At 39.1% G+C, this 144179-nt stretch overlaps 1 protein-coding gene across 1 annotated transcript; it reads right to left on the reverse strand.

The window, feature by feature from the left end:
• Positions 1-8851: 8851 nt before the first annotated feature.
• On the reverse strand, positions 8852-80787 carry GDF11 (growth differentiation factor 11). Its single transcript, XM_044082183.1, has 3 exons — positions 80712-80787; positions 28340-28713; positions 8852-9924 (listed from the first exon to the last, which is right to left on the reverse strand). The coding sequence occupies exons 1-3, from the start codon at positions 80785-80787 to the stop codon at positions 9544-9546; spliced, it is 831 nt and encodes a 276-aa protein (XP_043938118.1). The 3' UTR covers positions 8852-9543.
• Between the last annotated feature and the right edge of the window lie 63392 nt (positions 80788-144179).

Genomic DNA, 144179 nt, shown 5'->3' on the forward strand with positions numbered 1-144179 from the left:
ATAAAGATACCCTAATAAAAGAGAAAATCATTTTTTCTATAACTAGGTAAGAAGAATTTCAACCTGCTCGTTAGTTAAGAAATTAGGCATTTTTGGTAGGCAAAGTATTTTTATCTGCCATAAGATTTTGTTTATGTATATGCATGAATAAACAGTGGAAAGACTATGCAAGAAAATTTGAAAATCTGGTATCTAACTCTCAGTTTTCATGTATGATCTTTGTCACTCACACGCAACTCCTTTTTTTTTGGTGTCTGTATCTCTTGGTTAGCCTGAGTCACGGAAGCACTCTTTGGTCACTGGTTCTTCCTAAAAAGGACAAAATGCTGTCTTAGTTCAGCTTATCAGAAGACATACAAATGGTAGTAAAAACAGTGCTGTGATGAAAAAGGGCCATGGATGAGGTAGAAAGCATAGTGCAGATGTGTAGCGTATCAATACCATATACTCTTTGCATATTATCTATTCCTGCAGGGTCCAAGCACCTTTACACCAGAATCTGACAATGCAATTAAATGATAAAGTCCAAGACATCCACGAATTATAACTATAGATGTATAACATATGATATGGGAGATGGAGAACCTTTAGAGACAGTAGGAAGCAAAGTGTGTGTGTGTGTGTGTGTGTGTGTGTGTGTGTGTGTGTGTGTGTGTGTAATGTGTGTGTAATGTGTGTGAAGTGCTGGTGGGGGAGGAAAGACCCTGGCATAACAACTTATGTGACCTGACATATATCAAAACTGGTCTTACTGAAAACATGCTTCCTTTGCTTGTGTACAAGACAAATATAGTACACAGCTTTAGTATTTTTACATTAGGTTCATACAATTTCTGTACACACAATGTTCACATTCCACACTTCTGAAGGCTGATTGATCCAGCTACAGTTTCATTCACATAATATGACAGTTTATCTTTCTCTAGATGGTAAAAGTCCAAAAGAACGTGGCTTGCAGATATACCTTCTATTATCTGTTTGCAATTATTAAAATACGAGTTTACCTTGTTTCTGGAGTATGCTTCGCAGTGCTGTGATCTGTTTCAAGATGAAATGATGTTGGAGCATTAGGCATCTGACAAGCTTTTCTTGTGCTTGAGTTTTAAGAGATGACCATGAAAAGTCATTATTTTATTTTTAAAATGTTCCTGTTTTTTTCCTCTCATTGAAACATCAACACTCATACTAATAATATTCACATACAGTGACAGAAGAGGCAGAGACATAAAACATAATCAATCATCCATTGTCAAACTTGGGTGCACAATAGAGAAATTTCTTTCATCTGTGACTTCCCATAGTGCAAAAAAGTAACGTTGCCAAGGCAGTGTCAGTAAAGATGTTTTCAACATTCAGAATTTTTGAACTATACACTATCTTACTGTCTCCTCTATGTTGCTCTGTCTAACCTTGTCCAACGACAGTGCTTCTAACATATAAACGTGTACCTGCACTTGTGTGTAAATATATGCATATGAATGTGTGTATATGTGTGTGTGTGTTTAAACAAGTATATGTACACAAATGTACACACATATATACATGCTTAAACACGCACTCAGAAATATACATATACACATAAACACATTTTTCTACACACGTGTGTGTACTTTTACTGTCCCAGAGATACTCACTGACTTGATTTTCAAGTTTGTCAAGATATATATACAAGATATGAAAGACTTCAATACAAATAAAGTGATAACTACCACTGCAGCATATCAAGAAGCATATATAAAACCAAGAAATGGGGAGGTGAACAAAGGCCAAGATGAAGCACATACACTGATGGTGAGCTAATGCACTGGAGCTTCGGTGTGCAGAGAATGCATAGAAAGGTATGCTTCATTAGTGGCTTGTGGCATTCTTATTAGACTTGTATAAAATGGCCCCAGGAAACAGACTGGAATTCAAATGTCTCTCATTGCAGCTATCTCTGGATTAAAAATTCTCAACAGCTCTGCAGATTTCTTAAATTCTGAAAGTATTTCATGGAAAACACACACTGTTGCTCACGTCATACAAAACTGTCACATAAAAAGATCTTGTGATAATGTATTCATCATCTTACAACCAAAGTTTGCCTATTCAGTAGCCCTACATCTGAAATTTCTTTCACTTCAGAGTTGTCTGTCTTGTACTACTTTACGGCCATAAAAATGCTACACTTTCAAGAAAGCAAGCAATATGGTTTAACAATATTACATGTCCTCTTGTGCACATACTCAGTAAAATGGCTTGCTTCAGTAGTTCATGCCATTTTTTTTAAATAACACAACAGTAACTCTGCAACAGTATGCACATATTTAATATAGCTCCTGTTACACAAGGACATCTGTGCAAAACGATTAAGTGTGCTATGAAATAGCAAAAGCGGACATCCTCTGGTAAACAAAAGCATAAAACATAAACACATTTAATTCAATATCACGTGCTCTTGCTCTGTAACGTATAGTGCATGGCATATCTAATGGTCTTTTATACAACTTTGTCTTTTACAAAAGAGGTTATTTATGCTGTTAACTGATTTCCATACAGTAGCATAATGTTTATCATATAATGAGTGCTTTTTTTAATTTCACCATTTATCAAACTATAAAATCACTAACAGACTATCTTAGAACAGATGTTCATGCATTCTTTCAAGAAGGCCTTTCATACTGGGAATCTTTTTGCAGAAGTTAGCTATTCCAGAGTAGATAGCAAATTGGCTCCTTGATATCCAACCTGAATTGTCATCTAAAAACGGGTAAGACAGTCAATGGGTAGGAATATTCACTGCTGCAGCCTTTTAACACATGCTGCTAAGAATTATGCATACACTTTTAGGATGGGCTGCCAGGTGTCCATCTGGCTTTGATAGGGTTAGCAGTTAGGTAGCTGTGGGTAACCACCATGCGGCAGCTTCAATGGACTTGAACCAAGTACCACCAGAATTTTAATTTTATTTTACATTTGATAATAGGGAAAGTCCACTGGACACAGGTCCATTTTCAGTGGAGGTCTGGGGAGAAAAGCTCCAGAAATAACATGTTTGTCAATGTTATACAACAATATTATATGCCATGGCATTGATATATTTCGTACTAGAATAGCAGTACATCTTCTTCACTGTATACAAGTATGGAAATACATTTTTGCCACCTATCTGCAGAAATGTCTGCTTGCTCACAAAACTACTATAGTAGCTGTTCAATTCTCTTGATGTGGTTAGCAGGGGTTTTAGAGATGTTATCAAAAGTTCTTTGTAAAGTAAATAGTCTACTTTTGTGTGACAGCTGCTGAATAAACTACATGCTTTGTCTAACTGCAGGCATGGAGCTGTGTACATTTTTGTATTTAAACAGTTTATGTTGTTACTTTTTGCTACTCTGGTCCAAAAAGAGAAGGATACATACCCACTACTCTCAATGTTTACATGACAGAAAAAATATTCAATGGATATACCGACTTTAATCAACAGGGAAGAAAAAGCAGACTAACTCCTAGCTGTCACGTCATCTCAATAAGCATAACTGCCTCACTTGAATTTACAGATTTGTAGTTTCACTTAATTTTGTAAACTAAAGGTTAACACAGCTAAACAGAAGGAAGAAAGTATTGTATAAATTAATACACTAGATTAGCATATTCTGCAGAAGCCTAGAGATTAAACAAAATGGAGCAAATTCACTACTTTTATTATTTAATTAAAAGCATCTCTAAAACAGTGACAGTTTTGTATGAGATTGTGTGGATCAAGTTAAATGTTCTTGCAGCCCAAGAAGCTTAGAAGAAATTACAATATGGGGTTTGTAGAGCCCAGCTCGTGCAGCCAGAGCAGATATTAAGGTTCATGAGTTTGCAAGTGCTACACATCAGGCATGATAGCTTTTTTTAATAACTAGACCTTTATGTGTACATACTAATGTCCCAAAGTGCAGCGTCTGTACTGGGGAAAAACACATTTTAAGTCAAATACAGGTAAATTTGTTTGAGATATACTTACTTTTATGTTAGCTTCATTGTATGTTAGTGGAGCAGGTATATACTACTACAATTGCTGGAAGACCACTGTCTCAAAGGCAAGGAATTTGGGTGTCTTTAACTTACATGGGCTGCTGTTCATGCTTGAATTTGACTATATGCTTGAACAAGGTATGGCAGCCGTGCAAGACAGTTCAGCTGCTGCACATCACCTGAACACAGTAGTCACGTTTGAAAAAGGTAAGTCGCAGCTGCAGGGACTGAATGGGAAAGGGTGGGGTATAGGTTACGGGTTTAGACAGCAATTGGTAAGGAGATTTAAGCTTAGAGCTAGGGAGCAATTAGGGACTTTAGGCTTAGGGAGTGGAAGGGAAGTTTTAGTGTTAGGGAGAAGGAGGGGGTTTTAGGTGTAGGGTGTGAGAGGTGAGCTTTGAGCTAAGGAGTAGGAATGGAGTTTTAGGCTAGGAGCAACTGGGGGCTTTTGGTTATGGATTAGGTTTGGCATGTGATCAAGGACTTTAGGGTAGGGGAGCAAGGGAGAGGTGCTACAGTTAGGGCGAGGGACTGGGTGGGAGTTTTGGTGGTTAAAGTTAGAGCTCTGGTAGAGCTATGTAGTTCAGTAGGGTTGGGATTGTGACCAGGACAGGTAATTAAGTAGGATCATGTTACTGAGAGTTATGGCAAGTATGCTGCAGGCTACTAGCATGTCAGGACTTCTAGTAGACCTGTGCAACAGCTGTCTGTGGAACCTTGAGACATGCAGGCGATGGGCTGAAGAAACTACACACTTTGTACTCCCATGTGTGAAGGCATACCTACAGGTGGATGAAATGAGATGCCTTGAGCATCAATTGCCTAAAGCACAAGTTACACAGGAAATTAATGGCAACCCCTTTTTTCAACAGGAAATTACTGCTGGTGCAATTTCTAAGTATTCACCAACAGGGATTTCTTTGTTGGTATAAACAAATTTGAGGGGTATGCCCCCCCCCCCCCTGCAGTTGGATTTTTCTTCCTTCTGTGTTTTGGGCACTGGCTTTCTGACGTTTGTTCCTTGATATTCCAATGCTCAAGGTTCCGTAGTAGAACCATGTGTGATATGCATTTCCATATGAATGTTATTTTAAAAGGTTAGAATACCAACAAAATGCAGGCATGTTATGAATGCACTGCTTAGCAAAATTTAACTAACAAAAGGATGTAAATGCTTTCTGCTAAAGACTGTCATTTTTTAATATTCTGGAGTTCAGCTGGCATTGGTTTAAAGTTTATTACTTTATTATTAGTGAACTATTATTTACCTCTTTCTCCTGGTTTCAGCTTTTGAGGCCCTACTTAAAAAAACAAGACAGTGCTGAAAACTTACACTTGTAATATTCAGCCCACCGTTGAACCTTTGCAGTCTTAAGAGTGTAATCTGCATATTTTGCTTTCTCACATCTAATAAAATCATCTCTTGAAAGGACAATACAGAAACATGGTAATGGTAATTACAGTAACTGCTTTGTTATTTACTATTTATTTAATTGTGTTTTGGAGTACAGCAGCAGCAGTCCACATCATGGGTTATAAATACAGGTGTCTGATATAATATCATATCATACATTTTTAAAGATAAGTACTGACTTTTTGTGATTGTGACTCACTTTAGCTCTCCTTGTTGTGCAGAATTACATACACAAAGAGAAGCAAGAATTATGATAAAACATAAAATTATTCATGGGTGGGGTGGGGGTGGGGGGTCATGTCTGTCAGAAGAATTAAACAATTTTCATTGCATATCTGCAGACAGAATATCATATGCCCCTTGGATATACATTGATGCAAGCAAAATGATAACGACAATCTAAAACTGGCACAGGTTGTTTTGTCATATTGTACTTGGTCACTGATTGTGGGCCACAGTGAGGACTTTCAATTACATTACACCACATTGTTAACACCTTCCCTTCTGTCAGTCTGAAATTAGTGTGTAATTGCATTTTTACATGATGTACCTTTTGAGAAAAGCTATCAGATATATTAGGGCACCAGAATCAGCATACACTAAAACAAAAAGTATACTATATAAATAAAACACACAACAATGAAGTAGATTGAGACTATAAGGTGGTATATAGGGCAAACAAAAAGGATGTCCAGAATAAGAATTAGAGAACATCTTTTGGATATTAGGAATAACAAAAGGGAGAGTCTGGTTGCCAATCATTTTTCATCTGTACATGGGGGGGATGTCTCCTCTTTATTTTTTAGCATTCTGGCCAAGGTTGAGGCATCGAGGGATAAACTTCATTTAAGGCTCAATTACTTGGAAACCTCATTTATTCCCAATTATGGTACTTTACATCAAGGGTGGATTAAATCAGGAAGTGTCCATAAATTTTTAGAAATATTTGTGTTTGACAAATTCTTCTGCTATTTAATATAATATATTATTTATAATGTGTTTTTGGTTGCACTGTCATTTTAAATGCTGACTTGTATTGGACAAAGGGTATTTGTGATTATGTATATGGTAATTCCATGAAGTAATTGATTTACTGATTTATTAAAATAATTAATCAATTATATACACTATTTAAAATGCTGTTGGATTTGTAAGCAAATATCCCTTGAAGGCGAGAAGTTGAGGTACCAGGATTAAAATTCTACCTGGAGTTCATCTACTTCATCGTTGTGTGTTTTATTTATATTTATTGTTTATTTTTTGTTCTTTGTGGCAAAAAGTATACTACCTGCCTATTAGAAACCCCAGAAAAGATGGACAGAAGAATGGAAGGATGCTGGCAGGGCTGACATGTGGATATTGTTCTTTTGATACTTTTTGCATAGGTGCAACCAAACCAGAGTGGAGGGACAAAGAATTAAAAGTATAACAAAATAATAAACAGTTGTAAATTAGTGGGATTTCCAGGCACACTTTCATTTTCAAAAGATCGCAGCTGCTTCAAGTTGCCAGATCAGGCTGACATGCTGAAAGTTCACCTTTATGTATTCACCTACAGCTGAAATAATATATAAAATGGTGTTGTAAAAGGTAGGTGTTGAGATCCTTAACATCCCCAGTGTTGAGCAGGTTTGGTTCTCATATAAAAGCACTGTGTGGCATATGTCCATGCAGTAAAAGTTTGCTTACTTACACGTGAAAGGGAAGGGAACATACTGAGAGCAACAAGTGAATGCCTGTCCTTCGGTCTCTTAAGAGCTGTTTTTAAAGTTTTCAGAAGGAAGATTACTGTAGCCAATGGTAGTATATCATGCAGTGGGATATCTTCCAATGGTACTATATCATGTAGAGGGATATCTTTCAAAGGTATTGTATCATACAGAGGGATATCTTTGTGAATGTTACAGGCAGTTGAGCTGAATGAAATATGAATTGGAAATCTGGCAGAGTGACAATTTATGCCTTGAACTGACATATTTTAGTTCTGGCTAAGAAATGTCATTTTCATAAGAAAGCTGCATAAATCCCAGAATGCCCTGCACTGAAGAAGAATGAAGACATTTTGCTCTACTTTCATAAATCAGTTTAAAGGTTTAAGTGAGACGAAAAAGAAATGTGCAAAATTCTGCCACATTTTTAATGGCAACTCACACAACCTGCTGTCTTCCAAGTAAACTCTTTAATGCTTGTGTACCCATACAATGAAAGAACAAATCAAATATTGTCACTAACCATGCTGTGACCTAGCTATACTAATTTGTGCTTCAGGTGGGCAGGAAGGCAGACAGGCAGGCAAGGTGGATAAATACCATGAATAAACAACAATCTATGGTCAGCAAAACTAGATGGAAGATGATGGATTATGGACTATTCTTATGTCCACTTAGGATCTAGTAATGTTGATGCCTTTTTGTCAGCCTTTCCTTAAGTGATGGAGTGTAAGTCTGTTAAGACAACTGCAATGCAGATAATTTCAATCCCATGTCAAGGAGCAAACTAATGGACACGTCAGCTTCAGATAATGAAGTAATATAACCTGAATCTGTGTGGCTCTTCCAAGGCACATGGATTAACTACAGGTGACAATGTAAATCCCTAATCCTCTGCTATGCATATTGATTAAACTATCACAGTGTATACCTCTTGTCAAACAAAACACAGGGTACAGGAACAACACTACCATGCTGCAGATCAAGAAGCCAACAGAAGCAGTACGTAACTGAGTAAGAACCAAAATTCTCCAAAGACATGAAAAAGTAATGATGCTTCAAAATGTATCAGTGAATTATTTCAGGTGATCTTATGTCTTCATCCCTGAAATATGCCACTTGTACTAAAGAGAGTAAACAAGTTCCACTAATTTACAATTAAACTGATGATGGTAGAATTATTATTAAAGAAAATATGACCAACTATATTTCTACTTAGCTAAACAATGAAAAATGGAGTGAGGCTGGCCTAGTGAAAGAACTGCACTGATATTTTGGGTTTACACTGGAGTTATGTTCTGCATTTAAGACTAGACACACCACACGGGTTATGCTTTGGTTTTCCATGGGTGGAATGAGGCAAAACACTTGGCATATAACATCTTCCTTCCTTAAAAATAAAGCCACTGCCTGGAGAACAAATAATGCAGTGGTTATCTGTGACCATAGTAACAACAACACGAAGAGAATAAAAATGAAGGATGGTAAATAAATACAACAGGCAAACTCAAAAATACCTTTTAGCAAGTGCTGAAAGGGGCCACACTAAATTCTATCTCTTTGGGCCCAAACAAGGTCCCTCCTCGAGGGGAAAAGTTTATCAATAATATACCTGACTGCCCTTTCAAGCACATCTCTGAGCCAAATACTGTAACCTGTAGAGTAAGAGTAGTATTTAACAGAGACAGAGGCAGCTGATAAAAACACAAAGTTCTAAAACAGAAATTAATACTGTTTACAAGTCCTTTACTAAAACAGCATTAGTCAGCTTAGTACCACACAGAAAATAAGGGTGCAAGTGGAAAGTCAAGTTATAGCAAATATAAGTCTCTGTCCTGAATGTTTCAATAAAAAGATTGCATTTTTCCATAGCTAGAGTGTTCTTCCTTTGCCTAGGAATGCAATAAGCTTGGCATGTGCTGGTGGGACAGGCAATCACTGTTTAAATCCATTGACTACCTTTTGTTTCCTTCTCTCTTAACAATGAAAACAAAAGTATGTATGATCTAACAAAGGGTTCTAGGTCTCATCATATAAAAATCAAATCTCTAGCTACAACTTAGTGGATGTTTTCTTTTTAATTTCAAAAGATTTGATAGGAAGCTTTTGCAAACCTTTTAAGAGCCTTTCCAGCTGCATCTCAAATTTAACCCCTTTGACTCCTAAAAATCTGGCAGCAAAAACCCACTGTTTCATTTGAGCTGGAGACAGCTGTAGTTTGGAGTTTGCTGTAGGGATTACAGGTTGCTCAGATTAATTTTCCTTTTTTCCATTTTTCATTGTTATTGCACAGTACAGGATGTTGCTTTTTGACTTTGCTTTTAAAAGGAATTGACATTTGATAAATGCCATTTGTCTCTGGATTTATTTCTAAGAGGCTCTCACTGGGGAAGAAAAGATAAAGATGTAGAGATTTGTAACTTAAGAGCATCCACATCGGTCAACAACCATTCCTGGGATCTTACCATATATGATTTGCTGTTTGTCATTGAAGTATAGCATGTTGATTGGTGACATTTTGGTAGGTGTGCAGCATGGACCTGCAGAGCCCCTGGGGTTGGCCTGCTGTACCAAATGAGTATGTGGGTACTTTTGCATGAACATGTACTCACACTGGCCTGAGCAGTAATTTGCTTTGTATCTCTTGGGGGCTATAATCCAGTCCCAGCCAAAAGCCTCAAAGTCCACTGTCAGTGGGTAGCGACAGCATCGAGATTCAGTAGAGTGCTCATCGCAATCCAGGCCCAGGTTCCGGCGTGACCGCTTATTTGTCTCCATAACTCTGACCTCCAAGAAAGGTTGCTGTAAAGGCAAAAAAAAAAAAAAAAAAAAAGGATCAAGCATTAAAGTTATAAATTTTCTTTGTTTATAAATGACTTGTCATCACTGAATCATCGTGCATCTTACTTTACTTCTTACAATTATCTAGAATGTATCTTGATCAGAGTTTGTTGGGCAGATGATACATAGGGTAGTCTGACTTCAATATTAACTGCAGTGCAGTTATGTAGTGCAACATAAAGTTCAATATAGGAGTCAAGTTTTTAACTTGGATAGCTACCTGCCTTTCCACTCCCACCCCTGGAACCATCCTCCATATTAATGCATTCAACAGGTATTTCAATATGTTCCACTTGGGTGAGACAAGCTCTTTGGTAGTCTAAGTATTACACTAAAACAGTCTGAATGCAACTGTCCTTGCAAAGGATGTCACCTAAACTGATATCTTCAACTGCATAGTGCCGTTACATCACACGTATCTGCTCCACCTGATTAACTCAGTCATCCTAAACCATGATTTAGCTCACCATAATATTACTGCTTTAAACTCACTAGTCATAATCTAGTCCTCTCTTTTATCTTACTGGTCAATAGTAGAGTTCATAACCTCACTGCTACTGCCATAAATGCCACCACCTCTACTTCTCCCACTTAAATCTGTTGTCCCATTTCTATTCCAGTTATGTAACTGTACATATAGTTCATTTGTTAGCTCTGCTATTTATATATAGTTTATCAGATTGTCCATGCTTACTTATAAATACAAACCATTATTTGTATACTCTACATTGTTTTGCTACATTAAAGTTTAACCCAGGCTAAGCCTGTAAATGGTCATTGACTAATCACTGTTCTGCCCTGGTAAACAAATTTACATAGCTAAATAAATAAATACAATGTGTAAACTTCACTATTAAAATACTGTGACACTGTTTACATAACTAATGCCCGCCGCTGCTTGATGTCAAGTAAGCTAGTTGCATTGTTTGATCTTAAATAAGGGTAACTAGTGTAACAGTACAGTACTGCAATAACAGCTCAGATGATGGAAATACAAGGTGATGGCACATGGCTGAAGAGAAGGCAAAAGAAAACAATATTAGTTTGACTGCTAGGTGCAATGCAGAATTGCTGGGCTTTTGGGAGTGTACTGTAGGGCCAGTAAATGTATTCTGAATGGGCAAAATACTGTCATTTAATTTGGTGTATGCACACCATACTGTAGAACTAATGGGCTGATGGATGGGCAGTGTGAGTATATCACTTTCTATACACGTTATTTCATCTACCGTCCTCTATATATTCAATATGATACGCCCAATGTAACTCCTATTCATCTAATGCTCAGTGACTCTCAATCATGAATAATCACAAAGAGAGCCAGTTCTAGATTAACGAAAAGCATATAATATAAACAGACTATAATGTAAGGCTGTTAGCTAGCTATCAGTAAATGTGTGAAAATATCTCCCTTGAAAAAAGTGTCATTGAGCTATTAGAATTAAACTGATCAACAAAATTCATTAAATAAATAAAAACAAGTGCAGGTGCTTGGTAAAAATGCACAAGACTGACTGCATAAGCAACCTAGTGCAATGGCACTAGGTTGGCTGGAGGTACACAGTGAACTGTGATGTCAAACTGGTAGGGGAGTACTGCAGTATCTCCAAGAAAAATAGTAGCCCTTATTTGCTGAGATGGCAATGCAGTCACAGTTTGCACAGAGCTTGTGACTGACAGTGCAGTAATAATGACTTGTTTGGATGTCACTGTAATGACAATGGCTTTGTGGGGCATCAGTATTGTAACACAGATTTGGTGGGATGGCAATGCACTGACAGCGAGTCAGAGAGATGGCAGTGCAGTAGCAACAGAATAAGTAGCATAGCAGTGCAGTGGCAGTACAGTAGCACACAGGTGGTGAGATATCACTGCTGTGATAATGGTCTGCTAGGCTGACAATGTGGTGGTACATAGCAGTTGGGGTGGCAGTGCAGTGATAATAACCCTGGTGGGATAGCAATATAATGGTACAGAGATGGTCAGATGGAAGTGCAGTGATTATGGTCTGGTGGGATGACACTACACTGCAATAAAGCTGTGAGATAGCAGTGTAGTGATAATGATTTGATGAGATGTCAGTGTAGTGGTAATGACCTGGTAGGATGAGTGCAGTAGTACACAACAGGTGGAATGTCAGTGCAGTGATAATGCACAGAGCCATGGGATGGCAGTGGGATGTTAGTACAGAGATAACTGCCTGGTTGGATGCAAATGCAACAACACTCAGCTTGTGAGATGTCAGTGCAGTTATAACGGCCTGGTGACATAGCAGTACACTGGTGCAGAGCTGGTGGGATGTCCGTGCAGAGTCATATGGCAATGTAGTAATAATGGCCTGGTGGAATTACAATGCAAACTCAAAGCTTGAGGAATATCAGTACAATGATAATGGCCTGATCAGACAGCACTGCAGTAACAATGGCCTGGTTGGATACAATGCAGGGGCACAGAGATTGTGGGATAGCAGTGCAATAAAAATGGCTTGGTGAGATGGCAGTACAGCAGCATAGAGCTGCCAGATGGCACTGTAATGGCACAGAACTGGTGGGATGGTAGGGCAGTGACATAGAGCTGTCAGATGGCAGTATAATAACACAGAACTGGTGGGATGGCAGTGCAGTGACATAGAGCTGCCAGATGGCAGAACTGGTGGGATGGCAGTGCAGTGACACAGTGCTGTCAGATAGCAGTATAATAACACAGAACTGGTGGGATGGTAGTGCAGTGACATAGAGCTGTCAGTGTAATGACACAGAACTGGTGGGATGGTAGTGCAGTGACATAGCACTGTCAGATGGCAGTATAATGACACAGAACTGGTGGGATGGTAGTGCAGTGACATAGCACTGTCAAATGTCTGAACTTCTCTCCATTGAGAATGTGAGGACAGGCATCCACTAAATATAGCTTTACTATGAAAGCTATAGTAGGCAGCAGATCTAAAAAGGACTGAAAGGAATAAAAAAGGAAAGTTCCAGTACAGTTTTCCAAGATCCTTCCATTTTTTAACAGAAAATATTTGAATGAAGACATTTCCCAAATGGCAGTGAGGCACTGGTTCTACCACTCTCTGTGCTAACATTTGGGAAGAAGAAGCCTCAGACAGATGTAGAGGTTGCCAGGGTGGGAGAGGGTATGAGCCTGAACAGGTAGATAGTCATGGTGTCTTTTTGCCACCTTTTTAAAAATGTTTATTGAATTCTTACAGCTTATTGAAAAAAAGGAGCTAAACAAGAAGATAAATTTCTAATAGCTCTGAAAAAGGAAGGATGAAAAATGGGAGTAACTCCTTGAATCAACTTTCCCCAATCAATACATTTCTTGATCACTTTAGCTGCAGAAGGGCTAAAGGAGAATTTAAAATGTCCTAACTTTTGGGAAGGTTTTGAGAATTAAACCAAGCTTATCTTCTCAATAGTAACCCAAATGCAGCACCTCCTGAGAAAGAAACATTGGCATCAACAGCACACTTAGTAACATGAAAAAGCAGAGCTTACTGAGCCACTGAAAGAATATTTTACCTCAGAAGAAGAAGAAGAAAGGTTAATCACTAACTTCTTCATCATCTTAAAAAAGGCAAAACTTTAGCAAAATAGCTAGACAATGTAATAACTTGAATAATTCACTTTCTTCCCCCAACTTATTCAGTGCTTTCTCATCCTTGACAGAGGGAATGGAGTTATGTTCATCAGAAGCAGTTTAAGATGGAGAAACCACTCCTTGGTCTGCTTTAGGATAAGGAAACAAGTACTTATGAGTCCGAGATGCCCTTTTTAACCTGTCAGACTTGCTAAGGACAGGAGACTGAATTTGATGGTCAGCTAGATGCAGTGAAAAAAAATATTCTCTAAAGCAGTCAACACAGGAGGAGCCAATGCAATACTGGGCATATGCAACTGTAACAAAGCATAATACATTTTCAGTGTCATAGGAATTTTACTCTGCTCTGTCACAGAAAAAAAACACTTTCATCCAAGATAAAAATTAGAAAAAGATAAACCTTCAAAAGGGAAATCTGAAAGGATACTTTCCCCAGATTCAGAATGTTCAGATTGAGAAGAAATTCCATAAGTACAATGATCCACCTGCAAAGGCATTTATTTTGCTTAATTTAGCTGGTTCAGAAGCCATTAATAGGGAGCATTCATTTGTGTATGCACCTGCTGTCTTTGCAGGAGAGGGGGAAAACCGTCATATAGTTGTACCGTCTGAGTCAAGAGAGGACCCTGAGTGCTTAAAATATAAATTTAGAGAAATGTGTAACCCCCAAACGAATGTTACAATGGAAAGGCACTTATTTTACACAAGGGGATCAAAAGCCTGGTAAAACATTTGCAACATATATAACAGACTTCAGAAACAAAGCTAAAATGTGCAGAGTTGGTGATTTAAGGGATGAGTTGATAAAAGACAGACTTGTGTGTGGTATTAAAGATGATGCTGTGAGAAAGATTTTGCTTTGTGACAGTGATTTAACTTTGAATAAGGCCATTGAGATTTGTCAGATATATGAGCTTACAGAAAAGCACATGAATATATTTACAAATGAGATATGCATGCTTCCAGCAACTTCTAAAGCCCATGTTGATAGTATGCAGCATGTGGTTAACAGAAACAGGCCCAAGTACATGGCTGCAACTGTAAACCCTGCAACACTTGCAAGGAAACCCTGTAGCAGCTTTCCAGCAAGTTCTAATGTGTGCTCTGGAAACTGCACCGTCTCAGTGAAGCAAAAAAGTGAGTCAGCAAACTCAAAGCATGTGCCCCTACCCGGTTTCATAGTCAAGTGTCATAATTATGGAGGATGTCATGAGCCTAAAAGGAAAAAATGCTTAGACTTTGGTCAGCAATGTCACAAATGCAATAACTGGAATCATTTCAAAAGTTTTGTAGATCAAACGGCACACATTCTTTTATTACAAGGGAACACTCAAAGAGTCAAGTTGATCAATTAGAAAGCTACAACCCTGCTCTTTATGTTGATGATGGGTCAGTGCTTCATGAAACAGTCAATGCAGTAGATTTAAAGGCAAAGAATGAAATATTTTGTACTGTTCGGATAAATGGAAAACCCATAGAGCTCACAGTTGACACAGGTTCAAAGTGCAATGTTATGTCTGCAGAAACATTTGCTAGAGTATGTGCTGGTGAGAATCATGATTTGGCAAAGTGTGCAAAACTTGTTGCTTATGGTGGTGAAGAGATTCAAACTTTGGGCTCAGTAGTACTTTCATGTTATTCTACTGGGAGAAACTACGACTTGTTACTTTACGTGGTCAAAAGGCACGTTCAGTCATTATTAGGGCTCAGAGACAGTTTGAAAATGGGACTTTCATTTAATAAGGAAGCCCATCATGTTAGTTTAAAAGACCACTACTCTAATTTCACCCAGAATATTTTCTCTACCTATGCTGACCTTTTGGAAGGCAAACTAGGCAAGCTTCCAGTTGTGTACTCCATGAGGTTAGACACACAGGTCAGCCCAGTTGTCAGACCAGCCTGGAGAGTTCCAGTAGCTATGCAGTACAGAGTCAAAGCCGAGCTAGACAAAATGGTGCAACAAGGTGTAATTTGTCCAGTTGATGAACTGACTGAATGGGTATCTTCCATGGTGGTAGCTCAAAAGAAAAGCTCAGGCAATATCAGAGTATGAATTGATCCATGAGATTTGAACAAAGCACTAAAAAGACCTCATCATCCAATGTGTACAGTTGAAGAAGTCGCAGCTCAGATGCTAAATCCCACTGTTTTTTTCTGTCTTAGATGTAAAGAGTTCATTTTGGCAAATTTTGCTTGACAAGAAATCCTCACTGCTCACTACGTTCAGTACTCCTTTTGGCAGGTACAGATTTTTGAGCGAAAGGTCCAAAAGTCATTGTTCCAAAGTCTTTGTAATAAGAGTATATCACTATCTTGCATTGTGGCCATCCAGGAATAGATTCTATAAAAAGGAGGGCGAGAGGACTAGTGTTTTGGCCTTCTATGTCACAAGACATTGACAGAATACTTTAATTTTGTTCTGTATGTAATAGTATAAAGCCACATCAACAGAAGGAACCACTTCAGCTAAACCAGATTCCTGAACTACCTTGGTCGACTGTAGCCACTGATATTTTCGAATGGAATGGTCAACATTACTTGGTGATAGTACACTCTTATTCCAACTGGTTCGAGATTGACCTACTTCCTAACCTAGCATCCAGTATTGTCATTACTAAGATGAAGCATCATTTTGCAGTCCATAGTAGTCAGCACAAAGTTATTTCTGACAATGATATACAGTTTACTAGCCAGCAATTCAAAAGATTTGCCGAAGAGTGGGACTTTACTCATGTCACAAGTAGTCCTGAGTATCTGCAGTCAAACGGTTTGGCAGAAAGTACAGGTCAAAGTGTGAAACAGTTACTTGAAAAGTTGAAACGAGATAATAGTGATGTTTTCCTGAATCTCTTGAATCTCAGAAATGTTCCTCATGATAAACATCTTGGTTCACCTGCCCAGAGACTTCTGCCAAGACAAACCAGAACTACATTATCAATCAGCAGTAGTTTCTTGGTTCCAAGTGCTAAGAATAACAGATTTGTGAAAGCCATCTATTAAAGAAGCCCCTATCCCAGAAGTCTTATTATGACAAGTTCAGCAAACCGCTCAATCCATTATGTGAAGGAAAGACAGTGAGAATGCAAATGTGCAGAGGTTATGATCGGATTGGAGTTGTGAAGAGTATTTGCCTACAGCCGAGATCGTACACTGTGGAATCACAAGGAGCAGAGTTCAGGTGGAAATGGAAACATTTGATGCCATTGTCCAAGCCAGTACCAAAGCACATAGCCTGTGAGAAAGACTCTTTATCTCAGAGTGAGTTATACATCGTTCCAATTCCTGAAGATGTTCCAGTGAATATCCCTCTTCCTGAGATGAATCCCGAAGTTCTTGCTATGAGCTGTTCACCGAAGACTGTCCCTGTTGCTAAACCCAATTCTGAATTATATGTTACTACATCAGGTCATATCTCCAGACCATGTTACAGATACACGGCAACTAGGACATGAACATCGTGTTTGTTTCTGATGTCTTACTCTAATGTAATTTTACAAGACATTCTATTTAAGAAGGAGGATGTAGATTAGTGTGTGTGTACAACTTTAAGAAGCATCCTAGGGGCTTGCACAAGTATATAAATACTGAGCAAGTGTGAGCATGACTTCCATTTTGTAGTAAGCTGTTGAGATGTAAGCATGTATGTCTGTATAGTCTGTCAGTTAATCTGTTTGTCTATATTTTGTAAAGCTGCTGTCCATCTTGACATGCTTATGTGTAATAAAGCATATAAACAACTACCTTGCCTGTTCATCATCTATAACAGAGAGAGACGGGTGACAGTGCTCCTTAACAAATCCAGGTAAATCTTCCCGGTCTATAGAAATAGAAAAAGGAGACTGGAAGGTTTTCTCATTATGTTCCCTTTCCCTGGAAATCTCCCTGAAAAATGACCAACTTACACAAGGCATACTAGTCCCCGAAACAGGTTTTCTATCCCAGCTAAGTAAATAACCTTCACCTGCCTCTTCCCTGGGACTGACAGGAATGTTTCTCCCCTGTCCAACAAAGACATTCCTATGGCCATAGAGGACGTGGCTATCCCCTGGTCTTTGGTCGCTGTATATGATATATCAAGGGGACCGGGGCAAAGATAAGTGGTCTGAAGAACAAGTGGCCACAGCACAGTCACCTACCAGAGGCTGAGGCATAACAGAAAATGGCCTGACACCCAAGATTCCCAGGCAGATTACTTGTTCTTGTGGACAGGAGAAAACAAAACAGTGGACACTGGGGTGCTCCATTGGTAAGCAGAGAAAGAGACCTCAAAACCAGATAGATGAGTCTGGATGAGTCAGTAAAAGGTAAGGTAGAGAAAGTACAGTTTTAGATGATGTTCAAATGATCACTGCTGAAGCAGCCCTAGCTATATGAGTTATATCCTGTATAGGATATAGCAGTTGGCCAGCTTCCAGACTTTAAAGTCAGCTTCCACATGCCTAAATTATTATTAGTGCAAGTAGAGCTGAAGAAAACCAATAGTTTGGATGTCAAGCCCTTCAGAGCTTTCTTGCCAATGGAAAGGCTAGTGCCCTGAAAGACATCAATGCTAGGTAAGTAAAATTCCAAGTCCTCACCCTGGAAATAAAAATATGCAAAAATAAGGGGGATGGCAGGACAAAGTGGCTACTGCAGCAGTGATCACTGAAACGCCTTCCCTACTGTTATGTTAAGTTTACTTACATGACTGTACTATGTTCATCATTTGATACAGATAGACTACTGAAGGATGAGGGATAAGAAGACCTTAGAGAATGATCCTACCAAAGCCTGCTCTAAATCTGGAGAAGAAATCTAGTTTGTAGTGCTAGTATATAAACAGGAACATGTTACTGCTTCTCGAATACTTCTAGAATCCACCCCTTTTCAAAACGCCACTGATAAAGCTAAGGTCTTGGTAGAGTTAGCCTTGTTGTGTTGGGTATAACAAAAAGTACTAGATTTAAGACAACCATTTGGAAATAGTCTGCTTTCACATAAGTTGTCCTTTCTTACCTTCATAAGAAATGAATAGCTGATCAGTGTTTCTGAAGGTTTTAGTTCTATCAAGATACTATCTGAGTTGTCTGTGGACATTCAGAGTATGAAGAATCTTTTCTCACTTGTTTTTAGAATTTGGAAAGAAGACAGGGAGATGGATAGCTTGACTCAAAGTAAACCCGCATATTGCTTTAGTCATAAAGGAAGGATTAGTTTTCAAGTAAACATGATCTTTGTGGAAAATGAGATAAGGTTGCCCTATCATGAGAGCTTACAGGTCAGAGAGTCTTCTTGTAGAAGTCAAAACAATAAGCAAAACTGTTTTCCATATTATGAACCTCATATCAATCTGGTGGGCTGGTTGAAATGGAGCAAGAGTTCATTTTTCCAAAATAAAGTTGAGATCACAAAGAGGTGCCACCTGTTTTCTAGGAGGTGTGGTATATACCATCCTGTTAAAAAACATTTTACCATGGAAATGCATCAAAGGGCAAGATTCAAGGGAAAACATGCTGAAATGACAGGAAAATGAACTTTGGTAAAGGAGTAAGAAAGGCCAGATGATAACTCACACAAATATTGTAGAGATAGAGAAATACTAGCCTTAAAATTGTCCCGGTTCTTATCTTGGCACCAACTAGAAGATGTTTTCCATTTATTAACATATTATTACCAAGTAGCAGGTTTCTTTGCCTCCTTTAATACTTGACACATGTCCTCAGAAAATAAATGCCTAAAAAGTTTTAAGACTCTGTCATCCAAGCAGTTAGCTAAAGTTGTTTCAAGCTGGGGTGTATCAAACACCCCCATCATAGGTTCATAGGTTCACAGGTGCTTACTAGGCTAACGGCATAAAAGCCTTTACAAGCCTAGCCAATAATACTCAGGATATGACAATATTATATCTTAATTTCCCAGATATGGGATGGGGTAGTATTAGGGCAGTGGGTCTTCGGGTGGTGGTGCCCCAAGTCATTTTACAGATTGCCTCTGTCTATAAGGGACATGGGCAGTGCCCTAAGAGTGAGTTTACAGTTTTCCATCCATTTATCCAAATTCTTTTTGAAGAGAGTGAGGGACAGGCTTGGTTTTACAAACATGGGAAGTTTATTCCATAGACGAGGTAGCCTTTGGGATATGAAGCTGTCTTTCCAGCGAATTCTGTTAGGGTCACAAACAAGGTTCAGGTCTATGAAACACATAACCTCCGTACAATTTTTCTTGTAAATATGTATTATTTTCATCAGGGCTGGATCAAAGAATGTCTTGTAGGTCAGGCATAAGTCACCTCTCAATAAATAATATTAGACAAAGTAAAGGGGCAAGGCCTTTAGTCAGTCTGCATAAGACATGTGTCTTACTCTTTCTGTTTTTTAATGAGAAACCTCTGGGTCCACTCCAATTGGTGCAAGTGCCTGGTTAGGTACATGCAGAAGGAAGCATTGTACTTGATTATGGGCCTGATAAAGGCAGTACACAATGACACTATGACTTCCTTTGAACATGATGCCATGTCTTTACTTATATGTTGAGCCACACAGAAGGATTTCCTCACCACCATAGCTACCTGGTAGTCAAAGTTTGGGTTACTATCTACCTGTGTTCCCAGGTCCCTCACCACTGGGTCTACTTTTAGGAGTGTGCAATCAATATTATAATTTGCAGGGATATCTGATTTACCAAAGTGTTTGATAACACATTTTTAGCATTTAGTCTTAGACCATGGTTTTGGCAACAGTAGTTTGTCATTTTTAGGCCTGTTTGTAGGCTATCAGCACTGTTTAGGAATTCAGTGATTGCTCCCAACTTACAGTCTTTGATGAATTTTGTGAGCCAGAGGCCCCCAACATTGGCCTTCACTTCAGAGAAATACATACCAAACAGAAGGGGTCCCAACACTAGATCCTGTAGGACACTACTAGTAACAGGTTTCTTATCAAAAGTGAATTCACCTATCTGGACAACATGTGTCCTGTCAGTGAACCAGTTTGCTATCTGATGATGTAGGGGTTTATGCCTAACTCAGTAAGTTTATCTATGATCCCTGAGTGGGGGATTGTGTTGAAAGCTTTGGCCAGGTCTAGATAAGTGGTGTGTACCGTTTTACACTCATCCATGGTCCTGGTGACTTTCTTGAAGAAGTCCACCAGATTGAGCAGGCAAGACCTCCCTTTGACAAAGACAAATTGGGTCTGGTCCAGTGATTGGAGTTTTCCTGTATCTTGTGTGAGTTCATCTAGTCTGTGAGGAAGTTTTTGGTAATTGCTCCAGCCATTTCCAAATGAAGAGAAAACTGCTGTTGCCAGGGCCAGAAAAGACTTACCAAAATGATCTTTGGAGAGTCCTTTTGAATTTTCAGTATATTTCCGGACACTAGTGGAAAGTACAGAAAAGCATGCAGGAACATTCCTGTCCAAGGAAATGAAAATGCGTCTGTTTTCCAGGCCTTCTTGGAGGAGTCATGGAGCAGAATTTTGCAATCTGTTTGTTGTGAAAAGAGGCAAATACATCTATATGAGGTGTTCCTGCAGTTGGATCAGTTCTCCCTGATAAAATTTCCATTTGTGAGAGTCTGTTCTAGTCCTGCACAGATTTTCTGCCACAATATTTTGCTTTGGAATTTTAATTGCCTGTACAGTCAGATTGCACTGAATTGCTACATCCCAAGCTACCATGGCTAGTTTACAGACGGTAAAATTTGGTTCCATCCTGTCTGTTTATGTACCACATCACTGTGGTGTTGTCTGTAACTATCTGTAATAATCCCGGGGACCATAGATGATTAAGGAGTTGACAGCATTACTGCCAACACCTCTTTTTCATTCATGCGTTTTGGTCTGTACTTTTTGTCCCAAAGATCCTGCACTTTAACTTCCACTGACACTGCTCCTCCCGCAAAGTCTAAGGTGTTTGAAGTTACAGACTGTGCTGGAGGTGGAAGGTAAAATGGGAGACCTGGATTCAGATAAAACTAGTCTCTCTACCAAGGCAGTTCCCTTTTTACAAATCTTAAATTAGGAATCTGGAATGTCAGGGGGTGATGATGCTACGACCATAATGATTTTAGGTACCATTGAATATTTCTTGTGTGGGGTCTGGCTAGAGGAATCATGAAAACCACAAATCCAAGCATCCTAAGAAATTCCCCTTGCTGACGTCTTGGACTGAATGGAAAAAAAACTCAGGAGCAGACCTAGATATAGATCTACTTTTTTTCCATTGGAAGAAAAGCTCTTTGAACTGAGGTATTTAAGAAACACCTCAGGAAAGCAATCCTGTAAGAGGGAAAGACCTATGGATATTCTCCTGAAACGCCAGTCTGTGAAAGAGGTCTCTAACCTAAGTGAGAGATTTCTGACACTTTGAAAAAGACTGCAACAATAACAAGTTGCCTAAATATGGAAAACTGTAGGTATCCTGTAGCCTACAATAGGCTATAACTGGAGCTAGACACTTTGTGAACACTCTTGGAGCAGTGGAAAGCCCAAAGGGTAAGGTAGATAACTGATAATGTGATCTAGACACACAAAACCTTAAGAAAAGTCTGAAGACTGGATGAATAGGGGTGTGATGATAACCATCTTTTAAACATAAGGACCCCAAAAAACTTATGAGGAAGAACAAGAGTTCCTCCTTATCCCTATTTAAGGGCAACTTGGACCAATGGATAGTTAATCGGAAATTCACTCCTTGTCTGGTGCCTAGGTCTCCGAAGGATAAAGGCAATCACTAAATCACTCTCTACATATATCAAATTTGTGGGTCACATTTGGGTTGCATGGCTAGGTTTATAAGGGTCCTAGTGGTCAATAGCTTAGTATACACCTATGAACCTGCAAACAGGTCATGAAGTGAAAGCATTTTGAACTTGGGCACTATCACATACTGGTTTGGAAAGAAAGGTTCAGAACTGGTCTCCACACATTTTCTTTCTCTGGCACCAGAAATATTCTTGAGTTAAAACCTCTTCCTAGCTGGAAAGGAGAAACTGTTTCTATTACCTCTTCTGAAAGCATATGCTGTAGGACAGGAGAGAGAAGAGAGTTTTGGATGGGTGAATATGGAATAATTCCCTGGAACGGAGGGATTTCTTCCCACTGCCATCTGTAATCAGTCTCAGAACCCACTTATCTGAAAGAATCTGTTGCCAAAGAGAGAAATGGAGATTCACACTTTCTAGAAGGGATGAGGGATTGCCAGGGTGGGAGGAGAAGGAAAGGTATTGTATACAGTATAGTCATTCTGACTTATTCAACTGTCATTTGTGCTAGGGGGGGGGTCTGCTTTCCTTTTGGAAAATCCTTGCCATTGTTTTTAAATATCTGCTTACCAGCATTTTGCTGAGACTGTTTACTTTGTTTATTGCCAAAATTGGACAATGAGCAAAAAATCCCTTGGAAATTTTAAAAAGGAGGGCTGAACATTTTGACAGATTTCTTGTATCAGCTACCCCTCTTATTACTTTTTTGATAACCTCTGCAGCAGAAGATCCAAAGATTAAATCTCAATCCAAAGAATAATGTAAAATTTAATTTGTTTACGTCTTTTGCACAGTTCTGAGAACATAGCCGGGCAAACCTCCTGGATGCAGTATCTACAGAGTCGCACACAAAGTTTAAACAATGAGTAAGTGACTTGAGATATTGAAAAAAAATAAACTAGACAAAGCAGATCTTTCCTTGAAGGAGGGTACTGCAGTTAAAACATTCTTCAAAACTCCACAATTAGTCAGAATGAACTTTAATTTATGAGCCTAAAAATTCAAAATTCTAAAAATTAAAGTTGGAGAAGTAGTTTTGTTGAGGCTCAGTAACCCACCCCTTAGGTTCGCACAGGAATGGGTATGGCCTGTGTGACTGACAAGGCGAAGCTTCAATATGCAAATGTGCCATGACTGACACAGAATGCAGATTTGACCGTGACATCATGCATACATTTCGTCGACAGCAGCTTACATTCAACAGTAGTATTCACAACTGCCAAACACAGTTTATTACAGAAAAAGCAAGTAATCAGTGGCTTTTCATTCTGAAGCAGCTGTTTTCACATGTCTGTATGGGTTTTTACTTGAGAAGCACATTTAAATTGTACTATTTTGTAATCTTCCTTTGGCAGAAACAGTTACTTGCAGTAGCACAATTTTGTATAATAAAACAACGGGGAAAAGAAATAATACTGTGTTTTGGGTTGGCATCCCTTTCAGAAGTTTATATTTCTCTGGTTTATGAGAAAATAGGTATGTTTGTGTTCACTGCGCAAACTAACACACTTATACTGTGTAGTCTCTGCAGTAAGCAAATACAATGGAAAAAAATAAGAATGTGTTTTTAAGGGGTGGTTTGACTTCAGAAGGTGATATTAATGATATATGATTATATACATGATAAACAATCTATGTTTTGGAGGGTTCACTGTATTATAAGACACTTTAACTGTGTAGTCTCTGCAGTAAGCAGACAAGCATTGCATTATTTTTCATAATCATAATACTAAAAGACAATAATAACTGCAGTAATAAAAAGAAAAAAAATGATAGTACTCAAAAGGGAAGAGATAAGCACAGAAACCCTAACTCTAACAAAAAAGAAGAATGTGTTTTTAAGGGGTGGTTTCACTTCAGAAGTTGGTATTAATGATATATGAATATATGGTTCACTTTATAACATTGAAATCCTGAAATGTCGAATTTCAGTATCTCGAAGCTATAAAGTCGAATGTTAAAAATAGCGAACGTTCATAATCGCGAATTTGACGTATGTTGAAAATATGTCGAATTCGCGGTTATGAAGTTGCACTATGTAATGTACAGGTTTGTGTTTTGTTGGTGCGCGGTGCCGTGTTTGGATGTAGGTGTTATGTCAGGTAAGTGAGTGTTTTGTAAGGGTTTTGAGTGGGAGTTAGAGTGTGTGTGAGGGATTGGAGAATGTGCGTGTGTGAGTGAGCTTTTGTGTTGTGTTTGTGCGATCTCGGAGTTAGTATATATAAGTAGGGGGTGTGGGCAGCCCCTCATATAGTGCAGGGGTGCTTGCCCCCCTGCTTATGTGTATGTGAGTTGTGTATGTGTGTTGTTTTTTTGTTTATGTTGTGATGTGGGTGTTGTGTTGTATGTTTAGTGTAGTGTGTGCGGTGTTTTCGGTTATGTGGTTTCGCGGTTTTTGTTTGTCAGTGTTTTGTGGATTTGGTTTTATAGTCTTGAGATACTGAAATTCGATATTTCAGCATTTCGAGGTTATAAAGTGAATCCAATTATATATATATGATAAAAAAGGTATGTTTTGGGGGGTTTACTGCATTATAAGACACTTCTACTGTGTAGTCTTGCAGTAAAAATGGAATGGTTTAGGTGTGTCTGTGTATATAAGGTTATGGATTTTTTTTTTTTGTGTAATTGATCATAACCCATAAACTTATATGCAAACAGATATCCCCTAAACCCCATGTACCAACCCAGTGTCTTGTATCAGGAGACAAAATGTTGCTGTCAATTAGTAAATGTAATAATTCTGCTGGTGTGCCCATATACTCTTAACTACCTTACTAAACCTAATGAATTGCACCCCTTTAGCCATCAAAGGTTTGAGGTTGTTATAATGGTTAACAGACACAAGGTACAGGGTTTGATTCTAATATTTGAAAGCAAAATTAACTAGTCTTAAAATGGCCCAGGAGTGTGACTAGTCATGTATTTAGCTATGAACCTACCCACTCGTATTTACTGGGGTCAGTGTCGCAATGGATACAGATTACAAGACTGTAGGTTCAACTCCTGCCTGGGTGGGTTGACAGATCTTTTTTTTTGGGAGGGGGGCAAAGTTGGCATAATGATTACGTGCTTTACCTCGCAGATACAAGGTACAGGGTTTGATTCTAGCCTATGGTTATTGGCTACACTTAAATTAATCTGCAAACTGATAGCTTACTATTTACCCATGAACCTATGAAATAGTTGTATCTTGATGGATTTTGTTTTTTCCTAAGGCAAATCCTCATGGGCACCTATTCCTGTTTATGTACCGCCCCTGGCTAGTTTTACTATGATAATACAGAAAGCCAGTTCCGCTCTGAAGAGCTGTATATTTCTTTACCCGCTATTCCCTCTTTTTTTGACCATGTAATGTAACTCATTTTCTTCCTTACACTCCACACTTTTCTCTACATTTTCTGCCTGCTTTGTATCTACTTTCATCCATATCTGTGCACTCATCCATCCATTCAGATACTTCAAGCACTGGCAATAATGTCTTTCTAGCCTGACAATATGCAGAAAAAGTCATTCCCATAATAAGTGTCCAGGTTGATTTTAAAAGTATTTAAACTATTGCTTGCTTTAATATAATTTGGTAGTCTATTCCATGCATCAGCTGCACTGAGAATCAATTAGTACACTTCACTTTCTCTTTTTCATAGATGACGGTTATCATAAAGTAGGAAAGAATCAGACCAATATTCCCAGAGTTAGTTGTCTCTAAATGCCCTATATACCCGAATATGGTCTCCTGCTAAATATCCATATGAGAGACTGTACAAGTTCAGGTATTTTAGTTTATCTTAAATCTACATCCATGGATGCCTTTGATATATTTCTGCTGTACTCCTTCCAGTTTACTCATGCTTTTTATTTGTAATGTTTTCATACTGTTATTCCATACTCGGGTTTGAGTCTAATGTAACTAACAAACAATGACTTCATCGTTCCTGATTTCCCTGACTTTATAAATCTGTTTATAACTATATTTATATAAGTATTATTAACCAATTGGTTGAGTATGATTAGAAAAACTCACAGCTGGATCATCCCATATAGCCTGGTAATATTCATCCTCGGTGCAAGTGAAGGATGTATTTTTGTTGTTTCCTCACTTTCAAAGCTTGGTGATCTATCATCATTTCTTGTTAGATTATAAGTGCTGCATCAATGTATTTCAAGTAATGTTCTGCTGGTTAAAATGTGCATAGCGTGTTGCATTGCCAGCTTTGGCACGCTACAAATATTTATGCGGCCAAGCAAGCAGAATGAATGATTAGTTGGGAGTGCTTAGTACCGTGGCCGTGATGCTGGGTGTCAGGTGGGATTGGGGCAAGGCTTGCTAATGCGCATCTGGTGGGTTAGCGATCCTCAACAAAATCACAGAAGCATACACCTTTTCCCCAAAATTATTGATTGTGTACTACCATGTCCAAAAGGGAATGATTAGAATTAATAAAATGCTCAGCAGCAGCTGGATTAACTAAACCTATAGGTTCTAGGTCAGGTCTGGGAGGAGAGTATAAACATTTGAAAAAATGAGAAACTTTGTACATTCAGTCTGCTTTCTTAGGTGCAGCAGGCTAGCTATCAGGAAACCACAGGCTGTGATAAACACATCTTCCAATGCTGACAGCAGTGGGGTGATGGGAGTGGGGGTTCTGGGAATTCCATTTGTAACATTTCTTAGTATTTTCTAAGGACTGAGAAACCTTAGTTTTCTCCCACTTAAAGGACTGGCATAATCTGGAAATAGTCTCTGAGAAAGAGAATCCTTGCCAGGGGAGATTTAGATACATGCTCTCCTCTGAGTCTGAATCAAAATCAAATTCCTCTCCAAACTTAGTTTCTTAAATCTCTTCAGGAAAAGAGGAGTCCCTTTTTCTTTTACCAGAAAAACCTGATAAGAAGGATCAATAGTCTGTTCAAGACTCTGTGCCAGACTTAATAAACTACTCTTGTCCAGTGAAACTGGTGCACGAGGAGCTACATGTTTAGTTTTCTGTTTCTTTTGAGTGGAAAGTTGGGACAAATATGATTATTAATGGCAGCAACAGCTTCCCCATGACAAAGGGCCAGGGGTCTGTATGACTTGGCAAATGGCCTTCTTCCTACCTTTAAGCTTTTGCCTCTGCATGATGAATAGGCTGATGAGGTTCTCACATCAAGCAGTGAGTGAGTGGTGCAAAGAACTCTCACCCTGCTTGGGGAACAAACAAGTCTTACTTTCCATACAGAGGAACCAATGGGCCAAATGGGAGCAGGAAAGGCAGCCACAGGGCAGAGTCATGTGGATGAAAAAGAAAATTCACAGGCTTGTTGGATGGATCCCTTTCAAGCAATACAGGGAGTGCTGAAGGAACTGATCACTGGGACAAAGAAGGGATTTTTTTGTCAGTATACAGAAGTACTCCAAATGATATCAGGCTGAGGACTGATACAGTTGGTGAAGGCTGTATACATCAATCTCTTTCAGCACACCCCTCACTGTAACCTCTACTAGTAGCAGTGATCTATCAATCACACACCTTTACCTGCACCATGTATCTAGGGGTACCATTCAAACCCTTAATAAATTCATGGTAAATGTGTATGATGTCTGGTGCACTGTGCATTCTACAACAGAATTTCATGACACTCTTTATACCTATTGTAATCAGGCAGTAAGAAGCCTGCAACATGAATAAGAAGTTCTTGAATTTCATAGTCCAGTCCCTGATGTCCCATCTGTCTTCTTTATATCCTGTACACTTTAATGGTTTTAGACCCTGTAAGATGGTTATTACAACTGTCTTCAAAATACTTTTCTGCAATTTCACACACACACATGCACACACACGCACACACACACACACACACACACACACACACACACACACGCACGCGCACGCACGCACGCACACACACACACACACACACACACACACACACACACACACACACACACACACACACACACACACAGACAAAACACAGCTTCAGTTACTCTGAAGATCAATTAAAAACAATGTTGCTCTTTTAGTTTAGCTATTTTATATCTCTGCTTACCAGCCCTTCCTCTCCAGGACCAAGAGATGTGACTGCTAGATCATTTCCATTGGTATCAAATGCATTAATTTCTATGCCCCAGTTTGTATGAGGCTGCTTGAACCAGTTCTGTAGAACCTGTCTGAAATCAATACTCTGCCAGTGACCATTCCGTGAATTAAGGTCAATCTTTAGTGACCGGATACGTATGTGACGACTTCCTTCTTCAGTAACGGGTTTCAAACGAAGGATCTGTAGGTAGACTGTGGATGTCTGTTGGATGGGTCGCAGGTACACCCACAGTTGAGCTTTGACCACTTTGGTAAACATAATTTTTGGACTGAACTTGAAGAAGCAACAGTGAGGGTTCCCATCCACCTGCACACTTGGATCAGCTGTTGAGAAAAATAAAGCATAATTCAGAATGTTAGAGACTTATCTACATATGCAGCCAATACTTTTTTTTAAATATAGAAAAAATATATATTGATATTTTTGTAATTCAGAACTTTATTTATGTTTTCAGTGGGAAAATCTGTGTGTATCACTTAGCAATGAAACCACTCATAATATATATGTTTGTGGTGCAAAGCCTTTAATGACCTTACACTATAATATAGAACCAAATGTTAAGATATTGCTAAATGGGAACATTTTTGTGACAATAAATTAATGGCAGCATATTATACTTCGGTTTTAAAGAGAGAAATATATACATATTAAGAGACAATATGCATCTGAAAATAACACATGCATTCAACACTGTGCTCAGCTCTAAGAGAAAGTTAAGAAACATAATTAGTAATTCCACTAATGGCATTTTTGCAGTACTCTAATTTAATTGGGCATTAATGCTTTGTAAACTTGTGACACATGCACAGTTTTGTTGTTATGATGCTTATTTATTAAAAAAATATTTAGATGACTAATGAAGATGACACAGTAGCACAGCGGATAGCACTGTCACTTCACAGCAAGAGGTTCTCCGGTTGGATTCTTAGCTGGGGTGCCTTCTGTGTAGAGTGCATGTCCTTGTCTGTGTCTATGTCTGTGTGCATGTCCTTCCTGTGTTTGCATGGGTTTCTTTAGGGTGCTCCGGTTTCCTTCCTCTTCCCAAAGAAATGTAGTAAATGGACTGGACCCTCTACATTGGCCATAGGTGTGAGTGCATGTAAATATATGGTATGGAAGAACAACTGTGGCAGGGTTAGCCACCTGCCGGTGTGAACCTTCGCTCTAGCTGATTGTCACTGTTGAAGTGATACCCTGATCCTTTATGTAAAAATGGGAAAAAGGGGCTGCAGATGGATTGATGGATGGATTTAGATGACTAATCCTTTTTTTATAAACATCGTCATTAAATCACAACTAGAGCAGAAACAGAGGTACACATACAGGCATAGAAAATGTAGTATATGCACATGCTTCTTTTTAATAGTTATCATTCATTCTAACATTACATAAATTGCTTGGTTCATTTCCTAAACCTTCTTCCTCTGCCTAAACATTATTCTGCATGTATTGTTCTGTACTACTATTATTATTCCATTTACTTCTATGTAATGTGCTATTTCCCTTTTCTAAAGATCCCACCTCTAGTTCTTTTATCTCCATGTCACTATACAATATTCAGTACTTCAGTTACAGTTGGATTACATTTTGATTCCGATTTTCTAGTTATTGCTTTTTTTGGTAGCCAGTAGCATTATATTTACAAAGCCTTACTCTGTCAAAGCAATGAAGACTCTGTGTTCGAGCTGAAAAGAATAATTTCTTTAGTTACAAAGATTTGCTCCCCCAGTATTTCTGATAAAATACTGTATTGTGAATTTTAAATATTTCCCAACTAATCATACTCCTAAAACACATGTTCCCAATTAACTCTCTCATTTTCCCATCACTTCTCCAGCTTTTGACATGTACCTAAGGAAGCACTCTCTGAAGTCTGCCTGGTGTATAAAAATATCTACACAAACACTTTTAAACAAAAATCCTAAACCTTCTCAAGTTTGTTGCATACTTGGGAGCCATACAAATGCCTTGTACCTTTAGCCCCATTGAAACTGCCCCCCAAGCAAATGCAAGATGTCCGTAGGTTGGAGGCAGAGGAGAAAAGCTGCATTTGCTTGTATTTGTAGTCTCCACCAGCACCATTCCTTTTTTTACAAAGCCCAAGGCTGGAATTTGAAATTCCAGAGGATGCAAAAGTTGGGCCTATGTGTTTTTTAGAAACCACTGAATCTTTCTCATGTGGAACCTGTTGAGAGGAAACACGAGAATCACAGAAGATGAGAATCTCAGGAAAGTTTCCAGATAAAAATCCACATTATCCTGCATGAAAAAAGCATTTTGCTGCAGGGCATCAGTAAGACATAGAATGACAGTCTTGTGGGATGGGGTCAAGGAGGATTTCTGAATATTTATCTGGAATCACAGACTGATCAGAAGAGATGAAACCCTTAACAATGATTTTTGACATCTGGGAAAAGACTCTGCAAAGGTAAGTAAGTCATCTGAATACGGATAAATGCAAATGCTATTCAGTCTGCAATGAGCTACGTCTGGAGCTAGACACTTTGTTAAAACCCTAGGAGCTGTAGATAACCCAAAAGGTGATGCAGAGAACTGATAATGCGACCCAGTCACACAAAAATCTGAGAAATTTCCTGAAACCTTTAGCTATGGAAATGTGATGATATACATCTTTTAGGCCCAATGTTACTATAAAGCTTCTGGAGAATGAGAGGAACAAACTCTGAAGGGTCAACATCTTGAAGTTTGGAACTTCCACATACAGATTTATGAAGGAAAGATCTAGAATTGGTCTTCAAGAAGACTCTATCTTTGGTAATAGAAACATTGTGGAATAGAAGCCTCTGCCTCTTTGATTTAATAAAACTGGTTTTATTACTCTTTGGGTGAGTAAGTACTAAAGAACCTGTGGACAATTTTCTGTTCAGTTTGGAGGTTAGGGAGGAACTTCCCTGAAATTAGGTTTTTGTATCCAATGCCAACAGCATCCCTCCTGAAGTACCTCTATTACTTCAGAAACATAGAGTCTTTTATGGGCATCAACTGGGTTTAAAGATCCTGCGTTTCTGAAGTATAGTCACACTATCCATTTATGTTGTGCTAATAAGGTCAATAAAAAGGCTGAAACATGCATGTCCATGGCTAGTGCAGTTTGGCTTTATTGGGCTGAATGTAACCAAAAAGACTTAAAAAGTAAAACAAAATCATAAGACGTTCAGAAGTCATGTAGCTAAAACCCTTGATGTCCTTAATAGGTCATTTGCATATATCCCATAGGCCTCCATTACAGGAGGTGTAAGGTATCACACACTCTAGCTTGGCTGAGTTTTTCTTGCAGTATATGTAAATATCCATCCATCCATGACTCCATTTTCTCATTTTTGCACAGGGGGTTGGGGTATCACCTCAGCAGAGACAGTCATCTAGAGCCAAGGTTCAAACTGTTGGGTGGCTAGCCCTGCTGCAGTTGCTATATATATATATATATATATATATATATATATATATATATATATATATATACAGATATATATTATATATATATATATATATATATATATATATATATATATATATATGCACATATCTGTGTGTGTGTATGTGTGTGTATATCTATATATATCTATCAGATAGATAGATAGATAGATACATATATCGATACAGACAGAGCATGAAGTGCATGTTTGTCAGGATCTTCTCTTTTCACCTGAGACCATTACATCTACCTTCAGTCATCCTTAGGTTTTTCCTTTTGGGAAATTAGATAGCATCAGACTTTTTTACTTTGCTTGATAACCTTCAGACTGAGTGATGTAAACTAGTCTTAAGTAGAAGCTTTATAATAATCCTGCAGATATGAAAGGCCTACACCCCCCTCCTCCAGCTAAGTGGAAGAAACTTCTTCCATTTTACCTTTGGTCGTTGTCCTTTCCACAGAAATTATTTTATCTTCTTTTGAAACATTACGCATACCTTTCTATCTGACATACAAGAAAGTCTCCCCTGCATATAGGGGGCTTTAATAATCTGATTGTCTGAATTTTGATGTTTAGGTCTAGCACCTGCTTTTCCAGGTTCTAAGTATTTAATTATTTCCTGTCTAGTTTCTCCCCATATCTTTTTAGTTGATAACTCCACCTTTTTCACGATCCATGTCCCTAGACATCTCATCTTTTCATTTTTACACAAGTAGTTGAAAGCCTGTACTACACTGAATGATGGGGCATAATTTACCTTCACTGACTTTGTAGTTTGAGAGATACTGGAATTCTTTTAACGTACTATATAATCTTGCTATATGCTATTGTGGGTATGTTACATACATTACAATGCCATCTGCAAATAAAGCTGTTTTCCCTGATGACCAAATCAATTGAGCATCCTTATTTGAGATCCCATTATTTTCTGGCTAGAGGTTCCAGATACAGAGAAAAAGGAGAGGAGACAATTGGCACTCATGCATAGTGCTACTGTTTAACTACTAACTCCTCAGAGAGAGTACCTCTACTTTTATTCTGCCGTATCATATATTCTGATAATCAAGCTGTATCAGTTCGTTTGGGGAAGCCATACTTGTCCATTACCTTAGCCACACAGACCTAGCAGCCCTGGCACACTTTTTCAGAATCTAGGCTAATTAGCAATAGTGGTAAGCCCCCATCATCATCTCCTTTCTGTAGCACCGTTATCGCCATCATCATCATGAACCCCTTTTTTTGTATGTTCTACATGGTGTCACGGTGTTATGTCATCTGTCACCATCTCTCTCTCTCCAATGCCACTCTCCTACCTTCTTCGACACTCATGCCTGACTGTCACAGGTCTTCTCTCACACAATCCATCCACATCTTTGCTGGACACCCTCATTTCTTCTTGCCTTCTTCCTGTTCATCCCAAATCTTCTTTACCAGTTTGTCTTTTGCTTTTCTACACGTGTGCCTGAATCACCACAATCTGTTGTCTTTGACCGTTTCTGTAATTGGAGGCTTCTGCTCTGAAGTCCTCATTTCTTCATCTGTCCCACCCACAGTGTGCATCCTATCACCCATCTCAGGCACTTCATAAACTGTAGCTTCCTCAGCTGCTCTGCCTTTACTGGCCAAGTTTCTATACCATACAGTGGTATTGGTTGCACCACGTTTTGTACACCTTACTTTTCAGCTTCTTTGGTATTCATCTAGCATATAATACCTCTGACACTGTGCCAGTTAGATGCAGCCCCTCTGATTCTAGCTTTGAACTCCTCATTCAGACTCCCCTTCTCCTCAACTACCTTCCCACATACTTGAAGCTGTTAACCTGTTCCACTATTTTCCTTCTATTTCAATTTCATTTTTCAGCTTCTTCAGATTTCCCCATTTGCTGCTATCCACAGCCAACTTCACACTTCTTAAGACAGAAATGGCAAACTTTAGGACACCCATACAGACGGACAATAGAGGTACGACTGCTGAATCCTACACAAATGCACTTTATAAGCACTTAAACGAGTGCATGGATCATGCTATCCCTAATAGAACCAAGATGCTGTCTTCCAAAAAAGGAAGCCAATCTGGTCGGCCTCTGCCATAAACAAACTCTACAACAGAAGAAAGAAACTGTTGCAAAAAAGAGTAAAATCCCATGACTGGAGGAACTCCCTGGTCAACCTCAGTAAGAAGCTGAGATCCCTCATAAAATCCTCCAAAGCTAGTTACAAAAACAAAATTGCCACTGACTCTAAAGACAACCACAAAGCATTCTATAACTATATACAAAACGGCTGCTCATTAGTCCCAGTAAGCTGGTGTAAGCCACAAAGTTGCTGTAAAGTGCTCGAAGGAATGATGATATTTGTAAAAACTGAAAAGATTTTAACGCTGTTTTTAATAAAAATAAAAGCGTTTTCGCTCCAGACACAGCTGAAGCTTCCTCAGAAAGCAAATTTCAAATGGTGCCGCCAAAAATCCACATATATAGTCACGTCATTCCACGTAGACTAATTAATTAAAAACTAAAAGATACAGTGAAAAATAAATTCCTAATCTAAATATCAGTTACAAGTAACATAAATCAAACACATCTAATGTATAACAATCATACCTCATATCAATAATGTCATATTCAGTGAGATTTATATTTATTTACAATGTATAAAAAATAATAACTAATAAGTTAATGTCAAGTAAGACATAAAATGTTATAAAATGATATAAAATAAAATAATATAAGGTAAATCCTCATATCACCTAGTTGGTTCTACTAAAATGTAAGTAGACTATATCTCTAATGCTAGTAATGGAAATAAAAACCAGGTGTAACACTTATTTTATCATCATGCAATTATGTACTGTATTAACATGTAACTAAGTTAAAAACTATCTCCTGTAATTTCTCATTTTTAAAATACAAGAGATGTTACAGTGGTCATTCAATCCTGGGAAATTAAACGAGTTTAACATCAATTGCCATTCTAACTCGCAAACCTCAAGAAGTAACGGGACAGGACCACCCCTTGTTGAATACGCTACCTCATCTATAGCCATAAAATAAAAACTGTGGCCTAGATTTTTCATACCGTGTTTCGCCAAGGCATTCTCTGTTTTGTTTTTCTTAACCGCGTATAAATGTTCGTAGATTCTATCTCGGAATCTACGATCAGTTTTCCCAATGTAAAATGCCTCACAGCAGTTACACTGGGCTAAGTATACTATAGATCTGGATTCACAGTTTAATCTATGGTGAATATGGTATTTTTTGTTCCTAATCAAGAAAGAATTTGCAACTTTAACTTCTTTACAGTAGTTACAAAATCCACACTGAAAACATCCTTTCAGTCTTGTGGTACTAGTTGAAATATTGTTCCTTTCGAGTATAGCTTTCAAATTGCATCCTCGTTTATACACGAATCTTGGTCTATCCCCAAGTTTTTCAAATAGTTCTTCATTATTCAATACATAGTACCAATTCTTGGTTAAAATATATTGAATGTTCCCAGAGTCCATATTAAACGTTGAAATAAAGCTAGTGGGGAAGTGTTTACTTATTTCAGCATTAACTATGCCAAAGTTGCTATTCTCCTCAAAGCTGTTCTGTCTTATTGTTACATTAATAGTATTACTCTGTGTTGTTGGATTACTATGTCTTAATAGGGGAGGATAGAGACCATTTGAACGTTTAAATTCAATTTCATCCATTAATTCAATAAACATAGACAACGGGTATTCTCTATTCATAAACATTTCCTTTAAGTTGTTATATTCATTTAAAAACACTGTTTCACGACTACACATCCTAGCAGCCCTTATAATTTGGCCTTTTATAATGGCTCTTTTTTGTTTATACGGGTGTGCGCTACTAAAATGTAAAAAAGAATTGCAGTATGTTGATTTCCTATGTATGGTGGAAAAATATTCTAAGTTGGTTAGATCTTTATACAATTTTACATCTAAGTAGTCAGTCTCAGTATCTGAAAAGTTGAATGTAAACTTCAAGAAAGTTGTGGTCTCATTGAGGGAATCAACTAGTAATCTAGCTGATTCAATGTCCCCTTTAAATAATATAAAGACATCATCCAGGTACCTAGTGTAATATTTAATGTGATTCATGATGTTAATGTTGGAAAATATAAACTTACGCTCCCAATATGCCATGAAAAGGTTAGCGACGCTGGCACCACATGGTGACCCCATCGCTAAACCCTGTTTTTGTAAATAGGATTTTCCATTAAAGGTAAAGTAGTTTGATGTCAAAATAATATCTAGTAATTCTGAAGCTATGTCTATCTCATTTTGGGTAGCTTTTAAGTCTATTAACATCAAAGTGATCCATTCTATCGCTTCTAAATGAGGAATAGATGTATATAAATCTACCACATCAATCGTCAGGAAGTTATATGAATTATCAAATTCGATGTTGCTAATATTTTCAAGAAACGTCCAAGAATCTTTACAGATTCCTGGTATAAGTTTCAGTTGCAAATTCTTTCTTGATTAGGAACAAAAAATACCATATTCACCATAGATTAAACTGTGAATCCAGATCTATAGTATACTTAGCCCAGTGTAACTGCTGTGAGGCATTTTACATTGGGAAAACTGATGGTAGATTCCGAGATAGAATCTACAAACATTTATACGCGGTTAAGAAAAACAAAACAGAGAATGCCTTGGCGAAACACTGTATGAAAAATCTAGGCCACAGTTTTTATTTTATGGCTATAGATGAGGTAGCGTATTCAACAAGGGGTGGTCCTGTCCCGTTACTTCTTGAGGTTTGCGAGTTAGAATGGCAATTGATGTTAAACTCGTTTAATTTCCCAGGATTGAATGACCACTGTAACATCTCTTGTATTTTAAAAATGAGAAATTACAGGAGATAGTTTTTAACTTAGTTACATGTTAATACAGTACATAATTGCATGATGATAAAATAAGTGTTACACCTGGTTTTTATTTCCATTACTAGCATTAGAGATATAGTCTACTTACATTTTAGTAGAACCAACTAGGTGATATGAGGATTTACCTTATATTATTTTATATCATTTTATAACATTTTATATCTTACTTGACATTAACTTATTAGTTATTATTTTTTATACATTGTAAATAAATATAAATCTCACTGAATATGACATTATTGATATGAGGTATGATTGTTATACATTAGATGTGTTTGATTTATGTTACTTGTAACTGATATTTAGATTAGGAATTTATTTTTCACTGTATCTTTTAGTTTTTAATTAATTAGTCTACGTGGAATGACGTGACTATATATGTGGATTTTTTGGCGGCACCATTTGAAATTTGCTTTCTGAGGAAGCTTCAGCTGTGTCTGGAGTGAAAACGCTTTTATTTTTATTAAAAACAGCGTTAAAATCTTTTCAGTTTTTACAAATATCATCATTCCTTCGAGCACTTTACAGCAACTTTGTGGCTTACACCAGCTTACTGGGACTAACGAGCAGCCGTTTTGTATATATATTTTTTTGGTTTATATTTACTTGGTCTGTCATTCTATAACTATGTCAAGAATCTCATTGGCAACACTCAGATCTGCTCTGACTTACAGCACAATGGCACTAAATATACAGAACCAACTGATATTGCCAACATCCTGGCAGATAGGTTCAGTGCTAACTTTACTCCCCTCTCACCCCCTAGAGGGCCCATCTCTATACCAGAAGAATGCAAAGTTCCTGTAATTATGGCTGCACAGGTAAAAAACACACTCTCCAAAGCCAAGAACACAGCATCCATGGGACCTGACAATATCCCAGGCTGCGTTCTACATGAACTACAAAATGAGCTGGCACCCTACCTAAGTACTATTTTCAGTCATAGCCTCACCTCAGGCTTTGTGCCCACTGAATGGCGCACCGCGAAGGTTATCCCACTCCACAAAGGGGGAGCCATGATGGACCACAGGAACTATTGCCCCATTAGCCTGACAAGCCTGGTCTGCAAGGCCATGGAACGCATCATCATGGAACTCATAAACAAAGACATTGGTAATCTCCAAACTCTGGACTTTATGTAGTTCGGGTTTGTAAAAGGCAGATCATATCTCCTAAATTTGATTCTTCGAAGCAGTCACCAAAGCCATAGATGAGGGTAAGGTGGTTCACACAGCTTATCTAGATCTCGCCAAGGCTTTCGACACCATCCTCCACTCTGGAATTATAGATAAGCTCACTAAACTAGGTATAAATCCCTATGTCACAAGATGGGTTGCCAGCTGGATCACGGACAAAACCCACAATGTGAAAGTAGCAGACTCCAAATCCGACTTCAGACCAGTGACAAGTGGAAGTACCACACGGTTCAGTCATGGGTCCTCTCCTGTATGGTATCTACTTCTCTGAAGTACAGGCTAACACAGAAGGTCTTTGGCTAACAAAGTTTGCAGATGACTGCAAACTAGGAGCCATAATCGAAACTCCTAACGATGTGGACATACAACAAAAGGGCCTCACTGAGACAGATGCCTGGTGTCAAATCCATGGCCTGAAGCTCAATGCCAAAAGGTGTATTGTCATCCCCTTTGGTAAAAACTCTGTACCCATGAACAACCACATAAGTGGTAGTCTACTTAATGCTGAAAGTGTGATAAGAGTCCTTGGGACACAGGTGGACAGTAGTCTCTCCTTTGATAATCACATCACCGCAGTGGTCAGGAAATCCTTCTACATGGCTCACCTCATCACAAAAGGTTTCTCATCCAGAAAAAAAGAGGCCATTGTTCCCCTCTATTCCTCACTCACTAGACCCATTATAGAGTACAACGCCCCTTTTGGTATGTACCTCACAAGACATCTACAACAACTGGAAAGGCCACAGAAATACCTCACAAAGAGGATTACTGGCCTCAAACAGATGCCCTATGCAGACCATCTCAAAAAAACTCCAGCTTTACTCCGTTGCATATCGCCTACTCGGAGGCGATCTCTGCCTAACATACAAAGCTATGTCAAACCCAGAGCTGTTGGACATGCTCCACTTAAAGAAATCCCAATCCCTCCGAGCTACACGCTCTAGGGACCTAAACCTTGTCACCACAATAAACAGAACATGCTGGAGGGATAGATTCCTGTCCCAGAGACTTCCCACACTCTGGAACAGACTACCTATCTATGTCAAACAGAACTCCTCATTAGCACTCTTCAAGAAAAATCTTGATGATTGGATGGGAAATAAGAAATTCACCCCAGGGATCACTTCTGTGGCTCTGCTCGACAAGGGCACAGGAAAATAATTTTCTTGGGTGGCAAAAGCCAGGGTGCCCTTTTTAGCTAGGCTTATATAGGCCCTAGGGCTAATAGCCTAGTACCTACCTATGAACCTATGAACCTATTACACTGTCTTATCTGTACTCAGTTTCATCCCATGTGCCTTTTGTTTTGCATTCCATTCCCTTATCCTTTGCTGAAGTTCTTGCCTAGAGTCTGTCTGTGATGCCACACCATATGCATACAGCAACTTTGTCCATCTGTCCCCGCTGAACTGTTTGCTAGTGTAGTCCATCACCACAAGTATGAACAGCAGCTAGCTCAGAGCTGAACCCTGATCCACCACCACTCCCACTGGGAACTGAACACTGTTCATACTTGAGTCATTGGGTTCATATCATAGCCTGCACTAATTCTGCCAATGTTTCTGAGACTTCGAACCACTGCAGGACTGCCCAAATCAGTTTTCTTGGGACCATATCATATCCTTTCTCCAAGTCCAGGAATGCCCATATGGACTCTTTCTTCATCTCTAGCTTCTTCTCAACTATGTATTTCACTGCAAACATTGGATCAGTTGTCCTACATCCTGATCTGAATCCAAACTGTTCATCTCCCATCTTACCTTTTGCTAGTCTAGGTATTCATTTGGCAATAAACCATTACAGAGCTTTCATATAGTGTAACAGGAGTTTGATATTTATATACTTCCCACAGTTGTGAATACCCGCTTTGTTCTTGAACAGTGGCACTAGTATCTGGGGTACACCTTTCTTTCCATACTGCTATGCGTACCCTCAGAAGCCTTTTCTCCCCATCTTACCCAATATATTTATCATAGCTGCAGTGACCTCTTCTGAGCCTGCTGCTTCCTCTGACTTCATTTTCCTTAGTGCTGTTCTTAGTCCTTCAATGGTGAGCTTCTCTTTTTTCATTGTAGGCTGTGTCTAGGGAAGTACAGCTTCTGCAGAGGTTTCTTCTTTCAGAAGCTGCTGGAAGTACTCCTTTGATGTACTGTGGACTAGTGAGCAGGTTGCTGCTGGCATGCCTTGTGAAGGATGTCTGATGATCTTTTTTATCTATCCATCTTTGCTTTTCAGTCTGTTGTAGTTTCTTTGTACCATCTACTGAATCACTTTCTAGAGGATGGTAGAGTGCCTCTGATGCCTTGTTCTATGCTACTGCAACTCCTCTCTTAGCCTCTTATAGGTTCATAAGTAGGTACTAGGCTACTGGCCCTAGGGCCTATATAAGCCTAGCCAAAAGGTACCCTGGCTTTTGCCACCCAAGAAAATTATTTTCCTGTGCCACTGTCGAGCAGAGTCACAGAAGTGATCCCCGGGGTGAATTTCCTATCTCTCATCCAATCATCAAGATTTTTCTTGAAGAGTGCTAATGAGGAGCTTTGTTTGATATAGATAGGTAGTTTGTTCCAGAGTAAATGAAGTCTCTGGGACAGGAATCTATCCCTCCAGCATGTTCTGTTTATTGTGGTGACAAGGTTTAGGTCCCTAGAGCGTGTAGCTCGGAGGGATTGGGATTTCTTTAAGTGGAGCATGTCCAAAAGCTCTGGGTTTGACATAGCTTTGTGTGTTAGGCAGAGATCACCTCTGAGTAGGCGATATGTGATGGAGTAAAGCTGCAGTTTTTTGAGACGGTCTACGTAAGGCATCTGTTTCAGGCCGGTAATCCTCTTTGTGAGGTATTTCTGCGGCCTTTCCAGTTGTTGTAGATGTCTTGCGAGGTACATACCAAAAGAGGCATTGTACTCTATAATGGGGCTAATGAGTGACAAGTAGAGGGGAACAATGACCTCTTTTTTCCTGGATGAGAAACCTTTTGTGATGAGGTGTGCCACGTAGAAGCATTTCCTGACTACTGTGGTGATGTGATTATCAAAGGAGAGACTACTGTCCACCTGTGTCCCAAGGTCTCTTATCCCACTTTCAGTGTTAAGTAGACTACTGCCAATGTGGTAGTTCGTGGGTACAGAGTTTTTACCAAAAGGAATGACCATGCACTTTTTGGCATTGAGCTTGAGGCCATGGCTTTGACACCAGGCATCTGTCTCAGCAAGGCCCTTTTGTAGGATGTCCACATCATTTGGAGTTCTGATTATGGCTCCTAGTTTGCAGTTATCTGCGAACTTCATTAGCCAAAGACCTTCTGTGTTAGCCTATACTTCAGAGAAGTAGATACCAAACAGGAGAGGACCCAGGACTGAACCCTGTGGTACTCCACTTGTCACTGGTCTGAAGTTGGATTTGGAGTCTGCTACTTTCACAGTGTGTGCTCTGTCAGTGAGCTAGTTGGGAACCCGTCTTGTGACATAGGGATTTATACATAGTTCAGTGAGTTTATCTATAATTCCAGAGTGGTGAATGGTGTCGAAAGCCTTGGCGAGATCTAGATAGGCTGTGTGAACCACCTTACCCTCATGTTAGCTAACCACTATTCCGTCCATCTTTTTTATCTCCTACTTTTTCCCACACTCCTTCTTTCTTTTGATGACTTCCTAGACTTCTGCTTTCCACCACCAGCTTTCCTTATGTACCTTATTTCCATACCTGGCACAGCCACATATCTCTTCTGCAGTCCTCACACATACTGTTTTGGGGCACTGCCATTCTTCTTCCTCTCCACCTATTTCTTCTTCTCGAGTTGCTAGAGCCCCAAGTAATGCATGTCGTGCATTCTCTCCAGTCAATTGTCAGGTTTCAGCCTAGTCTCTGTTGACCTGAGAGCCTTCTCTGACCCCTGCTTGCAGCTGATTGTGGCAACCAGTGGTTTATTCTGTAGTCGACTGTTTCACTGGGAATATATTTTCAATTGTTGATTCTACTCCCTTGTCCTTTCCATACTGGCAGGAACTCTAACCGAATTGTATTTTTGGCCACTCTTGTATGTGATCTTGTGTGACTATCTCACTTGCTAACCCATGTGTTGGCCACCATCAAGCCATTTGCCAGACTGAAGTTTAGAATGGCCTCTCCCTCTTTATTCCTGTTGTCCCACCCATGTGGATCCAGGCAGTCCTCATATCTTGTTCTACCTGTCCCAATATGTGCAGTCAAGTCACCAATTATCAGCACCAATTCATACTGACCTGTCATTACACTGGAGTCTGATTGCTATGAGTTTGTCACTAATTCTGAAGACATCCCTCACTGCTTTCTGAAGTCTCTCCCTTACCATAATTTCTACACAATTTCTAAGTCTGTCCTCCTCCTCATGAGTAGTATAGTGTAGATCCCAAGCTGAGTGGCTTTCCTGCACTGCTCTTCCATCTAGTCTCCTGGATATATAGGATGTCCAGCCTCCTTCTTACTATCATGTCATCCACTTCCAAGCTACATCCTATCAGTGAACCCACAATGTGTGTAACAATTCTTAGTTCATGTTTGACAGGTTGATTAGTTTTACTTCCAGCTTTCACACAACAGTCCTATCCCAGGTAACCCAAGCTGGGCAACTGGACACCAGTCGGTCAGTAGCTTACTGACTGCTGGGCTTTATGGTGAGCATACACTGGCCAATAGGGCACATACACCCCTCCTACCATTAGCATAAGTCCCTGGTGTAGGTCAGAATAGGCTGGGTCCTCAATTAACCCACTTATCACCGGCAGATACCCATGTCTCTTTGGTGACATTAGTCAACATGATTGAATCACCTAGAGCCATAATTTACATGTTGAGTGGCTAGCCCTGCCATGGCGCTCAGTCTGTTATTCGTATTCTCCTATGTTGAGGATAATGTTCATCACTGTAGATGCCCAAAGTAGATGGCCTATACTACTCTTCTCCCATAGGGTGCCATCTACAGTATTTGATGCTGTCCACAACTCCATTCTTCAGTGAGTTTGAGGTGGATGCACTCAGCATGTTTTTTTTGGGAGGTGGAAGGAACATTCAAATGCCATACAGGCTTTGGCCAGAGGTCAGGATCGAATCTTGTACATTGTGTATGGGAGGCAAAGATCTTAACCATTATGTCAACTGGTCTTTCTGTAGTATTATTGTTTTCAAAATATTATCAAATGTCTGCCACCCTTCTATAAAACCACACTGATCTATTTCCTGTAACCTAGGCAGACATTTTCCAATTCTATCATACAGAGTCCATAAGGACTTTACAGACATGGTTGAAAACAGAAACTGGCTTATATGATGCAAGATCGGCTGGGCCTTTACCTTTCTTTAGTATTATAGCTATTACTGCTTTCTTCCATGATTCTGGAAGTTCTCCCCCTTTCAGCATTTTATTGAAGAGCACACCCTATATTTTGATAATTTTTTGTACCGCTATCCTCTAAATTTCTATTGGGAAACCATCTTCTCCTGGTGATTATTCATTTGCATGTTTTTATATATATAAATTTGTTCAAACATATTGGAGTTCCAAGGCTAGTTGACTCTTCTGCTATTAGCCTTAGCATATTTTAGGCCATTGATAAACCTCTCAAAGCACCTATCCTATCCTTTATCAAATCTTCTTTTGTATACAATTTCTTGTAAAACTTCCTTAACATTTCTAATATTATTTAATGATATTTTGTTAATTTCCCTGACTTTGGGGTCCCCTACATTTGTCTCTATACCTTTCCATCATTTTGCAGCCTATGTTTTTGTCTTAGCAGGTTTTGTGCTCTAAGAGTGTTTTAATACTAAGCTAGCTTGGTGCTCTTTTCCTGAATTCATTAAGTGTCTAAGTGCTCATTTTTTCTGCTTATTAAGCCTCAACATTTCCTTTTATTTCCTAGTTAACTATCATTCCTGTTCTGTACTTTCTCTTACTCTCTTTCCTTGCGCCTTTTCATTTCATCTCCACTATTTTTTTTCTTTGAAAATCTGACTTTAAGCTTTTCCAGAATCTAGGTAGATAACCTTCCTTTGTTTCTCCCCAATTTAAGAAGTCCTTAAATACTTCATTCACCTATCCCCTGAAAGTTTCACTTTCAAGATACAAACAGGAAAACATCAATGCTTGTCTTTTAATTCATTAACCCTTATGTGGTGTGGAATGTCACACCTCTAGCAGCCTGGGCACATCTTGCATTCCAGAGCATTTTCTGAAAAATAACATTAACAAGCAGAAGATAAACAAATGTCAATATTTTGTGAACAATAAAAACTATTATAACTGTACAAATAGCAATGTTATCAGTAAGAAGTATTCTTTGCAGTGATAATAGTCAGTATATTCTTAGTCTTTTCTATAAATGTTGTAATATATTATAATATACATAAACCCCAAACTATATTTTTCTAAACTTTCACAAACAAATTTTCATATCTTGAAAACTATACAACCTAGGTATATACTTAGAATATGTTTTAACCACAAATAAGCTTTCACACAACAAGAAATTCCTCTCTAAGTGCATGTTTACTGAGATATTTACAGCCATATGAAAACATATGTTTAATTGTATAATTAGCAAAACAAATAACGCCGGATAGCTCTCGCAACTTAAAGTGCTAATATCAGACAGTTTTCTTCAACAACATCTAACTTTGCACCTAATATCATGCAGCAGTGTGTAAGTTACTTGTTTTTCAAGTATTAACTACATATGGAAATATCATTACTAACAAATAACAAGCAACAAGCAATATTTCCTGTACAGTGTAATATAAACCAAATTTTCAGTGAATTGTCCTTTCTCTCATATTGGTGTTTCACACCATAAACCTCTATAAAATGTAGGTCTCTCAGTTATTAAAATATGAACATAAATTTGAATAATAAGTGGCAAACAAAGATTAATTTCTCCACTGCAGGGCATCCTAGATTAACAATTTTAGTGTAATTTTGTTAATAACTGCTTGCCCTTCCTAGTATTTCCTAATTAATATCTGGTAAGCCACTTAGTTAAAGAAGCTGGACCCAAAAAAGTTCCATAAGGAGGTGCGGATGTGAACCTGAAGTATGCAAAATGGTGTTACAGGCTTGAGTCAGTTCTAGCTTCATAAAACCTCAGACTGGTAATAAAAAGGGCATGATCCAAGAAAAATACTGGATGAATATCCTGCTTCCTGCTTCTTCACCATTTAATTGTGTTACTGAGTCATATAATTCCTGTCTAATCTCACCCACCTTTCATGTCTCAAGGAGAAGAAAGTAAAGTCCCTCTTGGTACTCAATATTTTTGATACATCTTGCACACCAAATATCCTCACATAAGATTTCAAAATTCTCTTCCTTGACAATCATACCCCTCCTGGGTTTTGCTGATAAGTCATCTCTAATAGATGTTATGTCTCAGTCCCTCCTCCCCACCATAAAAATTCTTACTGAAAACCAGAAACCGCATTTAAATGCCTTTTAAACTAGCTTGGAAAAGCAACTCTCTTTTCAGGCCAATTCTCCCTAACCAGAATATATCTACCATACTTATCTTTTTTATCTTTCTTTACGGTTAATGGTGTGACTCTCTCTATTAATATTACCCCACTCCTTCTTGCTCCCTAGCATAGGGGTATGAAGGATTTTGTCCCTTAAAAGAAAATTATGGTTTTGGAGTTCTGACCAAAGCAATCTTGCTGAAAGATGCTTTCTTATTTACAGAGTTGTGCTGCTGATTTTGGTAGCATGGGTATGGCAAAGTCATGTTTAGAAATAAGACTTGTTGCTGTTCTGATATTTACTCCTTGGAGAACATACCCAATCAAGAAATATAAATAAGCATGCAGCTACTTAATGTTTGGAGGATTAGTGATGTAGCAGAATAGCACATGATCTATAGCTTTCCTTCATCATCAAAGGAGTGGCAAATATACAGGCTTTTGCTAAAATACTGCAATATGCAAAAATTATACATAAATGAAATGCCATTTCCCTTCACAGTATTTGGCAGCAAGGAGCAGCTTTGTATTCCATACATTCTGTTAATGACTAAATGTCTATTATAACACATGCTGCAGAAATCACAGCATAATATATACTATATAGTTCCACCCCCCCCCCCCCCCACACACACACACACACACTGGTGGGCAAAAAAAGGCGTTGTGCAAATTTTTCATATTTTATTGAATTGTCTTTCACAAAGAAGCACAGTAACAACTGCTATTTTTAAAATTTATTTTTTAAGTCACGGAAGTACGGCTCATTAACTTTTTACAGCCACTGTGCTTTTGTTGCATAAATGCAACATGAGGCAGTAATAAACGCACAAGCACAGCACATTTTAGTTGGTACTGGGGATGTTGCGGTTTTCAGCCTGATGGAATTCATTTGTTGTAATTATTAGCAAGTGCCAGGAGTCCACCACAGGGATAGCAATGCAATTTACTGAATCAGTAATGTGTATTTGCCCCAGGGAAAGATTATTCAGAAGACAGTAATTAATAATTATAGCTCCTTGGCTGTGTACAGCACAGCAGACAGAGAGAGAGAGAGAGAGAGAGAGAGAGAGACAGAGACAGTGTGTGTGTGTGTGTTTGTGTGTGTGTGTGTGTGTGTGTGTGTGTGTGTGTGTGTGTGTGTGTGTGTGTGTGTGTGTGTGTGTGTGTGTGCTTGCAGGAGAGTTCTACTGCCACTATTAACCTCTTGTAAAGATTAATGCAGACAGCACTGCTCTCAATTTTTCTTTTCCTGCAAATTAACAGGAAATGGTCAAGAAGAACCGATTTGCCATTGATTGTGAAAGTGTTATCATAATAGCGGTATTCTACATGGGTGGAAGTGGGGTATGATGGTACTTTTTTATAGTAAATGTGAAGTATGCCTCAATATGTTGCAAACACTTTCTTTAAACAAGAAATACCTTTAAAAAAAGAATGCCTCTCACCTTAAGAGGATTGCTGAGTACTGAATAGTAATGTTCATACCGTTATTTCACAGCAACTTCACTGTTGTATTTACAGACCATACAGTAATTCTTCTGCTGTACTTCATATGCTGTTTTATTCTAATTCCACAATAAAGGAAAGGTTTGGTAAGTTTTTTTTATTAAGGATGCTGAAACTCAAGAAACATTTTTCTCATTTCTTTTTCCTAAAAGCACCTTCTCCACTCATAGATAATGACTTTTTGTCCCCTTCTGAAATATATTTCCTTCTTCTGCAGCAAGCTAACTGTTTAGACTCTATAAATATCAGAGGTTCTTGCTGCTTCCATCTCCTACTTATTGCCTTTTAAGTCATCAAAATAATTATCTGTAGTAATTTCTGAGTAATTTTTCCCTTAAAAACACTCTCCTGAGTTATTGCTGAAGATAGTGAAGATATTCTCTTAACTTACAACAATCCTAGAAAATATGGACCCATATTCCCTTCCCTCCACTTCTACATCTCTAGCACTCTCTATCCACTACTTCTGGAAACATCTTACAAATCCAAGCTGGAGTGTAGAAAATATCTATACAAACACTTCCACAAAAAAATTCAAAATTTCCTACATATCTAGGCTATATATATATATATATATATATATATATATATATATATATATATTTGTGTGTGTGTGTTTTTATTCATTTGTTAACTGGGAAAGCCTATAGGTTCATAGGATGTTACTAGGCTATTGACCTGACGGTCTTTACAAGCCTAGCCATTAAATCCCAATATAATACTAGATGAGAGATATCATCTATGTCCAAGATTTTTCTATCAAGGACTACACATGTCCAGGAGAGAAGCCGGGCAGTCCCCAGCAGAAATTTATGGTTTCCCATCCAGTCGTCCAGGTTGTGCTTAAACAAGGTCATGGGGGTGCTCTGCTTGATATGGACTGGAAGCCTATTCCAGAGAAGTGGCAACCTCTGAGAGATGCATCTGTCTCTCCGGCAGGTCCTGTTTATGTTGCAGGCTAGATTGAGGTCCCTGGAAAGGGTGACTCTAGTCCCATTGACTTATGGATGTGCAGCATTTCCATCACATTTGGGTCAGACATCGCCCTATAAACCAGACATAAGTTGCCTCTAAGTAGTCTATACACTACTGAGTACAGTGACAGCAACTTCAGTCTGTCCGTATAAGACATGTGCTGGAGACCCTGAATTTTCTTAGAAATCTCTGAGATCTCTCAAGTTGCTGCAGGTGTCTGGTATGGTACATACCAAAGGGAACCTTATATTCAATAATAGGCCCAATGAGGGTCGAGTACAGGGGAGTTATAACCTCTTTTGCTCTTGAGGCGATGTCTTTGCTAATCAGATGAGCGATGTGGCATGCCTTCCTCATCACAGCAGACACATGATGGTCAAAGTTGAGATCACAGTCAACTTGTGTTCCCAGGTCTCTCACTACTGAACTGGTACTAAAGGTGTTATTGTTTATTTTATAATCAGCAGGGACATTGTTTTTACCAAACGGAATGATGATTTTTTAGCATTTAATTTAAGACCATGAGTTTGGCACTAATCATTGGTCTGTGTAAGCCCCTTTTGAAGTACACTAACGTTGCTAGGAGATTCAATTATAGCACCTAATTTGCAGTCATCAACAAACTTGGTGAGCCACAGCCCCACTGTGTTGACCTAGATGCCTGAAAAGTATATGCCAAACAAGAGGTGGTCCAGTCTCCCATTTTGGCTGAGTGCTGTCGATCCGTGAGCCAGTTTGCAACCTACCTGACAACACAGGGGTTGACATTCAACTGGGATAGTTTATCAATGATGCCCCAATGTGGGATAGTGTTGAAGGACTTTGCTAAGTCAAAATAGGCTGTGTGCATGACTTTGCCTTCTCGTCTGTGGCTCTGGTCATGTTCTCCAAGAAGTCCACCAGGTTTGCAGACATGACCTGCCCTTGACAAAACCAAACTGGGACAGATCCAAGGTTTGGAAGTCACCTATAATCCTTATTTATGAGGTCCATGATGATCCATTCCATTGCCTTACAGATGAGGATGATTAAATGTCTGGGTCTATAGTTACTCTGGTCTGTTGTTGAGCCGCCGTTGTGGAGGGGGATAACAGTCACTGTTTTCCATTCAGTGGGGACAAAGGCAGTACTCAGGCTTTGGTTGAACAGAGTGCATAATGGAGCAGCTAGCTCTTGTTTTAGAACATTAAGAACACAGCCTGGAATGCCATCTGGTTCCATGCAGGCTGAGTTCTTAGCCTTGGCGAGAACATTGATGACTTGCTCTTTGGAGATGCAGGGAGGAGGAGATGATGAAGACATGGTTTGTGGTATGCTTGTGGGGGATAAGGGGGGGGTGAAATTTTCACCAAACCTGTCTGCTAGCAGGTTTGCAATTTCTGTGGGATCAGTACATGTGATGCCATCCAGAATTAGTTCAGCACACATCTGAGTCCTACCTTTTAGGTTCCGGACGTAACTGAAGAAAGCATTACGGTTATCCTTGGCTATGGTTGCTAAATTTTTCTCATAGTTGCTCTTTGAAGATTTTACAAGGTGACTTATTTGCTTGTTTCAGCTGAGGAGGGTGCTCTTTCTGTTCTGGGATCTCACTTTTGTACTTTTTGACAGAAGCTTCTTTCACTTATTGTATAATTTATTAATGCCAGACGTCCACCAGGATAGTGTTTGTTTTTTTTCTTGAGGACCCTGCTTTAATCCTATATGGCACAGCTGTGTCTATACATTTGTGAAGATGTTTATACAGGGCATCAGTGTGTATCTTAGGATAGCTGTCAATGCCATCTGTGGAAAATGGAGCTTGGAAGTCTATTATACCTTCCTTAGGAGGGTATAGTTAGCTTTGGTGAAGTTGTTTAGCCTGATTTCTCCTTTGGGGAGTTCTGGTGCTACTGCTACTTTACAAATGACTGATTTATGGTTGGATTTAACCAGTGCAGGCCCTAGACTGATATTGGTGAGGATCAAGTCTAGAATATTGGAGCCCCTTGTGGGGTGGTGCACTATTTGTTCAAGTACATTTGAGTTAACAAAGTCCAAGAACTTTTGTGTGAGTGAGTTTCCCAATTAATGGAAGGATAGTTGAAGTCATTAGGTTGTACCTTAATTGCCCCAAGTAGGTCTAAATAAGCTGCATGGGCATCTTAGTTCACAGAAGGGGATCTGTAACTGACAATGACCTGAGGGGGGGTGTTATCCACGGTAATTTGGACTTAGAGTAGGTCCATAGAGTTTTCTTGTCTAACCAGTCTAGAGGTGTAATTATCTTTAATGCAAATTGATAGTCCACCTCTTTTGGATCTCACACCTTCAATTTGTGGTCTGAAAGTTTAGAAGGCATTGTAGCCTTGCAAGGCCGGAGTACTCTCTGTGATCTTGAGCTAGGTTTCTGTAACTACCCAGATGTCAATATCTTCCAGGGAGAGGAGTGCTTCTAGAGAGTGCAGTTTCTGATTTAAACTCCAAGTGTGTAGAAGCATGAACCTTAGTTTCTTTGTGTTTGATATTTTTACATCTTGAATTTTCCTGTTGTGACCTTGCCTAAAAAAACTTTACGGAGGAGGCAAATGCCTTAGCCAACAACCGAAAGCCTAGAGGGGCCAGGTGAAGACCATCTCAAGCAAACCAGCGTGGTCTATCTGCCATGTTATACCAGGCTGACAGGAATTGGATCCACTTATAATGACACCACAAAATAAGCCAATTATTAAAGGCAATCATTTTCTGTTTACATTGTGGTATCATCCTAGGCAAGGGTACAATGCTTCTCAAAGCCAGGGACATACCCGCCTGGGACACATATTCAGAAGGCTCAATCATGTCCCTCTTCATATAGTCCACAGAGGTATATCTCAAGTCGTTCACACCAACTTGAACTATGACACAGTCATAACAGTACTTATTGTTGAGAGACTTGAGTGCATGTGTGATCTGGTGAATCGTTGCACCAGACAGGCAGCTGACCATAACCTTCACCTTGTTCAACCTGGTGAGTGGGGTATCTGTATATCTCACAACAGCATCACCTATAACTAAAACGTGGAATACTTGTACATTGCCTTAAGGGCTTACTTGGTGAGAAATAGGTGCTAGTGTTTTTGTGTATTGGTTGCTTTGGGTGTTGTGTTAGGTGTAGCATGTTTGTGCTTTGGAGGTCTCTGGTGTTTACATAGGTTTCTGGAGAGTACCTCTGCATATGAAGGTTTATGTGTTGGGTACATATTATGAACATGAGTCATGGTGTGTGAGCTGACAACCTGTTTAGTGTTGCTATTCTGGATGCAAGAGAGCAGTGATTCCAGATTCTTAGTGTAAGAGCATCTCTCGCAAATTGTACTTGAGTGATTTAGGATTAAAAGGGGTTGTCAGTGTACATGAGGCAGTTGCTACACTGCCTAAAAAATCCATGTCCACCAGGCTGGCAGGAGAAACAGAGGGAAACTGACAGTTCATAATGCAAGTTTGTACCTGGAATCTCAGCAGATAAGGATAAAAAGATGGGGGCATCATGCAGGGAGCTATTTTAGGGTGACTAACCTATAGGGTGTACTGTAGGAGGTCTATAAAAGAGGGGATCTATAGGGTCTGATGTTGATAGGTAAAATCTCTGCCGGGTGGTTGACTGAACAGCTGAGAGCTATTCAAGAACTGCTCTGCTAGATAGCAGCTGCTTCTAAGGGAAAATACTTCTATTGGCACTTTTGCATCTATAACCACCAAGAGTTATCCCCTCTGTGTGGTGGTGCACTACTCACAAGCAAGAGCAAAGCAGCTAATACAAAGAACCCAATGGAAAAGCTTAAACTGAGTCCTGCACCAATGAACTAGCTCAAACTGAACCATGCACCAATGAATTAGATCAAACTGAGCCCTGAATCAGTAATCTTCAATTAGATAGTCCTACTGTATGCTCCTGCCACAAGGGTACAGGGGGGCTTCTCTAAAAAAACAGATGTCCTGATTTTTAGTGTTCAATCTATAAATAAAACTGAATTCAGCTGGACTGAATCCAGTCTATGCTATGACCAACAGAAGTGCAATGGAACAACAGAAAAAACAGGATATTTTTTTAATTAAATAAGCAACAGTGTATATACCAACACAGTTTTTTCTTGAATTAATAACAGCAACAGAATAAAACAGTAGAAACAGATATTTTCTTAAATTAAGTAAAAGCAGCAGTTGTTGTGAAATACAAAGTGCAACAAATGCAGTAGTAAAATACAGTGCAATCCAGCAGCAAACAGTGCAGTTTTTTAAACTGCTGAAGTACACTCACAGTATATAACAAAAGTGCAAAGAAAAAATACTTAAGAGTCCTTTTGTAGGTTTCCCAGCTCAGAAAGACCAGGTAAACACCTACAGCCACTAGATGAATAATCTCAGTCCTTCTAATGTAAAAGTGCAGTAAGACAGTGTCCAGAGTGAAGTGCTACCACAAACAAACCTAAAGATATGGATACAGCAGTGTACCTTAAACAGTTAATAAAAGTGTGATTATTCAATAAAAATACTTTGCTTTGTATAAATGAGCCAAGAGCCACTCAATTGTACAGAATTTATAATGGCACTAAAAACAATATAATATGATTAATAAGCTATCCAGCCAATAAAACTACATGCAGATATCTCAAGTGATTTCTCCACTACCTAGACAGACCAGGCTACCTCTCAGTGCACTAGAACGAAAATCCATTGACTTTGATGAGAAAACAATTGCTTGCTAGAGTGTAAAAATACACTACTTTATCTAACAGCTAGCTAGATAATGAATTCAGATGAAGTAAATCATTACAAGAGACAATAAGAGGCAAAATGCACTTTTTGATATAAGCACAAGGAAAGGCAAATAACTAAATTAAAAATTCAAGATAGTACAAGTAGTGTAGAAAGGGAGGAGCCTATTAAACTCAATTTACAGTAGGGGTGGGAAACTTAAAATCAAAAAGAAGACCAACAAATGGGAGGTTGGGTGGTAAACCCTAGCAGGGAATCACAAGCAGTGCTATACCTTATGCAGGCCTGAAATCCTTCAGACAAAGACAAAGGCCCAGAATTTCACTTTGTATTTAAGTATCAATCAGGAGACAATTCAAATTAACCAATGAAAAAACATGTGAAATATTAGCCTAGATAATTTGTGCCTGTCTCTCACACAGAATAAAATTACCAGGGCAAGATTTCTGAAAACAGAAAACAAAATGGAGCAGGTAAGACAGAAAACAGCTCTATCAATCAAAGACAAAAAATAAAGGTTTACTTTCTCACCCAGCAGGGAATCACCAGCAGTGCTATACCTTATCCAGGCTTGAAAACGGCCACTTTTCAAGGGTTACCCTGGAGTATTGTCTCATCTGGTGAACTGCAACTGGTAACTGACAGAATCAAACATAGGGCCATATGATTTAATGTTTTGCCTTTCTTAACCAAGTAAGTGAAACAGCCCATCTTCGACACTTTTTAGTCACAATGTGGGCCACAGGGTCAACAATAAAAATAGTATATATGAACAGTTTACAGTAGCCTACCAGCATGTTTTTGGTTGGTGGGAGGAAAACAGAACATCAGGAGAAAAAACATGCAGGCACTAGAGAAATGCAAAAACTCCACACAGACATTGCTTGGAGGTCAGAGATGAACTTCAGACCATGTAACTATGAGGGAGAAAAAGCTTAACTGCTGACTACCATTCTATCTGTTTCCTGTTGTCAGCCCTGGCTCTCATATCTATACCCTCTGCTGTTGGCACTAAGCCCGGTGTAAACTCCTTTTGGATAGTACCCTGATATCAAGCATTATTTATTTATTTTATTATTAAAAATATTTAATGCCTGAATTTTAGGTATTTTACTTAAAACAATAAAAACAACAGAATACTAACAGTCAACAAAGCCAGGTTAAAAATTCAGGATGTCTTAAAAATACATAATTAAAAAAATAAGAAATCTAAAGGTGGGGAGGTACCCCCTGCTAGTGTCCTAATAGCCTCTGCTATAAATATAGAACTTTACAAACTTTCTGAGTTCTCAGAATCATTCTCCCAAATCAAGAAAAGGGCATGATAAGGAAAAGCCAACCTGACAGATGTCTCCATTCTAGTCAATGGAATCACCAGTACTCCCTCTACTAATAACTCATGATGTGTAACTAGAATAAAGGGTCTCTGTAACTTTTCAAAATAGGCTGGACCCAGATTTTGAAGGGAATGGGAAGGGTCAATATTTTAAAGACACATTTAGCTGCAGGCAGAAGTCAGTGCAGATTCCACAACACGAGTAATGTGACTAGAAATAGAATTAACAGGCAGTAGTTTTGTAGTGGAATTCCACACCTCCTGCATTTAGTCATATCACCATCTGTAATCCTCAGGGAGAGCATACAGCTGTAAAAACAAGAAGTAATAAGCGCATGTCCCTCCAATGCTAGGTATGAAGATGAAAAAAGATGGGTGATCCTGGCTAAATTCTTCAGATGGAAATAAGAAGTTTGATGACAGTTGAAATATGGTCCTTTACTGTCAGTCTGCCATAAAGGACTCCAAGACCATGAACATAAAACACACATTCTAATCTGTTTACCCTATAAGTTATTAAGTGGGAGAGCAGTAGAAGATCTGGTGGAGGGTGAATGGAAGCATGGATCAGCATGGTTGCAGTTTTTGCAGGGTTAAACTTAAGGCAACTATGTATCGGCTAATGTGAAATCAATTCCAAGCAATAGTCTACAGCAGTGAAATTATACAGTGACTCTTAAGAAAAACACAGATACAACTGGATGTCATTAGTATACAACTGATAAATATATCTGTGACGCCTCTGCACTGGCCCAGTAATCAAGGAGCCTCAATCCTCACCACTAACACCAGTGAGTGACATGCACATTGGGAGGATGACAATTACACACACAATAAAGTATAATTTCCCTTAAGAGCACACAGAGATCACGGTCAGTCTGGGGCTGGTTTCTCCCTCTTTCTCCAGATCCAAAATAAGACTCCCCACTGGCACAGCTATAGGGTTAAGATCTCAGCCGAGTGGTCAGGCCAAAACCTCCAGCACCCTCTCTGTCCAACCAATTCTTCATGTCCCTACCCAAGTAGCTGAGACACACACACACACACACACACACACACACACACACACACACACACACACACACACACACACTGAGATTTGACTTTTATACAAACACACAGACACTCCTGGGGAAGGCTGGCACAGGTTTACTAGCTATGCCCCTTCTGGCTAGACTATAAGGTAGTTATCACTGCCACCAACCACTACCTATGAGCTACTATAATGGCCCTTGCCAAAGGGTGCCCAATCTTATTGTGTAACGTTACTATTATCCAAATGGTAAGTGTGTCCAAGACTAAGGCTATTTAAGAGTGGCCTGTACAGTGTTACAAGTTACATGCAAGTAATCTAAGAGCTTAAACATCTCTAAGCAAAACCAGCCATAATTAAAAGGTTTAAATATATTTAATAACAAATAATAACAGAACAAGCCAATACTCAATAACTCAATACAGTGACAACAGAGTTTAGAATCACAGGAAATACTTTAAAACAACATTGCAGGACAGTCTCACATAAATACAGAAAACATCTAGACTGATCTTACTATTTTCCTGTCTATCTCTAAGATAAATACTATGATTTAAGTCTTACTTACAGATACAGGCAAATACAAGTGCTGAATGGATGTTTACAGGTCCAAGACAATATGCAAAATGCACAAACTTTCTCTCTGAGATAGTTCTTAAGTTACTATCAAACATTTCTACTGGGCCATCTCAGATTACATCATTGTTGTCACCTCTGCCTTAGTTCCCAGGCTAAACAGATAACAACAGAATTTAACATGTCTCTATGAAAAATACTTATCTCTTAGAAGCTGACACTTATCTCTTAGAAGCTTGCCTGAAACTGCAAGTCGTAAAACAATTAACGCGTTTACATTTTAAACCTAGTAATTATTTCTGTCTTAAGACAGTAGAAAGAAACTCTAGCCGCAGACATTCTGTCTTCTAGCTGTAGTAAACACAATCGTGAAACTCTTTACTTATTTTCTTAGAGTTTGCAAGTTAACTCTGTATATTCCAGCCTTTAACATCAACACATACATTTGCATAGGCATGTAGTTTATACACATTTCTGCTCTTTTCCAGCAGGGTGCACTGTGGTTACATTCTTGAATCTCAGTTCAGAACGTATAGTTTTCTTACATTTGTAGACAAGCCTATGGATCATATTAATATTTACAATGACATAGAATTATTTACAAAATTCTAGCTAGCTGGGCTGGCAGCCTTCACCCCCCCCCCGAGAACTCAAGCTAGTTTTTCAAATGTCCCTTGAGAAACGTTGCTTGAGAGGGTTGAGCCTATCTGGGAATACCTTACCCCATTCCCTGTCTTGAGAGCCCATCTGCATTGGCATTGCTAACCTCACTGTGGTGCTGCACTGCCATATCATATGCTTGCAACCCTAGGCTCCACCTTAGAAACTCGGCATTTTGCTGGCTGGCTCAATGTAGCTATGTTAAGGGATTGTGGTCTGTAACTGCAGTGAATTTCCTTGCATACAGACTGTAGGGCCCACACTATGGCTAGACATTCCTTTTCTACAGCTGCATAGCATTCCTCCCTGGGTTGAAGCCTACGACTGAGATAAACCATTGGGTGCTCTTCTCCCTCTGAAGAAATCTAGCTAAGTACAGCACCCACCCCATGTTTTGAAGCATCCACCTGCACAACAAATTCTTTGATGTAATCTGGACTGGCTAACACAGGGGATCCTCCCAAAGCTTCTTTAAGCTTCTGGAATGCCTGCTCACATGCTGGGGTCCGCACTACCTTATCTGGTCTGTCTTTCCTTGTCAGGTCTGTGAGGGGAGCAGCTATGGTACTATAATTGGGGCCGAACTTTCTGTAGTACCCTGCTGTCCCTAAAAATGCCCTCACCTGCTTTTTGGTAACAGGTGCAGGCCATACCTGAATGGCTCCCACTTTGGCAGGTTCTGGCCTGATCTTACACTCCCCATTCTATGTCCTTGGTAGGTGACCTCTGCCATACCCACCTGACATTTGCTGGGCTTAATGGTCAACCATGCCCTCTGTAGTCTGCCCAGCACCTCCCTGACATGCTGAAGGTACACTTGTCCTGATGGCTGTAGATCTAGGTAAGCAAGGGCAAAATCTCCTGCTCCTGCTAGGATATGATCTACCAGCCTCTGGAAAGTTGCTGGGACATTTTTCATGCCAAAGGGCATCTTTGTGAACTCATACAAGCCAAAAGGAGTCACAAAGGTTGACCTTTCTCTAGCACTGGGAGTCAAGGGCACCTGCCAGTAACCCTTGGTAAGATCAATGGTGGTAAGATACTTACCCCACCCAGCTGCTCTAGAGCTTTATCTGTGCTAGGCATGGGGTAATCTGACTCTGTGTGACTATTTAATTTCCTGTAGCCCACACAGAACCTGGTGCTGCCATCCTTCTTTGGTACCAGCACCACTGGGGAGACCCAGGGACTGTTGGGCTCCTAAATTACCCCTAGTTCCAACATTTCCTGTATCTCCACCCTCAGATTCTGTTTGACTGTCTCAGGCACCCTATAAGGGGCCTGCTTAATAGTTCTTTGGGGTCTTATATCCACATGGTGTTGCAGCAGGTGGGTGCACCCTGGTTTCCCAGTTAACATACCACCCAAACTCCTGTAACACTGTTCGGATTTCTCGAATCAGGGTAGGAGATAGCTGCTGGGACATTGCTACCTCTTCTCTGAGGTGTCAGTCTGAGCCTCACTAAGGATATCAGTCACCAGATCTCCCTCAGACTCCTCCTGCAATCAACTGGAAATATTCAGCACAAGGGCCTCCCTATCATGATAAGGTTTCATCATGTTAAAATGGTACAACTTGTGCCCTGCCTCCTGCTAGCAGTTCTACCATGTAGTTAACATCACTGACCTTCCTTACCACCTTGTAGGGTCGCTCCCAAGCTGTCTGCATCTTGTTGTGTCTGACCGGAATGAGAACCATTACTTGCTGCCCTACAGCATACTCTCTAGCTTGAGCATTCCTGTCATATCAGATCTTTTTCTGCTGTTGGGTTTCTGCCAGGTTGTCCTGGGCCAAGCCCATGATTTCCCCGAGCCTTGTCCTGATGTTTAGGACATATGCCACAACAGACTCCTTGTGGGATTCACAGTCACTCTCCCACTCATCTCAAATTAAATCTAATGGTCCCCTCACCCTATGCCCATAAAACAATTCAAAGGGTGAAAAACCTGTGGATTCCTGGGGAATGTCTCTGTAAGTAAACAACAGATGGGTAAAATATTTGTCCCAGTCCCTCTTAAACTGGTCTGCAAATGCTTGTAGCATGGTCTTGAGTGTAGAGTTTAACCTCTCAACAAGACTTAGTCTGGGGATGGTCAGGGGTTGCCTTTAGGTGCTTCACCCCACAGTACTTTCACAGACAAGGCAGCAGGTCTGACATGAAATTGGCACCTCTGTCAGTCAGTATTTCTTTTGGGAAATCTACCCTGCTGCAAAACTCTAACAAAGCATTTGCCACCTTTTCTGCCTCAGTGGAGGACTGAGCCACTGCCTCAGGGTATCTGGTAGCATACTCTGCTACCATTAGGATATACTTTTTCCCTGTGGAACTTGGGGTACACAGAGGCCCCACAATACCCATAGCTAACCTCTGAAATGGCTCCTCAATCACAGGCAAAGGCATCAAAGGAGCATTCACCTTGCCTCCTGCCTTGCCTACCTTTTGACACTGGTCAAAGGTCCTGCAGTACCCTGTTACATCTCTGGAAATCCCAGGCCAGTAGAAGTTCTGCATAATATGTCTCTTTGTAAGTTTTATGCCCATATGACCTGCAAAGGGAATATCATGGGCTGTGGCTAAAACTGCAAGGACAGCAGACTCTGAGCACTATCAACTGCTGTATTCCCTCACACTCTAGCCCTCCCTCAGGGGTCCACTCTCTGTACAGTAATCCTTTGTCCCAGTATACAGATTCCCCCTTCCCTTGAGAATCAGGTGCCTCACTAGCTACCTACCTCAGGCCTTGTAATGTAGGGTCTAAGAGCTGAGCCTGTCTCAACCCTCTCTTTGTAACCCTTCCCAGCTCCCCTTGCAAGGAAGTCTGGTATCCTCTGACAGCGGTGCCTCACTGTCAGCCTGGGTACTACTACTCACTTCTGCCCTTGCAGTCACTCTGTCCATGGGACCATCAGTAATCCACAAGCAGCTGTGGCTCAGCTTCACTCTCACTGCTATAGGCTAGCACCCTTCCTGAAGTAACCACCTCACCAGTCCTGGCTGAAAGTGTGTGATCTCTCTGGGTCTCCCCCAGATTACCAGACCCACATGCTTGTCTTCAAGCCTGACTGCATGTAACTGCAAGATCACATGGTACTGCATTATCAAAATCATTCCCTATCAGGAAATCTGCAGGGATATCCTCAAACATAACTACTTGCTGGCTTCCTTTTCCACCCTCCCAGTCAAGGTGAACCCTAACCAAAGGTATTTGGCATGGGGTCCCTCCTAAAGCTCTGACTGGAGTAGACTGCCCAGGCAAGTAGTGCTTCTCTGTAACCATTGCAGGCTCACAGTGGTTATGTCAGAGGCTGTGTCTCTCTTAGCAAAGATCTCTTTGCCATTCACTAAGCTAGGATATAACCTCTTGTGGTAGTTTGGTACACTTGTTGTCTCAAGACAACCTACTGTTGGTATTTTGTCATTCCCACTTACTGGCTCTCCTACCTTCTGTTCCCCACCTTGCCTCTGTGGACATCTATATGCTACAAGGCCCAGCTGGTTGCATTTAAAACATTTAAACCTAGGCCCTGAACATGTACCTGGACTAGTGGCTTCCCCTGCTACTGGCAGATTCTGTTGGGGCAGTTTGGGCTGCCCACCATGGGTTCCCTTAGACTCATAAGCAGCACTGGGTGTCCCTTTCCTGTGCAGTGATGCCTAGCTTGCTAGGTCTTGCTAGGTATAGGTCTCCCTTCTTCCCCAACTCATCTACAGTAAGGCATTGTCTATCAGCTAACCAGATCCTCATGTCCTCAGGCAAAGTGCTAATGGCTTGTTCCCTCATCAAAAGGTCTGCCAGCCCTTCAAAAGTGGGGACCTGGCATCCACTCACTCACCTATGAAATAAGTGCTTAGTTCAGCAACATATTCACACACAAAATCATCCCAGGCTGCGTTTTATACGAACTGGCTCCCTATTTAAGCACCATGTTCAATAATAGCCTTGCATCAGGCTTTGTGCCCACTTAATGACACACAGCAACAGTTATCCCACTCCACAAAGGGGGAGCCACCACTGATCCTGGGAACTATTGACCTATTAGCCTGACGAGCCTGGTCTGCAAGGCCATGGAATGTATCATCATGGAACTCATAAACAAAGACATTGGTAACCTCCAAACTTTGGATCCCACCCAGTTCAGGTTTGTGAAAGGCAAATCATGCCTCCTGAACCTGATCAACTTCTTTGAGGCAGTCACCAAAGCCGTGGATGAGGGTAAGGTGGTTCACACAGCTATCTTGACCTCACCAAGGCTTTCGACACCATCCCCCATTCTGGAATTATAGCTAAACTCACTAAACTAGGTATAAAATCCCTATGTCACAAGATGGGTTGCCAACTGGCTCACTGACAGAACCCACACTGTAAAAGTTGCAGACTCCAAATCTGACCTCAAAGCAGTGACAAGTGGAGTACCACAGGGTTCTATCCTGGGACCTCTCCTGTTTGGTATCTACTTCTCTGAAGTACAGGCTAACACAGAAGGCCTCTGGCTAATGAAGTTTGCAGATGACTGCAAACTAGGAGCCATAGTCAAGTCCCCAAATGATGTGGACATCCTACAGAAGGGCATCACTGAGACAGATGCCTGGTGTCAGAGCCATGGCCTCAAGCTCAATGCCAAAAAGTGCAGTGTCATCCCATTTGGTAAAAATTCTGTACCCATGAACTACCACATAGGCAGCAATCTACGTAACACTGAATGCGTGATAAGAGACCTTGGGACCCAGGTGGACAGTAGTCTCTCCTTTGATAGTCACATTGCCACAGAAGTCCTTCTACATGGCACACCTCCTCATAAAAGGGTTCTCATCCAGAAAAAAAGAGGTCATTGTTCCCCTCTACTCATCACTCATAAGACCCATTATAGAGTACAACGCCCCTTTTGGAATGTACCTCACAAGACAGCTGCAGCAGCTGGAAAGGCCACAGAAGTACCTCACAAAGAGGATTACTGGCCTCAAACAAATGCCCTACACTGACCGCCTTAAAAAACTCCAGCTTTACTCCATAGCATATCACCTACTCCGAGATGATCTCTGCCTAACATATAAAGCTATGTCAAACCCAGAGCTGTTGGACATGCTACACCTAAAGAGATCCCAATCCCTCCGAGCTACATGCTCTAGGGACCTAAACCTTGTCACCACAATAAGCAGGACATGCTGGAGGGATAGATTTCTGTCTCAGAGACTTCCTATAATCTGAAACAAGCTACCCATCTATGTCAAGCAAAGTTCTTCATTAGCACTCTACAAGAAAAATCTTGATGAGTGGATGGGAAATAGGAAATACACCCCGGGGATCACTTCTGTGTCTCTGCTGGACAGTAGCACAGGAAAATAACTTTCTTGGGTGGTGGAAGCTATGGAACCTTGCTGGCTAGGCTTACGTAGGCCCTTGGGCCAATAGCCTAGTACCTACCTATGAACCTGTGAACCTATGAACACTTTCATCTGCCTTGCATCTATGCTCACAAAACTTTTTCCTATAAGCTTCAGGTGTTAGCTTTAAAAAATCTAGCAAACAATTCTTTACAACATTATAATTTAGACAATCATTATCAGACAGTTTGGACAGAAGAGCTTTACCATAGAGTAAGGGGGTCAGGAACCATACCCAGAGCCCTTGGTCAACATCATACTCTTTACATATCCTCTCAAACATATGAATGAAACTATCAAAATTATCCCTCTCTGTAAATTGTGGAAGAAATTTACTGACCTTTGTTGCTTCTGGCGTTCAGTTACTCCCTTCCCCATTACCTTCATGACTCTGATGAAGAGTCAGCATCTCCTTTTTATGTTGCCTCTGCCTCTTCATCTCCTCAGCTTCCAGGCTTCGCAGTTTCTCATTTTCGTCAGTCTCTAGATGCCGCAGTCTCTCTGCTGCCTCTATTTCTAAATAGTCTCTTTAACTCCAGATGGATTTTCAAGTCCTGTGTGGAAAGGTTGAGCTGTCCATTCTCTGAGAGTGGTACATCTCCATGGCCAGTCTGATTGTTCTCCTGTTTGATATTCTCTGATGCAGCTGTGACTAAAGCTGCAATCATGCCTGCTTTAGTTAGGTTTCCATGCACCAGTCCTTTAGCCTGGCCTATCTCAGCCAACTGGTTCCTTGTCAGCTTGCCATACTCCTCTGCTGACATGCTTGCCTGCTCTCCCTGACTAACTCAGCTAACAAAAGAAATAAAACAATTGTGATATGAACTCTTGAATGTTCACTGTGTGGCTGATTTAGAGTACAAAAACACCTTCAGTAATCACTGTACACAAGCTACAGTAATTCAATATCCATACCACTACAAGCCATTTAGTATGTGATGTGGCTATCTCACCACTATCAACCAATTAATGTATGATGTGGCTATCCCACCACTACCAAACAATTAATATGTGATGCCCCTGCACTGGCCCAGTAATCAAGGAGCCTCAATCCTCACCACTAACACCAGTGAGGGATGTGCACATTGGGAGGATGAAAAGTGCACACACAGTAAAGTACAATTTCCCTTACGAGCACACAGAGATCACAGTAAGTCTGGGGCTGGTTTCTCTCTCCCTCTCCAGATCCCCAATAAGACTCCCCACTGGCCCAGCTATAGGGTTCAGATCTCAGCTGGGTGGTCAAATCAAAATCTCCAGCACTCTCTCTATCTAACCAGTGCTTTGTGTCCCTGCCCAAGTAGCTGACACACACACATTTTGAGATTTGACTTATTTGCAAACACACAGACACTCCTGGTGAAGGCTGGCACAAATTTAATAGCTATTCCCCCTTCTGCCCAGACTATAAGGTAGTAATCACTGCCACCAACCACTACTTATCAGCTACCATAAGGCCCTTACAAAGGGTGACCAATTCTACTGTGCAATGTTACTGTTATCCAAATGGTAAGTGTGACCAGAACTTTTATGGCTATTCCAGAGTGGCCTGTACAGTATCACCAAATACATATGCAAGTAGACTAAGAGTTTAAATATCTCTCAACAAAACCAGCCACAATTAAAATGTTTAAATGTATTTAATAATAAATAATAAAAGCACAAGCAATATTCGTTAACTCAACACAGTGACAGTAGAGTTCAGAATCACATGAAATACTGTAAACAACATTGCAGGACAGTCTCACATAAATATAGAAAACATCTAGACTGATCTTACTATTTTCCTATCTATCTCTAAAAGAAATACTATGATCTAAGTCTTACTTACAGAGCCAGGAAAATACAGATGAGACGTGCTAATGAGTGGAATGTTTACAAGTCCAAGACAAGCTACAAAATGCATAGACTTCCTCTCTCTGAGATAGTTCTTAAATTAATAATACACATTACTGCTGGGTTAGCTAGATGACATCACTATTTGACACCTGCATCTAGTTCCCATGCTAAACAGATACCAACAAAATTTAACATGTCCCTATATAAAATACTTATCTCTTAGAAGCTTGCCTGAAACTGGAAATCATAAAACAATTACCTTGGAAACCTGTAATTACCTCTGTTTCCAGACAATATGAAAGCCTACAACTGTAGACATTGTGTCTACTTTGTGCTGAAACAGAGATAACATAATCATAAACAAGTTCCACTTACTTTCTTAGAGTTTACAAGTTAACTCTGTATATTCCAGCCTTTACCATCAATGCATACATCTGCATAGGTATGTAGTTTATACACATTTCTGCTCTTTTTCAGCAGGATGCATTGTGGTTACGACCTCGAAGCTCAGTACAGAACATATAGTTTTCTTACATTTCTAAGGCAAGCATACAAATCAAATTACTAGTCACAAATGGCATACAATTATTTACAAAATTCTAGCTAGCTGGGCTGACATCCTTCACATTATATATAGCAAAGCAGTTTTTTGTAGTGTGTAGTTAGGGGTATTTTAAATGTGTGGGAAGGTCTTTTCAGTGACTGTTGTAGGTGTTAAAGATATTAAAGTAAAGAAGTACTTCTGTATTTCTAAGAAATATAGACTTTACATTATTTAAGGGTACAATGACAAGTTCAGTGAAAAATAGTTTGAAATTATGGGAAGTGCATAAAAAATAGCAGCCTCTCTAGCAGCCTTAATATTTTAATGCATTAAAAAAAAAACAGCATATACAATTACTTTTTATTTAAAAACTGCCAGTGCACTTTTCCTTAGGGCTAAATGTTAATGTTTTCTGAAAGCATACAAGCTATTTTTCACATAGGGGAGGGGACTGGAGATAAGGGCAGCAATCAGTGTAAGTGGGAACACAGGCTGCAGCATACACTTCAGCATGGGCAACCTTAATTTTAGGTTAGGTAATGCCTGTTAGTACAACTGTTGATTTGGGGCAATTGTACTTATCAGGAGGATTAAACTTCATTTTCTGAAGATGTACATAGTTTTGTGTGTCTGCTCTGAGTTAAAAGGGAATGGGTGTTTTGAAATGTATTTACTTTTTTGTTTGAGGGTTTTCATTAAAAAAAAAGATCTTGAAAATGTGACAGGTTCAAATGGAGATGAGAGGAAATAACTACATAAAAGATCAGCCTGTCAGACATTAGTAATTTCATGTAACCCAAAAGATGGAAATACACATTCAAAAACCTATCATGTATAATATGTGGGAAAATAGCTATTTATCATAAAGGTCACACTATCTTATTTTATTTTGGAATGTATAGACAAAAAGAAAAGAACACTGAATTATATTAAGAAATGCAGATTACAAATAGCAATGTTGCAGGAGACACATTTGGAAAGAAATAAACGTGAAATTGACAGTGAAAGGATTTCAGGATGGATATTCAGCTGAATATCAGAGACAAAGGAAAAGGGAAGTAATTATATTAACTGCCAGAGGGGCTTCAATAGTGACAAAAGAGGGAAAAATACACAATACCGGTGGATTTGTGGCAGGAAATGTCTACTGGCATGGGAGAAGATTTATGCTGGTGTGATTTATATTCCATCGAAATGGGTCTATATCAGCTTATCAAAAGTTGATAAGAGCGAACGCTCTTTGATCGAATCCTAAACGCAAACAACCAAAATAGTGAAGACACAAAACAGGGGGAAAAAAAATCACTGGGCTGTTTTTAGGAGTTTGTCATTTCCTCCACTGTGGTGCAGTCTCAGAGTTGGTATATTTAAGTGGGATGTGGTGGGCAAAGCCCCCACTTTATGTTGTGTTTTCATTTGTTTTTTTTTTTTTTTGCAGAACAGCGATTTATTTCCCTGGGAAAAAAATTGCTGTTTCGTGTCTTTGCTATTTTGGTTGTTTGACGTTTTGGGTTTGATCAAAAAGCGTTCACTCTTATCAGCTTTCAATATGCTGACATAGACCCCACCAAAGCAGCTATTATGGAGTTTAAGAAAATGTTGAGATAAATAATCAGCTTTCAGTAGGGGATATTACTTATAGGTGGGGACTGGAACTTGACTTGCAATAGTGAGGATGTATCAGGGGTCCTACAAGGGAAAAAATATAACAAAAGTCTGTAAATTTCTGAAAACATTTATGAAAATATTTGGTATGGAAGATGTGAATTCAGTAGTAGGAACTTAGATTTTACATATTTTCTCCAGGGTTCAATACTGGGCTACACTATATAGAACTTATATTTCACATATAATCTTTGACCCACATCCAATAACTACTTCTGATCATGTACCAATAAAAAATAAAAATAAAAATGAAGGGTAATGAAGTACAAAAATGAGACACTGGCACTTTCCCACAAAAAAGAGACCAATTTAAGGAATGGGTAGTGTAAATTATTCTAATGTTATTAGGAAAGATATAAATATATTCAGAATTTATAGCTAGTGAGTGGGATAAAATGAAAATGGACTTTAAAACAGAGTAGAAATAAAAGAGAAAGAGATATGGTTAAGAAGAAGTATGAATTATTTAGAGGGACTGACAAAGGTTAAAGTATTGCAGAATAAGGGGACTTTCATAGAACAAGAAGAGGCAGAAATGCCAAGTGCTAAAGAGAAAACAAGGGAGTACCTGGCTAATACGCATGAGCATAGAAAGATTGATGTTACACAACTATTTTTGATAAAGCCAGAGTACAAAAACTGAAAAATAACTCCAGAGCACAAAAACTTTTAGCACAATGACTTGTGCAGCAGAAAGGTGAAACAGTTCTTGTCAAACTTAGTTGAGACAAGAAATAAATCGGACATCCTGTAAAGGTTTTAGAGGTATTTTGGAAATTTTATGAACATCTGTATAAAGCAGAGAAATGTGGGAATCAAGAAAGAGCACAAATGGAATATTTATAGAAGACTTAATTATGCAAAGTTAGAAGCAGATGAGGCTCAAGAGCAAACAGTTAAGATATGAGGGAATGAGATAAAAATGGTGAGGTATAACCAATTGTCAGGAAAGTCTCGAGGAACAGATGGTATTCCACTGGAAGTTTAGAAGTTAGGAGGGAAGAACGTGATAAATATCTGTAAGATTTTGTTTAACAGTATTTAAAAATGGAAGGGAGCATCAACATCGTGGAAGAAAGTTGTGGTGGCTGCGTTGCCTAAGTCCCATCAGACTCATCTTCTTTGCAACAAAATGAAAAACTGCAGCCCAGCTATCTGGAATTTTGTAAATAATTATATGTCATTTGTGAATATTAATATGATTTATATAGAAGTGTGACAGAAGGAGACACTGCCAGCCCAGCTATTTGGAATTTTATAAATAGTCATATGTCATTTGTGAATATCAGCATGATGCAATTGCTTGTGTTACCACTATATTAGAACGGTATGTTATGTGTCTATCGAACTGCTGGTACAGAACAATCTGCTGAACAGGGTTTGTACAGTACTGAGCTTAAAAGATGTATCCACAGTGCACCCTACTGGAAAAGAACAGAAATGTACATAAATTATTGTACCTGTGTAAATGTACATGTTTTAACAGTGGAATTAGAACATAGAGGGTTAACTTGCAAAACTTCAGTAAAATAGCTGCAATTAAATGGTTTAATAACTGTGCCATAAAAGAGATGTTATCTTTCAGTTTCAGTCGACAGGAGACAGGATGTCTATAATAGGGGACTCTCTGTGTTGCCTTGAAAGAGAGATAATTACTAGGCTTGAGATGTAGAAATGTTTTATTGTTTTAGGACTTCCAGGATCTGCCATCATCTGAGGAAAAGCCTTTACTTATGTATTTTTCACAAGGAGATGTTAAATGCTGACAGTTTCTGACAATGGGGGTTTAGCTTGGGAACTAAAGTCAGGTGACAAAAACTGATGTCATCCAAGCTAACCCAGCAATAATATTTAATATTAATTTAAGAACTGTCTGAGATATATATATATATATATATATATATATATATATATATAGAGAGAGAGAGGGGGCATTTTGCATTTGTCTTTGACCTGACAACATCCACTCACCACTTCTGCACTTACCTTGCTGTAAGTAAGTTAACCAGGGTACAATAATTTCTCTTAGATTCAGTTAGGAACATAGTAAAGATTAGTTTACGATGTTTTCTGTATTTATTTGAGACTATCCTGCAATGTTGTTTTAAATATTTCCTGTGATTTTGAACTCTGATGTCACTGTGAATACATATTTAGTGTTGTCTTGTTCTTTCATTATTTATTATTAAATATATTTAAACCTTTCAATTGTCTGTTTAGAGATATTTAAGTTCTTAGCGTACTTGCATATCTATTTGGTGACACTGTACAGGCCACTCCTCATAGCCTGGCTCTTGGTCAAAATACCATTTGGATTAATAGTAACATTACATAGTAAGATTTGACACCCTTTGCTAAAGGCCTTAACTTAATGTAGCTGATAAATAGTGGCTGGTGGCTGTGGAAACTACCTTAAAGTCTGGGCAGAAATGGGCATTGCTAGTAAACCTGTGCCAGCCTTTCCCAGGTGCACGTGCATGTGTGTCAGCTACTTGGGCAGGGCACGAAGCACTGGTTGGACAAAGAGGGTGCTGACAGTCTTGGTTTGGCCATTCAGCTGAAATCTCAACCCTATAGCTGTGCCAGTGGGGAGTCTTACTGGGGATATGGAGAAAGAGGGAGAAACCAGACCCAGACTGACTGTGGTCTCTGTGTGCTCTTAAGGGAAATTGCACTTTACTGTGTGTGTGTACTTGTCATCCTCGCAGTGTGTACATCTCCCACTGTTGCCAGTGGTGAGGACTGAGACTCCTTGATTACTGGGCCAGTACAGGGGTGTCAACTATTAATTGGTGGGCAGTGGTGGGATATCCACATCACATAACTGGTTTGCAGTGGTGTGGATATTGAATTCCCGTAGCCTGTGAACAGTGTTCACTGAAGGTGTTTGTACTCTCAATCAACCACACAGTGAACATTCAGAGTTTCATATCACAATTGTTTTATTTTTTTTTTTTTGTTGGCTTAGTCGGGGAGAGCAGGCAAGGATGTCAGCAGAAGAGTATGGCAAGCTGACAAGGAGCCAGTTGACTGAGATGTGGCAGGCTAAAGGACTGGTGCATGCCAATCTGACTAAGGCAGACATGACTGCAGCCTTGGGCACAGCTGCATCATGGACCAGCAATCCAGAGGGCAATCAGACTGGCCTTGGTGAGGTACAACTCTCAGAAAATGGACAGTTCAATCTTTCTGCACAGGACTTAAAAATCCATCTGGAGTTAAAGACACTTGAACTGGAGGCCAATTGTTTGGAAATAGAATCATCAGAAAGACTGTGGCAGGAGAAACAAATGCAATTAGAAGCAGCACAGAGACTGAGATGTCTTGAAGCTGAAGAGAATGAGAGGCAGAGGCAACATGAAAATGAGATGCTGACTCTTCGCCAGGGTAATGGAGGTAATGGGAAAGGGAGTAACCAAACCTCAGAAGCAACAAAGGTCAGTAAATTTCTTCCACAATTTACAAAGGGGGATACTTTTTATAGTTTCATTCATATGTTTGAAAGGCTATGTAAACAGTATAATGTTGACCAAAGTCTCTGGGTATGGTTCCTGACCCCCTTACTCCATGGTAAAGCTGTAAACACTATTTTTAAATGGCCTTATACTGCTTGCATGAATTATAATACTATTAAAAATTGTTTGTTAGAATGTTTTAAGTTAACACCTGAAGCATATAGAAAAAAGTTTCGTGAGCATAGACACAAGGCAGATGAAAGTGTGTGTGAATATATTTCTGATCTAAGCACTTATTTTCATAGGTGGATGAGTGGATGTCAGGTCACAACTTTTGAAGGGCTTGCAGACATTTCTGGTGAGGGAGCAAGCCCTTAGCACTTTGCCTGAGGACATGAGAATCTGGTTAGCAGATAGAGAATGTAACACAGTAGATGGGTTGGGGAAAAAGGGAGACCTATACCTAGCAAGCAGGGCATCACTGCACAGGAAAGGGATACCAAGTGCTGCTCATGGGTCTAAGGGAATGAATGGCAGGCAGCATAGACCACCCCAACAGAGTCCACCAGTAGCACGGGAAGCCACTAGTCCAGGTACACATCCAGAACCAAAGATTAAATGTTTTAAATGCAACCAGTGGGGCTATGTCGCATATAGATGTCCATGGAGGCAAGGTGGGGAACAAAAGGTAGGAGAGACAGATGGGTGAGCCAGTAAGTGGGAATGACAAAATGCCAGCAGTAAGTTGTCTCAAGAGAACAAGGGTACCAAACTACCACAAGACATTATATCCTATCTTAGTAGATAGAAAATAGGCCACTGCTAAGAAAGACACAGCCTCTGACCTAACAATTGTGAAGCCTGCAGTGGTTAAGGAGGAGCAATACTTGCTTGGGCAGTCTACTCCAGTCAGAGCTTTAGAAGGGTTCCCATTCCAAATACCTTTGGCTAGGGTTGACTGGGAGTGTGAAAAAGGAAGCCAACAAGTATATGTGTTTGAGGATATCCCTGCAGATGTCCTGATAGGGAATGATTTTGATAACGCAGTACCTTCTGTGCATGCAGTTACTAGCAGTCAGGCTTGGAGACAATCATGTGGGTCTAGTAGCCTGGTGGCAGATCCAGACAGACTGCACACTTGCAGTCAGGAATAGTGAGTTGGTTAATTCAGGAAGGGAGCTACCCTGTAGCAGTGAGACTGAAGGTGATCCACAGCTGCTTGTGGGAACTGATGTTGCCTTGGACAGATTGACTGCAAGGGCAGAGGTGAGTAGTAGTACCCAGGCTGACAGTGAGGCACCGCTGTCAGAGAATACCAGACTTCCTGTGGAAGGGGAGCGGGGAAGGTTACCAAGAGAGAGTTGAGACAGGCTCAGCTCTTAGACCCTACATTTGAAGGCCTGGGAGAGGTAGCTAGTGAGGCACCTGATTTTCAAGGGAAGGGGGAAGCTGTATACTGGGGCAAAGGGTTACTGTATAGAAAATGGACCCCGAGGGAGGGCTAGAGGGTGAGAGAACACAGCAGTTGGTAGTGCCCACAGCCTACCATCTGGCACTCTTAGCCATAGCCCATGATATTCCCTTTGTAGGTCATATGGGTATAAAGCATACAAACAGACATATTATGCAGTACTTTTATTGGCCTGAGATCTCCAGAGATCTAACAGGGTACTACAGGACCTGTGAGTAGTGCCAAATGGTAGGCAAGGCAGGAGACAAGGTGAAAGCTCCTTTAATGCCTTTGCCTGTGATTGAGGAGCCATCTGAGAGGGTGGCTATGGATATTGTGGGGCCTCTGAGTACCCCAAGTTCCACAGAGAAGAAGTATATCCTAGTGGTAGTAGATTATGCTACCAGATACCCTGAGGCAATGGCATTGTCCTTCATTGAGTCAGCAAAGGTTACAAATGCCTTGTTAGTGATTTTCAACAGGGTAGGTTTCCCAAAAGAAATGCTGACTGACAGAGGTGTCAATTTCATGTCAGACCTGCTGGCTTTTCTGTGGAAACACTGTGGGGTGAAGCATCTAAAAGCCACCCCCTACCATCCCTGACTAATGGTCTTGTGGAGAGGTTAAACTCTACATTGAAGACAATGCTATGGGCATTTGCAGACCAGTTTAAGAGGGAGTGGAAAATGTATTTGCCCCATCTGTTGTTTGCTTACAAAGAGGTTCCCCAGGAATCCACAAGGTTTTCACCCTTTAAGTTGCTGTATGTGCACAGGGTGAGGGGGACATCTAGATTTGATTTGAGATGAGTGGGAGGGTGAGTGTGAGCCCCACAAGGAGTCTGTTGTGGCATATGTTCTAAACCTCAGGACAAGGCTCAGGGAACTCAGGGGCTTGGCCCAGGAGAACCTGGGAGAAGCCCAACAGCAGAAAAAGGTCTGGTATGACAGGAACGCTTGAGCTAGAGAGTATGCTGTGGGGCTCTTTCCTGTCAGACACAACAAGCTGCAGGCAGCTTGGGAGGGACCCTTCAAAGTGGTAAGGAAGGTCAGTGATATTAAATGCATGGTAGAACTTCTAGGAAGGAGGCAGGGGCACAAACTGTACCAAGTTAACTTGATGAAACCTTACCATGAAAGGGAGCCCCTCTGCTACATATTTGCTGTAGGAGTCAGGAGGAGTCTGAGTGTGATCCATGGACTATAAGGAGCCAGCCAGCAAAGTCCCAAATTACTATGGTGGAGCCTAGGGTTGAAGGCATATGATAGGACATGGCAGCACTGTAATTGGGTCAGCAATGCCAAGGCAGCTGGGATCTCAAGACAGGGGATGTGGTAGTGTATTCCCAGATAGACTCATCCCTCTCAAGCAACGTTTCTCAAGGGTCACTTGAAAAACTAGCTTGAGTCTTCGGGAATGGAGAAATGTAACAAAAAGACACACTGCCAGTCCAGCTATCTGGAATTTTTTTTGTAAATAATTATATGTCATTTGTGAATATTAATATGATTTATATAGAAGTGTGACAGAAGGAATTATATGTCATTTGTGAATATCAGCATAATGCAATTGCTTATGTTACCAGTGTATTAGAACTGTCTGTTATGTGTCTATTGAACTGTTGGTACAGAAGTATGTGTTGAACAGGGTTTGTACAGCACTGAGCTTAAAAGATGTATCCACAGTGTAACAAACTGGAAAAGAACAGAAATGTATATACACTATTGTACATGTGTAAATGTATCTGTTTTCACAGTGGGAACTAGAACATAGAGTGTTAACTTGCAAAACTTTAGTAAAATAGATACAATTAAATTGTTTAATAACTGCGCCATAAAAATATATTCTCTTTCATTCTCAGTCAACAGGACACAGGTTGTCTATACTAGGGGACTCTCTGTGTTGCATTGAAAGAGAGATAATTACTAGGCTTGAGATGTAGAAATGTTTTATTGTTTTTGGACTTCCAGGATCTGCCATCATCTGATGAAAAAACTTTATTTATGTATTTTGCACAGGAAGATGATGTTAAATTATGGTAGTTTCTGACAATGGGGATTTAGCTTGGGAACTAAAGTCAGGTGATAAAAAGTGATGTCATCCAAGCTAACCCAGCAGTAATATTTAATATTAATTTAATAATTCTCTGAGAGAGAGAGAGAGAGAGAGAGAGAGGATTTTGTATTTGTCTTTGACCTGACAACATCCACTCACCACCTCTGCACTTGCCTTGCTGTAAGTAAGTTAACTAGGGTACAGTAATTTCTCTTAGATTCAGTTAAGAGCATAGTCAAGATTTGTTTGGATGTTTTCTGTACTTATTTGAGACTGTCCTGCAATGTTGTTTTGAACTGTGATTTTGAACTCTGATGTCACTGTGAATACATATTTAGTGTTGTCTTGTTCTTTTATTGTTTATTATTAAATATATTTAAACATTCCAATTGTGGCTAGTTTGTTTAGAGATATTTAACTTGCATATCTATATGGTGACACTGTACAAGTCACTCCTAATATCCTGACTCTTGGTCAAGCTACCATTTGGATTAATAGTAACATTACACAGTAAGATTAGAACCCTTTGCTAAGGACCTTAAAGTAGCTGTTAAGTAGTGGCTGGTAGTGGAGGAAACTACCTTATAGTCTGGGTGGAAGGGGGCATAGTTAGTAAACCTGTGCCAGCCTTTCCCAGGTGTGTGTGTGTGTGTGTGTGTGTGTGTGTGTGTGTGTGTGTGTGTGTGTGTCTGTGTCTGTGTACGTGTGTGTGTGTATAAATCAAACTTTAAAGTGTCTGTGTCAGTTACTTGGGCAGGGACACAAAGCACTGGTTGGACATGGGAAGGTTCTGAAGGTCTTGATTTGGCCAATCAGCTGAGATCTCAACCCTATAGATGTGCCAGTAGGAAGTCTTATTGGGGATCTGCAGAAAGAGGGAGAAACCAGCCCCAGACTGACTGTGGTCTCTGTGTGCTCTTAAGGGAAATTGCACTTTACTGTGTGTGTACTTGTCATCCTCCCAGTGTGTACATCCCCCCACTGTTGCCAGTGGTGAGGATTGAGACTCCTTGATTACTGGCCCAGTGCAGGGGGGGGGGTCACATTCATATAGACCCATTTCAATATTAAACCACGATTATGAAGTGATTATGTATATACTAGCTAAAAGAATGGCAAAGAATGGCAAAGGTGTTGCCAGAAGTGATATATAAGGATCAGTGTGGTTTTGTGAATGGGAGACAAACATCTGACAACATTAATTGAACAATGACGATCCAGAAGGAAGCAAAATTTAAGAAAATGCCACTGTTGTTAAAGGGTCTTGATACATCGAAAGCATTCAACATAGTAAGCTGGGATTTTATGAGTAGAGCAATGGAAGCATTTGAATTCCCTGATACAATAATAAGGTTATTTAGAAGGATATAAGAAGGATCAGAGGCAAGAATTAATGTAGGAGTGTTTCTCTCTGAAAAGTTGTGTTTGAACAGCAGAACCAGGCAGGGATGTCCCCTTTGTTATTTGATTTATATTTAGAGCCACTGGCAAAGAAAATAAGGGACTCAGAAATGCAAGGATATAACTGGTACAGGACTCAAGAAAAGTTGGCTTTATTTGCAGATGAGATTATTCTGTACCTGATAAATCTAGAGAAGGTAATTTCAGTGTTGTAGAAACATTTTTGAGGCAGTTTCAAGTTTTATTGGGGATATAAAATTAATGAAGATAAAACAAAGGTTACAGCCATAAATTATGTACCCACACATGAACCGGTTCAGCAATACCCATGTTTATTGCGACATGATAAGATGAAGTACTTAGGTGGATGTATTAAAAAGGCTTTCATTATGGCAAGTAAGGATATGTGGGAAGACACTAACCAAAAGATAATATAAAAATTGAGAAACTGGAAGCCCTTGTTCATAGCGTCTTAGAATCATAGGCGGTTATTAGGCTATCGGCCCGGAGTTCATTTCAAGACTAGCCTTTTCATCCCAATGTAATACCATAAATACTCTAGTCAATACCCAGGATTGCATTTATTAATGATTGCCCATGTCCAAGAAGTTTGAGGGTGCAATCCCCGGTAAGAATTTATGGTGTACCACCCACTCGTTCAAGTTCCTTTTGAACAGTGTCATAGAGATGCTCTAGTTCACATGAACTGGCAGCCTATTCCAAAGGCACGGCAGTCACTGGGAGACAAATCTGTCCCTCCAGCATGTCCTATTCAAGTCGCAGGCCATATTTAGGTCCCTGGAATGGGTAGCTCTAGTCCCACTTGATTTATGGATGTGCAGCAAATTCATTAGGTTTGGGTCGGAGATTGCTGTGTAAACCAGGCATAAGTCTCCCCTAAGTAGTCTATACAACACTGAATACAGTGACAGTGACTTTAATCAGTCTGTGTAAGGCACTTGCTGGAGTCCCTTGATCTTCTTAGTTAGAAACCTCTGAGGTCTCTCCAATTGCTACAGGTGCTTTATATGGTACATGCCAAAGGGGCATTATACTTGATTATGGGCCTGATTAGTGAAGAGTATCGAGGGGTTATAACCGCCTTTGCTCTAGAGGCAATGCCTTTGCTAATCAAGTGTGCTATGTAGAAAGCCTTCCTTACTACAGTAGACACAGGATGGTCAAAGTTAAGATCACGGCCTACTTGTGATCCCAGATCTCTTACCACTTCATACGTACACAGGGTTTTGTTGTTAATTTGATAGTTTGAAGGGACATTGTTTTTACCAAATGGAATACTGATGCATTTCTTTGCATTCAGTTTGAGACAGTGACTGAGACACCAGTCATTGGTTTGCATAAGACCCTCCTGAAGTATACTGACATCATTTGGGGATTCAATAACTGCAATCAGTTTGCAGTCATCTGCAAACTTGATCAGCCACAGCCCCTTAGTTTTAGCCTGAACTTCTAAGAAGTATATAACAAACAGTAGGGGGCCCAACACTGACCCTTTTGGCACCCCACTGGTGACAGGTCTGCTGGTTGATGTGGAGCCTCCCACTTTGATAGTGTGTGACCAGTTTGTGAACCAGCTGGCAATCCATCTTACAACAAAAGGGTTTACATTCAGTTTGCTAAGTTTATCGGTAATGCCTGAGTGTGGGATTGTGTCAAAGGCCTTTCCTAAGTCGAGGTATGCTGTGTGCACAGATTTTCCCTTGTCAATGGCCCTGGTAACATTTTCAAAGAAATCCACCAGGTTTAACAGGCAGGATTTTCCCTTGATGAAGCTGGATTGTGTCAGATACAAGGTTTGGAGGTCGCCTTTGTCTATCTATGAGGTCCATGATGATACTTTCCATGGCTTTACAGATGATGCTGGTCAGATGTATGGGTCTATAATTCCCTGGGTCTGTTGCTAAGCCACCTTTGTGGAGGGGAATAACTGTTGCTGTTCTCCATTCCACAGGAACAAAGCCAGTTATTAAGTTGTGATTGGATATAGATAGTAAGATACAAGCAGTGAAAATGTTTCAGCCCCTTTAATTTTATATACAGATCAGGCATATTTTATCAATCAAAGGAAAAATTGTGCACAAAAATTACTTCAACTCTTTGTTAATCTCAGGGGAAGACGACAAGAGTTAACTGGGATAAGTTGATTCTTCCAAAAGAACAAGGTGGTTTAAGATTACCTGATTTGAAGGGATATTTTAAAGCAATACAGTTAAGGCATACATAAACAACACAAGCATAAGGTTATAATTCAGAATTGAAAGGGATGATAAGCAGGGTGGAAGTTCAAGAAGTAAAGAGCGAGTGGGATTTTGGAAGCAGATCCTTTAAGAGAATAATAAGAACCATACAGTGTATTATATAGTGTATTATATTCATAAAGTAGCAGAAAGTATTCTAAGAACTAAACCAACTTGAGAATGGAGAAAGAAGATTTTGCCAATAAGGATGACTAAGTATGGGTTCAGAAAATATGCGCAAGGAAGAATGGAATTTACTAGAGAAAATTGACAAAGGAACCAGGGTACTGAAAGCAAACAACTAGGATGGGAAGACAAAAGAGTAGGATGAGGTGAAGAAAATGTTTGGATTGCAGGCTAGAGACTGCCTTTGCTACCAAAGATTAATATCAGATTATAGGCAAAGAGAAGGGGGCAGGTGAATCTTAAGTGAAAAACCTGCTATGCTGGGTTTTTAGTTGAATCTAAAACAGAAGCTGCTGTTAAAAAAATGGATAATTGGTAGGGAGGAGCTATGTCAGATTACTGAGTTTTCAGAAACTCGAAATTCAAATGGACGAGACCATATGATCAAATTTCCAAAAACTTGAACATAAAAATCCCCCACAAAAATCTACTTTTTTGTACATTATATATACCAACTCTGAGATTACACTACAGTGAAGAAAAGGGTAAATTTCCCAATCCTCACTGTACCGCAATCTCCATTCAAAGCTTTGAGTCTTCAAAAATTTGATTATATGGTCTAGACCATATGAATTTCAAGTTTCTGCAAACTCGATCAACTGATAGGGATCCAGTAGGGCATATAAAATATTGCATGATGACTATAAGAACCAATCAGAGGAGGTTAGAAAAGATTGGGAATTGAGACTGGAAAAAAAATTAGAAAAGAACAATGGGAGGACAAATGTATGGCTCCCAAGTATGTAATAAAATCTAGGAGGTTTAGGATCTTTGATTGTAAGTGTTTGGGTAGACATTTTAGACCCAAAGCAGATTTCAAAGATTTTTTTTCCTCAAGCAGACAGCAAATGTTGGAGGTGTGATGGAGAAGAAATAGATAACTGGGAGAATGTGTTTTGAGAGTGTAATGAGTTGGCAGATTTAAAAAATTTCCTGCAGAGTAGTCTGTCAGAAATATTGGGTGAGCAAATGGCTGTAACTAAGGATATGATTTTTGAGCTTGGACACAGAGTCTGAATTGCACAGACATAGTAAGACCTTGTTAAGTTTAATTATGTTGCCTGCCAACAAAGCAAATAGAAATCCAGGTCTAAGCCAACTGTATTTGAAGTACTGAATATTATAAAAGAGATAAAAGAACTGGAAGAGGGATTTTTAAAAAAGGGGGGTAGGAACAACTTACATATAGATATAGAAATTGTGGGAACAATACATGCAGAATAATGGGAGTGCAATAAGTTGGCAGATTTAAAAAATTCCCCATTGATTACTCTGTCAGAAATACTGGGTGAGCAAATGGCTGTAACTAAGGAAATGATTCTTTTCAGCTGGAACACAGGATCTGAATTGCCTAGACATGCCAAGATAAGGCCATATAAAGTTTCATTCTATTTGCTGTCAAAAAAGCAATTAGTAAAAAAATGGAAAACAAAGTTTAAACCTGTTTTTGAAATGCTGAATATTATAAAAGAGATAAAAGAACTGGAAGAAGGATCTTTAGAAAAGGAGCAGAGCAAATTACGTAGAAATGAATAGAAATTTTGGGAATAATACATGCAGAATAATGTTCAAGAAGAGGACTGAAGTTTAAAGAAGGCAGGAATTCAGCAATGTATGTAATGTTGGACTGATGATAATTACAAAGAAAAGATATGTGATGTATAGTGCATGTAAATGGAAAAAAATGTTAATACTATGTTTTTTCCCCTTTCTGTTAATGTGTACTTGCCTATGTCTTAATAGTTAATTTAATAAAGGTGTTTTAAAAATATTATAGCATAAAAGTGTTACAAGGCAAGAAATAAAAATGATTTAAGGGACTAAAGAGAAGGAGTTTTTTTAAAAGAGGAGCAATCCAAATAAACAAAGTTTGGAGATCATGTTAAGGACTTCAGGTCAATTTTTCCAGAATGTAGTTGAGATTTTACAAAGGAGGAATTTGCTTATGATGGGGACGCTAAATGCACATTAATGGTTGTATATGATAAGCCATCCTGAAGTAGCTCATACAAATATTTCAAGACCAGAGTGATGCTAACCTCAAGGGACCCTCTCTTCCCATTTCAGCACTAATTAGAAAAGCTTACCTACTTGTTAAACTTTACATTTTCTAGAAGCAGATTTTACGGCCTTCCTTTAATACCTGCTGCACATCCACATGAAACAAGTACTTAAGCTGAGGCAAAGTTGAATCATCTCGGCCTTCAGTTGTAGTTGCCCCAAACTGGGGTGCGCCAATTGCCCATGAGACAATATGAGTAATTCCAGAGTGTGAGGAAGTCTGTGGTAACTGCCCTTGGCCAATACAATTAGAAGGGATAACTAAGATGGCCTAGGCCAAAAGGGGGTCAACACAATGATTTTTGGCATTTCTTTCTAAACCTTCAGGAGTACCTTGTGAATTAATGGAAATTATGTAAATATATAGAGGAACATCCCTGTCCAAATAGGCAAGAATTTGTTTGTCCTCCAAACATGGCTGCAGAGATCTCTGGAACAGAATTTCTCCAGATGTCCATTTTAAAAGGAGATAAACAGATCTATTTAAGGCATTTCCCACATCTGGGCTAAATTCTGGAACTCCACTGCCTTGAGCTGCCACTCATGTGGGGCTGCTCAGGATCTGCTTAATCTTTATGCCACAACATTTTGTTCTGATGAGATGTACGATGCCTGAAGAGAATGCTGTAAAGACAGCTCCCAGGCCCTCATTGCCAACTGGCACAGAGGGTATGACCTTGTACCCACTTATTTGTTGAAGTACCACATCACTGTGGTGTTGTACGTAACCACCAGAAGTGGACTTGGAGTCCATAGGTGGTGAAGGACTTTTCAAGGCATGGATTGCCACCAACATTTACTACATACTGATGTGCTTCCATGCATCCTCAGTTCCCCACTACACTTGCAGTCCCATTGATACTGCTCCCCAAGTGAAGTCAGACAAATCTGGACAGATTTCACTGGAACAGGAAGGAAGAAGGAAAGTCCTGGATATACTCAACTCATCTCTCCATCAGTGTAGCTATCACCTGATGAAGGGTAGCATCGGCAACTGAGATTTCAGGGAATGCCGGTACTGGGTTCAACAATTCATGTGGAGATAAGCCAGTGGTATCTTGTGAATCATGGATACCATCAGTCCTAGAATTTTTAGGAGTTATCTTGATGAGGCGACATTCCTCCTGAAGAATTCCTGAAACACCAGCTGCTAAGACAGGACACTGTCTTCAGGAAGAAAGCCATTCTTTTCTGGGTGTCAATTAAACACCCCAGGGAGACAAACTTTTGTGAGGGCGTCAGATATGACTTCCAAAGGTTCAGCTTGAACCCTAGTTGGGAGAGTGAGGTTGAGACCTATTCTAGCATTTCCAAACACCTGTATACAGCCTCTGCACAGATCAGCAGGTCATCCCAGTATGGAAAAATGTGAATGCCAATAGTCCAACTGTGGGCTGCTACCACAGCATGGCATGTGTTAAACATTCAAGGTGCAGTGGATAACTCAAATCTGTGAACCAGACACAACAAATCTCAGATATCTCCTGAAGCAATGAACAATGGGGATATGGTGATACACATCCTTCAAGTCCAGGGTTACCATGAAACAGTGGCCCAGCAAAAGGGGAAGCACTGTCTCTAGGGTGAACACCTTGAAAATGGGGACCATGACAAAGGTATTCAGATAGGATAGTTCCAATACAAGTCTCCATGACAGCTCTTTTTTTGGGAGCCAGGAAATTTTGGAGTAGAAACCTTTAATTCTCTCCAAAGAAGGGATCAGTTTTATGACCCCTGAGTCCAGCATTTGCCAGAGTATAGGGCAGAATAACAAAAGTCTGGTCAGGCAGGTGAGGAGGAACCCCCTTGAATATAGGTGGATGTTTCTTCCAATGCCACCTGTAACCTCTACCAGTAATGTTGAGCACCCATTTGTCAGAAACCAATAACGGCCAGGCCCCCTTGTTGACAGCTAATTTTCAAGATGGGGCACCTGGAGGGGTACTTGGGAAAGATAGGTGCCATGCTTTGCATAGTCATAGGTTGGAAGGGGGTTATCCTTTTAGGGAAAGGAACCCTTCTTGTTAAGTTTGGTGAAGTTTTCATCATACCATTTCCTTTTGTAGCCTTGGGTTTTGTTTATTTGGGATTTATATTTGTTGGGCCACCAAAATTTATCTTGCTTAAAAGAGGGAAACTTGGGATGGACCATTTTCGATACCCCTTGCATCAGTTTACCTTTGTCATCCAGGTTTTTAAGGATCTGATTAGCTGCAGTACCAAACACACAATCAGAATCAAGTGGAGCATTCATAATCTCCTTTTTATTAACTCATTAGAAAAGTTTTGACTGTGAAACCAAGCATACCTCCTTATCACCACCTACATCTCTGCATTTCTAGAAACAGTATCAGCCTCTTCCAGTGCAGTCCTTAAAGCATGTTTACACACCTGAGAAACATTGGAAACAATATCTTTGACACAGATTTTGCTCAGCAGGTAACAATGCAGCAAACTGATCTAAACTTTACATACACCTCAACATAAACTTCCACATAAAACACTGGTAATTGCTACCACGCCAGACTGGGCCAGCTTCTTTCCTGATATTCTAGCCAGTTATCTAGATTATCAGAAGGGGATGGGTTTGATAAAGACATAGTCTTTTCTTTATTGGAAGAGGTCAATGGGTACACAGAAGCAGGGTCCACAGATAAATGGAGGCCAGGCATGGTCAAGCACATCCTGAATTTCTAAGGCAGAAAATCATTCAGCAGATGGAACTGCAAGCTTTCTTAAAAACACTGTCCAATGCTGGGATGAATGGAGAGAGGGTCACACATCCTGGGCCTCCTCCTTCAAAAGATCATATACTCTGCTGATCTTGGGGATAGCTGAAGGTTGCTCCCAAATGTATACATCCCCGAATCTAGCCAGCTTTTTGGAAAAAAGAAAACATTTCGGTTTCTGAACCTGTTCATCCTCAGGCAAAACTAACTGATCAGACACTTCTGAAACCTCAGCCTCCAGATACTCTTCAAAATCAGGATTCCTGAGTGGTTGAACAGGAGTAGAAGTGCCATTGTTACTCATAACCCAAGTTTGCACACCATAATCAACTGCCTGAACAATGGATCTAGCCATAAGTACCATCTGAGGTGAAAAACCAGTCAAAGACTGCTACCCTGCAATATGGTGGGCCTCTTGTCACTTTCTTGCATGTACTACACTAATGGAAGAAGCCCCTGGGGAGACTTATCAACACTGGCAACAGATACTGCACCTTGACTTCCCCTGTACCTAATGAGTTTGATTCTCCTGTACTTGAACCAGGCAAGAGTACAGTCCTGTTGGATGTTTCTGACCTTTGTGTCAAACAGTTATTGTAATAACACCACACCAAAAGACCTAGAGGCAAAAGAAGGTGAGTAGTCTGATAGCCTGCAGAAGGCTACTGCAGAGTCACAGGCCATAGTTACAAGCCGTGGACTGAGGCATATTTCTTGATTTATTTCTATGTTTCTAGGTGCACAAGGGAGAGATGTCAGCGGGGAACCAAATTTGAGTCCATCATTTGAGGGGACAAAAAATTAGCTAGATCAATACCAAATACTGGCTGCATAGTCAGCTCAGTAAAAAAAAGGGGATGAATGCGACTATTCTCTATCTAAATAGCCATCTGAAGTCTATTTCTGTAGGGATACAATTCTGAACACTGCACTGAATAATATTTAATACAGCACACAGTAATTAATACTGCAGGCTCATTTAAGGACCTGGGTATATGGGTAGATCCAGCTATGAGTTTTTCTAATCATATCAACCAATTGCTTAATGACAGTTATAGAACTATAGGTTGTAGAAAAAGATTTATAAAGTCTACGGAATCAAAAATGATGAAGTCATATTTTGTTAGTTACATTAGACCCAAACTTGAGTATGGACTAACAATATGGAAACCCTATAAGAAAACAAGCATGAGCAAACTGGAAAGAGTACAGAGGAAATACACCAAGGTCATCCATGGATGAGAAAATTTAAGTTATTATGAAAGACTAAAATATCTAAACGTGTACAGTGTCTCTTACAGATATCTAAGAGGAGATCTTATTCAGGTATATAGGGCATTTAGAGAAATCTACCTCTGGGAATGTTTGGGGTTATCAAAAAGTACTAGAGAATCATCAGACAACCTATGTAGAAGATTCTATAGGAATGAGAAGTGTACTAATGGGATGTCTGACAGAGTAGCTGATGTATGGAACCGACTATCAAATTACATTAAAGAAAGTATTCATTTAGATATTTTTAAGAACAGACTGGACACATTATGGAAACAAGTGTTTTGGTTACTTGCAAGCTAGAATGGCATTAATGCCCATGCTTGAAATATTTATATGGTTGTATGTATGTACTCGGCTTAGATCCAAACCCTGGATCGGACTCAGTTGTTATTATAGTTCATGGCCAAGTGAACGTCTTGAGCTCCTCCTTACCTATAATGCTCCAACCCCTAACATACTTCTCATAGACCTTGCTTGCTAGATGACATAAGTAATAAATATCAGAATAATGTTCCCAAGAAAGGAAAAGCAATATCTGGTGATCCATACAAAACACTGTGGTGTCTTTGATACATCCCACTCTTCCAAAAGTCCATGATGACAAAAGTTGGGGGTTGATGGGTGGGGAGTTGAGGAAGAATGGAAATGGACAGCACAGATGGAACATTATGAAAAGTACATAACTTCTTTACCTGATGTCAATTTTCATTCATTTCTCAACCATTGGGACAAGAGTCCCCAGCTACCTAACAATTCATGCTGACTCTAAGGAAGGATGTTCCTGACACTGGATGAACCAAAGGCTGCTCTTCCCTTTGAGACCAGATCTAATCTATAATGAGTAATAAAAGTAGGAGGATTAAACCAAGTAGCAGCTGTGCATATGTCCTCTATGGAATGATTTGATAAAAATTCTGACAGGATTGCCATAGATCTAGTAGAGTGAGCTCTTAAAGGTTTTGGCAATGAAATGCCCAACTTATTACAGACATAGGCTATGCAATCAGTAATCCAGCTTGCTAATGTTACCTTTGTAACTGATTTGCATAATTTGTTATCTTCAAAGGATTAAAATAAAACACCACAACGAGTACACCTATAAGTGCTCTCACACTACGGCAATATGTAAAACTAAAGGCAACAAGATGTATACTTGTAATCTCAGTTTATTAAAATACCGGCTAAAAACAGCATTAATCGTAACAAGGACAAACAAATAAGTTAAGCGCTTTCACCCAGCAACTCTTGGCTTCTTCAGAACTGAACACATAATACAATCCAGGTATTTAAGCCTTTTCTGGTGCCAAAATTTCAAAAACCTCAAATTTAAAGGGATAGTTGTTACAAAACGAATATCTGTTGCTGGTACGAATAAATATAAATATAACTTATACTAGGGTCACAATTTAAATGAGGTCACTACCAAATATTATACTATAATTAGTTATCATGAAACAAATCAAATCCTATAATAAGTAACATGAAATAAAAATAATAATATTATTATAAAATAGGATTATAAAACAATCCACATAAACATAGTCTATAACAATCTAATATATAATATACATTAATTCCTGAATAAAAACTGTATTCTAAGTATAAGGTTTTACTAAAAAAAATTATAAAATTTTTTTTACTTAATAAAAGAAATAACATTTTTTGAATATGTGTCAAATTGATGAACTAATATATATAACATATGAAATATTCCCAATCACAATAATACATTGCTCAATGTTATGGGAACAATAATTATTGATTGGTGTGAAAATCTTTAAACAATTTCTTTAAAAATCATTAATAAGAGAACATTAACAAGGGTTTGATGGATATAAATTCATTTAGACCTGGGGGTGAGGTGGCATCTAACAATATTTTCCACCATACTTCCTTATAACTAAGTAAACGTTTTGTATCACCACCCTTAGGGTCGTTTTTAATCACTTCCAGTATTATAAATTTAAAATGGTGATCACCTCCTTCCCTTTCAATGTGTCTGTACAGTGCATTGTTACTGTCTTTGGTTTTAATACAGTATATGTGATCATAAATTCTTTTCCTAAGGTTTCTTTCTATTTTTCCTACATAAAAACTGTCACAATACTGACAAATACTCAGGTATATCACCATCTTAGTGTTACAATTCCCAGCCTTACTGTGCACAGTACATCTATGTCCGTTACTTAGATGTATAGTAGTTTCTTTGGACATAAATTTACACTGTTTACAGGTACCACATCTCGGGCTGCGAAGTGAAATCAACTTATTATCTTTTATTCCAACATGTTTGTGTTCTAATATTTGCTTTATATTAGTTCCCATTTTAAATATAAAATGTGGTTTCCAACCTATAATTTTAATTAGCTGGGTATCTCTAGTTATATAATACCAAAAATCATATATTAGTCTTTTAATATGACTTGCTGCTAAATTAAATTGTAAAATAAAGGACTTCTGAAATGCCTCCACATTCAAAACTGGTGTTATGTTCTTTTCTTGGGATATATGTGTCTTATGTGTAGTCAGACCAAGTTTCCTTCCCAATAATGGTTGAAATCTATAGTTCCTCGATTGTAATATGTATTTAATTGTATGTTCCATCTTATTTAAGGGGTAACCTCTTTGTGTAAATAACTCTTTAATAAAGTCCAATTCAGTAATTAATGACTCATCATTAGATGTCATACAAGCTGCTCTTACACATTGTCCTTTAAATATATTATTCTTCATTTGCTCAGGATGACAACTATTAAAATGTAAATAATTATTGGAAAACGTGTATTTCCTGTATATAGAAGAAGTAAGAGTATTAGCTTGATATTGAATGAACGTATCCAAATAAGGTAACCCAGTACTATTATAAACATAGGCGAATTTCAAATATTCACTACTTCTGTTCAAAAAATTGATGAAGGATTCTAGGGTGGTGTTATCTGCATCCCATAAAATATATATATATCGTCCAAATATCTGGAATAATATTTCACATGTTTATAATATTCACTAACAAAAAGTGTTGAATCCTCCCAATGGAGCATAACCAAGTTGGCATAAATGGGAGCACAAGCGGCTCCTATCCCTATTCCTTTGGTTTGCTTGAAATGTTCACCTTCGAAGTAGATGTAATTGTTATCCAACACTATAGACATCATCTCTTCCAATAATATGATTTCTTCCCATTCCAGATTGGAATGTTTAAAAATACTGGCACTAAATGCTTCAAGCCCTTTATCTTTTGGAATGCAGGAAAATAAGTCTATTACATCTATGTAACATGATCAAATTTCATGTCGATAGGATAGTTTCTTAAAAAAAAACAGGAATCCTTCACCATGTGAGGAACTTTGTCATATAAAGATTTTAGTTTAAAATCAATGTATTTACCTATATTGAAGGTCTTGGATTTGCTACCAGAGACAACAGGTCAAAATGGGGGGGGGGGGGTCATAAACATCCTTGTGAACCTTAGGTATACCAACAAGGGTGGCTAGCCTAGGAAATTTGACTATTAAAAAGTCATGTGTCTCTTTAGTTATTCTCCCTTCTAAATAATATTCCTCTATATATGAATCGATTCTTTGATAAGCGATATTCAGCTCATTGATAGAAATGGGTGTATAATTGCCAGAATAATGCAATAAATCATATAACTTTTTGGTATATTCCATACTATCAAATAAAACAACCCCACCACCCTTATCAGGTTTCATCACTCTTATATTCATGTTATCTCTAAGGTCACACAATAATTTCACTTCTTCATGTGTTAAATTGCTGGTGGAGATAATTTGTTTTAATTTTCTTGACCTATGATAGATTTCTCTGATAACAATGTTCTCAAACATTTCAATAACGGGGTGGCTGGTGGAACAAATGTACTAACTTTCTTAAAAGGTATACTGGAATGACCTTCTTGAACATAATTGTCGTTCTCTTGTATCCCCAAATTATTAAAATAAACATCTAAATTAACTTTCCTAATACATTTTTTAAAATCAATTATAGTGCCTACTAAATCAAATTTAGGATTTGGGATATATTTCATTCCCTTAGTAAATAAATCAAAATGTACTTTGTTTATATACACATCAGTATAATTAAAAATTTGAAGCTATTATAAGTATGTACTTTCCCTTTAATTTTAATCTCATTTAAATATGTATTACTGTTATTATGAACATTTTCTGAGGTATGGAAATTGACATGATCTAAAACCCTCTCTTCCCCATGGATTTCTGATATCCATTTTTGTAAGGTTGTGTGTATTGTTTTCCTACCCTCTGAAAATCCCTTTTGTAAAAATCTTGTCTATTAGGGTAAGTATCACCATATCCCTCCTGGTGAATGGAATACCTCCCATCATCCATCTGCTGTATATGTGTATTCATATCATCATTAAAATGTTTCCTAAGATGCGTATTAGGCCAGATATATGTTTTATTATTAGTATATTGCTCACTATCTCTATTCAATTTTTTTGTCTTTCTCTGTGTAATATTAGAAACTCATTTTTTGGCTTCCAGATACTGCTTGTTATACAAATTCTCCCATTGGGAGAATAATAAATCATTAAGAATATTATTATTCAGTCTTTCAGCCTCAATAATAAGTTTGCTCAATTTCTCATCATTGTGTTTAATTAATAAACGCATAAAATCAAAACCACATTTATCAAAGAAACTATTAAACTCTTTTTCCATATTAACAGTAAAGTCAAGACCCAAGGGCAAGTTAAAAAATCCGAGGACCTTAGGTACCATATTCAATTCCAGATTTCTAGACAAATATGCATTGTCAATTTTTATACCATTAATATTTTTTAACATTTTACCAAGTGAGTAAATCATTGTCTTCAAATTGTCATATTCTCTATTGTTCATTTTAAAACTATTTTCTTTCCCTTTGAAATCATCTGACCATGATTGAACAACAAGAACTCATTAAATTTATTGTCGTCACCAACTCCATGCTTATGTACAGCAGAATATAATGTACTATTATAATCCTATTTTATAATAATATTATTATTTTATTTCATGTTATTTATTATAGGATTTGATGTGTTTTATGATAACTAATTATAGTCTAATATTTGGTAGTGACCTCATTTAAATTGTGACCCTAGTATAAGTTATATTTATATTTATTCGTACCAGCAACAGATATTCATTTTGTAACAACTATCCCTTTAAATTTGAGGTTTTTTAATTTTTGGCACCAGAAAAGGCTTAAAACACTTGGATTGTATTATGTGTTCAGTTCTGAAGAAGCCCAGAGTTGCAGGGTGAAAGCGCTTAACTTATTTGTTTGTCCTTGTTACGATTAACGCTGTTTTTAGCCGCTATTTTAAGAACTTGAGATTACAAGTATACACCTCGTTGCCTTTAGTTTTACATATTGCCGTAGTGTGAGAGCACTTATAGGTGTACTCGTTGTGGTGTTTTATTTTAGTTTTTTGTTGCCATTCATCTCGCTGATTCAGTTATCTTCAAAGGATACAAATAACTGATCAGATTTTCTAATCTCTTTTGCTCCGTGTAAGTAGAAATGTAACTCCGGACATCCAGAAAATGTAACATATATTCACCTTTGCTTTTAAATTTTTGGAAGAAAACAGGCAAGTTAATAGACTGATTCATACTGAACCTTGGGACGGAAGGAAGGGATGGTTCTTAATGTCACCCTATCTTTATGGAAAATCAAGTAAGGAGGTTTAGCGGATAATGCCTGAATTTCTGAAATTCTCCTAGCAGAGGTAATAGCCACTAAAAATATTGTTTTCCAAGTCAGAAATTTAAATTTACATTTCCCTGCTGGTTTGAAGCGGGAATGGATTAAGGCCTACAACAGAAGATTCAAATCCCATGGAGGAGTAGGATCTTTATAAGGTGGTGTAAGTAAAATAGTACCTCTTAGGAAGGCGTTGCATATCTTAGTGGAGGCTAGAGAAGAATTTTCAGGTCCTACATGAAAGTTAGAGATTGCTGCCAACTGAACTTTAATGGTAGAAGAGTTAGCTCCCTCATTAAAAATTTCTTCCAAAAACTCTAAGACACTTTGTGTAGGGGCTACAAAGGGATCAATATGTTATTGATGCACCCACCAAACAAACCTCTTCCATTTACTTTTGTAGATTTTTCTATTAGAAGCATTATGGGAAGACAAAAGTATATGATGAACAGAAGACAAAAGCATAGGTTGTTTGGCTATTAATGGAGGTGGAGAAAACACGCTGTTAGCCTGAGGTTCAAGATATCTGGATGAATCATGCCCGTCAGGTGAGACAGTAGGTCTGGAATTGGATCCAGAATTCAAGAAGGGTAAAGTAGATAAGGCCAAAGGAAGGGGAACCAAACCTGTCGAGGTTAGTAAGGTGCAATGTGCAATCAGCAAGACTTTACTGTTCAACCTTGCAGCTTTCTGCAGAAACTTGGGACTCAATGAAGTTGGTGGATAAGCACAGAAAAAAACGGAGGGCCAATCATGGAGCACAGCGTCCCTCAGTGATATCCCCTTGGGGGGATTAGGGCAAAAAAGCTGCTGCACTTGCTGTTTAGGGGAGAAGCCACAATGTTGCAGCAAGGCTGGCCCCATTGATGAAAATTTGCTTCTGTCACTTTCTTGTTGAGTGACCACTCATTAGGAAGTAGAATGAACCTACTCAGTTTGTCTGCTATCATGCTGTACTTCCCCGGAAAATGGATGAATGAGATCGCCCATTGCCACACATTGAGTGCCTCTCAACACGAGCAGTAAGATCTAGTTCTTCCTTATTTGTTGATGTACCAAACTACCGACATATTGTCTGTTTGAACTGCAACTGTCCCCAGAGGTAGAGGATCCTGAAAGGCTTGCAACGTTAAAAGTACTGCTCTTATCTCCAGAACATTTATATGCAAATTGGCCTCTTCAGGGGACCAAATGCCTTGGACTGTTTACCCCAGGAAGTGCCCCCCCACCCAATCTGGGATGTGTTAGTGGTCACTATGGTCTTGGGTTGAGGAAGAATGAATGGACAGCCTTGTAAAAATATATCTGATCTTATCCACCACCAAAGGTATCTTTTGTTTGCCTGTGTGATCCCTATTTGGACTGACAGCCACTGATAAAGCATTGACCATTTGGATGCTAGCGCCCACTGAAGAATTCTCATATGATATCTTGACAGCGGGACTAGAATTATGGCTGCTGACATTGACCCCAAGGCTCGAAGAATCAACTGAACTGAAATTTTGGTGGTTTTAATAATTTTTGCGACCTGGAATCTCAATGTTTGTACTCTGGCCTAGGGAAGTGAAGCTGTTGCAGAAACTGTATTAAAATTTGCCCCTATGAATTTCAGTGTTTGAGATGACTGCAACTGTGATTTGTTGTAATTTATTTAAATCCCAGAAGGAAGCAAGTTTGGAGTACTGGTCTCTCGCTAATATGAGTAGATGCCTGGTCAGAGCAGGAATGAGGTAGTAATCTAAATACGGAAACACTCGGAATCTCAGCCTCAAGTGAGTTGCAACCACTGCATACATTTGGTGAGCACCTTGGGAGCTGTGGTGAGACCAAAGGACAGGGCTCTGAACCTAAAATGACTTGCTCCCAGCCAGATGCGCAAGAACTTTCTGGACCGCCTGTTCATTATTATGTGATAGGACGCATCTTGAAGGTCTATTGAGCACAACCAATCATCCTTGCCTAGGAATGGCAGGATGGATTGAACTGTGACCATCTGAAAGTTTGAGTGTCAAACTGACTTGTTCAGTTTGCTGAGATCCAGAAATGGTCTCCAGCCCCCTGTTTCCTTTGGCACTAAAAAGAATCTCGAGTAAGTTCTGGTCCCTTTCTGGTTTGGTGGGACATCTTGGATGACTCTTTTTTTCTAGCAGCTTTTATATTTCCAGTGTTGCTTTCCTCTGATTGGGTAGAACATCAAGAAACTTTTGTGAGGATGGAGGTGGAAGGGAAAAGGGAATTATGTAACCTATGAATAACCAAGTATCACAGGCAACCAAAGGTCAGTCTATGACAAATTAACTAGATAAAAATAGTCTGACCACCATGACTAAGAACATAAACTTTAATACCCAAGAATAAAAAACAGATAAGTGCTTTTGCACTTGTGTGCTTCTTCAGATCTAACATCAGAAAGGAATGCAGACCATTTAAACCTCAATGGACAAATCACAGAACAGCTACAATCAAAGATTCAATGACATAATCTCTGTGCTTTCAAAGTGGGTCTTAAGGGAATATTCCTGTTAAGAATGGGAAATTTATCAACTTGTAGAACAGCTATACATTTCATTTCAGCTACTTCAGTTTTGTTTATTAAGTCACCTCCTCTTTTGTTGTCTGTGATAACTTGTAGCATTCTGAAGGTGAAAGAGTGCCCAATCCTCTCACAGATACATTTGCACAAAGCATTAAACAAATTTGTGTGGTTTATATCACTCAAATGTTGTAGAACATGATCTTTCAAAAGCCTGTTCATTTTATCAACATAAAAAGCGTTGCATAGTCTGCAACTGGCCAAATAGACCAAATTACTTGTTCTACAATCAGCATAAAAACTGAAGCTAAATTTCAAATTTGTCATTGGATGTATAAATGTGTTACTAAAAGACATCAAACTATAGGCTTTACATGCCCTGCAAGGGAAAGTGCCCTTAAGTGCACTTAGATCGACCATGGGTAAGCCTTATTTTGGGAGGGGTACAGAACCACCTGTTATAAGACAGGCATCCCCTTTCAAGAATAGGGTATCTCTTACCTATAATAGTGACATAAAGACTGTATATTACATTATTAATAGGAAATGGCCAATTTTACTCTCTGATGATAAGATTGTTTGATGAAATCTTAGAAAGTGAGAGGATGCCTGAGGAATGGAGAAAAAGTATTTTGGTACCTATTTTTAAGAATAAGGGTAATGTGCAGAGCTGTAGTAACTACAGAGGGATTAAATTGATCAGTCACAGCATGAAGTTATGGGAAAGAGTAGTGGAAGCTAGGTTAAGAAGGGAAGTGATGATTAGTGATCAGCAGTATGGTTTCATGCCGGGAAAGAGCACTACAGATGCGATGTTTGCTCTGAGAGTGTTGATGGAGAAGTACAGAGAATGTCAGAAGGAGTTGCATTGTGTTTTTGTAGACTTAGAGAAAGCATATGACAGGGTGCCTAGAGAGGAGTTGTGGTATTGTATGAGGAAGTGGGGAGTGTCAGAGAAGTATGTAAGAGTGGTACAGGATATGTACAAGGGTAGTGTGACAGCGGTGAGGTCTGCGGTGGGAGTGATGGATGTGTTTAAGGTGTAGGTGGGATTACATCAAGGTTCAGCTCTGAGCCCTTTCTTATTTGCAATGGTGATGGACAGGTTGACAGACGAGATCAGACAGGAGTCCCCGTGGACTATGATGTTTGCAGATGACATTGTGATCTGTAGTGAGAGTAGGGAACAGGTGGAGGAGACCCTGGACAGGTGGAGGTATGCTCTATAGAGAAGAGGAATGAAGGTCAGCAGGACTAAGACAGAATATATGTATGTGAATGAGAGGGAGGATAGAGGAATGGTGAGGATGCAAGGAGTAGAGTTGGCAAAGGTGTATAAGTTTAAATACTTGGGGTCAATAGTTCAGAGTAACAGTGAGTGTGGAAGAGAGGTGAAGAAGAGAGTACAGGATGGTGTGGGTGGAGAAGAGTGTCAGGAGTGATTTGTGACAGACGAGTACCTGTAAGAGTGAAAGGGAAGGTCTACAAGAGGATAGTGAGACCAGCTATGTTATATGGGTTGGAGACAGTGGCACTGACAAAAAGGCAGGAGTTTGAGCTGGATGTGGCAGAGTTAAAGATGTTAAGATTTGCACTGGGTGTGACGAAGTTGGACAGGATTAGGAATAAGTATATTAGATGGTCAGCTCAGGTTGGAAGGTTTGGAGATAAAGCCAGAGAGGCAAGATTACGTTTGTTTGGACATGTGCTGAGGAGGGATGCTGAGTATATTGAGAAAAAGATGCTAAGGATGAAGCTACCAGGTAACAGGAAAAGAGGAAGGCCTAAGATAAGGTTTATGGATGTGGTAAGAGAGGGCATGCAGGTGGTTGGTGTGACAGAGCAAGATGCAGAGGACAGGAAGAAATGGAAACAGGTGATCCGCTGTGGCGACCCCTAACGGGAACAGCCGAAAGAAGATGATGATGATAAGACTGGAGAAGTGGTGGGGGATAGGCCTAGGTTTGTATTTAAGAATATTTATCACTTTAGAGACAGCTATGTTATAGCCCTTGTAAGAAAACTGCTATAAGATCTGATAGAACAGGCACTGTTAATGTTTAGGGTGGGAAGCTCTAACAGAAGTACAGAACTGTGAGCCTGGAGTGGTGTGTTCTGTATGACGTCTTCAGTCAGAATCCACGCCCTTAGCTCTACCAGAACTTTGTTGTGTACTACTTTTCAAATGGAGCTGAAAATGACACAAAGACATTTATTTTTGTTGGAAAATTTTCATTTTGGTCAATAAAAGGTGCATTTTTACTTCTAAGTTCAGAGCCATAAAAAACTGTATTTATTTATTTATTTAATTTATATCTGTTAACCATATAAGTACACTTGTCTATTGACTGATAGTAGGCAAAATATTTGCTAACAGCGAAACATAAACTATGCAACAGTAGAAACTGTCTGAGGGCACCAGTGCAGCAATTAATCTGTAAAATAAAAAGGTGTGACTTCTTGAATGCTGCAGTGGATCACAGATTCTATGAGTGTAAATCAGAAACTACACAACACTGGAACTTGCCTGAAGATACTAGCAGTACCACTAATCTTCAAAACACAAACATGCATTTTTTTTCCTACTGTGAAATCTATATGTTTTTGCCGACTGATACATTTGTTCAAAGATTTCATTATTATAAATCATAAACAATACAATACTGGAAACAGAATGAAGGAACTAGTAGCTTAGTTGGTCTACAAAGCAAAGGGTATAATATCCACCTCTGATAGGGTAGATGACATATATTACAACAAAGTGGAAATTTTGCAATCCCACTGGGAGAGCTGTAAGTCTGCAAAGCTTCAGACATACTATTCTACCAAATAAGTGGATATATACTTCTAACTATCTTAATACAGTGCTTCACAGATATATACGTCCATCCATTCACAATTCCTTTTTCCCATGACAATCCTCTAGAACTAATGTTCACACTGTCAAGTGGCTAGCTTTGCCAAGGAAATATATATATATATATATATATATATACACCTACATGTTGTGAATGGAGATCACCGTACAATGCAGAATGGGAAATTGATACCATTTTCCTCACTGTAGTGCAATCTCAGGGTTGGTATATTTATTTAGCGGGGGGGGGGGGGGCTGCCCCCCCCAGCAAAAACGTAAAAAACAAATTTTATTTTATTTTTTTATTGTTTTCCAAGTTTCAAAACTTCGATCTTATGGTCTCAGCCATTTGAAGTTCAAAGTTTTGAAACTTTGAGCTTCTGAAATAGATCCATATATATCCCATTTTATATTATACCAGAGATTTCTTAAAGGCATTGTTACAGTAATTAGACTATAAAAGGCACTCTCTGCTATCATTAACAATATAAAAATATATTTTTTCTTAACTGGTATGGTGAGTCAAAGATTCCCTGATTATAAACCATTTAATAAACAGTAGTAAAACATGACTGAAGGTACTAGGAAGGTATAAAAAAACAAATGATGTTATTCTTATCAAGCAGAAAATGTATATTACTTTTTGACTTGAATTACAATTTTTATTAAAACCAGGTACGGTTTATGTGAATGGAACTTAAAAGTGGCTCTAAAGAAATTCATTAGTGCCAGAGTTCGGAAAGAGGTATTTACAGGCTCTGACTCTTTCAAGAATACAGCCTGTGAGTCATCTGCATCGTGTGAAACAGATCATGTATAATATAACACAATATATATGCAAGAGACTGTTAGGAAATTGCCACAACCTATTGCAATTCCTTGAATCTCCTGTTCACATAAGTGGTGCATTCTCAAAAGTAAGCACCACTACAGTAGTCTGGAAATAAAGTTCTACTTTAACTAATTTATATCTTCTCAGATTAGCATAGCCATTCCATTAAAAGTGCTTTGACTGCCTGCACATATTAGAGGCACAGCACATGCAAGAGAACATGGGACAGAGGTAGTAACTACTGAAAATACCAGACGATGATGAACAAAGCCCTGAAAGGACGAGAGTTTTCAAATAGGGACATCTCAGAAGGACTGCCAGTTTTCATTTCACTGAAATGCTTCATCTAATATGAATCATATGTAATCAAACAGACGCAGAGCCTTTTGAGTTCAACAACATACCTCTCAACTGCTTAGATTTTTCCCAAAATATCCAGATTTTTGCCACATATTTTTTCTGGTTGTCATAAAATTTGTGTTTTAATCATTAAAAAGTGAAGTAATTAATGCAAGACATTTCTAAATAGTAACAGACATTTGAGTTTCATAGGTTCATACATTAGTACTAGGCTGACTGCTCTTGTGGGCCATTTTAAGCCTAATCAGTTACCCCATGTGAGAATCAAACCCTGCACCTTGTATCTGTAAGGTAAACACCTTAACCGTTTTGCCAACCACCCATACTTTCAGATTTTATATCCTTCGCAAAATGCTATGCTAATGCAAAACCTAGCAACTTTCAAAGTTTACAAGAGCAATATTTAAAGTATGTATCTGACTTTGTGCCTTTGTCTTCTCATATTAGTTTTGCCTTTGTCTAGATTTATTGCACTGAGACATTGAGGGGTATGCTGACAACCTTGGCATTAACATGAAACTACCAGAATCTCCACTGCCACATGAATACTTCAGGATATTTTTGATTTGACTGATCTTGATGGATATGAAAGCATTAGTCAGTAGTTTTCACTAAAATCTAATGATACATAGGTGCTCAGCACAGAAAACACACACATATAACCCCATTCATGCATCTCCTGGAAAAAATATCTGCAGCATATGCTTCAGGAATGCATATGGATACAGGGATGCACCTTTCTATAATTTTTTTTTCATTTCAAAGGCAGAATTATTTAACATCGAACAATACATACCAATAACTTACCTTCCGACAATGTCAAAACTTTACACTGGTACTGATGGCAACAAACTCAATCATGGCAATAGAACAAATGGATAATAAAGTCATATGGAACAAAGGATCATTTGTTGTTAAATAAAGTCATAATGGAGAACTGTAAAATGGGAGAAGAATCCAAGTATGGCAGGGATAGACTAAAAAAAAAAACATTTGACAGTATCCCACATTTATGGATAAAAGATTGCTTAAAAACATATGAGGTACCCAATACTGATCAATTGCATTATAGCGACCATGAAACAGTGGCAAACCACTCTCCAGTTAAGCCATGATAAAGGCTAAATTACTGTTCCAGGGATAAAAATTAAAAGGGGACATTCCAGGGTGATTCTCTGTCATTGCTGCTCTTTTGTCTTCCCTTAACCCATTAAGCTGTCTGGTTAACATATTAAGTCATGGCTACAATTTGGCTCCCAGAAAACAACAAAGTGTAAAGACTTGTCCTCTTTTTGCAGATGATTTATAACTGCATAGTTAATCAGATGAGGAACTGAAAGTACAAGTGGTAAAAACTTTTTCAGATGACATAAAATGTCATTTGGTCTTAATAAATGTTCAAAAACAACCTTTAAAGCAGGAAAGCTGCAGCAGCAAGAAAACATCAGTTTGGGACAAGAATGTGATACAAACGAACTTGAGCAAGATGGAGTGTAAAATATTTGGGAATTGATGAAGGATCAACAATAAAACATGAACAAATGCTTATAAAACTTAGTAAGGAATATTTTAGAAGACTTAAATAAATACTGAAAACAGTGTTGACATCTAGGAACATAGTCTAAGCTATAAACCAATTTGATCTTCTTGTCCTAACTTACAGTTTTGGAATAATTGACTGGCCCCAAAGGTGTGGGATAGATTGGACAGGAAAACAAGAAGGATACTTCATGCTCATCAAATGATTTATAACAATCAGTGCATACGGAGATTATATATTCCCCGTTCTGAAAGAGCTATGGGCCTCCTCGAAATTGATTACATGTATAGATCTGCAATCATGGGACTGCATACATATCTGCTGACCTCACAAGACCCAAATGTAGTGAAAGTTTTGAAATATGAGGAGAATAAATCAAAGATGACTTCCCTGCTTAGTTTAGCAGAAGTATATTGGCGTCAAGCGGGAATGTAAATCAAACTAGAAGTAGATAAAAATCAGGCAGCAACTGAATGTGCCAAAAAAACAAAAGAAAGAATATAAGGTGAAGGATCAGATAAGAAGGCAAGAAATGTGAAAAATCCATAAATATAGTAAGTACAGAAAACTACTGGAACGTCATGTTGATCAGAATCAAATGTCAAATGCAGGAATGGTTAAGGGGAGGTGAATTTAAAACCAGAGATAAGCCCTGAACCCAGGAGCCAGCAGGGCAAGGCTACCCACAGTAGTATAGTCAAAGGCACAGTCCAATGTTCGATCACTAAAAATGTTGCCGAGACCAGTTAATCACCAGAAATACTTTATTCAAAAATAACCACAAGCTCTTTCAACTCTGTCAGTTCAGAGACTTTATCAAGAAAAGAGACAGAACAGGAAGCACGCAATACATAACCCCGACCCCAATTAACACCTCTTGCAAGACTGTTAGATCAATTAGCCCTGCAGAAGCATTATACATCACTTTCTAAAACATTTATTTAAAAGGATTTTTCTCAGAACCATCCCTACAAGACATAAAAAGTGGATAAATCCATCAGTCAGCCCGCCTAATAAAGGCAAGCCTGATAGTGTATGACAATAAACCCACACAAAGAATATATATAATTAAAACTAGCACAACATAATAAGATCAAATGCTAAACAAAACTAATAAAATACATTTAATATATCAAAATCACAAAAATTATCCAGTTTTTGTAAATTAGAAATATAGTCCAGGTGACTCACCACCTCTTCTTCTCTAACGCTTGAATCTCTGTATAGATGTTCATCCTGTAAGAAATGGTAAACACTCATTGACTTGAGTGCATGCATTATGTGGTGGATCCTGGCACCCGACAGGCAGCTGACTGTAATTTTCTCCTTGTTCAGCCTGGTGAGTGGGACATCAGTGTGCCTGACTACAGAGTCACCTATGACTAAAGTGTTGGGTACATTGTCTTGCCTTAGGGGCTGTTGTTGGGTGGCACACTGCTGTTGTGAGCTATGTGTCACTTTGGTTGTGACTGGTGTTTGTTTGCATTTCAGCTTCGGAGGTCCTTGCTGTTTGGGCAGGTTAATGTTAAGGGCCTCCGTATATGTGGGTTTAGTGTTGCTATGTGTGGGTTTTGAAGGGCTATGTGTTGCTTGAGGTGTATTCCAGTTGTTAACCTTCTCCTCTTGACTGTTTAGCACAATCTTGGCAGGAGAGCTTTGCTTTTAAATAAATGTTTTAGATGGTGATGTGTAATGCTTCTGCAGGGCTAATTAATCTAATAGTCTTGCAAGAGGTGTTAACTGGGGTTGGGTTTATATATTGTGTGCTTCCTGTTCTGTCTCTTATCTTGATAAAGTCTCTGAACTGACAGAGATGAAAGCGCTTGTGGTTATTTTTGAATAAAGTGTTTCTGGTGATTAACTGGTCTCGACAACTTTTTTAGTGATTGAACATTGGACTGTGCCTTTGATTATACTACTGTGGGTACCTTGCCCTGCTGGATCCTGGATTCAGGGCTTATCTCTGGTATTAGTTCGTATTTTTTACCTGGTTTGTCCTGTGGAGGTGAATTTAAACCAAAAGATGAAAGGTTAACATTGGGGGCCCAAGACAGTGGACTACATACACATTGGTTTACAAAGTCCATTGAACATGTAGGAGAAACAGACAAATGTAGGTTTTGTAAAACAGAACTGGAAACTATCACACATCTTGTTGCTGGTTGTGATATACTAATGACAGAAGGACTGTATACTAAAAGGCATAACTATGGGGTAAGATTGTTGCATTGGGGATTGTGCAAACATTATGGTTTGAAGTGGCTGAAAAACATTGGAAACATCAGCCACAAAGCATTACTGAAAATGATGAAGTTTATACCACATGGGATCACCCATTACCAACAGTTCAAAAAATAGATGCAAGAAAACTAGACATAACAATCCATGAAAAGAAGACAAGAGTAGCATTCATCAATGAAATTTCTATACCCAGTGACTACAGTGTCTTTCATACAGAGAAACACAAACTCATAAAATACCAGGATTTGCAGGCAGAAATGAGGGCAATGTAGAAGAAGGATACCTAGACATTTCCAATAGTAGTAGGAGCAACGGGTCTTATAAAAAAGAATTTAGAATTGTTTTAGCGATACAAGTAACTCTGTATGGATTGAACAGGGAGTCACTACTAGGCACACTGCACGTGCTGCGAAGAGCAGTTCTGGCTAACATCAAAGACTGAAACAATACTAATTTCATGAATTTCAATCATACTTTGACATAGGAATGGGGTCCATTCCTGTCATTGCATTAAAAACCAAAAAGGTTTGGAGAAATTAAAAAAGATTGAAAAGGTCTTGATTTTGCAAAAATACTCTCTTAAGCTAGCTAAATGCCTCATCATCTAATTAGTGACGCACATGAGTGGAGCACATAAACAAGGTTGCCACTGTCCCTACCTACTATCTAGTGAAACCACAGCCAAGGGAACAGGCTTGGCCGAATCAGCTGGGAAAGAAGACCCTGTTTAACTTGACTCTAGTCTGGCATGATGAAGAGACATAACAGGTGTAGAATAAGTCCAGTAACAAAAGGCACAGCATGACCATCCATGTAAAACAGGGTTTATTGCATCAAGCTTTCGAGCTGAAACTCTTTGCACTTAGCAAGCATATTCTACATTGTGGAAATGAGCATGCTTTTAAATTTACGATACTGCAGAGTTTGCAAGAATAAGAGGGGAGGGGACATTGTGAATGTCACAGACAGCAGAATACAAATGGATAAACTTTTTTAGATCTGATGTCGACCCAGGGCTTAATAAAACTAACAGTATTAAATCCATTTTAAAATTAAAACAAGCATATGTCAGTTAGAACACTATATAAATTTTTTTAGGTTGTAATGAAGTATTTTAGTACATTATTAAAGTTGATTATTGTTTTTAATGAAGTTTTTTAATAAATTAGGTTTAGTTAGTTATATTAATTATATTATTTATACAAATTGCATCATTATATAATGTGTTTATGAGTTATGTTATGTGATTGGCTAGTGTTGTATATTTATCCTGTGGTTTTAATGTACTGATTCATTCTTGAAAAAGAGCTTCAACTCAAAAGCTTGATGTAATAAACCCTGTTTTATATGGATGGTCATGCTTTGCCTTTTGTTACTGGATTTAATTTTGTGTTGGTTCACCAGTACGTTTAGCTGTGCCACACCTGTTTCTTGGGCTTTGCTTGCTTGAGGTGTAGAATAAGTGGGAGGCCTCGGCTCCCAGTGAAATACCACTACTCTTATCGTTTTTTTACTTACCCGGTGAGGCGGGGGGGCGCCCCACCAGAGCTCTTCCTTGTCTCGACCCACTCCGGGGACAGTGTCAAGTGCGGAGTTTGACTGGGGTGGTACACCTGTCAAAAAGTTCGCTTGATCTTGATTTTCAGTATGAACAGAGACCGCGAAAATAGGGCCTCATGATCCTTCTAGCTTTTTGGGTTTTAAGTAGGAGATGTCAGAAAAGTTACCACAGGGAAAACTGGCTTGTGGTGGCCAAGCAGAACTGAGGTCAGATTATGATAGCACTGGAGAATAATTCTTAACCTTTACTGTCTATACTAGAAGGTGCAAAGTCATGCACACAGCAGAATAAAGCAGCCCAATCTCTATAAGTTGACCTACTTCTTCTTGTAAAGAATCACAATGTGAGCAGCAGTTAACAGTACTGGACTCACAGGTGAATATAACTAATCTCAGGTTTTCTTCCTGGGATAAGATATGTGGTATTAATAAACCTCTTTTACTTCATGCCAAAGCTTGTCCACTATCTCCAAGAAATGAGAAAAGTATTCTGTCAAATGGTAAACTTGAAAGAGACGGGTGTGCTACCACAGTTCCAAAAGACAAGATTAGCTGATGGAAGGAGTATCTTATTTAATGGTAAGGAGGTTAGATGCCCGCCCCCCCCCCCAAAAAAAAACACAACAAAATTATAGCCATAATGTGGTATGCCAGTTTGAAATGAAAACCATTTATACGTTACTATAATATACAAGGGCTGAATGATTATATGTAGCATGAGCTGCAATGGTAATCCAAAACTTGATGAACCTGTCCAGTACAACAGTAAAATTAGTAGATTTGTATCGATCAAATTCTAAAAACTGTATGAAAAGCAAAGAAATACTACATTTTCCCATCTGCTGGATATATCTGTTTTCAGCTACTTCTGATCTAGAAAAAAATGGAAAATATTATTGTGTAGTGAACCTGGCTGAATGATAACAGAACTGCTGACTATGAAAAGAGATGTCACCTGTCCAATGCAGTCAATGACCGTCATTTTCAAGCTGGCATGTCTTAGTAACCTCATACCTCTCAACTGTATAGAATTTTCCAGAATGTCCAGATTTTTGTCTCATATTTTTGGTCTATTTTTCATATAATTTTAGGCTTTTTTGCAAAATTAGTGGCAAATCATTAAAGACTAAAGTTAGAAAATAATAATTAACATTTGAGTTTCAGACTTCATACCTTCGTAAAATTCATGTTAATGCAAAACCTGTTATTCTATCAGCCAAAATGTCCCTATTTTGGGGCCTTTGTCCCACTTTTATTCATGGCTTGGTCCAGATTTCTTGCTCTAGGAGATTGAGAGGTATGACCTCCAACCAAGAGCAAAGAAAGAAACCCCCAAAATGTTCTCATGTTTTCTCTGCCATTAACTCACACATGTCTGAAAGAATTAGGTCAATAGGAAGAGAGTTACATGTGGAAGTGCACGTGAAACTCGATACTACTATTGAGAAATGATATAGAAAATGCCACGCCAAATATGATTGTGGCAAAGTTCCTGTGCACCAGTTGAGGCTACATGCCTCACAATGCAACTTTCCACCAAAAAAGTGTTATATTCTAACAGCCACAAAATATAAATACTCAAGATATGCACACTCATGGTTGCACAGGTCTTTTTTTTTTCAAACACCTTTACTGAATTATCACTTGTGACATAGGCAAATTTACATTCATATAAAAGTAATCACACTACAATTAACATAACAAACATTTTACTTTACATATATTGCTATATATCATACAACCTTTGCAACATTATATAAATTATTCAATTCCTGCCCTTTTTTTTTAACAAGAAACATCTTTATTAAACCATCACTTACTACATAGGCAATCATACATTTATACAAACGAAAACAAACCACACCGATATAATCCTAGTTGCAAACATTTTACATCACAAACCATACTGCCATACTCCCAGCTGCAAACATTATACATCATTTATAATATACCCAATCTTTTTCAGTCAAACATTACATAGCTCATTTGTCCTGCCGCCTTTTAAACCTCATTCCGCCCTTGTATGTATTGTTCCCACAGTTCCCATTTTTTCCTATGTAATTTGCTCCTACCCTTTTCTAAAGATCTCAATTCCAGATGTTTTATCTCTCTTACTACTTCTAGTACAGTACAATGCAGAATAAAAAGAAAATAATTTTTGAAGGTTAGCAATCTCCACCTTCAGCTTCAATGTGGGGAGTTTGTGTCACCCCATACTCCCTCTATGGTTACTACATACCACAAAAAAAAAGAGATCAATACATTAAGAAAATAAAAGTCTTGCTCATTCTCCCCATTTCTGTGAGCTTGAAAACTGCAAACACTGTACACTTCAAGAATTAAGAAATGCTTCTACATGGAGACAGCAACAGCATACCAAAAATGACACCTTAAAAAAGGCCTCATGGGATACTGAACATCCAAACCCATTAATGACAGAAATTTTGTAATATGAGGATGGAGTTGGTGGGGTATCGGTGAAGAAAGATAGGGTAAGGGGTAGAATAGGTGGGGCAAGAGGTAGAGAAAAGGATGTATTTGCCTCAAGATGGCAACCCTGAAAGTGATATGAGCAATCATGTATCAGGCAACAAGGAGTAAGACCACGCACAGGCACACACACAGCTTCATATTACTTACCTGTCGTGACTTTAACAGCCCCATTCCTATCACAGGAAAGAATGGTTGTACACTTCTTCACTTTGCTTTCCCAAATAACAAGGTAGAGTTATTGTTTGAATTATCTACCTTATTATCATTATCCCATGAAAAATTCTGGGGAACAGCACATGACTAATTCACAATAGCAATGCTCAAGGAATGCCTCATCTGCATGTAGCCTTCAATAGCAAGATCAGTGTAGCACTATGGACTTTTGATCTCTACAGCAATCTATGAATTGTGGTGGCATAATACACAGAGTAATCTTGCTACAAACAGGATTGTGCAATGTGTTATGTGTTTCTGAATCCTAAGCCAAAGAATGTCAAATGACTATACATCAAGCTCTTTCAACCTAACAATGTATATATATATCTATATATATCTGTGTGTGTGTGTGTGTGTGTGTGTGTGTGTGTGTGTGTGTGTGTGTGTGTGTGTATATATATGTATATACACACACACACACACACACACATATATATATATATATATATATATATATATATATATATATATATATATATATATATATATATATATATATTTACACACACACACACATATATATATATATATGCATATATATATATATATATATATATACATACATATACATTGGCTAGACAGAGGGACCAAACTATGAAAGATGTGCAGCAGGTAAAGGTGATAAAGGATAATGAGGGAAATATACTCACAAGTGAGGAGAGTGTGTTGAGGAGATGGAAAGAATACTTTGAGGGGTTGATGAATGAAGAGAATAAGAGGGAGAGAAGGTTGGATGATGTAGGGATAGTGAATCATGAAGTACAATGGATTAGCAAGGAGGAAGTAAGTACAGCTATGAGGAGGATGAAGAATGGAAAGTGTTGTCCCAGATGACATACCTGTGGAAGCATGGAAGTGTTTAGGTGAAATGGCAGTGGAGTTTTTAACCATATTGTTTAATGAAATCTTAGAAGGTGAGAGGATGCCTGAGGAATGGAGAAAAAGTGTTTTGGTACCGATTTTTAAGAATAAGGGTGACGTGCAGAGCTGTAGTAACTACAGAGGGAATAAATTGATCAGTCACAGCATGAAGTTATGGGAAAGAGTAGTGGAAGCTAGGTTAAGAAGGGACATGATGATTAGTGATCAGCAGCATGGTTTCATCCCTGGAAAGAGCACTACAGATGTGATGCTTTCTTTGAGAGTGTTGATGGAGAAGTACAGAGAATGTCAGAAGGAGTTGCATTGTGTTTTTGTAGACTTGGAAAAAGCATATGACAGGATGCCTAGAGAGAAGTTGTGGTATTGTATGAGGAAGTCGGGAGTGTCAGAGGAGTATGTAAGAGTGATACAGGATATGTACGAGGGTAGTGTGACAGCAGTGAGGTCTGCGGTGGGAGTGATGGATGTGTTTAAGGTGGAGGTGGGGTTACATCAAGGATCAGCTCCGAGCCCTTTCTTATTTGCAATGGTGATGGACAGGTTGACAGACGAGATCAGACAGGAGTCCCCGTGGACTATGATGTTTGCATATGACATTGTGATCTGTAGTGAGAGTAGGGAACAGGTGGAGGAGACCCTGGAGAGATGGAGATATGCTCTAGAGAGAAGAGGAATGAAGGTCAGCAGGACTAAGACAGAATATATGTGTGTGAATGAGAGGGAGTATAGAGGAATGGTGAGGATGCAAGGAGTAGAGGTGGCGAAGGTGGATGAGTTTAAATACTTGGGGTCAATAGTTCAGAGTAATGGTGAGTGTGGAAGAGAGGTGAAGAAGAGAGTACAGGCAGGATGGTGTGGGTGGAGAAGAGTGTCAGGAGTGATTTGTGACAGTCGAATACCTGTAAGAGTGAAAGGGAAGGTCTACAAGAGGGCAGTGAGTCCAGCTATGTTATATGGGTTGGAGACAGTGGCATTGACAAAATGGCAGGAGTTTGTGCTGGATGTGGCAGAGGTAAAGATGTTAAGATTTGCACTGGGTGTGACGAGGTTGGACAGGATTAGGAATAAGTATATTAGAGGGTCCGCCCAGGTTGGAAGGTTTGGAGACAAAGCCAGAGAGGCAAGATTACATTGGTTTGGACATGTGCTGAGGAGGGATGCTGAGTATATTGGGAAAAAGATGCTAAGGATGAAGCTACCAGGTAACAGGAAAAGAGGAAAGCCTAAGATAAGGTTTATGGATGTGGTAAGAGAGGGCATATAGGTGGTTGTTGTGACAGAGCAAGATGCAGAGGACAGGAAGAAATGGAAACAGGTGATCCGCTGTGGTGACCCCTAACAGGAACATCCGAGAGAAGATGATGACATATATATATATATATATATATATATATATATATATATATATACATATATATACACACACACACACACACACACATATATATATATATATATATATATATATATATATATATATATATATATATATAAACACACCAAGATGCACAAACCAGAAAAAAGGTGCACGAATTTCCAGTTCAAAAAGCATCCAGCACCATTAAAGTAACAAATGCCTTTATTAATCCATTCAGCTTTTTGGCCTTAAAACACACCCAGGGTGTCACCTTACAGCTTTTTCAGTGTTATAAGTGAATTACAAAATACCATTTAAATGACCAAACTATATCATGTGATAATCAAACTAATCCACCAGTAAAAATATCCCTCCTTTTTAAATTATGACCAACCCAAGCTTATAATTTATTTCAAATATATAAAAATGTATAAAAAATAAAAATATTTATTACTTATTTTGAAGACAAATAATTCACTTATAAGTAAAAATACATGAATGAAATATTACCTATATATTGATCATATATGAAATTACTATACTTATAAACATATTAAATAATCATGTATATCAGTTGTAAACATTTAAAACCTTTCCAAATTAACTTTGTTATAGTTCTTCATTTAAACCTTGTTGGACGAAAGCAACCACACAAATGAGCCACCTTTTACCTTTTTCATTATGTAAATCAGTAGCTCAACAGGTTGCCAACTTACCTTAGTTGTTGGAAGACCAGAAGGCTGTGGGTTCTATTCACACTGCAGTGCAGCATGGGAGGTGGTGGAAGCTGCGCTACTACGATCACTACGCTTTAGAATGAAGTTAAACCAAGGTCTCATCTACTTGAGTTGGTGGTAGCGCAAGTAGATGTAAAAGATCCCACGGCACCTAATTAAAGAGTAGGGGTCCTTTATTTATACAAAAAAACATTATTTACAGAATATTTACATATTTGCAAATTTACAAACATACAATTTTCCATTACGTTTTTTTACTATTATACATATATACTTTATTATACCAAGTTTTTATCCTTAATAGACCCCCACTTATTTTCCATAAACACTATCTAATTTTACTCAATACTGCTGTCAAAATCCATTTTCCATTAAGCATAATTTAATTTATCCCTTTATTCCATATACCATAAAACATTTTTATCTACTATTTTAACATATTTTTACCTTGCTTATACTAACCATATTTAATCATATCCATCTTCATCTTATCTACTTTGTATATCTTCAAAGAAATGTACTTTACATATCTTTTCCCATAATTTTAAATTTCAAAAAGCATGTTCAGTAGTTTCTTCTTCCTCACAATGTAAGCATATTCTTTCACTTTTACTTTTATATGGCATGTTTCCGTTCCTTGTAATTTATCAATTACCAGACTCTACAAAAATCTTGGCATTCTACCTTCTTAGTACATTATTTATTTCTTATTTTAGAGCTTTATTTTTTTCTTCTTCTAAATTTCCTGTGGTTTAACATAATAATATTGTATTATTATATTCTCATACTATATTTTCTTTCCTTTATCTATTTCATTAATTTTTATTTTCCATATTAATATTTTTTCTTGATAATATTTCATTTCTTCATTTATACACTCTTTTTCTCTTCTGCTTCTTTTTACCATACCCCAAATTTATCATACTTACATTTAGACATTTTACAACTAATCTTTCATATTTTTCATTTATCTACTTTAACACTTTATACAAATTTGGTGAAGCAGCATATACAATTAGGTTAATTAAAGGTTATCCACCATTCAGACCAGTTTTTATAAAATGCTTTCATAGTGACATGATATTTCCATAACTATATTATTAATCTCTTTTCTTCTTCATCCCATGTTTTCTCATTTAACTTTTTTATTCCTTTGCCTATTTTTATATATTTCTTGTTTTCCTTTATCTCTAGCCATATTGCTAGATGATCAGAAATCATTCTGAAACTATGAAATAATCTATTTCAGTTCTATGAATACCACTTCCGTAAGTTCATGAATTTTTATCCGAAAGTATTAATTTACCACATCTCATAAATTCTAACATTTTTCTTACATCATTTCCTTTTTTTTACACTTGCCTCTTAAATCACAATTGAAATCTCCTGTCACTATAATATTAATATTTATCACTACATAGTCTAGAATCTGGTACAATAAACTGTACCTTTCTTTACAGGAAACATAAGCAAGTAATGCTTGTTCTTTCCATTTTAGATCCACAATACTTAATCTTTCCATTCTTATTAAAGTTATATCTAATATTTTTTCAATGCATTTCTGTAAAATATACCTATTCCAGAACACCTATCATTTCCCAAATTCCAGATTACCCCCCCATACCTTTTTGGTTTGCAATCTTTCTTCACTTGTTAAGATTCTTGTATCTTCTAGTACAAGTCTACGTCACATTTATTGTAACATTCCAAAATCCCTATCCTTTTTACTATGTTTTAATACTATTTACATTTACAGAAAGTACTCTAAAATGCTTACTTTTCCCTTTTCTCAACTTTCCAGAAACTATAATTTTATTTTTAATCAATTTCTTTCTTTTTCTTTTATACTCATCCCTTTAAATTTTCTTTTCTGGTCTGTTATCCTTTTAGCAACAGGATTCTTTGTTTTCTTCCTTTTACTACTTTTCAATTTATATCTTCCTCATCACTTATTTCAGAGCCTTCCTAAATTTCCTCTTTTTTCTCTTTCTTTGTCTTCCTTATCTAATTTATCTTCTACTTCTGCCACTTCTAATATTTCCCCTCTCTTTGTTCATTTTCTTCTCTTTTTTCTTCACTTTCCTTATTATTAGTATAAATTTTACAATCCATGCATAAACTCCCAATTTTGTTACATTTATAGCATTTCAGTTCACATTTCCTTGCATCATGACCAAGTTCTCCACAGATATAACATTCTTTTTTTTTATCACAGGTATTTTTCAGATGTCCTTCTTTTCCACAACAAAAGAACATGTTTTGGTTTGCCCTCAGTATTTTACCACACCCTTATTTCCTTCAATATTTATCATACTTGGAATATATATAATTTTGTCTATGTTTAACACAATATTACAATCCCATATATCAGTCCATAAACCCCTTTTATCTTAAACCTTTGTAATGTTCATCACGTCTTTACACATGTTTTCAAATGTCCTTTTAAAGTCCCTCTTTCTACTTCTGTTAAAAACTGTACATGGATCTTCTGTTTTGTTTCCCTATTAAATGCTTTTTTACATATAATTACCAAATATTACAGTTCTTCTTTATTTCATATTTCCCAAGAAAATTTTCCATTGCATAAACAATCTCAAATATAATTTCACAAAATGTCTCTTTGTTTATAAGAATAAATGCTCCTACCTCTTAGGCTTTTACACCCAAAGGAGCCATTAAGTTGTCCCAAACTCCATACCTATCCAGTTCTTTTTTTTATTATTTTGAATCCTTACCACAAACTCTGCATTCTCTTCTGCCTTCTTCTTTTCTGTTACTCCCCCCTACACCTTCTTTCACCTTTTTCTGCATAAAATTTGATTTCCGTCTCATCATCATCCTGCAGGATAGACATTGCTCCTTCTTTCTGCATTTTTCCCTATTGTCTCCCCAGAAAACATCTTCTTCATTCTCTGGCTTGCTCTGCATCACAATCTCATTCAATAAATTATCCTGCAACTCTCCTGACTGGAGAGTTGTGGTAACACAAGTTTCACTTGACTCTTCTTTTTCAGCTTCAGCAAATACATTTTGTTAAATAATGACTTCTGAATCATTCATGATCTTGTTACTACTCTCAACACTGGCATTCATCTCAGTGTCTAACACCATCTTTCCCTCATCACACATCGTCCTCCCAGCCACTACTGTGGTAGGAACGGAACGCACAAGTTTACTCACTAGCTCCAAAGCTAGAAGTAGGGGAAGTTCCTTGATTCCCTGGCCAAATTTCCCCTTACAGTACAAATACCACCTTGGATCTCGCCTGAAAAGAGGTGACTAGTCTAGTTGGACTAACCTAGTCAACAAAGAATAAATAAATAAAAACATAAAAAAAATAAAATAAATGGTGTTTCTGATTTATATAACTAGATCAAGTAACTTTATTAATAGCCATAAAAGAGAATAAAGCACTTTGATGAACTAGTGAATGTATAATGCATTTTTCTCTTACCTGCACCTTAGGTGGAGCACTATATCTCATGTAAAATGCCCCATATATAAATATCATCATCTAATTATCTATCAGTAGTACATAGTATGAAATGTCTAATATCAAAAGTTTTAGTTGTATTAGCTGAAGTGAAAAGCTTTATGTTGCATACATAGCTAAAATATGTATAATTTCCACAATGTGCAGTACTTCTGTCTGCAGTATTATGATCAATACCACTGATTTTCACACCTTTTTTTAAAAATGTGTGAAAAATTGCCTCTGGCTTTTACATTTCCTATAAATAAATTGGAAAGCTTCAGATATCACATTTTGAAAAAAATCTATCATCTGAAAGAATGTCAATGCCTATAGATATTCTCCATTATTTTAATGCTACTGGTGATAAATGCAATAACTAATCTTAATGTGGCCTGTGTATTCTGTCTATCAGAATTGTAAATCAAAGCCAAAGATCTGTCTGTCTCACTGGTTAATTTTCCTGTTCTCTCAATAACCGCATAGAAATATATTCACTCAGTAAGTATGAGATTGAAGTGAATATCTTCAAAAACAGATTCACAGTTATCATTACAAATCATTCTCACTCTCAAGAATTTTCACTTAGGAATACGTTAATAGTATGTTGTAGATAACATATGCATGATCAGAAGACAACACAAAATCAGTTACAATTAGGTCAGTCTGTTTTCATAATCATTCACTAAAGCTTGTCCTTACTCTGTCATTGTGATAAAAATCTGATATGAAAGGCTTTTACTTTAAGTGAATGAGAGATTGACTTCTGCCTCAGTATAGTGAACTGAGTGAAAGGGTTAATTTAGTTATTTTCTATGAAACAGAACTATTTTAAAACTTGCTTATCATCTAGTCTATGTGACTAAAAAGCATTTGTTTATTTGAAGTTTGATAAGACACCCGTGTGATTATGTTCTTTTACATTTCTAGCAGTTTGATAAGACACCTGTTTATTAGTCTACGTGACTAAAAGACACTGGTTTATTATATTCTTTCACATTTCTAGAAGTCTGATAAGGTACTTGTTTTCTTACATTCTTTTATATTTTTCTCAAATAAAATTGCAGAGTCATAGGTGTTGGCAGGCTTGACTGAACATTCTGGGATGGGTGACCAACACCTCTGGTCTGTTCTGGAAAGTCTTTGTTGATCCCTAAAGGTTAAGTTCCCAGGAAAACTGGTAAACAGCTAGGATATAAAAACCAGTACTCCCTGTTGGTTGGTTGAAGCCTCACCTGTGGAGTGGATGCACTGCCCAGGACTTTCCTGATATTAACCTACCTGACCGCAATGGAGCTTCCCGGTCGAAGTGTAGGCTAGGATGAAGTTCCTTACTTTATTGGTGATGTATTGACTCTTTATTAATGCTTACCTGACACAGAAGTATAGCTGGTTTGATACTAATATTAATGCTTGCCTGACAAAACAGTATAGCTAAGCAGGTTTGATAATAATATTAATGTTTTCCTGACTTAGAAGTCCTACTGGTTTGATATTACTATTAATGCTTGCGTGATATAGAATTGTAAGAGTGTATTGATTAATAAAGCTTTGATCAATAATCAACACCGGAAGTATACCCCTCACTGGTGAGATCAGATCACAAACTAATCTCGCTGGAGGTCCTCATCCCACCCCCACCTGAAATAAAAAAGACCACAGTAAAGAACTTCTCGAAAGCCGACTTCACACTTCTAAAGACTAGTGTGGTCTCCTTTAAGGCCCCCAAGCCGGCGGAGAACAGTACTCAAGCCGCTGAATCCCTTACAAATGCCTTCTACCAGCACCTGCAGGACTGCATGGATAAGGCAATCCCAAGCAAAACAAAGACTCTTTGTACCAAAGGCAAGTGTCCAGTCTGGTGGACCCCAGCCATAAACAAACTCTACAACAAAAGGAGGAAGCTACTACAAGATAGAGCAAAATCCTTAAAAGGTAAGACACCTTTGATCACTATAAGTAAAAAACTAAGAGCTCTCATAAAATCATCCAAAGCAAATTTTGAGAGAAAAATAGCTAAAGACTCAAAAGACAATCATAAGGCCTTCTTTAGCTATGTTAGAAACCTGGGAGGAAACTCCCAGATATGCTCAGAACTAGTTCAAAATGATGTGAAGATTACTGATCCTACAGACATTGCCAACATCCTGGCTGACAGGTTCAGTGCAAACTTCCCCCCCCCCCAAAAGGAGAGATATCTATACCAAACGATTGCATCCCCCCAAACATCTCTAACGCCCAAGTGAGAACTGCTCTCTCCAAAGCAAAAAACACAGCATCCATGGGACCTGATGGTGTCCCCGGCTGTGTGCTCCATGAACTCAACGAGGAATTAAACCCACAGCTAGGACAGCTGTTTAATCATAGTCTCATCTCTGGATACGTACCCAGGGAGTGGCGCACTGCGACTGTGGTCCCACTTCACAAAGGCGGTGCCCCCACCGACCCTGGAAATTACCGGCCCATTAGCTTGACAAGCCTTATCTGCAAAGCCATGGAGAGGATCATAATGGACCTCATAAATAAAGACATAGGGAATTTGCAGACCTTGGATCCAACCCAGTTTGGCTTTGTCAAAGGCAGATAATGCCTTTTAAACTTGGTTGACTTTTTCGAAACAGTCACCAAAGCCATTGATGAGGGAAAGGCAGTCCATACAGCCTACCTCGATCTGGCGAAGGCCTTCGATACAATACCCCACTCGGGTATCATTGAAAAACTCATCAGCTTAAATGTTAACCCATACATCATAAGATGGATTGCAAACTGGCTGAGTTACAGAACCCACAGGGTCAGAGTTGCTGGCGACATGTCAGACTCAAAGCCTGTCACAAGTGGTGTCCCACAGGGCTCAGTCCTGGGCCCACTCTTGTTTGGCATCTACTTTTCCGAAGTACAAGCAAACACAGGAGGGTTATGGCTGACAAAGTTTGCAGATGACTGCAAACTGGGCGCCGTAGTCGAAAACACATCTGACACAGATATCCTTCAGAAGGGTCTCACAGAAATGGATAACTGGTGCCAGAGCTATGGCCTAAAGTTAAATGCCAAAAAATGCATAGTCATACCCTTCGGGAAAAACAAGGTTACCCCTAGCTACCATATAGGTGGCAATCCACTGAGCACAGAAGAAGTTATCAGGGACCTGGGGACCCAGGTTGACAGTAGCCTGTCATTCGACACCCATGTAGCTAAAGTAGTTAGGAAAACCTTCTACATTGCCCACCTTATCATGAAGGGATTCACATCTAGATCAAGGGAGGTCATAGTCTCCCTATACTCATCACTCATCAGACCAATGATTGAGTACAATGCCCCATTCGGAATGTATCTGACCCGACACTTGCAGCAGCTGGAGAGGCCACAAAAGTTCCTCACCAAAAGGATAAAGGGTCTCAAAAATCTGTCCTATGCTGCCCGACTGAAAGAACTCCAGCTCTATTCAGTCGCTTACCGCTTGCTCAGAGATGACCTTTGCCTGACATACAGGGCCATGTCAAACCCAGATTTGATGAATATGCTTCACCTCAAAAAATCTAGATCCGTCAGAGCCACAAGGGCGGGAGACTTAAACCTCGATACGACTATTAATAGGACGTGCTGGAGGGATAGATTCATCACCCAAAGACTCCCTATGCTGTGGAACAAAATCCCGGTATATGTGAGGCAGAGCACCTCGCTGGCCTTGTTCAAGAGAAATCTTGACCAATGGATGGGAGATCGCAGATATACCCCAGGGATTACCTCAGTGTCACTGCTCGACAGAGGCACAGCAAAATAATGGGTATAGTTCCCCATACTAAAGGGGTGGCGTAAGCCACAAAACTATGGGCTAGGCTTGTAAATGCCCTCGGGCAGATAGCCTAGTATGAACCTATGAACCTATCATTGCAGTGAAAATTCTTTGTCTTGATCATTTCTGCCCTGCTAAGAAATTGAGTTTAGGCAACACAGTCATTTATTTGAGCAGACAAAGCATTTCTTCTTTTATTTGCATGTTCCTAGCCCCTCATTCTTAGTTGCATTTAAAGGGCCATTTGCTCACCCCGATGAATAATGGAATATTTAATAATAGGAGAGCAATCTATGGATTCCAGTTCAGTATCACTATTAGATGGTGCAACAGTTGTAAACTCACCATATCTCACAATCAAATCAATCACTGAGTTCCTTTTTCTTTTATTGCCTGCTTTTTACTCTGAATGAATGTACTAGGACAGTTCTGGCTTTGCTTCCATGTCAAAAATACTACATTACTCTTGTAAACCCCCAAGTCTCTTTTATTATTTTTTTTAATTTACTTAGTTTCATCTCTTTATAGTTAGCAGGCTAAACCTATCCCTAACCCTGATGCTGCCCCTAACCTCAACCCTAGACAGTACCACTACTCACAGAAAATATGTCTGAAGGTGTTGTAAGGGTTTATTTATTTATTTTTGTAGTTCAGCAATTCTGAAAAGAGAAAGTGTGTTCCCTTTTTGCAATGGGTTGCTAAAAAATAAATATTGTGTTAAAATTATCATCAGAAACTTATCAGCATCTTTGGAATGCAAGTAAAGCTTCTGGAATTATTCTACATATGACATATTTGCTCTGTTTGCTTTAAATGGAATTAAAATTTCACACACTGCACACACGTAACACCTCTTCCGACCTAAGCAGCCTACCCAATCAAAATATATGCCTAGTTAAAAAGAAAAAAAGTAACTAAAATAAAAATAAAGTAAAATATGGACTGCATACTAAATGTAAAAATAATATTATACCATGACCCCCCCATTAATATTCCAAAACGTGCACGCTGATTGGCCAGCGTGCACGTTGTCAATCGACTTGTACTAATGGAAAAAGGTCCGGTCGCCCGGACTTTTTCCATTAGTATAAGTCTCTTTTAAAACACTGTCTCGCTATGTTAAAAGAGTTTAACATAGCGACACAGGTTTAAAAAAAGCAACGGAGATCTCCGTTGCTTTTTTAAAGCTGTCTCGCTATGTTAAACTCCTTTAACATAGCGACACAGTGTGTAAAAAGCAATGGAGATCTTGCTTTCTCCGTTGCTGTTTTTAAAACCTGTCTCTCTATGTTAAATGGGTTTAACATAGCGAGACAGCTTTAAAATAAGCAACGGAGATCTCCCTTGCTTATTTTAAAGCTGTCTCGCTATGTTAAACCCATTTAACATAGCGAGACAGGTTTAAAGCAATGGAGAAAGCAAGATCCCCGTTGCTTTTCACGATTTCGCTATGTTAAATGGGTTTAACATAGCGAGACAGCTTTAAAATAAGCAACGGACATCTCTGTTGCTTATTTTAAAGCTGTCTCGCTATGTTAAACCCATTTAACATAGCGAAACAGTAAAAAGCAACGGAGATCTTGCTTTCTCCGTTGCTTTTGGCCCCAGCTCTGATGTACTGCGCAGGCATGCGCAGTACATCAGAACTGCCGCGGATGCCAGACAGCTGCGGAAGGGCAGCAAAGAGGCATTATACAATACCATTATTTAAGAAAAGTAATTATTTCTTTTCTTAAATAATGTCATAGTATAATAGCAGTAACCCACTTCTGGGTGTGGGTAATGCGGGATTTACCCACGGTTGTCTTTGTTTGGTCCTCGGGCCGCCGGGACCAAACCACGCTAACCGTGGGTAAATCCCGCATTACCCACACCAAGGCGTGGGCTATTGCTATAATAATTACAATGTAACATCATGTATCACACACTCAAAATGCATGCACACAACCCCCACAAAACAACATAACGTATAAAATCAAACCCTAGAAATGAAAGTTGTTAATATTAGAATGAAAGTTCATCTAGAAGAATAAAAAGTAAAATAAAACAGAGGCTGCAACAAACTAACTGAAAAACAGTATTAATCACAAAATTGATTTGTTTCTGCCTAAACTAAAATGAATAATAAAACTGTGTGTTTACTATAATGATAGATTTGAAACAGCAAACCCAGCCTGCACACCAGAAGGATTAGGTCCATCAAGGATTAACTACTCAGCAGGTAAAACTATTAGGCTTCCACCCTACCTCATACCATTTTGCACCATCATTTATTTTTGTATGAATGTTTGTTTACTGGTAAAGCACTGATCAGATTAACTAATTTCAGGCCCAGCTCAAGTTGCAATCAACAAGTACTACATGGTTTGAATATATATAAATAAATACCTGAAATACAGCTAAACATTTGGCATTGTATGGGTAGAGAATACTGATACAGTTATATTAGTACAGTTTTAAGTTTATAAACAGAGTACCAGTATCATCAGAGGACAGACTAAACAAGGGATGCAAGCTGAGATGAAGCGAATAGAATAGAGTGAGACAGGTGAGAAAGGTATGTGCATATTTACACGATACACAGAGGTGCTATGGTGTAAGATCAGATTTCATTTAAATGTAATGTATTTTGTTAGACAAAAATACAGTATTCTCTTTCCATAAGTCTAGAAATGCAGCCATATTAAAGCAGGCTTTCACAGTTTACATACAGTTTCAGTGAATGCATTTTAAATCAGTTTAAATAACCTTCAGATAAGAACAGAATGTGCAGTACATTGAGAACAAACATTCTGTTTGTATGATAAAAGGCTTGGGAAACAAGGTTAAACAGGCATGCAGAAAATTACAAGTGTTTTGGTATTATTAGGAAATACTTCAAACACAGTTAGTTTGTTTGGACTAATATGTATAAAGTCATTGCAGTGCAGTTCAAAGAAGTCTGGTACAGAAACTTGAGAGTGAGTGCAGAAGTCATTTCAAATATCCAGCATTCCAGAATATATTATTTAGGAAGACAGGAATATATGTGCAGAAGCTACGGACATAATTATCAGAATATGAGTACAGAAATCATAATATGAGTACAGAAACTTCTTCTTCTTCTTTTGGCTTTTCCCGGTTGAGGGGTCGGCCACAGCAGATCACCTGTCCACTCATGACTGGCAGTGGCCGCCCAATATGAGTACAGAACTATGGATATAATTATCAGCACTGTCACATTCTGAGTACGGAATTTATGGAATGTAGAACGAGTGCAGAAGCTTACAGACATTAAGATTTGATTCAGATATTGTTGACATTCGTACATTATAAAACATTATTAAATTGAACTACAGTATATGCAGACTTTACTGTGAAAGTTACAAGAAGACTTGGTCCATAAAGGAGAGACTGGTGCCTATTAAGCACAAGTTTGGGTAATTAACAGATAAAGATATTCATTGAAGTCTCATTCTAGTTTCTTCCAGTTATTTCCAGTTAATTCTAGTATTCTACAGTCATATCAATTCTTACATATGGTGAGGTAGAGAGAATTATAATTTGAAATATTCAATCATTAATAATCTATACAATAAAAGGAAAAAACTCCTACAACACTATAGCAGAGTAAATGACTCCCAGATTAAGGAGAATATCAAAAATCTAGATAAAAAACTAAAAACAGATATAACAAAAACAAAGGCATCCAATTATACTCAGACTAGTTGCAGAAGCCAAACACAACTACAAATCCTTCTTTAGTTTTGTCAGAAAAATAAGATACAACACCCAACATTGCTCTGAGTTAATTTACAAAGGCACAGACTACTGTGATCCAGCGGATACTGCCAACATACTGGCAAATAAATTTAGTGCCAAGTTCACTCTAGAGATATTCATTCAAAACCCAGTTATCCCTGATAAAACCAAGCCAGCAACCAAAAGCATGTAGTGAAGGCACTCTCCAAAATGAAGACTACTTCCTGTATGAGGCCTGACAACATACTTGGTTGCCTAATTAATATTACTAAGCAAGCACCGGGGACCCACTCCTCAACCTCTTCAACCTGAACATAGCAATTGGCTTTGTCCCATGGGAGTAATGCACAGCTATTGTGACGCTACTCCACAAGGGTGGTCCCACCATTTATCAATGAGGATATAAAAGTTATGTACATACCATAAAGATGGATCCTTTCATTTATGTCCATCTGATATGACATGTGGGTCCTCTAGTCATCTGTCAGATCCATCTCGGCAGCATTAGTGCTCCAGCCCTGAGCCCCTTTAAGAATATTTCCCTCCTGCAATGCACCCCTTCCCCCAGTTACCTCAGACCTAGTATGGTCCTTAAAGATGTAGTTATAAACTACCTTGCCTGAAAGACAGTCAGTGATATCTATGACTAATAGGTCCATCAGGTCATACAAAAAAAGGAAGGGGGATGGATGGAGGGCTATTATATTCAATGGACATGAATGAACGGATCTATCATTATAGTTACAATACTTTTGTATCCTATTTATTTGATCTGTCTGATCTGACATGTGGGTCAGAATCCCAAGCTACAAGAAACCTACGGAGGCATCATCACAGGAGACCCTTCAGGACAGGATCACTGAATTATGTTCTAGCCCTGGAAAAGCAGTCCAATTTATAATGCTTGATGAAGGTATGCAGGGAAGACAAGGTGGCAGCTTCACAAATATCATCTATTGAAAATGATTTAAAGAAGGCAGTGGAGGTTGCAACAGTTCTAGTGGAATCAGCCTTTTGCTTGCTAGATACAGCTTGTTGCATGTAGCATAAATATAAGAAATGCAGTGAGATATCCACCTAGAAAAGGAAACTTTAGAAACTTTCTGCACTGGCTTATAAAGAGGAAAGAGACAAACTGCTAAGCATCCTTTCTAAAGGCTTTGGTATTTTGAAGGCAGAAGTGCAATTATCTGTGCACAACTACATTATGGAGAATGTACTCTCTTTTGTTGGAATAGTTAAAGGGTCTACTTTATAACAGCGAACGATCAAAAGATAGAACTCTGTTATATCGACCCCTTAAAGTCGAAAACTGAAAACAGCGAACAACCAGAACAGCGATTACTTTCCCAGGGAAAGAAATTGCTGGGCCAGCTGTCCGGGTTATCCCATTTCCTCCACTGTAGTGCGATCTTGGAGTTGGTATATTTAAGTAGGGGGGGGTATGGGGGGGCGAAGCCCCCCACTTAAAATAGTGTTTAGTGAGTTTTATTATTATTTCTTTTTTTTTTGGGAACAGCATTTCTTTCCCTGGGAAAGAAATCGCTGTTTTGGTTGTTCGCTCATTTTAGTTTTTGACTTTAAGGGGTCGATATAACAGCGTTCAATCTTTTGATCATTTGCTGTTATAATATAGACCCTAGTTAAGAAAGAAGACTGACAGATAAACGGGCTGTGATATGTTTGACTCAGAAGCTACTTTTGGAAGGAAAGATGAATTAGTTCTCAATAATATCTTGCCTTTGTGAGATGACAGATACTGGAGAGATTTTGATAATACATGAAGTTCCAAAATCCTTCTGGCAGAAGTAATGGCTACCAAAAGGATAGTTTTTTTCTGAGAGATATTATATTCCAACAGAGGAAGCTGGTTCAGAAGGCAGCTTAGTCAGGGCATCTAGGTCCAGATTTAGATCCAAAAGTGGAACTGGATTTCTGATGTGTGGTCTAAGCAAAAAAAAATCCCTTTGAGGAATACCACATGCAGTTTATGAGAAGCTACAACTTCACAGATAACTGTGCTTTAAAGATAAAACAGGTTTGCCAGAAAATGGAAGATGCCTGAGATCGGTGCTGAAAACAGATTAATGTTCTGAGAAGTGGCCCATGAGACAAATCTCTTCCACTTACTGCAGTAGGTTCTGTGAGTACAATCTTTCTGGACATAGTTAGAATCCTTACTTCATCTGAGGAGAGACTTCATCTGAGGAGAGGGAAGTATTAGTGGCCATTACTGGAACTGGAGAAACCAGAAGAATGAGGCTTCCCAGAAGCGTCAGAGATCAAATCCTTTACTGGATCCAAGAGCCAGAGAGGCTCCTTGAGATGAGGGCTTAGAAGGGGAAATCAAATTTGTCTAGACCAAAAGAAAGCTATGAGGATGACAGTTGCCTTACACTTCACTGTTTTCTGTAAGAATCTGGGAATTATGGGCAGATGTTTGTAAGCATAAAGAAATTCAGAAAGCCATTGTTGGAATTGACCACCAACTGGTGATTGACCTGGGAGGGGTAATGGCAAAGTAGTTGCTGTATTTTGTGTTGTAAGGGGTAGCAAACAGATCACAAAAAGGAGTGCCCCAGCAACTGAACATCTGGTTAGCTATCACTGGACTGAGGGACCATTCGGAAGGCATGAGAAGAGATCTGCTGAGTCAGTCCACTAGGCAACTAAGCAGTCCCGGGTTGTGTGTTGCTACAAAAAAGTGGTGTGAGGTTACTGCCCACTGCCAAACCCTCATCACTTCCTGACATAAAGGGTATGATCTGGTTCCTCCTTGCTGGTTGATGTATCAAACTACTGTCGCGCTGTATGTTTGGAAAGATATTGCACCCTGAGAAATGCAATCCTGTAGTTCCTGCAACACAAGGAGAACTGCCCAGAACTCCATGACATTTGTGTGAATGCTGGCCTCCTTGTCTGTCAATAGGCCTTGGACCAGTCTTCCCTTGTAATGCCCACCTCACTCCAGAGAAGAAGCATACATGGTTACAATAACTACTGGAGCAAAAGGAAGAAACAGTCTGCCGGTGTGGATCATCAGAGAGTACAACCACCAGCTCTACTTGACAGAGGCACTGGGAACTAACAATGCCAGGGCACTTCTATTGTCTAGGCTTGTAAAGGCTCTAGGGCCATTAGCCTAGTACATACCTATGAACCTATTATGACAATTTTAGAAAGATGATGAATGTGCTGTGACCACTGTGCCTGAAGAAACCATTGCGGAATCTTTATACGAAAACATGCAAAGTGCACCATTAGGATCAATGATGCCACTGACCAAATACCCTTAGAACTAAGCCCTCAACAAGGAAGGGGTTGTGAAGTAAAGACTGAACAGACATTTTCAAAGTCTGAATTCTGTCTAGTGGAAAATGTACTACAGCATGAGTTGTGTCCAGAAGGCACCCAATAACTATGATCTTCTGAACTGGTTGACGGTTCGATTTCTAAAGATTTACAGAGATTCCCAGGGTTAGGTAAATTCTGAGACAATAGTCCTTGACCTTCACAAAGAATCTATCGAGACGACAGCTAAGAACCAGTTGTCTAGATACAGGAAAATCTTATTTATTTATTTTATTTTATTTTACATTTGATTACTGGGAAAGTCCGACTGTACAAAAATCCTTTTTCAGAGGAAGCCAGGGGAGAAACGCTCCACAGATGACATGTAACAATGATAAGGTTTACATATACATGACTTGACATCTGTCACACAGAAATACAGATATTAAACACATAACATTGGATAAGACTGCATTCATGCAAATAAACTTATTAAAGGCATTGTTGCATAGTCTAGTACAGGAAGTGAGAGAATTAATCATAAATAAACAAAGTGAGGAAATCTATCAGGAAATGAGTGACTTATAGAATGTAAGCCAGGTATTATGAATAGCAATCAATGGCTGAGCAATTTTCATAGATGTACTACACTGACTGTAAGCCTGTAGTAGGAGGAGATACAGTAGAGAATAGATACTGTAACATAATTGCAACTTAAGGCAAACAGTTTTACTACAGTCCTTCTATTCACAATTTAGAATGCAATAGGAAATGAGTAGAAGTATTGAAAGGTTAGATGTGGTCTGATTTTATGTGAAGAACTAGTACTACCTAGAGAAATAGTGATTAGAGTGAATAGGACATTGCACTGGAATTATTTTCCAATCCAGGACTGGTATATCCCATTAGTTGTAGATGAGCTGCAAGTTGTAGGTGATCTACAATGACAGACATACACTTGATGAACACTCTGGGGGCTATGATAAGGCCAAAGGGTAAGACTCTGAACTGATAATGACTGGCTCCTATCCGGAAGTGTGGGAATCTCCTCGACTCTTTCATGATCTTGATGTGATTGTAAGTATTTTGGAGCTCCAGAAAGCATATCCATTTATTTGCCCTGAGACAGGGTAGACTCAACTGCACTGTGACCATTCTGAATTGGGTTTTCTTGACATACTTGTTCAGTTGGCTGAGGTCCAAAATGGGCCTGAAGCACTGAGTTTTCTTCAGAACCAAAAATAACTTGGAATAAAACCCGACACACTCTGATCTGGTGGGGCCTCTTCAATGACTTTTTTGGGAGAGACGTTGTAGCTGTCTCATTTTCTGCTGTTTTAATCTGACTGGTTTGAGTGTCCAGCAGTGAATTTTTGGACTGGGGTTGTCAAGAAAAATGGTATGAAGTAGCATCTGAATATTACCCCTCTCACCCATTTATACTGAGTGATGGCCTGCCACACTGAAGGGTAGATGAAGTGACAACTGATGAGGCCAGTATGAGGTGATGAGAATTAAGTCCCTTCCAAAACAATTGGCTTTCTGAAGAACTTTGGCTATCAAGGGAAAGGGAGGAAAAGCATAGAGGAGACCCGAGGGCCAATCGTGGACAAGTGCATCCCTTGGTGACTCCCCGGAGGGGGGATAAAGGCAAAGTAGCTGCTGCATTTGGCATTCATGGATGTTGCAAAGAGGTCGCAGCAAGGCTGGCCCCACTTGCGGAAAATCTTTTCCGCCACTTCTTGTTTTAGGGACCACTCGTGAGGGATAAGAATCGCTCTACTGACCCTGTTCGCTATCACACTGGTTTTCCCCGGGATATGCATTGTTATCAGAAAATGTTGGGAGGAAGTCACCCATTACCATACTCTCAGGGCCTCTTGACAAAGGAGGTATGATCTGGTTCCACCATGTCTGTTTATGTACCATACCACTGACATGTTGTCTGTCTGTATTGCAATAGTTCTCAGCGGAAGAGAGTCCTGGAATGCTTACAACACTAGAAGCACTGCTCTCATCTCTAGGATACTGATGTGCAAATGGGCCTCATGATCCTGCCAGGTACCTTGGACAGTCTTTCCCAGATAATGCCCCCCCGTAGCCCATGGTTGGGGAAAAACAAATGATCGACCTAGCGACACCTGAGTGGAGTAAAGCCACCAATGAAGGTCTTTCCTGCAAGTTTCTGTTATCATTATTTTGTGGGACATCAGTAATTCCTGCATTCACCACTGAGTGGACAGTAGCCACTGCAGAATTCTCATGTATAGATGTGCTAATGGGACCAGAGTTATTGCTGCCGCCGTGGTCCCCAAGACTTTCAGGACTAATCCTGCTTGAGATTTTTTCTTTTTTGAGACTTAAGATCTGGCATCGAAGAACTTGGACTCTTTCTGGAGGAAGTCTGGCCATTATAATTGTTGAATCCAATTCTGCTCCTATAAATACTACATGTTGAGAAGGCAGCAAGGCAGATTTCTTTTAGTTTATTGTAATTCCTAGGCGACAGCATAGCTGCAAGTTTGTGTCTCTTGCTTTATTAGTAAATGCTCAGTGGTGGCAGTTAAGAGCCAGTCATCTAAGTATGGAAACACCCAGAATCCTAGGCATCTCAAGTGAGCTGCGATTACTGCCATACATTTGATGAACACTCTGGTGGCTGTAGTGAGTCCAAAGGACAGAGCTTGAAAATGGTAGTGACTGGCTCCCAGCCGAAATTGCAGATGTCTCCTGGATCACCTGCTCATTTTGATGTGGTAGTACACACCCTGGAGATCTATCGAGCACATCCAATTGTCTTGTTCCAGGAAAAGGGAATATCGACTGCAGTGTTACCATCCAAGAACTTGGACTTTTACTGATCTGTTTGGATTGCTCAGATCCAAAACTGGTCTCCAGTCCCCTGTCTTCTTTGGAACTAAAAAGAATCTTGAGTAAGTTCTGGATCCTATTTGGTCTGCGGGAACTGTTTGGGTGACTCTTTTGTCTAGGAACTTTTGAATTTCTAGAGTTACCTGATCTCTTTGACTAGGTGGAATATCTGGAGTCTTTTTTATGGTTGGAGTGGGAAAGAAAAAGGGAAATGGAGTAATCTCTGGATATGATGCTTTGTACCCATTTTTCTTTTGTTACTTGTTGCCAGGTTTCTGGGTACAATGATAAGCGACCCCCAACTGCCTCCAGAGGTGGACAAGTAAGCCTCCTTTCAGGAACACTGGAAGGGCTTACCAAAGAAGATTCTCTGTCACCCTGATTCTGCGGATTCCCCCATGCCATGTGGTCAGCATCTTCCATTACCACTTCCCCCTCTGCCCCTGGGGGAAGGCTTATCACGTGTGTCCTAGAAAGCTCTCCGAGATTTTTGAAACCACATTTTTCCACCTCCTCTCTGACCTTTGGATATGGTCTGCTGGGAAAAACAGACTACTACAGCAGACAGACTCTTTCCTTCCTGTTCACACCTGGTTAGTGTGTCCTTGACTTTGGGCCCGAAGAGAGATGAGCCACCGAATGCGGCATTCACAAAGGAAGATTTAAAAGGTTCCGCAAAGTCACACAAGTGCATCCAGGAATGTCTCCTTAAGGAAATTCCTGAACCTGCTGCTCTACTCTTTCCATCTGCTGCATAAGAGATCAGCCTCATGGAGGAGCTGCTGACCGAATTTAAGGTAGAGAGCTGAGAGGAGACTTTATCTGCAACCACATCAGCTATCGAACCTTGGAGAGTATCTCCTAGCTCTTTCTTGAGGTCTCCCTGTAATCTTGTAAAATGGGCAAGGTAGTTCAGTGATCTGAGGGTAAAAGTCACTGAAGAAAAAATGCACTTTCCACATCTGACCATTGTACGAGACTCTTTGTTCGGTGAATGAAAAGATGAAAATATCTCAGAAAGTTCCTTCTTGGTGGCTGCCGCTACCACCAAGGGACTCCCTTGGTCAGGAATGTTTTCTCAGCTGGGGATGTAATAAACTTATTTGGCCTCCTAGGAAGAGGTTCTACTGAATCTGGAGACTCCCACACCTTTTGAGAAACTAGGTCTATCAGTTCGTTGAAAGGTGGAGATACCCAAGTGGTGGAAGGTTGAGATCCAAAAGCCTTCAGGAGTACATACTATTCTGCTGAAGGGTTTGTGGGCTTCCACTCACCTCTCTAAGTATTTCTAGGATGTCTCCAAAGGAGACATCATCAGGAAGTGAGGGTGGGGACCCCTCAGCTTCACTGAGGTTCGTATCAGAAGTGATGGACTCCTGTGGGGAATCCAAATGTTTCCTCTTACATAACCTCTTCCGAGGGACCTCCTCAGAGGGGTATTCTGGAGATGTTTCAGAAGAGTAGGGGGTGCCCTGTGGGGCATTCTGAGGCCTAGGATCTCTGCATCCCTGTGGAAGCAAGGATACAGAGGCAGACACTGGTGCTTTAGAGGGAAGAATATTCAGAGATGATGGTGGAATTGTCTGTGGAGACAGTACTCTCCTCATTACCTCAAAGGCCCTGCGCCCCTGATCTGAGGAAGTCCCTGGATCCAAAGAAGCCAAGGGATTTCCTGGAACCAAGGACGACAGGTCCGAGGCTGAAGTAGGAGCCGAGCTCACCCGAGCCAATGCCCCAAGAGGCAAGATCAGATCCGACAACTGTTCGATTTGACTCGCCTGCCCGGACCCAACTGGAGAGCGTCAGCACCTAGACTCCTCGAGTTCCAATGGAGCCGAGGATGTCGGAGCAATGGTCGGGGCTGAAGATGCTGATAAAGATCTTGGCTCTGAAGTTTCCAGCAGTAACAGCTCCGGACATTTAGACTCCGAAGTCCGAAAATGGATCAGAGGAGGAATTGGAGCAGAAGGGGAGGATGCAGTCAGATCTGAATCCCTCAAGGTTGGATCCGATAATAATTTGGGCAGCGCTGGAGTTCTTAATAGCCTTTGTACCACTCGATCCACATCATTGTCAGACAGGCTCCTGGAAGACCGAGTTGAGGGCCTGGAGATTTAGAAGGCTGCAGAATGGGTGACCTGAGGGTTGGAGAGAATGGCTCCAAAACTGGGGACCGGCTCCGAATTTCAAATTCCTTTGGCGCTAAAACTGATGGTGTCAGGCCGATGACTTTTCGGTTCTGATGATCTTCAGATCCGGACATGAAATTTTTGACATTTTTTTTAGATGGCTCCGATGGAGTGCTAGAAGAAAAAGATCTCTTCTCTGTTTTGTCAGATTTTGAGGAAGGAGACTTTTGTGATTTAGAAGAACCCAGACGTTCTTGAACAGCCTCTGAAAAGGGGGTCTTTAACAATCCTCTCAATATAAGCTTGTTTTTCCTCTCCAGGAGAGCTCTATGGTTAAAAGAATGGCAAACAGAGCAAGACTCCTGGAGATGGCTAGCTTCCAGACAATAGACACAGATTGTGTGCTTGTCAGTCAACAACATTTTTTGTCCACAATCCTCGGATTTCTTAAAACCAGACAGTTTAGAATCCTTTGAAGACATATTTGAAGGGGAAAAAAAGAAAGTTTTCAAAAGGAGGCACAGCCCTCTAATTTAAATGGACTATGCTCGAAAGACAGAAGGGAAAGGGAAGGGAGAAAGCCCTCTAACTAAAATGGGCTAAGTGGAAGACAGTCCTCTAAGTTAAATGAACAGTCTGTTAGAAACAACAGGATTTTAAGTAGAGAGACATGAGAGAAAGAGCCCTCTAACTTAAATGGGCTATAAAAGTTTACAGAAAGCTGGGAAAGGGAGAATAAGGCCCAACGAAAGATGACCGCCAACCAGCAGAAAAAAAACAGACAAAAGAGGCAGAGTATACTATTTAGCACAACAAACTACAACTATGAAAGTCTAATATAACAAATACAGCAAAGATTTAAACAGTGGAAGGTAAATAAAGGTTATACTTAGCAAGAGCTAGCAGAACGAGCACCCGATCTTGTTTAGCAGCAAATGAGATCTGGGAGACATTCCTAGGGCATGCTGGGATAGGGTTTAGCCATGAGCTAGTGGAACACCTCGAGCTTGCATATAAGGCCGAGTCAGATCCAAGGATCAGATACGAACTCATCCTAGTAAGAATGAAGACGAGATCGGACAACACATCAATAGTTTACCATAAAGTGTAATTTTTTTCTGCCATTAGAAATATTAATTCATTTTCTGACTGACTACTTAATCCAGTACAGAGTCACAGGACAGCTGGAGTCTATTCTGACATTCAGTGGGTGCAAAACATAGACACTCATCCTGAATTAGATGCCAGCCCTAGCAGGACACACCCTGATTCATGTGCTATCCCCAACCCTAATGATGCTCTTGCTCCTAACTCCAAACCTACACATTACCTTGCTAAAATATCTTTTCCCTAACATAACCACTAAACAAGACATGCTCTCACTCTCTCTCTCTCTGTCTCTCTCACACACACACACACACATACACACACACACACACACACACACACACACACACACACACACACACACACACACACACACACACACACACACACACACAAACACACACACTTCTCATTCAGCAACAAATCCACACAACCCTATATTTATCTAACCTAGCTCTTACTCTGATTTGTTTGTGTCTTTTCCCGGTTAGGGGTCGCCACAGCGGAACTCCGGTCCGCTAATGATTGGCAGTAGATTTTTATGTACTGGCTTGCCGGGCCTAACACACAACCTTCAACAAAGGAATGCCCATTCACGCATGTCGCTACACAGAAGACGCTCTATCTGAGAATCGAACGGGCAACGTCTAACTGTGAGGCAACAACGCTACCGCAGCACCACCACTGCAGTCTAAAAACACTTGCACACACATTCACCTTCATAAAGAAACATAACACACTAAATCTATACCCTTCTCTAGCCCTAATTCTAAACTTAACCCACAAGTACTTGCACAGACATGCACACATATGCACCCCCACACTCCTAAACCTAAAGCAGAAACTTTCAGTATACCCAAAAGCTTTGGCATTAGAATTAAACCACAATATCTTACACTCAGCCACAGCACACCCAACAATGGAACACTTGATGTTTGTAGCTTTGACACTTCCAGCATTCATCCATAAAAGTATATTCAACAGAGTTTTCTGTATATATATATATATATATATATATATATATATATAAACTATATATATATATATATATATATATATATATATATAAAAACTATATATATATATATATATATATATATATATATATATATATGGTTCCTATTACAAGAACGAAAGTTCACTACTTCGAACTTGTAATAGGAAGCCTCACTTCTGCGAAAGTTCACTTTAACGAAAGTGAACTTTTGTGTAAGTGCACTTAACTGAAAACACCGCAGTACAGTAAAGGACATAAAAAACAAGCTATGTCCTCTACTACGGTGCGATAGTCATGGACCTTAGGGTTAGGGCACGGGTTAGGATAAGGGGATAGTTAGTAAAGCTATTCCCTTACCCTAACCCATGCCCTAACCCTAAGGTTCGTGACTATCGCCCCATAGTGGAGGAGATTGCTATGTCCTTCACTGCACTGCAGTCGTCACGGACATTAGGGTTAGGGCACAGGTCATGGTAAGCGGGCTATCCCCTTATTATGACCCATGCCCTAACCCTAAGGTCTGTGAGTACTGCACGGAAGTTCAGTACAACACCCATTCATTGTACTGAACTTCGCATAAGTGCACTTTCGATTAAGTGCACTTTTGCTGCAGTGAGCATTCCATGCACTATTTCGAATTAGTGAAAATTTGCTCTAGTGTATATATATATATATATACACACACACACACACACACACACACACACACACACACACACACACACACACACACACACACACACACACACACACAGCTTCTCTCTATCTTCCACTACAGCATAGGCAGTTTAATGGAGAAGGCAGAGAACTTGAGCTGCCTGTTTGTACTTAATAGTCTAAGAAATACTAAGGAATATGAAGATATGAAGGCTTTTTATAAGAATGCTGACATTCTGCACCTGTAAGACAAATTTGCTAACTAATGAAGGTTGCATTGATAGTGTCTTGATAACAGATTATTTTGCTTATATTTTTATGAGAGATAATCTTTAAATATTTAAATTGATTTGTCGGTGACTCGGTGCACTAGCAACATGAATTAGCCAACATACCAGGTGTGTGTCTATACATATAATGACATGGCCTTGGCTAGCATCATGAGTATCAGTGGTCTTTCAGCGGGAGAAGGGATCAAGAGGAAAAATGTCTGCACTCCTTTTTAGGGAAGGGAACGGGTTATAACTGTTACCTGAATGTCACCTAATGAAGGCTGGAGAAAGGGCATAACTAAGAGAGCCAAGGTACGACAGCACCTTTCCACGTAAGTGTGTGCACTTTTGCATGGGGGGGGGGTGCACGTCTGCATGCATTTGTGTGTGTGTATGTTTGTGATGGGCAAGTCCAATCTACATGATGAGTTGTCGCATGTAGGAGGACAGTAGGACAGTCCACAAAAACAATGCCCTACCAGCCTCAGTATGATGGACCTGAAGCTCACTCTCTGAATCTAACCCTTACTGCTGCAGAATGCTAATAGGTGGGGGAAGAACAAATAAACATCTGATTGGAAGGGGAGCCTCATGTTTGCAAATGAAGCAGAGAACAAAAGGAAAAAAATGTAAATACTAGCTTTTAGACTTGGAACATGTTCTGAATTAATACCTTAATAGGATTACCCATATTCTTTTCAGCTGTGATTTTTCTTTTGGTTTGAATTTTTTCATCATATTGATAAAATCCTTAGCAAACTCTGTTAAGGACACCTAATGATCACCCATCATCTTGAAACATTTCTGCCCCCCCCCCCCAAAAAAAAAAAAAAACTGAGAAAAGCAAATTCTGAAAAGTACTTGTGCAGTTCCATATTCTAGACTTCTTAGACATGCTGATAATGTGGAAAAAGATGCAATGCCTTCATTGTAACATATTAAGTATATCATGACTTTTTTCTTTCCCAATGTATTTTTCAACATCTCTAATATAAATGCACCAGTAAACATACAGTAGCTGTGAACTGTGGTTTAAGAACACATTGAATCTGTCTCAGCAATACAACTGTTTATTTATTTATTTTAATTACTTAAATTTGATGACCAGGGAAGTCCACTGGGCCAAGAACAGACCATTTTCAGTGGAGGCCCAGGGAGAAAAGCTCCACAATAATTGCAAGTTACATTTCACAAGTTACAAAAGGACATAGTTCATACTGCTAATTAAACATTTACAGATAAGCTCCATGATAATTGCAACTGGCTTGTCACAATGTTACAAAAATGAAAGACATCATTCAATACAGAAATTTCAACATTTACATAAAGTGAATATTTTTGTTATAAACTGAAGTGTAGGTTTAACATTTCAAATTATATACTACTAGCCATTAGTAGGTTAGGAAAATATTATGCATGGAGAGGGTGATAGTATATTTGAGATTGGAGAGTACAGAACAATAGATATGAGAGAGAAAATCAGTTTTTGGTGGGAGATGGATTGTTTTGGATGGGATGAAGTAATAGTAGAGGTAGTTGGCTGAGTCAGAGCAAGGTGGAATGAGGGGGGAGGGGTTTAAATTGGAGCGTGGTAAGGGCATTCCCATTTGAAAGAAAGATGAGAGAGTAGCTGAGATTTGAAATCTATATGGTTAGGTAGGTTGCATAGGTGTATGGGTAGAGAGTTCCAATGTTCCACTGTTTAGCTAAGGAAGTTGCACAATAGTTTAAATTTACATGTCCACAGCTGATTGGTGATAATGTAAACAACTCAAATTAAAGATAAAGTAAATGGCTCTCAAGCTGGGAAACAAATAAATACCATTCCATAAGACTTTAGTCATAACATTCAACTGTCCTTTAAAAAAAAAATGACTGAAGCTGATTTATTGAGTTTGACAGTGTGCCTGGTTTTCTTCTAGATACCAGTGACATGATGATAGGTAAAATGGCATCTTTCAAACTGCCCCATAGGTATGTGGAAAGTGTGTGTGCTTGTGTGTGCACGTGTATCTTTGTGTGCCCTGTAGTGGAGTGATAGCCCTTTCCAAGAGTAGTTGGCCTTATATCTACGGAATGACAGGATAAGGTCTGGCTCTTCTAAGGATTAGCAGCATTAAGCGATTATCAGAAAGTGAATGGATGTTATTTAAGTAACTGTTATTTAACATAAAAACACTAAATTGCATAATGCCTCTCTTCTTATCTTATTTCAGTCAGTTTTCAAATGCATTTTTGAGTTTCAGAGACTGAAGTATAGAACTATTTTTTGAAGATTTCATAAAGTTATCTAAGACTTTTCCATATTTTATTAACAGCAATTAGGAGCATGAAATGAATGTGATATATTGATCTTATAGAAATTATGTGGAGATAAACTTTACTGAATTCACTTAAAAGTGTTGGGGGTAACAGAAAATTAAAACAATTTTACATACTGCTTCTTATTTTTTATTAAGAATGAACACAAGTATTTTGTGAGCAGTCACATGCTCAAAGAGTTTGCAACGGGCTAGTAAGATATTTCTGTAGTCCATCCTGTTTATCATGGTTAACACTGCAACTGTAAAGACACATCAGTAAATGTTGCCCATGCCACTTTAACTACTAAGTCTAAATATTGGTCATCTGCAATTCTGTACTTCTACTGGAGAATTTAACTTTTTATCAGAACATACCTTTTAGATGTTTTCTACATAAACTGTCATAATATTTAGCTCTTGAGTCAAAATAAGAGATTATGGTGCCATTATTAGGTGTTTGTGATATGATGAAATGGCAGCCTAAGCTACTGAAATCTAAAAGAAATTAATCATGTTCTAGCTCACTTAAGACATGCAGGAAAAAAGGGAATAGCGGTTAGGTACATTTTTATGACCTTACTTCACAAGGGAGTGCTGTGTTAATTGGAGTCTTGTGCCTAGCAATTCTCTGGGAGGCCTATGTTTGCAAAGCTATCATCTTGTCTTGCTTATAAATGTATGCCATTCTTGGGGGCTGGGGGCAGTGTCATGACCGTGATCTGTTAGCCTAGGTTCACTTAACTGCAAAAGGGCCAGTTTTGTGAGTGCTACACCTCCCCCTAACACACACACACGTGCTATAATAATTTGAAAGCATGGACAGCTTTAGTTCAATATACCACAGACATCTTTAGATTTGTAAGTTTTGAATTTTGCTTCTCATAGTGGTGCATAAAATAATCTGTCAGTGAAGGAAATAAGTAAGTAAGTAAGTAAGAATTAGAGTACCAAGCATAAGAAAGTGTACCAAACAATCTGGCTGATAGACCAGCACAAAGGAATATTTGTAACACAGTCCCTCCCTGTCTTAGCATGTGCTTTGTGAGGTAGTAATTTCAGTACAGGTATACCATTAGGAAATACCCATTTTATTACATAATGGAATGCATCAACTGACAAACAAAGTCCAGTACACAAGTGAAATTAAACATTTTTAAAATACGTTTTAGTTAAAGCTATGTGGGCATCTGAAAGGAGTACACAATCATATAACTTCTTAGGTACATGTTTTAGCTTTGTTCAGCTGCTTAGAACATTTGTAACCTGGTGACAGTGACACTAAACTTGCATGAGCATAACTGAATGATTACAAATTAAACATAAAACTACACAGACATTTAAAATGACATGGAGAAAAGGAATGTGAAAACAAAACATGAAGGACTGCCCAACTTTGTTCAGAAAAGTGATCTCTACTCTAAGTAGAAATATTTCACATCCCCAGAGACACTGAACTATGTAGTCACTCTACAACATTCACAGTAGTCAGTGCCTACATACCAAAGCAGAAATACTGCCTCTGCTATAATACAGAGGTTACACAATTGACTGCATAAGTGCAACACGCTTATGTCTCTAAAATTTCTAGGTTAAGGTCAATTGTGAATTTGTGACATTATTTCTTTCTGGTAGATTAACTTTTATCTGGTAGGCTTCAAGGATGTGCATTTAAGGGGAAAAAACAGATCCAAAAAGCATGGTTATCTGCTGATTAACTGGCTAGCAGACATAGTCAACATTTTAAAAAATCCATCGGGCATGGCCAAGAATAATTTTGAGAATGTGAATAGATTTAAGCATGCATCTGTCTGGTTGTGTATGAAACATCAAGTACCACCTTGAAATTACCAGTTGAACAATATGTCAGAATTTGTACAGTTTTAGAAAACTAAGATAACTTTTTTCTTTGTAGCACACAACTTTTTTTTCTGTATTTCAGTATATGAATTTAATAAAGACATCTGCTCCTATGCTGTTCTTTTACGTAATGTATCAGAAAGGTAACATTAAGTATGCATAAGTGTGCATCTGTCTTTTTATTTTAATTTTGTGGGGACAAGAGGAGCTGTTGTTTTTCAAAGACGTCTGGCATACGGCACCGTATGCTGCCTTGCTTGATTCAGGCTCTGTCTGTGAACGTTAGGCTAACAGGCATGTATTTTAGTCAATGTCACTTATTGTCTACAGGCCTGATTTTACTAGATAATGCACTACATGTAAATGAAAAAAAAAGACAAAAGAAATCATGAAAGCATTGGAGTTATTTATGCATGCTAAGCAAAAAGGCATCTGTTCTCTTTTCAAATAATGTTATTTATACTCAAGAAGAATGCAGCTAGTCATAATAGATGCATCACAAATGAAGACAACGTATGGCAACCACAGCTGGCATCAGAGTAACAGAAACATAATAACTGTCAATATAAGTAATTTCTTTACTTCTGCATACCTCTGAACTGTCCAGATTTTCATAGCATGGCCAGATTTTTGCCTTATGTCTTTGGTCTATTCTTCAAAAATTCTGTGGTTTTCTGACAAATCACTGAGGATTGAAGTAATTAAGTCATGACATGCATTTGAGTTTCAAACTTCACATCCTTCAGAAAATACATGACAACACATATGTTACTCTAGCAACTTTCAAATCTTGTAAGAGTAATATTTAAAATCTGTTCCTATTTTTAGACTTTTGTCCCACAATTATTTTAGGCTTTGTCCAGATTTTTTTATCTAAGAGGTTGAGAGCTATGTTAACTTCTGTTACACAGCCACCATCAATTATGTCATTCAGAATTACAAACATGATGATTATGCAGCTGTATTATGTATGGGCACAAACAGGCATACACCGTGTAAGTCTTGGTATGCAAATCAATGTTTAAAGGACAGCCACAAAGTATTTTTCACCAGCAGAGTGTTGAAATAGGCTGTCTCCCTCCTCAATCCTGAAATGTACAAACAGGCAATCACAGAATGAATGACTATTTTGCCCTGCCCAATGACACCACATATTTTAGCTTCAAACACATAAATGAAATTAGAAAAGCTATCTTTGAGCCCTACCTTTGAGTCAGCAAAGCAAATAACTATGTCAAAATTATGTATACTTGTTATAATATTAGTTATTCAATTAAAGGTTTTTAGTATAATGGTTTTACTATCAAAGCTACATATCTAGCCCCATATTTAGAATACTCATACTACAGAAAAAAAGGGAAGTTACTATAGAAAAGACAGCACTAAGACACATTTTAAAGCAATATGAGTGAAGCCAAACCTCAGATTTAGAAAGATCTTCATAGCTCATGTAATTTACACCATGGGGAGAAAATTTTACTCAGAGACACCTATGGCTGCAATGAGAATGACCTTGTTACTGGTTTACTGGCATATCTTTGAATTTACTGATTTTAACAATAGCACTGTCAGACCTGGCAGCAGTAGAGTTTTCCAAGGCAGTCTATGCAATGCATTGTATCGGCACACATCCACCCAACAACAAACAATCCCCCCTACAGTTGATCAAACTTAAAGAAATGCTCACCCATTCATCTACACACATGCTCCAATACACCAACACATCCAAACCCCTGATTCCCTACCTAACCCCCCAGTGCAATCGACCAGGCAAATATACTTGCATTCCCCACACACACACACAAACATTCATCTGGCTTCACTGATAAACCTGAAGACATGCGCCGCACACACACACACACACATTAAAATACCCCTTACCTGCACTGTGACTACATCCATAGGAATGAATGGGTGACCACAGTCTTTTGACGGCATTCACTTTTTCCTCCAACAGTGGCAAATTTTACAGCCAAATGATTCTCTCAGTTGCTCAGCAGCATAAATCAGGAACCACAAGTATTTCTAGGGGACAGCACATGGCAAATTAGCAACTAGCCATGATCTAGTATTGCTGTAGTAGAGTGCAGCTTGACCAGTGGAACCTCTCTCAGTGCTGAGGCCTCTGCCAGTGGGAATCAGCAATAGGGCAGTTTATGACTGTGAAAGGTTTAGAGTGGGGGGAAGCTGCTCATGTTAAAGCTTTCTGTGCACAGTAAGCCTTTTTGAACCCCAGTCAAAGGTAGGACTGTAGTGCCTTTACCTTTCCTACTCTAGTAGTAACATTTACACAAATCTATTTATGTTGCCAAACCCAGTCTGCTCTCCTCATTTTTAATTTATGTCACATATTTCTTACTCTTAGGTAGTACTGTGGTGTTTTCAAAGTTGAAGAATAATCCTGCATAGAATTATTTTACAGTAGTTACTGCCCTTCGTTTAAAACCACCTGTATACATGCTGCACTGAAAGGCCATGAAGGTGATACAAATTTTCAATGACACTGACTGACTTTCAACATAGATCTCAACCTTTCATCTCTAAAATGTGAAACACTACCTCACATAATGTGGAACAAATGGACAAAATACAGAATGCTCACTAGCAGCATACTATCAACTTTAGCTAGCCAGCTCACAGGATGGTTACATGTATTGCTTTATACTTATGTTCTTTTGCTGAATTAATAAGATTCAGGATTATTTACTATGGATATTACTGAATCTAGGTTGTTTGGTTTTAATTGAGTACTAAAACAGCCATCCTACAATAGGAAGGCCCTCCTGCACCCTTAATGCAGAAGTGTGTGGCCCAGGACCCATCTGAGTTGAGGATTGTTGGAATAAGGCTCAGTTTCAGGCTCTCCCATTGGCTAGTTTGTGCTAAAACTGTTCAACTTCGCTTGCATTTAAGTACCATGTTTTTGCGTAGCAGCACACAGTGCAATGAGGTTTAGAGCTGTCGTGTATAGACACAAACAATTAGAAACAACAATCTTCCCTTGATATCTGCTAGAGAACCCTTTTTAGCACCAGTGCCTCTCTGTGTGCAATGCAGTTGCGCAATGCTTCCCAGCGAGCAACTCATCTGCGCATTCTGAGAAGTTGAGGCAGTCTTCCATCCTTAACCTTCCACAGAATAGCCGCCCTTTGTTAGTCTCACAAGCAAATCCTGGTCCATGTAGTCCATCCCCATTACTTACTACAATATATATCTACCATAATGGATGGACAGTTTCCCACCTTTTCTCCAGCCAGACTGACTGACATGGGCATCCTGAGGCAATGTAGCAACTGACAACCATTTGCTCTAAAGTTGTGGCAGTACACTAAACACCGAAAGTGTGATAAGCAACTTAGGGACACAGATGGACAGTGGTCTCACCTTCAATAACCACATCGCCACAACAGTCAGGAAATCCTTCTATGTGGCACACCTCATCACTAAGGGCTTTTCATCCAGAAAAAAGGAGGTCATTGTCCCACTGTACTCATCCCTCATTAGACCCATTACAGAATACAATGCCCCATTTGATATGTACCTCTCAAGACATCTGCAGCAACTGGAAAGGCCGCAGAAATATTTCACTAAAAGAATCACAGGCCTAAAGTAGATGCCCTATGCTGACCGCCTTAAAAAACTCCAGCTATCCTCTGTTGCATATCGTCTACTCCGAGGCAATCTCTGCTTAACATACAAGGCCATGTCAAACCCAGAGCTGTTCAGCATGCTACACTTAAAGAAATCCCAATCCCTCAGAGCTACACGCTCCAGGGATCTAAACCTTGTCATCACAATAAACAAAACATGCTGGAGGTATAGGTTCCTGACCCAGAGACTCCCCAGACTCTGGAATAGACTGCCCATACATGTCAAGCAGAGTGCCTATTTGGCCCTCTTCAAAAGGAACCTTGATGATTGGATGGGAAAAAGGAAATTCACCCCGGGGATCACGTCAGTCACCCTGCTAGACAGGGGTACAGGGAAGTAAATAGTGTAGGAAGAAATAGCCAGGGAATTGTTATGGCTAGGCTTGTATAGGCCCTAGGGCCGATAGCCTAGTACCAACCTATGAACCTAAAGCAAACAAATACAGTATGTGAGAGATGTTACTATACCATGAAATTAGAATCAGTCCTCTCACATAACAACAAACAAGATATACAACAGGTTGTCAGCATACACACCTTCCCTCTCACACAAGAGAAAGTCATGACATGAGATCCCTCAGAACCACAAGGGCGGGAGACTTAAACCTTGACACGGTTATAAATAGAACATGCTGGAGGGACAGATTCATCACCCAGAGACTCCCTATGCTGTGGAACAAAATCCCGGTACATGTGAGGCAGAGCACCTCGCTGGCCTTGTTCAAGAGGAATCTTGACCAATGGATGGGAGATCGCAGATATACCCCAGGGATTACTTCAGTGTCACTGCTTGACAGAGGCACAGAAAAATGATAGGCATAGTTTTTATTCAAACTAAAGGGGTGGCGAAAGCCACATAACTATGGGCTAGGCTTATAAATGCCCTTGGGCAGATAGCCTAGTATGAACCTATGAACCTATGAACCTATGACACATAAACCCACATATGCAGAGGTACTCATTAAGAACCTACCAAAAACCAGAGACCTCCCAAGCACAAACAACATACATATACTGGTACATGAACAGAATCCATCAACACATATATCTATACACATAGTGTCTCAACAATTAAGCGCCTAAGTCAAAACACCTCAAAACCAAATGTTCTGGTTATATGCGACTCATTAGTGAGCCACACAGCTGTCTCCCTCACCAGATTGAACAAGGAGAAGGTCACAGTCAGCTGCCTGTCAGGTGCCATTTTCTGTCAAATTATGCCTGTACTCAGGTCACTCAGCAACAATTACCGTTATGACTCTGTCATAGTATATGCTGGTATGAATGACTTGAGACATACCTCTCTGGACTATCTGAAGCGAGACATGACCTAACTCTCAGACTGTGTGTCCCAAGAAGGTAGCCTTAAACAGCAATCTACCTTTACAGAAGATGATGCCACAACACAGACAAGAAATTACTGATTTCAACAACTGGCTTAGCTTCTGGTGTCACTCCAGGGGGATCCAGTATCTATCTCCCTGGGAAGACATGGTAGACAGTCTGTGCTGCTTTGCCAGAGATGGCCATCACCTGTCTCCTCAACACTTGCAGATACTGGCAAAGATGGTTGTCTCCCCCATAGTGCTTGCGATGCCCCTGCACTGGTCCAGTAATCAAGGAGACTCAACCCTCACTACTAGCACCAGTGAGGGGTGTGCACATTGGGAGGATAACAAGTACACACACAGTAAAGTACAATTTCCCTTAAGAGCACACAGAGATCACAGTGAGTCTGGGGTTGGTTTCTCCCTCTTTCTCCAGATTCCCAAATAAGACACCCCACTGGCACAGCTATAGGGTTAAGATCTCAGCCAAGTGATCAAGCCAAAACCTCCAGCACCCTCTCTGTCCAATGAGTGCATTGTTTCCCTGCCTAAGTAGCTCACACACACACACACACACACACACACACACACACACACACACACACACACACACACACACACACACACACACACACACACACACACTTTGAAATTTGATTTATATACAAATACACAGCCACTCCTAGGGAAGGCTAGCACAGGTTTATGGGCTTTGGCCCCTTCTGCCCAGACTATAAATTAGTACCAGCTGCCACTAACCACTACTTATCAGCTACTATAAGGCCGTTCCCAAAAGATAACCAATTCTACTGTGTGATGTTACTATTATCCAAATGGTAAGTGTGTCCAAGACTTTTAAGGCTGTTGGAGTGGCCTATACACTGTCACCAAATACATATGCAAGTACTCTAAGAGCTTAAATATCTCTAAACAAACCAGCCACAATTAAAAGGTTTAACTATATTTAATAATAAATAATAAAAGAACAAGACAATACTCAATAACTCAGCACAGTGATAATAGAGTTTAGAATCACAGGAAATATTTTAAAACAACATTGCAGGACAGTCTCACAGAAATACAGAAAACATCTAAACTAATCTTTTACTATATTCCTATCTATATCTAAAAAAATCACTTTTTCCTAAGTCTTACTTACAGACAACATGCAGGCAGAAGTACTGATGAGTGGATGTTTCTAGATCCAAGACACAATACAAAATGCACAGACTTTCTCTGAGAGATAATTCTTAAATTAATAACAACATATTACTACTGGGTCAACTGGATGACATCACTCTTTGCCACCTCTGCCTTCAGTTCCCAGGCTAACAGATACCAACAGAATTTAACATTTTTCTGTGAAAAATACTTATCTCTCAGAAGTTTGCCTAGAATTGGAAGTCGTAAAAACAGTTAAACACATTTACATTTGAAACCTCTAATTATTTCTGCTACCAGACAATAGAAAGAACTTTTAGCTGTAGGCATCATGTCTTCTTGCTGTATTAACTAACTTTATAAACACATCATAAAACTCTGTACTTTTTTTTTCAGAGTTTGCAAGTTAACTCTGTTCTTTTCTAGTAGGGTACACTGTGGTTACATTCTTAATGCTCAGTACAGAACATACAGTTCAACACACACTTCTGTACAAGTAGTTTAATATACATATAACATAGTTTTCTTACATTTGCAAGATAAGCATACGAATCATATTAATATTCACAAATGGCACAGAATTATTTACAAAATTCCAGCTAGCTGGGCTGCCAGCCTCACAGTGCCTTTCTTAGGCAAAGTCCAAACAACAAGACTTCCAATGTAAAGAAATCAACTAAAGATAGACTCAAGGTTATGCTGCTTAATGCTAGGAGCTTAAACAGTAAACTTCATTCCCCTGGAAGCACTCCTTGCCTTGGAAGATGACGTTTGTGCAGTCACAGAGACTTGGTTCAAGGATGCTGGGTGCAACCCAGCTGTACAAGACTACAATGCATTTCACACGTTCAGACTGCAAAACAAGTGTGAAAGAACACAAGATGGAAGTGTATTCATTATCATTAAATCCAAATACACGTCAAGACTGGTGAAACAGTACGACTCTCTTGAGCTACTCCAGGTCCAATTAACTATAGGAAAAATGCCCTTCCACATCATTGCTAGCTACAGGTCCCCCACTGTGAACCAGGAGAAGCACACCACCTACCCGAACTTGCTACAGTCACTCAGTATACAGTCAAACACCTTGATCATGGGAGATTTCAACTATACTTCCATCAACTGGGTGACGTACACAAGCACAAACATGATCACTATGAGGTTCCTAAACTTTACTAATTCAAATGTCCTGGAACAGTTGGTCCGCACCCCCACAAGGGACTCAAATGTCCTGGATCTAGTGCTCACCAGCATGGGGGGGGGGTCACTGCACTACCCAATGTGTGTTGCCCATACCATAGATCTGTCCAATTTGAAGTAAAGATCAAACCTGACACTCCCAAAGGAGTAAAAAAAACTGAAACATTTCTCAAAAGCAAACTATTGCTTTTTGCACAAATGATGGTATAAAAAGTTTCAAAGCCAATGATAAGATAAACAACAATGACTCTTATGCAAAGGAATACACAACTGCCCTAAATAGCCACTTAAAATGCATTGAGTCGGCTGTACCTAACATGAACAAAATCAGGTCTTCCCAAAAAAACAAGCCACCCTGGTGGACTGTAAGTATAAATAGGTTATACAACAAAAGAAAGAAACTGATATCTAAGAACAGGAGGGAACCAACTCAACAGAGGAAGAATACCCTCCACAGCTTGAACAAGCAAATCAGATAGAGCTATGATTCTAAATTGGCGTCCCTAGCTAAAGACAATCATAAGACAATCTTTAGCTATGTCCAAAACCTAAATGTGAATGCCCAGCTGTGTGCCGAACTTATAGTGGACGGTACCACTCAAACTGATCTTGAGTAAACTGTCAACCTGCTAGCCGACAGATTTGGCAATAAATTCACCCCCCTGTCCCCACCTGACATACCCCAAAGCATTCCCGACGCCAGTCCTCTACTGAGTATTTCCAAAGAACATGTCATACAAGCACTCTCCAAGGCCATAAAAGCAGCCTCTGTGGAACCAAATAACATCCCAGGCTGCTTATTAAACAATCTAAAACAAGACCTAGCCAAACCACTCAGCACTCTCTTTAACCATAGCTTGAGAACTGTCTTTGTCTCGACAGAGCGGAGAACAGCAACAGTAATCCCCTTGCACAAAGGGGATCCATCAACTGACCCTGGGAACTATCGACCCATGAGCCTAACCAGACTTATCTGCAAGGCCATGGAAAGAACCATCATGGACCTTATCCACAAGGACATAGGCAACCTTCAAACTTTTGACTCAACCCAGTCTGGCTTTGTCAAGGGTAGATCTTGCTTATTAAACCTGGTGAACTTCTTTGAGAATGTCAGCAAAGCACTGGATGAAGGTAAAACAATACATACCACCTACCTTTATTTAGCCATGTCTTATGACACAATCTCCTATTTGAGTATCATAGATAAACTGTCCCACCTAAAGATTAACCCATAGATTACTAGTTGGGTAGCCAACTGGCTCACCAACAGAATGCAGACTGTCACAGTTGGGTAGTCCACCTCCACCAGTAGACCAGTTACCAGTGGGGTACAGCAAGAATTTGTCCTGGGGTCTCTACTGTTTGGAATCTATTTCTCTGAAGTCCAGGTGAAGGCAGATGGCCTGCGGTTTATCAAGTTTGCAAATGACTGTAAACTGGGAGCAATCATAGAGTCCCCCATTGATGTTAACATATTACAGATAGGGCTGACACAGACAAATGACTCATGCCAAATACACGGACTAAAACTTAATGCAAAAAAAAATGCCTCATTATCCTCTTTGGCAAAGTAGTAGACCCTGATAATTATGATACAGATAGCACCTGTCTAAGCTCAGTCCTTGGACCACTTCTTTTTGGCATTTAATTCTCTGAAGTCAAGGCGAATGCCAGTGATCTCTGACTGACTAAATTTGCAGATGATTGCAAATTAGGAGCTGTCATTGAATCCCACACTGACACAAATGTTCTCCAGGAGGGGCTAACACATACAAACAACTGGTGTCAGAGCCATGGACTAAAACTAAATGCCAAGAAATGTATTAATAGTATCCTTCGGGAAGTCATCCACCCTTGGTAACTATCATATTGACATCACACCTCTTACAGCTGACCCAGTAGTCAGGGACTTAGGGACATACATAGATAGTAATATAGCCTTTGACCATCATGTGTCTACAGTAGTGACGAAATCCTTCTGTGTTGTGCAACTTATAAACAAAGGTATGTAATCTAAGTCCAAGGAAGTCATTGTTCCACTGTATTCAGCATTCATCAGATCTATCATTGAGTACAATTCCCCCTTTGGTATGTACGTAACCAGGCATATCCAACATTTGGAACATTCACAGAGGTTCTTCACTAAAAGAATACAGGGCTTAAATAAAATGTCCTATGCAGACCGCCTCAAGGCTCAATCCTTGTATTCTGTCTCCTACAGGCTTTTGAGGGGAGATCTATGCCTGACATACAGAGCATTTTCAGAGCCCACTCTGATGGACTTCCTGCGTATCCACAAAACAAACAGAACCAGAATTAACTGCTCTAAAGACCTAAACCTTGCCTGTGATATAAATAGGACCTGCTGGAGAGACAGATATGTATTCTAGAAATTGCCCCATCTCTGGAACAGGCTCCCATCCATGTGAAGCAGGGTTCCTCCCTAACCCAATCCAAGTGCAACCTGGAAAACTGGGTGGGGAACAGAAAATTCATCCCTCGTTTGGCACCTATGTCTCTAATGGGCACAGGCAACCTGTAAATTATTCATCTCCCAGGCCGTAGCTTGTAAATGTTTCATCTCCCAAGCCCCTGCTTACACTTATCAAGGGTATCAGAACTTGTCAGAGATTTGGGATGTATGGCTAGGCTTAAAAAGGCCCTTGCGATTTTTAGCCTAGTAAACACCTACAAATCTATAAAATTAGTGGTGTGAGACTTGGGAACACAGGTTGATAGCAATCTAAACTTCAATCACCATGTGCCCATAGTGGTAAGAAAAGCATTTTACATTGTGCATCTCATAAATAAGGGCCTCACATTCAAGACCAGAGAGGTCATAGCTCCACTGTATTCAACCCTTATCAGACTAATAATTGAGTATAATACTCCCTTCTGTATGCACCTTGCCAGACACCTGCAACAACTGGAGAGACCACAGAGGTTTCTTACCAAGAGAATCTGGGGCCTCTAAACATGCCATACATGGAAAGACTGAAAGCCCTGTCACTGTACTCTGTATCACACAGGCTGCTGAGAGGCAACCTGGAGCTGGCTTACAGATCAGTCTTGGACCCTGCCCTAATGGAACTGCTGCACATCCACAAATCAAATGGGACAAGAATAACTTGCTCCAGGGATCTCAACCTAGCCTGTGACATTAACATAACATGCTAGAGAGACAAATATATCTCCCAGTGATTGCTGCTCCTCTGGAATAAGCTCCCAATGAAGCAGAGCAACTGGATGGGTGACCATAAATTCATCCCAGGGGTGGAACTTATGTCCCTTGAGGAGTGGGGCAGTGGGTGCTGATCACAGAATCAATCTAACAACGACCGTCTAAATATGGTTCAATAATGGTGCTAATTTCTTACATAGCTAGGCTTGTAAAGGCCTTAGGACCATTAGCCTAGTAACCTCCTATGAACCTATGAAAAACTGTGATCTTTTATGACATACTTAAAGACAGAAGCCTCATATTTATAATTTCTGGAATGTATGATATACATTATATATATATATATATATATATATATATATATATATATATATATACATGCATGGGTGACATAGATTTGGCTGAGGAACACATTTAATGAGTGCTAGTTTTTTGGTAGTTTTTGTCACTGGTGTGAGTGGTCGTATTATATTATTTGAAGTGCTACAGTTCGACTGTCTTATGCTATTAAGAGTTATCCTCTTTCTCCCAGGTTCTGTGAATATAGAGTTAGTATATTTAATTTCCCTCCATGCAAAAACAAACTTGCTGGTTAGATGATCACAATGTAATTTATTTGTTTTCTTTGGGATCAATTTTCTTAAATTTTTTAAGATTAAAGTGATTGCTGATAAAAGTTCATCAATGATCTAAAGCCATATACTCACATATACATACAACTCAATTGAAAAACAAGCAAATCTGTTAGGGAAAAAATATACAAATATAAAAAATTTGTAATAAGCTGGTTGTGAAGTATGCACACCCTTAAACTAATACTTAGTTGAAGCACCTTTTGATTTAATTACAGCATTCAGTCTTCTTGGGTACACACCTGTCATAAATTAAAGAGACTCTGGGTACACACCTGCCATCAATTAAAGAGACTGATTAACCTCAAATAAAGTTTAGCTGTTCTAGTAGGATTTTCCTGACATTTACTCTGTTGCCTGCTACAGCAAAAGCCATGGTTCGCAGACAGCTTACAAAGCATCAAAGGGATCTCATTGTTGAAAGGTATCAGTCAGGAGAAGGGTACAAAAAATATCCATAGCATTGGATATACCATGGAATACAGTGAAGACACTCATCAAAAAGTGGAGAAAATATGGGACAACAGTGACATTGCAAAGAACTGTACGTCCCTCCAAAATTGATGAAAAGACAAGATAAAAACTGGTCAGGGAGACTGCCAAGAGACATACAGCAATACTGAAGGAGCTGCAGGAATTTCTGGCAAGTACTGGTTGTG

The sequence above is a fragment of the Protopterus annectens genome, chromosome 9.part0, assembly GCF_019279795.1.
Source record: "Protopterus annectens isolate FY-2018-M chromosome 9.part0, PAN1.0, whole genome shotgun sequence".
Taxonomy (NCBI): domain Eukaryota; kingdom Metazoa; phylum Chordata; order Ceratodontiformes; family Protopteridae; genus Protopterus; species Protopterus annectens.

Excerpts from the sequence above, each read along its gene's own strand:
- GDF11 (XM_044082183.1), bottom strand. The coding sequence starts at position 80,787 with ATGAATGCTCCACTTGATTCTGATTGTGTGTTTGGTACTGCAGCTAAT. Across the intron at positions 28,714-80,711 it reads TAAAAACCTGGATGACAAAG|CTGATCCAAGTGTGCAGGTG; the intron begins GTAAACTGATGC and ends TTTTCTCAACAG. Across the intron at positions 9,925-28,339 it reads GTCCTGGAGAGGAAGGGCTG|CAACCTTTCTTGGAGGTCAG; the intron begins GTAAGCAGAGAT and ends TTGCCTTTACAG.